The sequence below is a fragment of the Ochotona princeps genome, chromosome 1 (genome assembly GCF_030435755.1).
Source record: "Ochotona princeps isolate mOchPri1 chromosome 1, mOchPri1.hap1, whole genome shotgun sequence".
In the NCBI taxonomy this organism is placed as follows: Eukaryota; Metazoa; Chordata; class Mammalia; order Lagomorpha; family Ochotonidae; genus Ochotona; species Ochotona princeps.
In genome coordinates, this window is record NC_080832.1 from 40,702,243 (window position 1) to 40,846,421 (window position 144,179).

Sequence of the window (144,179 nt, forward strand, 5' to 3'; positions counted from 1 at the left end):
TGGGACCCTGCACCCGTGTTGGATACCTGAAACAAGCTCCTGGCTCCTGGCTCCTGGCTTTGGACTGGCTCAGCTCCAGCCATTTGCCTACTTGAGGAGTGAATCAGTGGATGGAAGATCTTCCTCTCTGTGTCTTCTCCTCTCTGTATATTTCGCTTTGCAATGAAAGTGAACAAATCTTTTTTTAAAAAGTTTGGTTCTATATTGAAGCTTCTTATACTACAACATGTCAGTCACCTTATTTAATCCTGCATCTTCAACTATAATTGTGGTATACATTATCTAATGGTTTGCATCTCACTTACCCCTGATTAGCAAGCTTGCATGTACAGGTTGCTTGTACTTGTATGCTTTGGGACAAAATTTCAGAGACTTCAATGCAGCATGTTTTACTCGATTTTGTTATCTAATCGCATTCTTTCGTTTTTGCTCAGTTCATCATCACAGGTTTACTAGAATCCCACGTGCTGGCCCATATTCATCAATTCCTGCAATTTTGGTAGATTTGGCCAACTGTTTCAAGTGTGGCTTGTACTCGTATTCCAAACTTTTCTCCGGAGCCAATCATCATTAAATAATAATAATGATAATAATAATAGGTGCTAGGACTTTTATCTAAATACAGTCCTTGCAAATGCTCACTGTAGTCTAAAAGAGAAGGTTCTTCCACATGACAGTCAATGAAATCATTAACGTTTGAGCTTCATGACCGGCAGGTCTTATGTGACGAGTTTAACATTTTCAATGTTCAAAAAACCTTTTCGTTACACCTTAGAAGAAATTAAAACGGTCAATAACAAAACAGCAACGAATGTAACGAGATGAAAGTAAAATGTCCACAAACTTGTCCAAACCAGTGTGCTGCAGGAACAGATGCCACTGTTGGTGGAATACAGATACAAATGCAGAACAACGGGAAATCGGTGGAAGCGCCGGAGTAAAGCGCCAAGAACCGGGAAGAAGCAATTCTCCGAAGGGTGGTTACCAGACATTTCTCGGACTCAGGGGGAACAAAACGTCCACCATCACCTCAGCTTTACTAATGCGCTCCTTCAAGTAAACAGTAAGTGCAGGCGGGTTTTTTCTCACAACGCTTTCTTAATTTGACAACTGGCATAGACTCGGCGATATTGAAAAGTTTCAGGCCAGCAAGGAATTCTTTAGAACTCAGCCGCCCAACTGAGCGCACGCGCAATTCCTGCGCCGTGCTGTCCGCGCACGCGCAGTTTCAGCGCAGTGTTTTGGTCTCACGGATCCAGAGCCTCGGAGGAAGTGACGCAGAGCTGAAGGGCGGGGTGAGCCCTGCACCGGAAGTGTGTTGCGAATCGTAAATAGGTCTTGCAAGGCGAAGGGGTTGTCTCCATCTTGCTCGGCTGCGGTTCTGTTGCGACGTCGTAGAGATGGGGGCCGTCCTGGGGCTCTGCTCCGTGGCGAGCTGGGTAAGGTTTTTGCTTTGATTGTTTTGCAGACTTTTGCGAATGGGGAGAGAAAGCGGATCGGGTGGACTTGGGTAAGGCCGGATGGAACGCGGTACCCCACCCCGCCCGGAGAGCTCGGGTCCTGGTCCTGCTTCTTCCCTCGGGAGCCTGTGACTCAGCGGGGAGCGGGGTGCGGTGCGCGGGGTGCGGGGGTTCTGCCCGGTGCCCGCCTGGTGCGGCTGCCAGGCTGGTGCGGACGCAGCCTCCTGCAGGTCCGGTCGGGGTTTGCTTGGGGGGCGCTGCGTCCCGTGTGGCAGCCCTTCCCCCGTCGTCGTGGGACTCCCCACTGCGGCACCGCCGACCTCCTGTCTTTGCTTGCAGACTGATTTAGAAACGCCCCCGGCTGTCATGTTGATGTTGAAAAATTGTTTTTCAAACCAATAATCTGGGCGTTCACCTTTAATGATATCAGCGTTACTAGGCTTTCCCAGTAGTCATTTGTGCACTTGCTTTTTTAGCAGGTTATTTCTGTGATACGAAGTGTTTTTGTGTTGTGACCATAAGTAAGCAATGTGTTCATAATCTGAAATTCGGTGCTTAATTAGGTTAATGCTGTCTTTTAGTAACTCAAGATGATGGAGTGAAACCATTTCATAAGCGTGGCGAGATATTTTGATTCAGGTTATGCAAATTTAAGATGATCTGTTCCTCCAAGAAAAAAACAGACAAAGCTTTGCCAGCATAGTAATTTGGGGCTATTGATTTGGATTCAAATACTTTTTAAAAGTCTTTTAAAAAACGTATTTATTTGAAAGGCAGGTTTATCGATGAAGACAGAGATAAGTGTGTTTGATCTGCTGGTTCATTCCCAAGTGGCTGCAACAGCCAGGTGTGGGTCCTGCTGAAGCCAGGAGCCAGGAATTGTTGCCAGTCTTCCCGGAGCCTGGCCGGGGCCTGGATGCTTGAGTCATCTTTGGCGTCTAGGGGATTTGGCAAGAAGCTGTATTGGACAGTAGAGTATCCTGAATTCCAAGCAGCCTCCTCAGATGGCATCGCGAGTGGTAGATTATCCTGCTCTGCAACAATACCGACCCCAACCCTGTTTCCTTATTCTGTGAATTGTAGATTGTGCTTTTAACAGTTACTTGTCTAGCTCCCCAAAAAATACCGCTTTACACATATGTATTAGCCAGCATGTTTTTTATTTATTTATTTATTTATTTTTAATTAATTACATTGTATTATGTGACATAGTTTCATAGGTACTGGGATTCTCCCCTCCCCTCCCCAAACCCTCCCCCCGTGGTGGACTCCTCCACCTTGTTGCATAACCACAGTTTAAGTTCAGTTGAGATTCTCTCATTGCAAGCATATACCAAACATAGAGTCCAGCATCTTATTGTCCAGTCAAGTTCAACTAGCCAGCATGTTTGAATCACCAATTTGTGGAGGTTATTACTCCAGCCAGGCCGTGCTTATGCTTTTGTTTTTCTTACTGTAATTTGTCCTGGAAATTTGGTATATTTTATCTCAAAAAGATTTAGAGGATTTCCAGAAATGTGTTGACTGTTCACGCAAAAGAGGCAAATTTACAGTAAGAAATTTAAAAAGCACTAAAAAATTCATGAATGATTAAAAAATGATATTCATTTTCTGCTTTGGGACATGTTATATAATTTATTAAGAATTTGTCCAGTTACCAAGTGCACATGCTGTATGTATTTCTCACATATTGTGGAGATTTGAAAGAAGGGATATATGTTTTCCATTTGTTCTTTTTTATTTTTTAAAGATTTATTTTTATTGGTAAGTCAGATATACAAAGAAGAGAAGAGACAGGAAGATATTCCATCCAATGATTCACTCCCCAAGTGGCTGCAACGGCTGGAACTGAGCAGATCCGAAGCTAGGAGCTTCTTCCGGGTCTCCCATGTTGGTGCAGGGTCTCAAGGCTTTGGGTTGTCCTTGACTGCCTTCCCAAGGCACAAGCAGGGAGTTGGAGGGGAAGCAGGGCCACTGGGATTAGAACTGGTGGCCATATGGGATCCTGACGTGTGCAAGGCGAGGCCTTCAGCCACTGGACCACTGCTCAGGGCCTTTCCATTTGTTTCTGTTACCCAGTTATGAACAGCCTTTGTTAATGTCAGTGACAATGGTGGTTTAAAACAATTTTTTAGGTAGTTTTATTTTTTGGTTTTATATATATTTATTTTTTTCAGGGTTCATAGGAACATTATGGGAAAAAATACATGCTTATGTTTTGTAGTTTAGGACACAATTTTTTTAAATTTTATTTTTGATGATGTTTACATAGTTGATTAAGGTGGGAAGGGTTGAACATTAATGAAAGTGGGTGAGATCATATTTCCACACTTGCCTTATCTTGTTCCTATATCTGGGAGGAGTGGGGAGCCACGGGGAGAAGCAACACCCAGCCACCCAACAGGTTTAGTAACTGGGGATGGGGAACAGCCACCCATTGTCATACCAAGGTCCCCCATGTGGTACATGTTCTGAGGGTTCTATTGAAGTGGTTTAGATAGTTCTAACATGCTGTGGTTCTTGTATTTCCAAGGATAAGGAAATCCTTCCAAAGTCCATTGGTTGACTTAGTCTACCTTAGAGTCTCCATTTGCCTAGAAAGTTCCTGTCAAGCTTTGTTGGAGTAGTTGACCAATTTGTTTAACCCTCCTTCCTCTGTTATTGTACTAGATGTCCTCCACAGGCTCCAGTGGACTATCAAATCCTTCATGTGCATCTGGGTATGCTGTCCACTGCACCACTTTCAGTAAATGAGGAGGCCCCATTGAGATGCATGCAACCTGCTGTCAGATAAAGGTCCAGGAACAATTATTATTAACTAGAAGAATGTTCATGATTGACACTTCTAATCACCCTTAATACTGAGATACTTTGGAAAGGTAACAACAGGGTGGTTTTCCTGTCTTCTGGTGTTGCATCTTTGGCAGATAGAGCAGTGACGTGACCAGGGTTGCTTAACATGCTTTAAGGTCATTGGGCTGATCTAAAAAATTTGTTTTATATAGTGTGAGCTTTCAGTCATCCTTTTTTCCTTTTCTTCCTGTGCCTGTCTTAGTCAGTTTCAGTACAGTAATGAAATACTTTGTGATGTACAAATTCATCTCTTCCACCATCTTACTAACGTCTCTGGAGGTTTGGGCAAATTAAAATTCATTTAAATTTTCAGAAGTAATATTCAGATCAGTAAATTAGATCAAGTGAACCAGAATTTAATATAAATAGGGGTGAGGTGTTTGTTACAATGGCTAAGATGCAGTTTAGGACATCTGCATTCTTTATTGGAGGCTTGGGTTGGCCCTGGAAGGTGAAAGTCATGGCTTAACAGCTTGGGCCCCTGCCATCCATGTGGGAATCCTGCAGCAGTTCTGGGCTTCTGGTTTCCATCTGTCCCAGCCTATACTGCTGGGGGCATTTAGGGTAGATGGAAAGATGTTCTGTCTCTTTTTATGTAAGTAAAATGAAGAAGTGAAAAAAAAGATAGGTTATTCAAATTTCATGGAAGTTTTCTCTTCACTATAAGATAATTGTAGTAAATTCCCAATGAGATAACCAAGAAAAAGCTTCTAATAATACCATTATGCAGAGATTGAAGTGGCGTCTATTTATTCTTATTCACTATTCAGATGGCTAGAATTAGGATGATCACAATCCATGAATGATGACAGTATCACTTTTGATTGATACATGTCTGTTCTAGTTTGGGATAATTACTTCAAATAATTTGAACACGTCTCTGGATCTCCTACCAGCCATGTGTAAATGCTTGTGTTTCTCTCGCTGTCCCAGTCTCAGTGTTGGTGTTGGTGAATAGATTTTTTTTTTTTTAATTGGAAAGGCAGATATACATAGAGGAAGAGAGACAGAGAGGAAGATCTTTTGTCCACTGATTCACTCCCCAAGTGGTCCCAATGGCTGTAGCTGAGCCGATCTGAAGTCAGGAACCAGGAGCTTCCTCCCTGTCTCCCCGGTGCGTTCAGGGTCCCCAGGCTTTGGGTCATGCTTTACTATTTTCCCAGGCCACAAGCAAGGGGCTGGAGAGGAAGCAGGGTCATTGGGGTTAGAACCCGTGCCCATATGGCATCCTGTTGCATGTAAGGCAAGACCTTTAGCCACTAGGCTACTGTGCCAGGCCCTAACTGGCATCTTTTTTACAGGATATTTGAGTAGTTAAGGAATAGTTTGTGATTGCTGAGTGTCTTTCCTGTGTTTTTGTGGAAATGATTCATAGTTGCTGTAAGTAGTGAAACAATGCATAAACACAGAAAATAAAAATGTTACCAAAAGCGTCTCAGCACCCATAGCATTTCTGCTCTGTCAGCACATTTGTATAAATCGATGGATGCACAGACAGAAATGCTGCTATGAATAGTAGCATGCTAAGTATAATCATGAGTAGTTTAGACAAATCATTAAGACTGATTTCAACAAAGGAAAATTAGATTTCTAAATGTAATAAACATTTCTTCATTGGGAAAGTTTCCTAAAATGATACCACTAAGATGTGTTTGTGAGAGATGGTTTTTAGCTGGGCATGGTTTTGCTCTGCAGTAGACATTTGGCAGTGTCTGCATGCATTTCTCATGAAAGTTTGGATGAGTTATCACCACTAGCATCTGTAGGTAGCTGCCAGAGATGCTGTTACCTAACAGCAGAGAAGTATCAGACCACAAATGTTATAGTGCCATGGCTGAGAAATCCTGTTTTAAGTTTGAAGATTAACATTGACATTAGAGTAAAGTGTAAGAACATTTTAATTTTGGACTGATTGCTACCTGAGGTAGAAAGTTGATATTCAATCATAGTCCTGCATTGCTGGGGTCCATGCAGTAGGTTGGGATGACATGAAGGTGTGAAGAGAACAGCTCCCCTGTTTGGCAGGGCCCAGGGGAGCTTCCAGCTGTTTGGCAGGGCCTGGTGGATTTCTCTCTGACCACTTTGACGTAGTCTCATCCCCTTTTTGCATGAATACTCAACCACCCCACTAAGAATTTTCTGTAATCTATTGAGGCATTGTTGTTTGCCCCTGTGAAATGACTTTTGCAACCAACATGAGCTTGAGAGTTAATGCTATTGATAATGTCTTGGTGAGTGGGCCTTTAACTGCACACAGGAATACAATTAAGCCCATGCCGTTTCTGGACACCTTATTGTGTGCCTACCCATTGCCCTGAAATCTGGCCCAGACATGTAGCATGCCTTCTGGGAAATGGCTTAATAAGAATTTTACAAACTAATGGAAGTGATGGGAGTATGAATGGAAACTGCTATGGCAAAAAAAGAGTTACAGCGACCTTAAAGGTTAGCCTGTCTTTGCAACTCTTTAGAGCATAGAAAATGTAGTTGTTTCAGCTGCTTTCATAATTTTTTTTTTATGTTTAAGACATTTATTTTCATTTTCTTTCTTTCTTTTTTTATTAATTATTTTGCATTATGTGACAGTTTCATAGGCTCTGGGAATCCCCCCACCATCCCCCACGCCCCTCCCCCCTGGTGGGTTCCTCCACCGTGATGCAGTATTACAGTTCAAATTCAATCAAGATTCTTTCCTTGCAAACGTATACCAAGCATAGAGTCCAGCTACTTATTGTCCAGATGGGTTGAACAGTTTCTTGGGGGGACCATTTTTGGTCCGAAGTTAGAGCTGGTAGAATATCATCCCAGTCAATTAAGAGTCCCAATATAATTTCAGCAGCAATTTGCAACATTATGGAATTGACATGGTTTTGAGTAACCAGTATGTTAAAAAAAAAAAAAAACAAGTTCTTAACCACAGCCAATTCTTTAATAGAAGAAATACAGGGTGATTTTATTAACATCATAGAGATATACTTTGGATTATTGTTTGATTGTTTATGTGGTTGTAGAGCCTGCAGTTGTAGGGGTATTTAATGTTTGAAACTTTTTGTCTTAGATCTTTGTGTTTTTTTCTCTTTTGATGTATTTCTCCCACTAAGTGATAGATAAGTTGTGAAAATAAAATGCAGTAGGAATGTTTTCCTGATTAGTAGGCAACCATCTATGCTTTGGCCTTGGAGTTGTGGCTGTCACTTAATGGCTACTTCTGAAGAATGAATAACGGCTTGCTTTAAAGAAACTGATTATAGTAACTTACAGAATTATCTTTAATAGCACCTGGTTGACCATGAAATAAAAAATAAAATAATCAAACATCTTTGCATACCCACTTAGTCATGAAGTAAAAATAGAACAGTCAAACGATTGTGCAGAAGCTTGTAATGTGTCTGAGTAAATAAAAAGGACAGCTTCTTCTGGAGCTGTTACAAGAGGGCAGCAAGTGACAGTGTCTGTGTCTTTCTTTATGGCCGACTCCATGTACCCTTTCCGATCTCTGAAATCGGCTGTTGCTGGCTCTCGACACTGCATCTCAGCTCTTATTAATTTTGTTAGCTTTTTAAAAAGATATATTTGTTTAATTGAAAAGTAGAGCTAGAGAGAAGGAGGGAGAAACAAAGATCTTCCATTTGCTGGTCAGTCTCATAAGGCCTCAGTGGCCAAGGCTGGCCTGGACCAAAGCCAGGAGCCAAGAGGTCCATCTGGGCCTCTAGTGAGGTGCAGGGGCCCAAGTACTTGGACCATCCTGCACTGCTTTCTCACATGCGTCAGCAGGAGCTGGAAAGAAAGTGGGGCGCTCAGGACTTTTATCCATATGGGATGCCAGCATTGCAAGTGGTGGCTTCTTTTTTTTTTTTTTTTTTTTTTTTAAGATTTTATTGTTATTGGAAAGCCGGATATACAGAGAGGAGGAGAGACAGAGAGGAAGATCTTCCATCCGTTGTTTCACTCCCCAAGTGAGCCGCAACGGGCTGGTGCGTGCCGATCTGATGCCGGGAACCAGGAACCTCTTCCGGGCCTCCCACACAGGTGCAGGGTCCCAATGCATTGGGCCGTCCTCGACTGCTTTCCCAGGCCACAAGCAGGGAGCTGGATGGGAAGTGGAGCTGCTGGGATTAGAACCGGCGCCCATATGGGATCCCGGGGATTTCAAGGCAAGGACTTTAGCCGCCGGGCCCAAGTGGTGGCTTCTTAACCTGCCATGACACTGACCTGCAGTTATTAGAGTTTGTAAAGTCAGAATAAACATGGTTCTTTGTGATTTAAGGAAAGCTATGCATTTAAGGAAACCAATGCTTACCATTCCTATATCTACTCTTTGGGGCAATGTGCCTTTTAAGATGTTTTTGATTTTTAATTATATAAAGAGAATTTTTTCTTTGTATTCAAACTGTATTGAACTAAGGAGGATGAAATTTTAATATCTTTTGATTTCAATTGTCCTTCATCTCCATACCCATGCAAATTACAAATTTAAGATTACTTATTTTTGTATAGTGCTTACAAATTTGGTTAAACAAACACTATTGTGACTAGTTAGATGAATTAGTAAAATAGTTGTAAGCATATAAGTGCTAGTTTCATTTTCAGTTTGTCAAGAGGAAGAGATACAGTTCCCCTTCTGATGTTCACTTTCTAAAAACCCCACAGTGAATGGTGTGGGTCTGACTGAGGGTGGATATATAGAGTTATGTACAGTGAAAGTAACTCCTAAGTACAGTTCAGTTTTGTGGATTTTAGCAATACATGGAGCCATGTAATCAATATGAAGTAATCATCCTAAAAACTCTCCATTTCTCTTTGGCAGTCTCTGGTTTCTGTTATTGTTTCTACAAAGTCATAAATGAAGTTATGTAGCAGATAGTCCTTTGAGTGTGGCTTCTATTGCTTAGTAAAATTCTTTTTTAGATCTATTCATATTTTAGCTTCCTTCAGTACTTGCCATTGAAGGGCATTTCTAGCAGCTGATGATTACAAATAATTTTTTGTGTGGCTATAAGTTTTTTATTTTATTTGAGTAAATATCTAGCAACAGAAGTTAGATTCTATGTGTCTGTTTGACTTGGAAGAAACTGCCTCTCTGACCTCCTAGGCGCTTAGCATTATTGTCAGTAGTTGGTATTATGTTTATTTGATGTTATAGCCTAACTTGTTTATAGTAGTGTATTGTTACAATTTTAATATGAATTTCTCCAGCTGTAATATTGGGCAATATTTAATATGCTTATGTGTCATTTCTGTAGTAGCATTATAATTTTACTATGTATTTCTTTAACAATAATACTGCCATTCATGTATCATCTTTAGTTTTTTGTTCAAAAACTTGGCCCATTATAAAACTGAGTTGAGTTTTGAAAATTCCTTTTAAATTCTGGAATGACTTACCAGATACACGATTAGTAGATGATCAAGTCTGTGGCGTTCCTTTCATATCAGTGTCTTTGAAAAAACAAAACTTAATTTTAGATGGCACAAATTTATCAGTTTTTTTCCTTTGTGGATTGAGATGACTATAGCGGCTTTTCTTTCTTGTGGTGGTAATGAATTTAATTTTCAAGAATTGACTGAACTTTGCTTTTCAGGTTTAAACTCTACTTTATCCTAGTTTATAGTAGGTTGAGTATACTTTTTTTGAAATAATTGAAACTTAAAGTGTTTGACCTTGGCATTTTTTAGATTTTAGAGTATTTACATAGATTTTACAAGTTAAGTATGCCTAATTGGAAAATTCAAAATTTGAAATGCTCCATAATCTTAGAGCATTTTGGATTTCAGATTTTTGGTTTAGAGATGTTCAACCTCTCCATTTTTGTTTTTTGGTTTTTTTTTTTTTAAGATTTATTTTATTTTTATTGCAAAGTCAGATATATACAGAGGGGAAGATCTTCCGTCCAATGATTCACTCTCCAAGTGAGCGCAACGGCCGGTTTAGTGCCGATCCCAGACCAGGAGCCAGGAACTTCTTCCAGGTCTTCCATGCGGGTGCAGGATTACAAGGCATTAGACTGTCCTCACCTGCTTTCCCAGGCCACAAGCAGGGAGCTTGATGGGAAGTGGGGCTGCTGTGATTATAACTGGCGCCCATATGGAATCCTGGGGTGCGTTCAAGGAGAGGACTTTAGCCACTAGGTCACTGTGCCAAGCCCTCAACCTCTTTATTTTATTTCTGTTTGTTACATGAAATTTTTGTTAGGATTTTTTGTGTTTATACAAAGATACTTTTTAAAATTTGTCTGGGTCTGTGAATGTATGAAGGCAGTTCTCAACCCTGGTACAAGAACCAGTAGCATCTTGTAACTATCAAAATCACTCAAGTAACACCCTGAGAATTTTCTTCCCCATACCAAGGTCTCAAATGCTAGGCCTCATCAGAAGACAGTTCTCCATCCCCCAGTGTTGATGTTTGACAGATTGACAGCAAAGAGCCACCTTTGACCCCAAACACCCTACTTCTCCCTGCCCCAGGGAAAAAAGCTTGAAATTGTGTCCCACCTACCTTCTGTACCTCAACCCTCGCTAACCAAGAGGCTATGTCAACAATAGTAGAACTATGTCAACAATATTAGAAAAGAAACTATGTCAACAATATTAGAAAAGGAATTGAAGGAAAAAAGTGTATGTAAAATGGAAATGAGGTTAACTTTATTTTGGACAAAAAAAAAAAACCCTGAAGTCTTCAGTGTTTTTCCATAATACACACTTCTCCAAAAGCATCTCAGGGACTACTTCTGTGCCTGAATTTCACTTCTTTTGCATCAAACATTTTTTTTTCGCTGAACTTTTTTCTCTGAGTTTTTTTCTCTGAATCATCTGAACTTCATATTCCCAAGATTATTCATCTGCCATTTACCTGTGTATTTGCATTTAGTATCAATAATTTTGGTACACATTTTAAGTAAGAAAAAAATGTATTCACCATTTTCATTGTCTTCATTCTTTTGTGCTGATTATTTGAAGGTTTTTCTTTGATGTTTCTGGTAGATTGGGTGGTTAATTGTATTCTTTTGTCATTCCCAAGCCTGAAAATATGTATCTTATTTTAATTTCTGAACGATATTTTCATTGAGTGTAGTTTTTCCTTTCATTGTTGATTTCAGACTTAAAGTGAGTTTTCTGATTATCACTGTTTTTAAGTAATTATGAGTGACTTGGTGGAGTTTTTATCATTATTTCACTAAGATTTCATAGAACTTCAATGATCTGTGAATTTATCTTTCATTAAATTTGGGGGGAATTTTGATGGTTACCTCAAAATAACCTCTTCCCTGTTTCTGGGCTACACTAGGGCTGCTTGAAGTTATGTCACACATTGATCATTGATCATTTATTTTTATCTTGTTTTCATTTTGGATAACATCTGTTGCTTTCTTTTCAGATTTATTCATCTTGCTGCTGTCTTATTGATATTCGGCGTAATCAGATACCTTATTTTTCGTACCTGGAAGTTTGTATGGGACTTATAAATCTGATGAATCCCCTTACTCTGCTGTAGTCCACTGTCTCCTTAAACATGTGGAATAGAGTACTAACATTACAACAGTGCCCTGTTTGTTAATAGGAACTGAGTCATCTGTGTTGGTTCCTAATTCTCATTATGGTTTATGTTTTCCCACTTCCTTGAGTGCTTGCCATTTTTAAATGTGCCTAGGTGCTGACTATACTTAAAAAATTTTTAAATAAATACATTTCTTCCTGGACAAGGGGACTTGCTGGGAAAGAGTTTGACTTTTTTGGTATTTCCTTTTATGGATTAAGTGAAACTAATATTGTCCCTATTATAGTGACTCCACCTCCACCCCTAGTACTGAGTAGTAGCCTTCTGATATCTCTACACACAAGTTCTCTTCTACCTCCTTCAGTGATTTATTCAAGTAAGGTACTCAACTATAGATTGCTTGCTGTATTTTTATTGTCTCCAGCATTCCGCCTTATAAACTCTAGTGATATTCATTTCCATCAACTCCCAACTCCTCCTGTTGAGCTTTACCTAAACCCCCCTTCCTGGAATGGGCGCTGTCTCAAGACAGATGGGCCAATGCATAGGGTTCATTTTGTATCTTTTCAGAAAATTTTACTCTGTATTGCTGATTTTTTTTTTCTTAAACCACTGTGGGTTTTGGTTTGTTTTTTCTGTTGCTTATGACAGAAGAGTAAATTTGTGTTGCTGATGCTTAATGTAAAATGCTTATGCTGGTTACCATAGCAAGTAGGGCTTCTGCATTACTTTTCTCCTATAGCTGAAACACTTCTGCCTAAGTTGTAGTTCTTGGGTCAAAAAAGTTCATCCACCTTCCTGTTTGATAGTGTGTTCAGTCTCTTCCCAGATTGTAGTTAACCCTAAGGAGATGACTTGAGACATTTGTTGCTAAATATCCCGTACCCTGCTTATCTTTCCAGACAGGTAGCTATCCTACTTGGTAGGGTGTATTTTACTCAGTATATGGTTCATTTGACAAAGCAATTGTTGAAATTGTTTGGTTATCCTTTTTAGCCAGACTTGAATTGCAGTTTTTGTTACTACCACCAAAAAAAAAAAAAAAAAAAAGGATATGCACTCTTCATATGCTCTCACTTTTCCTTTTTCCCTCCATGACGTGTTCAGAGTATTGTGGGTTTCCCTTTATTGTGTCTGGGAGCAAAATGACAGCACTTGGAGGTGAGGATAGCAGCTGTGCTACTTATAAAGTCTCCATTTTTAATTGAACTCTGTCTTTTTTTTAATTCATTTTACTTGCTATATAGGGCAGTAGATCTTATTGTTTACCTTTGCCTCAACTTTGCAGGGAAATTACTGTTTTATAGTTTGTAAAATCATGTATGAGCCAAACATTTTTGGCACTTTATAATTATTTTAATTTCTGTTTATTTTTTTCTTTTTCTGAACATATTGAATGTAGATTTTTTTGTTGTATCATTTTGTATGGCTCTAATTTTTTCTAATACTTTTTTCCCCAGATACCCTGTTTATGTGGCAGTGCACCATGTCTGCTGTGCCGATGCTGTCCTAGTGGAAACAACTCCACTGTAACTAGATTAATCTATGCACTTTTCTTGCTTGTTGGAGTGTGTGTAGCCTGTGTAATGTTGATACCAGGAATGGAAGAACAACTGAATAAGGTTAGTCAAACAGTTAAATACGAAGGCTGTTGCTGTGATATACTCAAAGAAAATACAGAGAACTGGAAACGGGTTTTTTTGATGTAGAATTGATTCCGTCTAGCATTTAAATATTGGCAATAATGAATCAGAACTGATAGGTTCTGATCCTTGAGAACTGGAAGTATATGTTGAAACAAAACAAAAAACTGAAAGAGTATGTTATTTTTTGTTGTTGTTGCTTTTTTTCCCCAGGGAGTTAGGTCATATCATAAAAGAAGATGGGGAACATAAATTTCTAGTATGCTGATTTGGAAGTACAGCATGATGTACTTATATATATTTCATAGTTCATGCCGCTGTAACAGGAATATCATAGACTGGGTGATTTGAACAACAGAAATTTACTTCTTAGAGTTCTGGAACCTAGAATTCGGATACTAGCTTGGTCCAGTTCTGGTCAGCATTCTCTTCCTGGTTTGCAGATGGCCATTTATCTTTGTAGCCTCACCTGACAGACCAAGTGGGGGAAGTGAAGGAAGTTTCCTTCTGTCACCTCTAGCAAGGACTGTGTCCTATTGATCTAACTACCTCCTGTGGGTTTGGTTTCAACACATAAATTTTGAGCTGACACAAACATGAGGTTCTAAAAGTAGGAAACTTTTGTGAGTGTGTAACTCACAAAAAAGTCAGTTAGTGATGGCCTTGAGAATAAATGAAAGATGCAAGTAATAGCACCTTATGCTGAAGACTGTCCAGAGTACTAAGTGTAGGAACTTTGTGCAAGCCTCTCCTTTAATGGAGTTGATGGACAAAGGAAAACCTCTCAAGGAGTACGGAGAAATGAAGAACCAAGAGAAAGTACAGTATTAGGAGCACTTTTTAAAAATATCTAGTTACTTTTATTGAAAGGCAGACCAAATGGTTGCAGTGGTCAGAGCTCAGCCTCTCCAAAGTCAGAGCATCTTCCTCATCTCCCACACAGGTGCAGGGTCCCAAGGTTTTGGCCCATCCTCCGCTGGTATCTCAGGCCATAAGCAGAGAGCTGGATGGGAAGTAGAGCAGCCAGGACATGAACCCGCAACCATGGGATCCTGGCACTTGAAAAGGGGAGGAATGAGCCAGTTGAGCCATCGCCTGGGCCAAGGAAAACAGTTTTAAGAATACTGAGATAGTTTCTGTGTAAAAATGAAATAAAGGAAATTGTGAGGGTTAATCTTTGAATTTGAAAACTTCTTTGTGACTAGTGTCCTATAAAAACTGTTTTTTAAAGTGCTGTGGCTAGAAGGAAATCAAAATAATTAAATCTCACTAATAGAAGGTATAGTTCTGAATAGTACTCCCACTTATTTCAACAAATTTTTTTTTCCCTCACTCTGATTACTTTGTGATTTTCTGAGGTGGTCTAGTCTTTTTCAGGATTCTAACCACCACCACCTCATATGCTATTAAGCCAAATCCATTCATAATTGAAACTGCAGAATAGGGATCAAAACCTAAAATGGATGTAAGTAGCATTGACTTTTTAAAAAAAAGATTTATTTTATTGGAAAGACAGATTACAGATAGAAGGACATACAGAGAGAAAGTTCACTCTCCCCGTGTGGCCAGTTCACTCTCCCTGTGTGGCCACAACAGCCATAGCTGAGCCGACCCAAAGCCAGGAACCAAGGGCTTCTTCAGGGTCTCCCACAAGGTTCTGGGCCATCCTGCACTACTTTCCCAGGCCACAGGCAGAGAGCTGGAGGGAAGTGGAGCAGCTGGGACATGATCCGGCACCCACATAGGATCCTGGCACAAGCAAGGTGAGGACTGAACTGATATGTTATCTAGGTGGCCCCACATTGACTTTTGAGTCATTATTGTTCTCAGTGTTGCTTAGAAACAGACTTATTCTGAGATTCTTTAAACTTTCACTCTTTTTTAGACATGCAATTTGGATTAGCATAAGAGGGTACAAGTTTTAAAATTTAGAATAAATTTACAATATACACATCTAATTTGACATTTCTATTATTTGCTTATTTGAAAATTTAACTCTTTTTATTTCATTGTTTAAATGTACCAGACTTGCCTTCAGTACATAATTTTCATGCAGCATAAGTGAGCTTCAGGTTTTTAAATCTTAGACTTGTAAAATTTTTTATTTAAATGAAAAAACATAATCATAGCTCTTTCTTTATTTTCCTAGATCCCTGGATTTTGTGAGAATGAGAAGGGTGTGGTCCCTTGCAATATTCTGGTTGGCTATAAAGCTGTGTACCGTTTGTGCTTTGGCTTGGCTATGTTCTACCTTCTCCTCTCTTTACTGATGATCAAAGTGAAGAGCAGCAGTGACCCGAGAGCTGCAGTACACAATGGGTAAGTTTTGAGTAAAAGTCAGTTCAGAAGGTCTGCGTATCTTCTGTTTAAGTCTATACAAAAGATCAGGTCTAATAAACATTTTGTAGAGTTATTTTGTTTATGAATAACAGGGTAAGAAAATTCTCTGCCAGAGTGTCAGACTTTGGATATTAAGTAGTAGCCTTAGATCATTTGTTACTATAACCTCTGATTTGTAGAGCTTTATATTTTCATACTAAATAGATCTGCACAACTGTATTAAAGGAACAGCTATTCCTGTATCTCCTTTAGCTTTTAATGGATCAGACTCTGTTTCTCGTACTTCTGTAGTGCAGCCAAAGTGGAACACTATTTTTAAGCAAGGTGTTGATTTCTTGTTCTTCTTCTTTTTTTAAATCATTACTGCTTTGTAGAACCCAGAATGAGACTTCTGAACTAACTCTGTTAATCTTCTTTAACATAGACTGACACCCTACTCGCATGTAAGAAGTTTTATCCCCCACATGTTCAATTTTTAAAAAATGTCTGCTATTGCTTATGTAATAACATGTGCCACCAGAAACATGTTCTTCCCCCACATGTTCAATTTTTTAAAAATATCTGCTATTGCTTATGTAATAACATGTGCCACCAGAAACAGGAAGAATAAGAAAGCAAAAATCTGATGTGACAAGCAGATTTTATTTGTCCCATTAGGCATTGATTACATTATTACTAAACTTTTGAGTGTGGAGGCATTTTCATGTGTTTATTAAAAATCTTCTTTTGTAAATGATACCTCATTTTTTGACATGCTATCTATCCTACTTACTATAATATCATTTTATCACAATGGACAGACACATCTTTTCTTAAAGTTGTCTTTAAATTGGTTTAATACTCTTGGGATTTAGGATATCCTCAATAAGAAAGAACCGGTTACGTGAAATGATTATATTCTCTTAAGATGCTCTTAAAATATTTCGTATGAAATTTTTGGTTGATGTTATATTTTATTTAATTTAAAAATTATGTTTGTTTTAGATTCTGGTTCTTTAAATTTGCTGCAGCGATTGCAATTATTATTGGGGCATTCTTTATTCCAGAAGGAACTTTCACAACTGGTAAGATGTTTTGTTTTTGATTATATGATGTTGATGATTTATAAAGAACATTGTAGTAAGTGTTGCTAAGAGCCATAAGCCTGCTTGTTTGTTTCCCAGTGTTTTTTTTAATTTTTGAATTTTTTGATACAATTTCATATATGCTGGGATTGCCCACAAACTCCCACTCCCCGACTGATTTTCCCGATAGTATAGTCCTCTCCCCTGGTGATTCCCGTCCCCTTCTTTCCGTCCCCTCGGTTATTTCAGCCTGCCGCAGTCGGCCATCTTGAATCTTCCTCTCTCCTTTCCCAGTTTTCTTTCTCTTCCCGCCTTTTATATATTTATTGATTATTTATTAATTTTGCATTTTATTTTAGAGTAATTTAAAATTTTTCAAAGCAGAAATTCTGAGGTATTTATATGTAGTTCCCAAATACTCCTCAATTTGTTTCCCGTTTTGACATATTATCTTTGTCTCAGTGAACCACATCCAGCTTCCTATCTATCTATCTATCTATCCATCCATCTACCTATGTTATTAGAAAGTCATATACACAGAGAGGAGGAGAGATAGAGAGGAAGATCTTCTGTGGAGATCTGAAGCCAGGAGCTTCTTCCAGGTCTCCCATGTGGATGCATGGTCCCAAGGCTTTAGGCCATCTTCAGCTGCTTTCCCAGGCCACAAGCACGGAACTGGATGGGAAGTGGAGCTGCCGGGATTAGAACCTGTGCCCTTATAGGATCCTGGTGCTGCATGCAAGGCGAGGACTTCAGCCACTGGGCTACCACACCAGGCCCTCCCCTTGTATTTTTTAATCCAAAACTCCTTTGGTAGTCAACTTTCTATGTTCAGGTGGTTGAGATGTTTATATAAAGATGTGGTTTTTGTATTGTATACTGATGTTATAAAAAGGAAGTTTGAATAATGAAAAATGAACCAACCTTTCATTTATATGGTTTTTTTTTCCCTTTCAGTGTGGTTTTATGTGGGCATGGCAGGTGCATTTTGCTTCATACTTATACAGCTGGTTTTACTTATTGATTTTGCCCATTCATGGAATGAATCATGGGTTGAAAAAATGGAAGAAGGGAACTCAAGATGTTGGTATGCAGGTAAGCTTTTATCTCACAAAGCAGCTGCATTTGGGATAGATATGTTCTATCTGGAGAGAGTACTTAAAATGTTTATGGTCTGAACTGTAATGAGAAGATTCTAGTTGAGTAGGTAGCATCATACCATTTGATTGGCACTTAATACTTTGGGAGTTCTGTTCACAAACTAACCTGGAATGTACCAAGAACCAAGAAAGATTTCAAAAGAACCTTAACAGTGTAAATAAATTTGTCTAAGCCTGTTGTTGAAGACATGTATTTTTAAAGCTGAATTTCGTAGAATCAAGCAAGTTAAAAATAAAATTTTAAAGGAAAGATAATTGGTAAAAAATAGCTGAACCTATAGTGGTCTGATTCGGAATTAAATAGCAAACAAAAAAGTGAAAACCACTGTGTAGCATGTATGTAAAGAATGTCCTTATGTGCATTATTGACACCTAAGGAATTTCATAAAATAGTCTATTGATTTTTATATAATAATGAGCTTTAGTCTATGACTATACTCTTAAAATATACCAAGACTCAGATGTTTACAGGGACCAAACAGTTACAAATGTGAGGAAAATTAACCAAGTTTAAATGCAATTCTTATGCAATATAGGGGTTATGATGCATTGGAGAACACTGATGTTGCTGCTAGTTTTCATATATGAATGTAAATGCTTAATTGCTAATATTTGTAACACCTAATTTTCAGTTATATTTCTTTCGCAGCCTTATTATCAGCAACAGCTCTGAATTATCTGCTATCTTTAGTTGCTATCGTCTTGTTCTTTGTTTACTACACTCACCCAGCTAGTTGTTCAGAAAATAAGGCCTTCATCAGCGTCAACATGCTCCTCTGCATCGGTGCTTCTGTAATGTCTATACTGCCCAAGATTCAAGTATGCTCTTCATAGTATTGATTTCCTTGAAATGTATACCTTTCTAAATTGTTATAAATCTTGAAAGGTGTCATAATATTTATCTGTGTTTTTTAATATTCTTCTGTAGGAGTCGCAACCAAGATCTGGTTTATTACAGTCTTCAGTCATTACTGTCTATACAATGTATTTGACATGGTCTGCTATGACCAATGAACCAGGTTTGTTTCATTTTTATTTGTTTTTAGGGAGTCCTGCAGTATTTCTTTTTATTCAGATACGTTCATTTTGTGAGATTAAGTTACTTAAAATTAGTCTTCTTTATGAAACTGTAATGATAATATTTCATCATTTATAAAAACCACATGATTTCTTTCTTCACAAACACCTGTTAGAAGACATTAGGAAATTTTTGAAAATTATAATATATCTAATTTTCCCAATGTTTAAGATAGTTTAAATATAGTTATTAAATCTGAAATGCTTCATTGGATATTAGGATTTTTTTTTCTTCTATGACTGAATGGTAATTGAATGTAATTTGGCTTTTCTTTTTAGCACTTTTATTTGAAAGGTAGATCACAACATTTTGTTTTAAAAAAAAGAAAAGATCATACGCTATCTTACCAAGCTTCATTTCATTGAGCCTATTAACACCGAAGATAATTTAATCACTGGTTAGAGAAAGAGAGGGGTTTTTGTTTTAGCATATTAATGAACCCTTGGGTTTTTTTTTTAAGGTAACAGGTTAGAAAATAATTACTAATAATTTGCTTTACAGATAAAAATGGCTAAAAGTAATCTATTAATAACATAAAGGTTGACAAATATGGTCCTGTGAATGGAAAAAATACATATTTCAGACACTTAGTAAATATTTAACCAGGGTTGTTTCTACTCTCAGGAGGGAAGAACTGAATAAGCACTTGTTGTCAGGAGCACGCATTTGGAACAGCAGTTGCCTACTACTTGTTCATCTCATATTGGGGTGTTTTGAATTTGATTCCCAGCTTTATACCCAACTCCAGCTTTCTGCTAATTTGCACCCTGGGAGGCAGTAGGGGATTGCTTAAGTACCTGTGGCTCTGATACCCTGCACTGAGTTCCAGGCTTCCTGCCTTCTGCCTAGTCCAGTCCTGGCTGTGACAGGCACCTAGGGAGTGAAGCAGCAGATAGAAGATTATTCTCTAAATACCTGTTTTTAAGTAAGATTTTAAAATAAATTTGAGATATAGGCATTAGGTCACTATGTTTGTTAATTTCCACAGATGATTTTATGTGTAAGGTTTTTTTTTTCATTTTTTGTAACATTTTACTTTGACAAATTTACAAGCCCCATAAATTCAGTATTAAATTCTCATGGTATAGAAAAACTGCACTAGAACTTGTGAATTTTATTTCTAACTTCATTCAAATTTTACTAATTTTAGAGAAGCAATCTAAATGTTACCTTTTTTGAATGAAAATGTGTCAGCTCTAATGAGGGTGAGGATTGAATGATTTTATTGTCTCAAGTGCTTCTATAAAAATAGTAGTATAAAATTTAAATGGAACAACAAACAAGAAAAAGCCTTCAGGGTATCATTAATAAATACAAGTTGTCCTCAAGTGTTTTACTTTTATACTTGTGCTTTTTCAGCAAAACTTTGAATTTTTAAAGGTACCACAGATTAAAGAGAGCTATAATCATTCTGTATTCAGTAAAAAATTGTTTAATTCTGACATTTTAATTTCACCTTAATTCTTGTTACAGAAACAGACTGCAACCCCAGTCTGTTAAGCATAATTGGCTTCAATACAACAAGCAGTGTCCCAAAGGATGGGCAGTCTGTCCAGTGGTGGCATGCTCAAGGAATTATAGGACTCATCCTCTTTTTACTGTGTGTATTGTATTCAAGGTAAGCAAAACTTTTTTTTTTTTTAATAATTCCAGCTATTTACAAGACATTTCTTTAAAACATACTCCTCTTTTTCTTCTATACTTTTATGCAGTATCCGTACTTCGAATAACAGTCAGGTTAATAAGCTCACGCTGACAAGCGATGAATCAACGTTAATAGAAGATGGAGCCAGGAGTGATGGATCTCTCGAGGATGGCGATGATGTTCATCGAGCAGTAGATAATGAAAGGGATGGTGTTACCTACAGTTATTCCTTCTTTCACTTCATGCTTTTCCTGGCTTCACTTTATATCATGATGACCCTTACCAACTGGTACAGGTACATATATTTGAGAAATATTTTTGATATGGGAATTCTGACATCTTTTTCCTGGTTCTTTTGTTTAACATGATGTGAAGTGTTTTTTATCCTTTGATACATTTCTTAATTTATAGCTAAGTATTTACACAGTGAATCCAGTATGGGAAGTGCTTACTTTCTTGTTTTAGTTATAACAAACATTGCGATGTTAGAGACTAAAATAGAAAGTCTTGTGTAGCATTTTTATGAATTCATGTATGTAATCGGTATAAACCAACATATTTAAGATTTATTTGAAAGAAGAGTTAGAGAAAAGGAGAGCAATAATTATTGCATCACAGCAATAATTGATTTTATTTTTTAAATTTCAGAACTAATCTATAAATTTTTTTGGCAGGAAAACATAATATTTAATTTTCTTAAGTTTTGTTTCATCTTAGTACTTACTGCAAGGTTTGTTATAAAATTTAAGTTGAACTGTATGGTTTGGGCAGTTCTTTTAAAAATGTTCTACTCCTATTACCCTTAAAACAATTTGTTAGGTGACTTTTAATGTCATAAAAAGCCAGAGAAAGAGTTCTTGCTGCAGTTTTATGAGTAGCCTTTAAAATCCTTACATTGCAGCATGTTAGGCTGTAAGAATCCAAACAGTTCTGAATAATTAAAAAATGTGGTTGTCAAGTAATGGTAAATGTTAAAATTTTAGATCAAAGTTTTTTTTCAATAATGCAAACAGCTTAACCTCCTCTTAAATCTGAGGAGGTAGGGATAGTGGAGGTAAGGTTTGTCTGCATGTGTATTCTTTCATTTAATAGTAACATTTATTCAGAGGTCAGTTTCTACCTAGTAACATACCATGCTGATTTATAGTAAGATGCAAGATAATTACTGAAAAGTATTTTACTTTATTAAAGGAAATTTTTTTGGTTTTTTCTTCACACTTACTGTTGAATTAATGTGGAAAGCAAGACAGGCAGCAATTATATTTTGATATAAAAAATAATCTACAATTCTTCTTAAGTTTAGTAAGGTGAAGGCTCAATTTTAACCAGTGTCCCCTAAACTTTTTTTATTTCTACCTGCACATTTTAGGTATGAACCCTCTCGTGAGATGAAGAGTCAGTGGACAGCTGTATGGGTGAAAATCTCTTCTAGCTGGATTGGCATCGTGCTGTATGTTTGGACACTGGTGGCACCACTTGTTCTTACAAATCGCGATTTTGACTAACTGGGACTCTGGCATGCAAGTCCCACTTTGATCTTTGCTTATTCAAAATCAACAGTATTTCCAACTTTTGTAAACTGTGTGTGTTTATGTGCGTGTGCGTGCTTCCCGTGTAACTTCCCTAGGATTGTTCTGGCATGAACTAGGTATTACTGCTTGGCATTTTATTTATTGTTTTGTTGACAACTGCCTTTGATATGTGAATTAAAATGAATTGCAAAGGAAGAATCTTACAAGTCTGATAGATAGTAAGTTACAAAAGTGGACATTGGTAGGTTTTATTTAGCCTCTGCTTTGTACCTGTGAAATTGAGTAAAAACAATGAAGTTTGACAGTTTGCTTTTAAAGTTGTGTTAGACCTTAAACTTTTAGAAAATATAAATGTATGACTGACTGCCATTTAACATATGTAAGATCTTCAAAGCATTTATGGAAAACGTGTTAGGAAAACATGCATGAATTTCAAAAATCTTAGGTCTCAAAAAGACCTTTAATTCCCTTTTCCATGAACTTTTTGAGGTATCCTTGCATATTGTGTGTGTTACCTTGTAGGAGTGGCAAAATATAGTTATTTTAAAATTGTTTAAGTAAGGCATTTAAATGCCAGTTGTCTAAAAAGCCTTGTCAACTTTTCTGTTTGATATGAATTTGGAAGAACTTAAGAGATGGAATGTTTGATGGAAAAGAGTGGTTATGGGCAGAGGCTGAGGCAAAGAGCCTTCATAGAAAGATCAATGGTGGTTGGGTAGTGAATTACTCAGTGAGATTGCAATTTGAGATGGCATTCACCAAAAAAAAAAAAAAAAACAAAAAACTGTTTTGGTCATTATAAAGCTGAATATAACGTGCTTGCTCAAAAGATTTAGATGAAGTTTTTGTACAGAAAATCATGGCTTAGATGAAAGCTGTTGAAAATAATTTTGAGTTGGATTTGAAACTCAGAGATGGTAAATTTATTCACGGCAGAAGTTGCAAAACGCTAGGCTTTAGTAGGCACTTATATGTAATCTAGTCCAGCTCTCATTTAAAGAAGCTGAAGTACAGGCTAAAAGCTAATCAGTGGCAAAGTTGGAAAATTTCAAGTCTTGCAAAACTAGCTAGCATTCCCTGACATTCAAAGATAGTTTCCTTTAAATACATTTGTAATTGATTTTAAGCCTTAGTGTTGCATAATGAACTGATGTTTTCATGAACCCCTCTACTCACAAAGTGAGGTCAGAAGAATGATAGAAAGTTACAGGGAAAAAAAAGAAACAAAACAAAAAAACCTCCAGTTACTGGAAGATTACAGTTCGAAAGACTTTTAAAATGCTTTTGTATTCCTTGCCACGTTATTAAAATGTATAGGTTGTTATAATCCTTCAATATTAAAAAACAGGTAGTATGATATCTTAGTTGTTTTGTGTTATTGTCTGATATGAAGCTTTGAAAATCTACATTTACTTCTTTAAAAATATTTATTAATGTACACTAAATGTTAACAGTTCAACCTAATTCTCCCAACCTTATTCTGTATTTATATTGTATTCTGCAATTTTGAATGGCTGTGTTCTATCTCTAAATAAATGAATTCAGAGAATGTGTGTATTGTGTTAACTAATTAATTGAGTCACAGGGAGGGAGATCTCCCATCCACTGTTTGAATCTGCCAATGGCCATGATAGTTATGGATGGGTCAGGCAGTGATAAGGAGGCCAGGAGCTTCTTTGGGGTATCCCACATGCCTCCACTGGTTTTTCCAGACCATGTACAGGGAGTCAGTACAAGTCTTGCAGAATTGAGACACTGTGGCATGTTGGGCTAGTCTTTGATGTAGAACTGCTTTTATCTGCCTTAGGCCAATATATATGATCCTCATTGTTCACAAATTATATTCTTTTGGGGAAGTTATTTGAAGTCTTTACTTAGTTCACTGGAGTAGGCAGGCTTACCTTTCACGTCTACCTAGTTATGTTCCTATCCTATGTATAGGAATCTGCAGGAGTGATGGCTCCACATGTAACTGTGCACGGAGGTCAGAGCATACACCATGGATCCTAGTCCCGGAGATGAGATTCCAAATCTCAAGCCAAACAGAGCTAGCACAGGCCTCCCACTGATACCAGAAGCCATCAGAACAAATGTGGTAAGAGCAAGGGTGCCTGGGAGGCTCAGGAGACTGGTCTCCTGGACGTGGAGGGGATCCAGGCAGCAACACCCAAGAGTCCTGCCCACATGCTCACATGCTGCTCAGGCGCCTAGGCACCTCTAGGCCCCAGGCAATGGGGCCTTGTCTGCAAGGCTGTCATGTCCTACCTTCTCCCAAGAGAAGGAAAGGGGTAGAAGGAAGCTGTATTTATTCTACAGTTGTGATACTCAGACTTTTTTCTGTATTACTACCCATTTTATCTTGACAATTGGTTTCAAGGTGGCTTTTATTTTGTTGCCAGGGACCCATGAAATTGGAATTCAAAGTGGTTTTCTCCCACAAGAGCTTTCACCATGTGAACTGATTGTTTGGAAAGGATCATCATTACACTTAATCTTAGCCAAAAGGCCGAGAAGATAGGAAAGGACTTTCATTAAGTAGAAATTCTACATCTACTATATCTTTAAGTCTCTTATTGTGTAATGTTTCACTGACAATAGTATAAAAACTCTTAAGAAAAAAGTGTAGGAACAGTTTGACCCCCATTCTTGTTAGACCGTTGAATTGCAGTTAGGTTGCTTATTTTATGTATCGATATTCGATATGAATTGCTATAAACTTTCCTCAATACTGCTTTTGGTGTATTTCATAAGTTTTGTTACTATTTTTCAACAGATTTTAAAATTTCCCTTTTGGCTTTGTGATTTATTAATTAGGACCAAGCTGTTCAGTCTCCATTTGCTGAATTTTTAGGCCCTTTAATGATCTCTGATTTTTCTTCCATTATGGTCAGAAAAATGATTTTTCCAGTTTGCTGAGACTTGTCTCTACTTAATAAATTGTCTATTCTATAGAATGTTCCATGTGCTATTTCAAAGCATGTGTATTTTGCAGTGATTGAATGGGATAGTCTTTAAATGTCTAGTAGGTCCTTTTGTTTTTGTGTACTCACTTCTGATGCTGTTTTCTCAACAACCTATCCCTTGAGAAAAGTATTCCATTATTAATTACTGTAACTTTGTTTTTAGATCTAATGCTTTATAAAATGAGTGCTCTGACATTAGGTACATTTACAGTTGTTGGACTTGTGTGAGTTATCAACAGCATCATGGTATAAAATTGTCTTTTTTCTTTTATTTTTTACTGTTTTTGTCCTAGTTAAGTATCATATCTATTTCCATCTTTTCATATTCAATCTGTGTATTCCAGTGAAGTTTCCTAATATGTAGCAAATTATTGGATTTTGTTTTTATATTCACATAGCCAATCTCTATGTTTTACTTGGGAATTTAGACCATTTATAACCAGTTACTGGTAATGACTCAGTCCTATCGTATTTTTTAGAAAATTCGTTGTTTCTTTGCTTTTGCTTATCTTCCTTATGCTTTGTCTACAAAAACATTGCTAGGTTCCCATTTTTTTCCTTTCCTTTGACTTGACATTGTTTTCAATTCATGCTAGACATTGCAAAAATCAGCCATCCTTTGCATCCTGATGGTAAAGTGTTGTTTCTGTTTTGGAAAGTCTTACTGGTTAGACTGATAATCACTTTAGTTCCGTCATATCTGTTTAAAAATTGTTTATTTTTGTATAACCTTTGTTCTTTTTTCCGGTGGGTTCTGTATTTCTATATGTTTTTGTGGTGGTGATTAAATCTTCATTATTTCTGTGCATTATTCTGCTGCATTTATGACCTAATTCCCTGCTAATGGCCTAGGAAAGCAGTGGGAGAGGGCCCAAGTCTTTGAGCCTGTGTACTCATATGAGAGACCCAGAAGCAGCTCTTGGCTACCAGCATCAGACCAGCCTAGCTCTGGCTATGGCATATAGAAAATGTCTCTCTCCCTCTCTAATTCTGACTTTTAAGTAAAATAAATAAATCTTTAAAACAAAAACTACCAGAGTCTCAAATAATTCAGCAAGATCTCACTGTCAGAGCCAAATACTGATATAAATATCCTCTTTGTGCTGGGCCTTACTTTGAATCAATACTTCAGAGGAAAATTCTAAGACTTCAAAATACAGAGGCCTTCCTTGAAAATCTTCATCCTACATAATATTCAGATACAAACTGAACTGCTTCCAGCTTTTTGTGTGAAAAAAATCTTCACTTGAAGCCTACAATTAAAAAAAAAAATTCTACCTATTTTTATTGGAAAGTCAGATACAGAGAGGAGAGACTGAGAGGAAGATCATCTGTCCTTTGATTCACTCCCCAAATGGCTGCAATGGCTGGAACTGAGCAGATCTGAAGCCAGGAGCCTCTTCGGGGTCTCCCATGCAGCTGCAGGGCCCAAGGCTTTGGGCTATCCTTGATGCTTTCCCAGGGCACAAGTAGGGATATGGATGGGAAGCAGGGCAGCAGGGATTAGACCTGGCACCCATATAAGATTCCTGCACATGCAAGGCAAAGACTTCAGCTGCCAGGCTACCGTGCCAGGCCTAAGTCTACAATTTTTGTGAACAACTTTCAAAAGGGAGAAGGTGCTCTATCATCTGTCATAGGAGAAACTAATATTTCTCCTCAGTTGGGACAAGACATATCTCAGTTATTTTTAGAAAGGTAAAGCACATCCGTATAATTTCTTAAAATAATTAAAATTCAGATTACACCCTTGCCTTACTGCAACATTTGGTCTATTTTTTTAGATGATATTAAGAATAGTGGCAGATTGAGTGAGGTATGTCTCTGGCTTCCTGACTTTGGCCTGGCCCAACCCTGGCTATTGTGGGCTTTAATGGAGTGAACCAGAAGATGGAAGGTCTGTATCTTCTACTTTGTCCCTAGCCTCTTGAAGTAATTTTCCTGGAACATTGATTTATTCTAAGAGTTATAGAGAGACTGACCTGCTATTTGCTGGTTTACTCCCCAGATATCATTTAACAGACAGGCCTGAGTAATCTGAAGTTAGGAGCTTCATCTGGTCTCTTTTGGGTAGCAGGATGTGGCTTTTCCTAGGCCATTATCGGAAAGCTGGGTTGGAAGTGGATCATCAAGAAACAAAATGGTGTCAATACAGAATACCAGTGTTGCAGAAACCGTCATAATCCTCTATGCTACAATGCTCCATTTTTTTTTCTTTTTAATGAGAAATCAGGGGCCAGTACTGTGCCAAAGTGAATTAAGCTGCTGCCTGCAGCTTTAGCAACCCATATGAGCTCCTGTCCAAGTCCTCACTGCTCCATTTCCAATCCAGCTTCCTGCTAATGCACCTGGGAAAGCAGGAGAAGGCCAAGTCCTTACTTCCCTGCACCAAAGCTCTTGGCTTTGGTCTGGCCTAGCCCCAGCAGTTGAAGCCTTTTGGAGAATGAACCAGCAGATCGAAGATCTGTCTCCCCCTCTATCTAAAGCTCTGCCATTCAAATAAATCAGTCTGAAAAAGGGAGGACGAGCAGTCATCTGAGCCCTATCCACAGGAAAAAGTATTTCACACAGGTGTCACCTCCAAAGAAGACACACAAAAGACACTATTATGCAACATTCAGTATATTTTACTAAAGAATATGGTTCAAAAAAACACACAGTGGAACTTAAAACTAGTCCAATTAACTGGATAGGGTTGACTCCATCCCAGCCCCATTTTCTTTCAATGTATATGGAGCTGAAGCTGTGTGACAGCACTGTATACACTTTGCCTTCCATTATGAATGTCAGTGAAATTCTCTGAACATAAATGAACTTCTCTGAGCTGAGACACAAACAAAGTTTTACAAGATACAGGCACTTTATGTTCCCAGTTTTAAAAATAAACCAAGTGAAAAATATTAATAAAGGTAACTGGAATAGAGAAAGCTTTAGGAGTTCTACCATTCAGTTCTAGTGGCTTCCACTGAATGCAAACAAACAAGTAAAACAAAGTTTAACTGAGGTTAATGGTCATTTTGTGAAAAGAAATCCAATTTACTACAATTGGAAGAAGCGAATATTTGAATCCAAATTAAAGATATGCAGCAATGTGCATTAAATTGTACACATTTACTCAGCTGAATAACCTCTGAAAGCTTTGCAAGTGTGGCTAGTGAGAAAAGCAAAAGGTGCTGTTATTCCACAGTATCTGATTAAACAAAACAAAGCAATTTACAAAAAAAAGTACCAAATGATACTTTAAAATAAATAGTTCATCATTTTGATGAATATATACATGTAGAGTCCACTTCTTGGGGATTTAGCTATCTAAGAGTGGCATGTCACTATCCAGAGGTGCAGGAGCAAGTTCACATAAATAAAACAGTGTAGCTTCACTAGCTTCAGCCTCAGTCAATGGCTCCAGGCGAACAAGCTTACTTTGGGTTGGTTCTGGGTCCAGGCTGCTATCCAGAAGCTCATCAACTTCAATGGGTTTATCTACAGAGGACAGAACTTCTGATGATGCCGCTGTACTTCCCTGTTCAACAGCAGAAGCAGGGTTCCCATCAAGGAATGCAAGAAGTGGAAACGCAGTGTACTGGATAAGCTGCTTATCTAAAAACCAGAAAACATTCTTTTATTAACAGCTTGTACTAAATTCAGGCTGAAGGGAGAAAAGTGAAAACAGGATACATGTATGTAATTACTACAGTTTACATAGCCAAATAAGAAACAATATTTGTGTCAATAAATTTTAAAATGTTTATGACAGATAGTCCTTTACTCAACACTTAAGAAGAAGAGTTTTAACAATTAAGATGCTAGCTAGGGTCTCGCAGTCTCCTAGTAAGACTGTCTGGCTTGAATCCTAGTCAGAGCTGAGACAGTTCAACTGACTGGCTTTCTGCCACCCACATGGGAGATCTGGCTGAGGATCTGAATCCACCTTCTGCCTAACCTGGCTACACACTGTGGACATTTCGGGAGTACACCAGCAAATGACGGAACTCTGTCTCCTTCTCACTCTTTCTGCCTCACAAATACAGACTTCTTTTTAAAAAAAGGAAATGAGAGCTCGTTCATGTCTCCGAAAGTTAAAACAAAAATTTAAAAGATAAAACTGTGACCTCAACTTTAAGAACTGCTACACCACCAATTCAATTTTCTTCATATGCTAGAGCCTTGAGACATTGAGTACAAAAATGAAGCCATTATATTGGGTTCACCTGTTAAATATGATAAAGACATTTTTTGGCTTGCATTAGCTTCAATATGGAATTAAAAAAAAAATAAAAACTTGCAGAAACTATTACTATAGCTACATACACTTACCTGGCTTTGATTTAGATTTTCTTCCCTCTTCTGAAACTTGCTGAACCACATTGTTCTTGGTAGTTTCTAATCCTTTATTTTCAGACTAAAAGGAAAAGAATATATATTAAAAATACTTGTTTCACGTATGTTCCTAAAAATACAAAAAAATTACAATATGTAAATACTGCTGTGTTATCTGAAATACAGAAACGGAAAACAAGGAAAGATGAATCATAGATACTTAAATAGAAGACTGGTAAGAACACTGTTGTCATCAAGGCCTCTCAACTACCATGACACTGAAAAAGGAGTGGTATTTCGATACAAACACAGAATCTGTCAAGAGTAGAAGACTGAAATGAATTAAAGAAAACTTTAAAAAATATTAATAGAGATAATTAACACTTTAAGCAATCAAATTCATTTAAAATGCAGTGCACATTTTTCTTCAATAAACAGGCCAAACATATTTAAAGTAGTTCACAGGAAGATATTGTCTTAACATTATTTATCCCTAGGTCTTTAAAGCCTCAAGGATGATATGATTTCTGCTCTTGTACTTCTTGTAGCTTCTGCAACTGTTGTTGTCATTTCAAACACTTCTTTCAGCCGCTGTCTTCTTTCCTTATATCTGACAGGGGAATTAAATCTTTACCATTGTTAAATTCTTCAGTGCTATTGCTTCTTGGCCTTTTGGCTAAGATCAAGTGTACATTCTTCAGTGCTCACTTCAGTGATGTTCAAACATTGAGGTGAAGAGGTGCCTAATTCCTCCTAAAAGCTATAAGTCCCCGGTATCTGAACCTTGGTTAAGTATTTATGGTGTAACAAAATCTGTACACTAGTACCTGTGACTGCCCCTAAGAGCAACCATAACATGAAGCAACACAAGTTTCCACGATTCATACAAGATGATGGCATCAAACTACACATTTCCAAAGTTGACATTAAAATCTCATTTAGTATTAATAATAAACACATAAACATTGATGCAATATCATCTACATTTTTATACTACCTAAAAAGGTATTTTCAAGGACTTCACTGTTGTTATAAACATGTTATAACATGTTATAACACTGTTGTTATAAAAATAGGATGGCATGGATTTCATTTCCCACATAGTCAGTTTCTAGTCTGAATTACATATTGAGGGGAATAAAGGCATCTTCACTTAGGAGCAAAATGTTGTAATCCAGGTCATGAGCAAGGGAAGGAATTACTGATGAAATGCTAATTATTTAGAACCTTTAATCTGGATTCAGAATGACAAAAGTCTAATATTTCTGCAATATTACAATGCAATATTACAACACAATGAGTAATCTAATGTTTAACTGCTATTTCTGAAAACTATAATCAAATTACAGGTTTCTTATATAAGATGACTAAAGAACAAACATAATTCAATGTCTGGCAATATATAAACAATAAAACACAGTCACTAATTGAATATACAAGTCTTACTATATGAATTTACAATCTTCTAACAATACTATGATTATATTAACAAAGTTTAACGATCCACACAATCTTATATTATCCCAACTATAGTCCACAAGCCTAATTTGGCATAGTGCCTATGTGTAAACAAAGCTTCACTGGAACACAGCTGTAACAGGGAATATTTGGACTGCAAAACCAGTATTTCTATAGAAAACTGCTGCTATAAAACCCAAATATTGAACGTAAGATCATCTTACTGATTCACACATTCTTAAGTTCTTTAAACATTAAGCTACCACAACTCTGGAAAAAAGCAGAAAATCTATTCAGGATATCCTCATGCAAGACAACAGTCAGGAAATTCAACAATCTCACCCTAATTACTCATAATTATCTGATATATGCCCATTTTCAACTTTATAAAACAAGAATCTGATTTCAATAATTTGGTTCTTGATTTGCCACTGCAGTCAATGGAAAACAAGGGTTACTAATAATCTGTTATAGATACGCAATAGGGAAGTATATACCTACTTAGGCAAAAAGCTGTATAAAGTAAATGAATTATTTATAAACACTGGCTCTGAATTGCCTTCACTACTCATTAAAAAATCAGTTCTAAAGAATCTTGTCAAAACCTGCTAAGCCAAACCGGTGCTCTATGTGTTACAACTGAAAACAAAACAAAACAACAACAAATTTATTACTTAAAAAAGAAAATAAAGGTCCAAAGTCCTGTGCATAACTGTTTTAACTCAGCTTTCCTGCAATTAGCACAAATTCTTGAGTTTTTTAAATATGCTAGTAAAATTAAAGAATTTAAAGATTATGGGTACCACTAAATTTTCAATAAGAATGTTGAGATGTTATTATAGAAGGAATAAAAATATAAACCTCAGCATTTACAAAACACAAATAATCTTACTATAGTAATTCATTTTAATGGCATACTTTAAATGTGAAGTTTAGTTCATTTATTTTCCAGCACCAAAAATGCCACTTATACATTGGTAGTTAATATCATAAATGTCAGTAGGATTGGGAAATTATACACCCCTAGCCAAAGGCTAAGTCTTCATTTAGACTTTTACTATTTTATTTTTATCACACATACTACCTTAGAATATAAAATGCTTTTTTAAAATTGGGAGTGATATTGCTCTCTCTATATAGGGATTTTTAATATTTTTTACAGCTATGGGTCCTGAGCAACATGAATTAAAACTTACTTTTGTATTATTGATGTAATCTGTGGGATTCATCTGCACAGAACTAGTGAAAAGCTGAAAGACCAAACAAGAAAGATGATAAGTTTAAAAAATAGTAAAAAAAAATTGTGTGTTCAAAATCTGTATACAACCACACCGGGAGAAGAGATGTAGTTCCTACACTTAGAAGTTTTCACACAATAAAATCAGTCTGGAAGAAGAAAGCAAAAAGAACAAATAAACAAAAGCAGAGCAAGCTAGCCCAACGCATCAGATGAAAGTTCACGTTGCAAGATTTTCTCTATAAAGCAGTAAGGTAAAACACTTGAGACAAATGATGCTTTCTCTCTATCTCCCTTTATCATTACTCTAGTCGATTAGTTTTCATTTGTTTTCCTTCATGCCTTTGTCAGCAAGTCACATCCAAGACTGAGTCCACACTTTAATACAAAGCTTATACTTAAATATCTACTTATCACAACATTTCTACAGAATCTATGACAGAGGTTCCTAAACCATACCAGGAACATCCCAACACAACAGCACATCTACTTCTTAGTTTGTTTTACCTCATCTAAACAAGTTAAGTTTAAAGTGCTAAGACTTCTCCCTACTGTACTCCTCAGTCCAGTGGGTTTATAGATACAGCTTTAATTTAAGTCATAAGATTCAAAGTCATCCCTGCCACAGGGATTTACCAAACTCCTAAAAAATAATCATGCAGAACACAAGGTGAAGATGCTATTCCTGCTCTCTAGGAGCTTACATTCTAAAAGACCATTAAGAACAGCATCAAATAGCAAAATAGGTTCACCAAAATACAGTAAAAGAATGGTAGGATTCCAAAGTACTAGGATATTAAGAGAATGAGAAGTCAAGAAAGCACTCACAGAGATACACAATAAAACAAAAAGACCTTGGAAAAGTTGCATGGCATATTCTAAACCCTGGAGAATGGTTAGATCTTGGAAAATGAGAAGATGGAGGCAGAGTTCTTTGGTACAGTATCAGCAACAACAAAAGTTTAGGGTATCCTCTAGGAATGTGGTAGGTTGTCCCAAATACTATAGAAGTTCTGAGTTGACCAGCAAATTAGGTACAATAAGAGAGCAAAGCCAGTCAGTTGACACGAGTACATCTTAATGACAATGAAAGCCTTGAGTGCATCCTAAGCAAATCCATAGTGCTTTAAGATAGTATTCTATGAAAACAAGCACAGCAAAAGGTCTGGATAATGAAAAAATAAAATGCAACCAGGACATAAGCAGATTCCTCTACACTAGAGATAATGATTTCTTTCCTTAACATTCCATATTTCATAGTTCTAAAAATATTCCTAGATATTCCTTTGCTTTCTCTTTCCTCCTCATTCCCTTCTCATATTATCCATTGATTACTTAAGAGGAATGAGAAATTAGATCTTTAACATGAGACAGTAATACATGATTATCAGTATCCGGTGGTTTAGCCTGCTACTATCTATCTCAGAGGTTTAACCAGATTCTGTCCCTATTGAGGATGCCTTTGAAGGCAAGCAGTTTAAGCTCCGGTTTCTCTATGCTCCCTCCAACTCACTACTCATTCATTGCCACAGGAATAGTTTGTTTAGTATTCCCAGCAGATATACAGTAAATTATAAAACCTGTATCATACAAAAGGAACTGACTATGTTGGTAGAATTCTAAGACCAATTACTCCCAAGCAAATTCTCCACACCATTAAGGACTGAACTCTCCACAGAAAAGCTATGAACTCTTTAATTCACATCTTTACCATAAAGGGTGATTACTAAAGAAACCACAAAAGGAAACAATCTGAGGCAATGTTTAAATGATGACTCCAAAGACACAGAATCAGAATTAAAGTACCTTTAAAATATTAAAAGCTAAAAGTACACATTTCAGACCAAGTCTGAATTAAAAAGAATGAAAAAGAGATAGAAAAAATAAGGAGATAAAAGGACAGAATGCCTTGGTGGATGTCTACAAGTAAAACACAGCAAGAAAAAAGAAAAGCTCCTAAAGAAACAGAATGGTTAGAAACACAGAATAGGGCCAGACACAATAGCCTAGAAGCTAAAGTCCTCACCTTGCATGCGCTGGAATCCCATATGGGTGCCAGTTCGGGTCCTGGCTGCTTCACTTTCCCATGCAGCTCCCTGCTAGTGGCCTGGGAAAGCAGTCAAGGAAGGCCTAAAGCCTTGGGACCCTGCACCCATGTGCGAGACCAGAAGGAGGTTCCTGGCTCCGGATCAGTTTAGCTCTGGCTGTTGCAGGCACTTGGGGAATGAGTCAACGGAAGGAAAATCTTTCTCTGTCTCTCCTCTCTCTATAAATCTTTCTAATAAAAATAAATAAATATTTTTTCAAAGAAGTCTCACCGAGTAACAATAGTTCTAGTAATTTAGAGTTCCTGCAACAGCCCTTAGAAAATTGGGTGAGAGAGGTTCATGTTTCCAACATTAATAACATATCGAGGAAGCGGCATGAGTCAAAAATGGAACTCAGAAGATATGATTCAAAATCCACATTCCACTTGCTCAATGGATTAAGAAAGAAAAAGTTATACTTAATACGGAAAAACTAAAATAAGCAGGCACCTCAGGCTCAGAGTAAATAAGCGAGAAAATAGTGTTTCAAAAGAAAATGAGTAAAAAAGAGGTAGATGCTTATCTCCACAGGCTTGCAGTGAGGGAGTTAGAACAGTAAATAAGAGAACAGTAAATAACAGCAAAACGTCAAAAGCAGACTTTGTAAGACGAGAAAGATCAAGATAGAAAAGAAACAGAGAGGCAAAAGACAGAACTAGGAATGTGCCTCCTAGAAGAAGTAAGCACTTTCTCCAAGAAAGGATAGGGACTGGAAACAGAAACACTGCAGAAAAGAAATCAGAGCATAATCTACTGTTCTCTGAATAGGGAGCACTTGGCTAGGTAGTCTTGAGGATAGATTTAAGTGCATTCAACATATATTCCAAAGTTAAAAAGAAGCAATGGTTTATATGTGGCTAGAATTATGAGATTTTTAATTCATTTTAGAGAACATATAGCTTGAAATATTCCAGGATCCACAGTAGGGAAAGGGTTATTAGAATCAAGGAGGATTGCCAGCTTACTGTTAACAAACTGAAATATATTATCAACATGGGTGTTTAATTTACTTAAGATGATTAACAAAGGTCAGTACAGAAAGAAAATTTTCAAAAAAAGTGATATCCATCCCCTATGATGACTGTATTCTGAAAAGGGGTGACAAACTAATATGATATTGACAAAAATTGGTAAGTACAGAATTAAGATAAACTAATGAAAATAAGCTTGAGGAGTATAAAGGCATTAATTAATGCTTTTCTGCCTCGTTAAGACGCCCTTAGAAGGTTTAAGATTATACTCTTTCATGTGAGAGAAGCTGCATTACAAGACAAGGAACAAACAAAAGCAATAAAACCTTTCAGAAGCAAAGACAGAAACCTGTTCACAGAAAAAAACAGAAATAAGAACAACATTCATCTGAGGGGGGATAGGCCATAAAGCTTTACATAAAGAAGAAGCTTTACATAAAGAAGAATGGAACAGCAGGAACAAGTGGGAAGACAGAAAGAAGGTTGGATAGTACCAGAAAAGTGGAAAGGAGATTTAAATCCATATATTAGAGTTAAGTTCATATAGACAGTGGCAGGAATTGGTACAGGAGAAACTTGGAGATATAAAACTATTACAGGTAGCACACATAACATAAATACATTTGAATGAAAAATTTCGCAAGTATTAAAAACTATCTATGCTGTCTCCTGGCTACAACCAATTTCTACAGATCTCTATTCAGTGACAATTTATTCTGCAGAAAAACATAACAGAACAAGTCCAGACAAGACCTAGATTTAACAGAGCTGTTCAACAGAATGGTTATGTTGTTCACAGGAGAGTCACTGAACTGCTACTCAGAGGCAATCAGTCATCATCCTCCTTCAATGTTCCAAATCAATCCATTCCAGTCCTTCAGATAAAAACATTTACTTAAAAAAAAAAGGAAATTCAAAACCAAGTATACGCACAAAAAAAAAGCTGTGCTGGTGTTTGAATATTATAAATACATAAATTACCAGTATAATAAAGATTAGACAAAGTACCTACATCAACCAGTAGATCTGGGTCTATGCTAAACTGTCTTCCTGAGAGCATAGCTTGGAAGTCCTCCAAACTGCAATCAATACTGTCAAGATAATCCAACAGTTCAACCCTAAGGAAAAAAAATTAAATATTAGGTCTTCCTCTTTTCATGTTTAAATTCACTGCTGAAACTTGGTCAAGAAAATACTGCTAGCTACTTATTAACCACTTCTTTAGATCTTATGCAAGATTTCAAATTCCTGAAAATCTGAACTCAGGTTAACAAAATATCACTACTTACAGAAAAAAGGCTCCAAAACAACACAGCCTAACTTGCTTTTGTTCTACATTATAAAGTATTTAAACACAGATTCTTCTTATTATACACCAACTTTCTTTATGCCATTAAGTCCCTTAAGAAATGTCATATTATTTCACAGTCCTGATTCAAACAAAAAATCACAAGCACCTTATGGACACTCAAAATAGGTATTTGGGATGATTAAATTTTTTCATTACATAGCTCCATCTAGACCAAGGTGGGCTACATGGGTTCAGCTAAATATTAATAAATATATATATATATAAAAAAAGAAAGGCAGTATCTAAGAGAAATAGAACGTCAAGTGAATAAAGCAAAATTAATATCAGACAACACTGATATATGAGTACTCACTTTCCCAAAAGATTGATGTTATCATTCAAAATGGAATCCATCATGGTTACGGGATCCTCTGTGGTCAGACTGGATGAGCCATTTAGCTGGACAGCACTAGACATGAGAGGACTAGTGCCATCACTTCCTGAACTCACGGATTCTCTGGCTTGTTCACTCTGCTCTCCACTCTGTATGACAGGTGCATACTCATCTTCATTGTCATCCTCAACAATGACAATATCAGGGTACTGGCTACAGCAGGATCAGTGACACAAGAAAGAACCAATCACATTTCAGACAAATTGAATAAACTCACTGAATTCACTCATTCTCAATGGAAATTCTCTCAAACCACATTTCCAATTTCTTAGGTATGTAGTTTAATCATAAATATCAACACTTCATAATATACAGGCCCAAAAAGAATCACTGGAAAGTATGTAACACTAAAATAAAAACATCAAATAATTCTCAATCCTACTTTGCTCAAGAGGAAAGGGGGGAGGGCTTTAGTTGGTTGAATAATTTGGTTCATTTTAACTATTCAATTGAGGAACCCAAATATGAAATACATAAGTTTCTTTAGTTATAAAGCACTTTTTAATTTAACTCTTTATAAAGAAAGATGACCAATATTTTCAGAATTGTTTATTTTACAAACCTCTTACCTGGAAGAATCAGATATAACGTCCTCATTAGTTTCTGGAATAACTGGGATACTTTCTTCATCTGCGTTATCATCAGTAACATCATAAATAATGATGTCATCGGATATCCGCTCTCTTGGCTTTAAACCTTCAGTCCTACTGTGTGGAACCTAATTGGTGAGGGAGAAAAAGGTATCTAAAACCAAAACCACAGTAACTACAACACCAGATACTGCTTCACAGGACAGCAACTATTAAATGGTGGATAACAATGCTAAACAAAAAGGTATATCTTTGGCCCTGATGGGACTTATCACTGGTGTTAGAAGACCCAGGAGGATTATTCTCTGCATTCTACTTAACACATTTATAATAAGATACACTGAATATGGCATGCCTAACAATGTTTCTACAAGAACTTCGAAACTGAAAGTATTTTTTATATCTAGAATTACAAGTCTTAGGATTTCACCAGAAATCTCAAGTAAGCAGATCACTATTAGGCTGATGGTGATTTATGTCACCTAAGCTACTACTGTGAAATGCGTTACATATTCTTAATCAAGGCAAGAAAAAAAAAAGGCACTTTAACAATTTCAAGGTCAAATGTCAGTCTTATAGCAATTAAAAAAAATTTGAGGGCCCAGCTGCGTGGCCTAGCAGCTAACGGCCTCACCTTGAACATGCCCCAGGATCCCATATGGGTGCCGGTTCTAATCCCGGCAGCTCCACTTTCCATCCAGCTCCCTGCTTGTGGCCTGGGAAAGCAGTCGAGGATGGCCCAAAGCTTTGGGACCCTGTACCTGTGTGGGAGACCCGGAAGAGGTTCCTGGTTCCCAGCTTTAGATTGGCTCATCACCGGCCGTTGTGCTCATTTGGGGAGTGAATCATGGGACGGAAGATCTTCCTCTCTGTCTCTCCTCTCTATATATCTGACTTTGTAATAAACATAAATAAATCTTCAAAAATTTGAAATCGAGCTGTACTCAGATAAGAGCCACAAAATTAAAAACAAAAATTCAACTTTTTAAAGCAAATTAATATTATAATGCAAAAACATATACTAGTAAAAGAGAATATAATAATATATAATACATTATATAAACCAAGTTAAATTAAAAAAAAATCTTCACCCATTTATGTGAGCCTTCAATCTAAAAGCTAGGTATGCTTAACTATTTATAAACAGAAGAGATCAGGTGTAAAGTTTCATCTGTGAGAAAAAAAATCCTAATATTTCTATTATAAATCTCAGCAATATTTAAAACTCAAATATTTGAAAATAATAACAGTAATAAAGATGATAATAAAAGCAGGAATTCTAAACCAATTTGTAACTGCCTATACATTTGAAAAATTAATCTGTGACAAAGACTGAACATAAATATTTTACTACTGCTAGAGTAAAAGAAATTCTAGTATATGTATAATAAAAACTAAAATAATGGAAGACACATAATCATTACACTACCATAATTTCATTGTTAAATTAAAACATAAGATTGAAATACGTGAAATCTCTACATTTGATAAATAGCAACAAAAATGCACATTTGCCAAGTGATACATCCAAAATAGCATCATTTATAAAGTTTAGATACACGCAAAATAATGCTTAGTATTATTACTAGAGGCACATACAGAAAACAGCCATGAGAATCATAAACACTAATTCAATATAATAATTGTCTCAAAAAGAACAAGAAGACACAGAAGAAAAAACTTGGCAACAGGCAACTGGTACTATATTGTAATGTTTATAAAGCTGGGGGATGAACACTTGGATTATTATTCACTGAAATTCTTCGCATTAAATACTGCAATAAAACAAGTATAAGACAATAAATAGACTATTTTTTTAAAAAATTACTTTGTGATGGTGATTATCAGTTGATTCTTTGACTATGTGCTGAAACAGATTCTTCTTTGGGGCTCCATTAGTATTTAGTAGTAGAGGCCTGAAAATCAGAAAAATATTCACGCAGTTCAGTGAAGCAAACGTAAGAAATTTAAACTGTTTCCAACAATTTACTTACATACAAAGTCACCTCAGCAATAAAAAATTTCAGTAATATCCTCCAATGAAGTTTTTTTCTATTGTCTAAGGTTTACTTATTTTTAATGAAAAGTGAGATTTACACAGGGGAGAGACAGAAAGATCTCCATCCACTGGTTCACTTTCCAAATGGCCTCAATGGCTACAGCTGAACTGATTTAAAGCTGGGAGCCAGGAGCTTCCTCCTGGTCTCCCACATAGTGCAGAGCCAAAGGCTTTGAGCTAGTGCTTTTCCAGGCCACAATGAGGGAGCTGGAAGGTATGGGAGGTCGCCTCTGGATCTCCACCTGCCTACCCATGTGGAGGCCATAGGCACATGGCACTGTGCCCTTAGCTAACAGACTCCAACATGGCCTGTTCACTGGGCATGCAATAGGAGCAATGGGCTGCACCCCAGTCTCTCTTTCCTGCTCTGCTAGGACTTCCTTTGTAAACAACTCTAGGAAGTCAAATGTTATATTCATCCTGCTTTAACGAGCCTGCCCTGATACACACAATTGCCTGTGCTTTCTATGCTTCCTGACCCTTAACTTCACTGGAGGGTCCACAAGAGATAGACATATCTGTTAGCCAGTCACAATGTTGTTGCACTGTGAGGACCTCCCTTCTCCCTTTCCCCTTCTCCTATATAAGCTTGTGATTTCTTTTAAATAAACTGGGTATGTTCACCACCAGTTTGTCTCTGCTGTTTCTGCTGCATAATAACACTGTTGCCTCACCCCTTGGTGGTCTTTGGGCAAGAACCCCGAGAAATGGCACCCAAACAGGAACCTGAAGAGTTCGAGACTTTTAACAGTTCAAGACTTCAAAAGTTTCAGACTTCAGGACTTCAAGACATCAGGTAAAATTGGGTGAGGCCCCAGCTTTGGTTTGTGGGCGGAGATGTTTTGCCCTAACCAGTGCAGAGATTTTGCACCTTAACCAGTGGGCGCTGAAACTCTTGTCCTAATTTGTGGATTCAGATTTTTGCACCCCCCAGTTTGTGCTCTGAGATTTTCATCCTCTGATTTCTGTGTTACAGGATATCTGCTTTTTCGTGGAGCTCTTGGCGCAGGTGCTTGATTCTTTGATTGTGTCTCACAGTGATCATGCATCAAATAAGTTCAAGCGATTCAGAATGTAAAACGTGGAGTAGGACCACTCCAGAGACAGATTCCTCTGACTTCAGGAGAGTGATGCTGAATCCCATTTGGGTATGAAAGAAAGTACAGATAAATTGTGTTTGGAAGGAAAGGGAAGTGAGGCATACTCATCTAGCAGTTCGGCCCAGCAGGGGGATGCAGCTGCCCTTGGTCACTCTTGTTAACTTTGCTCCAGATTCAGTTATGGGCGGCTTTAGGGGAAGAGCCCATGGCCAACAGTGGGCCACAACCACCTCCATTGGTTTAGAGCCCCCCTTTGCCACCCCAGTCAGAGTAACCCCCCACTTAAGACTTTGCCTTCTCCCCCTGGGACTCTATTCCAGCCAAGCAGGTTCCGCTGCAAGCACCTCTGGCCATGACACAGCCAGCCCTTCCCCAAAAACCCAAGGGGGTGTGAGTCTACTCTAGAAGCATTCCCAGTTAATAGAATTATCACTAGACAGACTCCCCTGGAGGTGGTATTGCCATGACCCCTTAAGCTAACCTACTATTAAACTGTTTCAAAGTGCTAATTAAAGAACATGCTACTTATTAATGTACAAAGTGTTTTATATACAAGTAATTTTTATGCTTTCAGCTATTCATCAAGTTTCTGACTGCTTTCAATTGATAAAGGTTATATACTTGTTTTAAAAATATTTGAGTGATGACTTTATGTTAATAACTGAATAATCATATTGTGTTATGTTTAGAAAAGAGAAAAAAACCTGTTTCTATTAGATGTTTTGGCCCTTTTGGCATTCTTAAAAAGGCATCCAAAATATTCAAAAGTTTCAAATTCTGGGACTTTGGTATCTCCAACTGAGGCCTCCTGGAGTTATCAACGAACTTTATCTCCAATTTCGTGGAGACAGATGATCAGATTAGGCTGATTGAATTATGTCAAGGTTGTTGTCACAAATGCCAAATGGGGAAAAAGTTTTGTCGCATTGCAGTACTATTGTGTACGTCCATGGAGCTGTGAAGGTTTTAGTTTGCACACTTTTAACAATTTAGTTCGACATTTGTATCTGGTTGTTCACTACATACTCTTAGAATTAACACTGTTGGAAAGATGAAAATTTGGATTTTCAACCTGATGGAGGGATTTCATAGTGGTAACCACTTTTTTCTCTCGGGGTATTGGTTTAAGACTGTTGACTTGATGGCTTTTCACTTACTGGTTTCTGGTGAACACTACTAACTGCTGAACTTGGTTGATGATGGCTTCTTGAGATTTCGGAGTGTGTACATGTGGTCAAACACACTTGTCTTCTTATCTTCGCTTTTATGGAATTGTTGGGTTCTCTGAGTGTGATGTTGGGATAATGATTCTGTGTATGCTGCTCGTAAGCTATTTTAGATTTTGTGGGTTGACTTTTACAGTTTTTGTAGCAGGAGTTGTTTCAGAGGGGGGCAAATACTATCCCCCATGAACATGTTAATTTGGCTTTATTCATATTTTTAAAGTTTTCATTAAAATTCTAAATTTTACAAAAAATCTAAACCACCTAAGATTCCACCCTCTGGTGAGCCACCATCTGTGTGTCAGTGGAGGCCATTTGCTGGTCCAATGCAAATGCCTTTGGTTTGATGAAGGGAACCAGCCAGCCAAAAGTCGAGAGGCCTTGACCCCTTGCTAACCATTGGAAGAAGGTTTGCTTGTGTTTTTCCAGAAACTGAGCCATAGTCTGTATGGGTGTATGCCTGTAATGTCAAGCTGTGGACCCCCTCCACTGGAGGACGCCCCTCCAACAAGACAACTGCAGAAGCTTGTCCTGAAAGATCTATCGCCATCAAGGACCCAACAGAAGAGGAGGAAGCCAACCCTCTCCCAACATTGGGTGATATAGGGGAATCTTCAGGAATTGGCGGATTAGGCATAATGATTGTCCCTGACGTCTCATGCTTTATTTAAATCCCTAATAGATTTAATAGAGCCACAGAGAAATCTTCGTTAAAATGTTTAAGAAACATCTTAAAATTTCTCAGGTAGATCTGAACTCAGTGAGAAATAGGCGATTTTTAAAAGACAGATTCTTGACTACTCTGCACATTTAGAAAATGTATAGACACTTGTAGTGGGACCTGAGAGCACCTGACAACCTCTAAAAGGTGGTCACATGGTCTTTTACTGTAGACCAGCAGGGGATTCCTTAGCAGAGCCTGAGGATAAGAAGAGGTTTGTAATCCTGGTACCAGTGAGACACTTGGTGGCCTCCCAAAAGCTTTTGCTGCAGAAGCAGCAGACTTCTTCATCAAGGGCTGTCAAGAAGAACACGAAGGACCATGTCCCATCTACCAAAGAGAATCACTGGAGGTTTAACTGCCCTCGAAGGCCAAGAAATTCAGGGTCAGCCACTTCCAGTTGGGTCTCTCACACAGGACTGAAGCAGCTCAGGATCCTACAAAGACTCCAGTGCCACATAATATCAGCATCCAGAAGCCCTGGGTGGTTCTCATGGTGAAGGGAAACTTAAGAGTTTCCTTCTGGACTTGGGAGAGCAGCCTTCTCTGTCCTTAGCTCTAGTTTTGGTACCCTCTCCTCTTAGAGTAACCTAAAGGATCTCTCAGGAGCCCCAGATTAGCTCATTTAAAACCAACGGTTCTTATTTAAAACAGAAACTAATATAGAAGTTTAAATCCTCCAGGAGGGTTGCCTGGCCTAAGACTACTCAGCCAGTCCCCTACGAGGCTATTTGCCAATGTCCCTCTTAAGCTTTTGCTAGACTCCACTGAAGTAGGACACCCTCACTGCTCTGATGCAGAGTTCATGTCTTCCTCATTTGTTAACCCATAGAGAAGGTCTCTGTTCACCTACTATGACTCTTCTGTTCTACAGTTGTCAATATATGGTTTCATAAAATTGTACCTTTGTTACTGTGCTTTATGTTCTAGAATAAATGTTTTTCTGACATTTTACGATTCACTGCAATTGGTGAAGTCTAATTATTTTTAGAAAATCTAACACTTGATTATTTCCTGCCTAGATGCGAGGTGGCTTTAGCCTTGTCAGAGCCCAAACTTCAGCAAAGAGAAGTCTCCAAGCTATAATCATTACTCCAGACACCTGATGACTTCTATCTTCTATCAGGGACCTCTAGATTGACCCCTCCTGAAGAGTGCCTTGCTGCTTCCCCCAGCCTTTCAACGCCCCTTTTCAGCACGAAGTAGCCAGAGTGGTCGTCGTCCTGTTTCCCTGGCAGCAGCTGGGTCCATTCTCCTAGGGAGGGATATGAGGAGTCAGATGGGATAATAGGCAGTTAGGGTATCTGGTCCCTGGTGAAGATACCTTTTAAATTCCACAGTGTGTGACCTCCTCAGCCTCACATGTGGTTTGCAATGACCACTTTTGCATTTGAAATCACATAGCCTTCACTAATGTTGGTGATGTTTTCATTTTACACCTCACAACCTGTGTTGTCTGATCATTTGTGGCTTAATGTCTTATAAAATCTTTGAAACGAGAATGGTGCTGGTGCCAGTGCCAGTGCCAGGGACTCCAGCCCAGCCTAAGATGAGAGACAGGGACCCTGAAAGCAAGCACATGACAAGATCCTCTCTACACTGGACCCAACATGCTCCTGGCCTCATCATCACCGCTACCATCTCCCTTGTGATCACGATGGCTGCTACTGCACTATGTGCACTATCACTTAACTTAGACCACTCGGACTGTAGAAACTGTAAGCAATGTGGCTATGCTAACCATCTATGCCCTTGGGATTTGGCCTGCCGTCCTGACTCAACATAAATTGGACTTACATCAAGAACAAGTAACATTGTTGTGACAGGTGTTTTGCCTGCAATATGATGATAACAGATAGTGTTCTTATGTCAAATTATGTCCTCCAATGTCAATTCCAACATCTTAGGGTCTCGGGACAAAGGTCATCTTGGGTGTGGAGCTTGTTTTAAGAGCAGAGGGGAGAGATGTGGAAGATGTCCCCTGGATCTCCACCTGCCTACCCATGTGGAGGCCATAGGCACATGGCACTGTGCCCTTAGCTAACAGACTCCAACATGGCCTGTTCACTGGGCATGCAATAGGAGCAATGGGCTGCACCCCAGTCTCTCTTTCCTGCTCTGCTAGGACTTCCTTTGTAAACAACTCTAGGAAGTCAAGTGTTATATTCATCCTGCTTTAACGAGCCTGCCCTGATACACACAATTGCCTGTGCTTTCTATGCTTCCTGACCCTTAACTTCATTGGAGGGTCCACAAGAGATAGACATCTGTTAGCCAGTCACAATGTTGTTGCACTGTGAGGACCTCCCTTCTCCCTGTCCCCTTCTCCTATATAAGCTTGTGATTTCTCTTAAATAAACTGGGTATGTTCACCACCAGTTTGTCTCTGCTGTTTCTGCTGCATAATAACACTGTTGCCTCACCCCTTGGTGGTCCTTGGGCCTGCTGGACAGACGACCCACCCAAGAGGAAGGGAAGTGGAGCAGCCAGGACACAAATTGGCGTCCAATGGATCCTGGTACATGCAAGGCAAGGACTTTAGCCATTAGGTTATTGTGTTAGGCCCAATCCAAAGAACTCTTCACAACAACATAAATTAAAACTAGAAATTAGGAATCCTTAAATCCTATTTAAGACTTCTGCCTTTTTTTTCTTTTAAAATTCAGTCAAAGGCAGAATGATAGGGAGAGATCTTCCATCTGCTAGTTCATTCTGCAAACAACACCAATAACCAAGGCTACGCTAAGCTAAGACAACACAAGCCAGGAACCATGAACCACAACCAAGTCCCCCATGTGGGTGGCAGGAATTCAATTACTTCAACCATCATTTGATGATTTCCCGACCACTTACAAGGGAACTGGACTGGAGGCAAAGTAGCTGTGATTTAAAATCAGTACTCCAATACAGGATTTAAGTGGCAGCAAAACCTGCTGTGCCCCAATATCCATTCCTAGTTCTCAGTTCTTATAACATTAATAAAGCACTAACTCTAAATATATTTCACTGCCTAGTCTACTATAAAACTATCTGTGAATTGTATTAAATAGTAACAATATAAAAAAAGGATAGTAATACCATTAAGAAACAGTCAGAAAAAAACAGAATCAAGGCCCAAAGCTTTCATTGAACTTCACCACATTTTAGCTTTACAGATAATCTGTCTCTCCTTTCAACTATTCCTTTGTCCATTATTATTTTGCTTTAGCTGTTACACAGCTCTTTACATATTTACATATCACACTTATGTTTAAAATCTAGGCTAAAGAAGACTGAGCTAAGTACACTTGAACAGGATTAATACTGAGTTCTTTACACATGTGGACTCATTATTAGAATTTCAATTAGTTCTGTCAATTGCATTATTCCTATCATAAATTTCTGATGTGAATTAAAACATTGATCCTTTATTAACTCTGTATCATTAAACAATGGCCATTTTAGCTATCTCTATCTCTCAAAATCATCAGCAGGATGACAGCAGTAGAGAATACAGGTTGACCATTTGTAATACAAGAATTCAAATGCACAAATCCTCCAAAATTTTGTCAATGTGATGCTGTAAGTAGATAAATCCATCTAACCTTGTCTCTGACAGGTCACAATGAAAATACATGTACACACGTTGTTTATTCATGGTCTCCAAGGGAATAAAAGATTATTCTAGCCTTTCAGTTGTAATATATTAATTTTTTCCATACACAAAATTAAAAACATTGCATAAATGTATCATCCATCTGTTTGTATAGGCTGCATATGAAATATAAATGGATTCCAAATTTAGAAAATTGAGTTCCATTTCCAAGATATTTCATTATGTACAAGCAAATATTCTAAAATCCGAAACACTTCTGGTCCCAAGCATTTTGGGCAAGGGATCCTCAATTTTTAATCTGGAGATGTTATGAATATAATTTTAAAAGGTTCTTTTGGCCATTAGATGAATGTTGGCCACTTGTAATTAAACATTCTTTACAATGTTTTATTGTTTTTATGTATTATATAGGTAAAAAGGTTTTATCATAGAAACTTACCTTTTACGTTTTAAACTCACAAGCTGGTTATTCTGAACCAGTGTAACAATAAACTGAACAATCTAAAAGCAAAATATAAGTAAAAATTATTCTGCGACACTTTCTCTTTACTCAATATTACAAAGTATCTTTTCAAACTAACTCATATATGTATCAACATCTTAAAAAAGTCATAAAATTTCTCACATATTAATATATTTGCATACTTCTTAGAACCAATGTCTAAAGTAACATACTAACTTCTAGGCAGTTATTTATGTTGATGATAAGCAGCAAATTTGCCTAGAAGTATAAATCTTGCAGTAGTACTTAAATTTTTTCAAGAAATTTGCATTTTACTATGCAGAAGAAAAAAGTGTTTCATAAGCAACAGTTTTCTTACATCAATAGTACACTTACATGCAAAGCAATTGTAAATTTTCTCAGGGAAAACAATAAAATTTCGCATCAGAAAAAGGTTTTGGTTGATTGTATAAAGACTATTGTTGAGAAACATTTGTCAAAATTTCCTGCTAGCAATCAAAGGAAACTGATTTAAGATTCAACATCTGCCTAAATCTAGGCGGAAACATTAACCAGATTATTGCAAGCAAATTCTAAATATTTTAGAATAACATTTATTAAAATATGGTCTATGCTCCAGCAGTGTTGACTTAGAACCTTGTTAATATCTAATCATCCCAAAGATAAAATCGTTAAATTTGAAATTCTTAAATTGGGCTCAATAACTTTGTATTTAGCCAGCCTATAAGGTAATGCTGATTTAAGGGTATGCTTTTGGATTATACTGGGAACATCCTACCTCAAAGTGTTTTAAAAAAAAATGTAAAGACCAGCAGGTAAAACTGCTCATATAAACAATGTCCTTGCTAAAAATGGTGAACAAAACACCATAAAGTAAACTGTAACAAGCAGTAAATCACTGACAGACTGTATTAAGGCCAAAAGTGGGTAAGGGCTATTTACAGACTCTGCAAACGTCTTGCTTACAAGCTTTATAAAATATAATTACATGATTAAAGTGGGATACCATCTATGAAACATACCTACTGTACGATTTTAACACTTCGTATTCCCTCCAAGGGATGCTAACTGATGCTCTGCTTTACAAACCATATAAATTTTCAATGGACAAAAATAGAAACATCTTAACTGAATACCTATACACCCAACAAGTCCTAAAACTAGCACTTCACATTCATAACTCTCAATCCAAGAAGAAACAGTAAAATGTCAAAGTTAAGAGAGTAAAAATTATTGTTCGTTATCATGATATAAGCATCACGTTTGAAAACATGTAGATTCAAATTCAGATGAGTTTTTTTAAAGAATATTTTTTTAAATTAAAATATATTATAATCGTTTATTACTAATTCCTAGAAGTATTTTAATATTTAACCAAAACAATGTCTTTTTAAAATTTAACATATTTTTCCATAAAATACACATGAAAGTACATTTATCACTTAAAATCAAAGTTTTTTACAGGGTTGTGCATTAGAGTAATTTACGTAAGTTTTAAAAATACATAATTTGGACTAAACAGAATTGGATCCTACTACATTTCAACCTTCACACACAGCACTGAAAAAGAAAAGGGGGGGCTATCTATTTTTGACTTCAGGCCAATAGCTGTAACTGCTATTCATCTCTGCTCTAAGCTTGCTCCATTAGACCCAGATCCTATCAGTCATAACCCTATTTTTAGCTCAAGGGCCTTCTGAGCAGGAACAAACTGAAGCTCCCCTACTCCCAAAAAAAACTTATTGCTTAAACCTAGTGCCTAGGTTACTCATGAGCAAAAAATAACTGCGTTTATTAATGTTTCACTAGTTATTAATAAAGAAAACTAATAAGAAAAGATTAAATGACAATACAATGCAAAAGAGAGCTTTTGTCAAATTCCTCCATTTTAGCTCAGATGATAAAATCCAGGGTCTATTTTACAACACTACACAACCTCTTTTTTACAAAGGCTAATAATGCCACATATTAATAAACAATTTTTTTCAAGCCAAAATCTATTCAACTAGTTTGGAAAATCTCCATTTATCATGGAGACTTTTTTTTTTTTTTAGCACACAGTAAGGCGGTGTGTTTCAGAGGTATTTTTCAAAGTTTGTAGAAAATGGAATTAAAAAGTTCATTTCAATTCAAAATACTTGAAATCAACACGGTTTTTTCATAACATGCATTTTCCATGAACTTTCTGAAGACCCATCTTGTAATATTTGGTGTTATCTAACTTCATCGTTTATGTCACATAAACACATAAAAAGCTAAGATTAATTATTTGCTAAGCAAAAAAGAGCCATTTTGGTCACAAACAGTATTAACTGAACAAATGCAGTTTGTGGTCACAAGAGAGGAGATTTAAGAGATTTTTACCTTTCGAATAACTTGCTGCTGTTGTGCATGCTTTGCTCTTAATTCTGATACCTCCTTCCAAAGGGACTCATTCTCACTGTATTTAAATGTATTGAAAATATGCACAAATATTCAGAAACCAGGCCTATATTCATATAGTAGGCAATACACAACATTTAAAAATGTACTTCATTATCTTTAAAAACTAAGCCAATGTTTCAACTGTTGCTAGCAAGTGACTTTAGTCATTATGAATCACTTTAGGAAGTGAAGGGAAGTGACATTTACCTAAGATTTGCTATACTTCCAGGCACTGTATTAGCATTTTAGGTATTTACTATTTACATTCTCTAAAAAATGCCCATTTTATATTTCACAGATTTTATAAATGACAACACTAAGATGCAGAGAACTGAGGGGACCTACCCAAGATACATAATGTTTATCAGACTATCTTAGCTATAGCTGGAAGCTAATTTTTTCAGCAGGAATTAAATTAATGAACCAGATGGCTTGAACAAGGAAACTGCTTACTTCTACGTGGATGTAGATGAGTCTCAAGTTTTTGTGAATTTATTGTCATTAGTAGATTTTTCTCAAGCACAGGTGCAAACTTAAAATGCTTGGATAACATGCCTGGCAGTAATAGCTTCTTTTCCGTCATTTCCTATTTTTAACGGAAACTGAATTGTTATCCTGAGAAGGCATGCACGACAACCCATCTATTCAATGCGTTAGCTTTCTACTTTTTTGTTAAGTTTCTACAAAAGCCATCTTCCTAGACCTGAGCTATTAAAAAAGCAACTGTGAATTTATATATATAGAAGCAATAAAAAGGACATTTTCTTTCATTTTTCTTGATTTACTATAATTTTTCTAACTCTAAAGTTGCTGTTACTTTCCACAAAAGTAGGTAGGAGATGGTTCTCTCTCAAATTTAAACAATGATCTGGAACTCCCTTTTGTTAAGGGTTACACCTGAGATTTAAAGAGCTGGGTCAAGGAACAAGTAATAAGCAAAAGGTAAATACAATAAACAGTATAACTGGTTAAATTCACAAAACAGGAAAGTGCAAAGCTTATTAAAAGTGGAATAACAGTCCAAGGTTATACGTTCAATGAAAACATGTGAGTAAAGAAAAATTAATGTCTTAGATTTGAAATAGGTAAAAGAATAAATCAAATAATTATTCACGAGTATTTATTTGGGTTAGGGAAAACCCAGCCACTTACTAAAAAAAGTAATATAATATACATCTATTCTATATTTAAGTTATTAGCATAATGCTACAAAGAAATGTAATACAAAAGAAAGGTGCTTTATTATACCTGAAAAGGTTTGTATATTTCCCAAATCTATGTGAAATAAGTATCAATTAGATCTACTTGCAAATCTTCTTTTCATATCCTACCTACTGCTAAAAGGCCACATGGAGAAAAATATCTTGCACAATCCTAAGTGGAGGATGGTAGGTTTGAAAAAAGGAACACTATTATTTGAAGACAGAAAGGACAGAGTATTGCCATCCACTGACTCATTTCTTAATTACCCTCAACAGCCAGGGTTGGGACAGGCAGAAGACAGGTGCTGGGAAACTCAATCTGGGTCACCCATAAGAGAATCTGAAATCCAAGTACTTAAGTCCTCACCACAGTCTCAGTCAGCACCAGCAAGAAGCTGACAGCAAAGTTGGGAGCTGGGCATCAAACCCAGACATTTTTTTAAAATATATTTTTATTTTGAATTATGTAATACAATTTTATATAAATTGAGATTCCTCCCCAAAACTCCCACCCCCCGTCAGATTTTTCCCATTTTGTTACAATAATGTAGTCCTTCACAAGGAATCATAATTCTACCAGTCTCTTATTTAAGTGTACCCCAACATTATTGGTACAGACAATGTCAGACAGTCCAGCATCCCACTGTCTACACATGTCCAACAGTTTCATTGGGAATCCATCTTTCATCTGGATGCAGGGATGCATGTTCCATTACACTCCCACATCTATACATGATAGACCCCAGAACTCCATCACTATACATTACCATAAGTGAGAAGCCATGAAACAAGGTTAACAACTGGTATGAGTTAGAACAGATACAACACACCCAGACATTCTAATAGGGGATGCAGAAATTCCAACTCCTAGGCCAAATGCCTGCCCTCATGGTGTGTGAACACCATTATGAAAGCTATATGAACTTAAAAACTTATCATTTTGGAACGGTTTTTGGCATAGCAGTTAAGACACTAATTGGGCCACTCACACCTCAGCTCTATCAAGAATTCCAATTTCCTGCTAATGACACACCCTGTCCAAGCACCTGGTAAGCATCATCCATGTGGGAGCCCAGACTGAGATCCTAGCTGCTTGGTCTGGCCCAGTCCCAGCTGTTGCATTTGCAGAGTAACAAATATACATATATACATATACAATACACAGTTTCAAATCCCAGAACACAGAACTAATTGCCATGTTAGAATATTTGGAAATAATACTTTACCTTTTTAATTCAGAAAGCCTGGACTCAATAGTTTCTTGCTTTATTTGAACCTTCTGAGCACTACTTATAATTTTTGTTAAATCCTCCTGACGAATTTTATTTTCTTCTGGTTTTGAAGATGAAACCTTTCAAAGGCAAATTTAGAAATCAGATACCAAACACCATTAATGTAACACATACCTTCCCTATTGCAGGCTTTTGTATCCTATTCAATAAATGAGATCTGGTTCCAAAAACTTCAGTTTGGAATTACAGGGAATAATGAACTTCAACAGGAGATGAAGCAAGGATTAATCAATTTACTTTTTCTCCCAATGTGGAGCTCTCAAAAGCAAGAACATCTTAGGGTCTATCTTTTTTCCTTTCTTTCCGTAATAACTGAATCCTAACCCATTTTCTTTCAGGTTCCACCTTCCTTTTATACATTTAATAAGTACTTGATTTAAGCAAAAGGTATAATCCACTGAAAAAAGTATTACTGAATACCTACTATATGCAAGTAGTAGTAGTTGTGTATTTCTTTAGTTCTTAATTTCAACAGTGAAAACAGAACTCCTTGAGTATACTCAATGTCAATATCCTAATTAACTCATGTTAACAGTAGTTTACCTTCCTTTTAATGTTCTCCAACAAATCATCCTGGCCTTGCTTGAAGTAAGGATGCTGAAATTCAACAGGACCGTCCCTTTCTTGCTTTACTATTCCAGAATCAATATGAACTACTTTGCGGAAACCATCTAAAAAGATAGAAAATTCAGATGAGAAAATAAATAGGCAAAAATTACTGGTGATTGTATAGAATACATTTTATCATCCTAATGAGAAAAATGAACTGGTGGTTGATAACAGCACTCTAATTAAACTGAGGCTCATACTCACACATATTCAGTTGTCTCACAAAGCTTGCCATGTTGTTGTGCTTGAAGTATTTGGGAAGAATTTCTTTTGCAAATCTTTGCTCATCTAAAACCAGAAAACTTTGGCCATTCTGAAATAAATAAATAAATAGCCAATTAGTAAAGTCTTCTAACATATGAAGATTTATATGAACCCTAAACCTGTCTTGGGCTGTCACTTTATGATATCCTTAGACTAGTGTTCGATTCCTCATGAAAAAAAAGGAACAAGTTATTGCCAAACTGTAATTAAGAATTTGATGTCTACCTCAACTTTTAAAAGTATGTCTCAAACTAAAAGCTGCATGAAATTATTTGGCGAAATATTAGAGGATTCTTCATTAAATCAGAAACAAGAAATAACATTGTAAAGCCAACATGATTAGTTAATTCTGTTTTAAAACTCATACAATTATGGCCTGGCATGACAGCATAGCGGCTGAATTCTCGCCTTGCATCTGCCAGGACCCCACAGGCATTGGTTTGTGTCTTGGCTGCTCCATTTCCCTCCCAGCTCTCTGCATGTGGCCCGGGAGAAGAGTAGAGGTGGCCCAAAGCCTGGGGACCCTGTGCCTGCTTGAGAGACCTGGAGAAAGGTCCTGGCTCCTAGCCTTTGATCAGCACAAACAAAACAAAAACTTCCACAATTAAATAAAAATAAATCTTTAGTGGAAGCAGTTTCTTACTATTTGAAACATAATGTATCCTTGTACAACCAGACAAAAACAAGAATTCATTAGGCTATCTGGCTACTAAATTAATATTAAAAGTCATCAGTGTTTTTCCATAAAAAAAGAACATTACCACAAAAAAAATACACTATTCAGAACAAGTTACTGGCATTAACAACAGATACACAGATAAATAGAATAAAACAACTCAAATAACTTCTGTCAAGGGTTTCTAACAAAAGCATCAAGACCATTCAATAAGGAAAAGACATTTTTTTCAATGCATTGATTTTGGGAAAAGTGAATATCAATATCCAAAAGAATGAAGTCATACTTTTACCTAATATCATTTTTTCTGCATTTTTATTTTGAATTTTGAATACAAAACTAGCTCAAAATGTGTGAAAGAAGCAAATGTAAAAGCTAAGCTTTAAAACCTTGTAAGGGACCGGCACTGTATGGTAGCAATGTCATCCCACATGGGTGGGAGTGCCTGTCCTGGTCGCTCTACTCACCCATCTGCTCCCTGATAATCTCCTGGGAAAAGCACAGAGACTGCTACCCATAGAAACCTGAAAGAATCTCCTGGCTCAGGACTGACTAGCCCTGGCTGTTAGGCCATCTAGCCAGTGAACCAGCAGATGGAATGTCTGTCTTTACGTATTTTCCTCTCTTTGTAACTCTGAGTTTCAAACAAATAAATATGTAAGTCTTACAAAATCAAATCAAATCAAAAGAAAAGCTTCATGACATTGGCTTTGGCAGTGCTTTCTTAGATATCACACCAAAATATAGGCATCCAAAGCAAAAATTGTAAAATCTAACTAAATCAAATTTTAAAACGTTTATTCAAAGAACATTATCAATACAATGGAAAGGAAATCCACTGGATGGTACAAAAGGCTTGCAGATCATGCACTTAATATTCAGAGTAGGTATGTTCACAGAAGTTCCACAATTTCAGAGAAACAATGTGACTAAAAAAAATGAGCAACAGACAAAGGCACATTTCTCCAACAAAAATATACAAAATGCAATAAGCACATGAAAAGACGCTCAAAATTAGTAATCATTAGGAAATGAAAAACTAAAACCACAATGAACTATTACTTTACACACATTAGGATGGCTAGTATCAAAAGCAAGGAAACTAATAGAGAAACTTAACTGTCGTGCACTGTTTGCAGATGTAAAATAGTTAGGACTGCTGTGAAAAATAGTATGGTGGCTCTTCCTGTGATTCAGAAATTTCAGTTTCAGACAATTTGCATAATCAAAAAAATGGACACAGGGATTTGGACAAATATTTATAGACCATGTTTATAGCACCAGAATTCACAGTAGCCAAGAGATAAAAGTCTGAGTGATAAACAAAATAAATATTTTAAATGTTACTCAGCCTTACAAACTATAATACAGATGAACCTTGAAAACATTATGGCAGGTGAAATAAGAACTGTCTCAGATGGAAAAGTACTGAATGATTCCACATATTAGCCAGTTCACGGAGACACAGAGGAGAACAGTTGTTCTCCTGGAGGAAGGGGTAAGTTGTAAGTTATAGCTTGGGCCTGGTGTGATAGCCTACTACTAATCTACACCTTGCATGTATCAAGATCCCATATGGATGCTGGTTCCTGTCCCAGCTGCTCCACTTCCTTCCTGCTCCCTGTTTATGGCCTGGGAAGGCAGTCGAGAACAGCCCAAAGCTTTGCGTCCCTGCACTCGCGTGGGAGACCGAAAGAGGCTCCTGGCTTCCAGCTTCAGAGATCAGCTCAGCCTCGGCCGTTGCTGCCACTTGGGGAGCGAATCAGCGGACAGAAAGTCTTCCTCTCTCTCTCCTCTTCTCTCTGTATATCTGACTTTCCAATAAAGACAAAAAAAAAAAAAAAACTTTAAAAAAAAGAATGTACTTAATGCCAATAAACTGGACACCTATAAATGGGTACAACAGTTAATTTTACATTAACTATATTTTGCCACAACTGTTAAAAAGTTTGAAATTAAAATGGAATGAGAGTCTAATAACATAAAAATGCCAAGTATGCAAAAATAACATTTAAAAAACAAGGAGATACTTAAAAATCTTGGAGAAATTACATATTATAAAAATATGCGTTGGTTTCTAATTTTCTTCACTAAAATAAACATTTAAGTCCATTTCCAATAATTTTCTGAAGTACTAACTGAGGACATTTAAGAAAATATTAAGAATACAGAATATAAAGAATATAAACAGTGTTGTACAGCTTTCGGCTCTTAAAAAAAGACTTCAAAGTAAAATGAAGAGATGCTAAGAAAACTAAATATTAGATACTTAAGCTTATGAACATATGTGAAAGGTATTAACAGAATAAGCAAGAAAATGCTAAAACCAATGGGAAGGAATGTTAACTTACTCTAGGCTGACCAATTAGTGTTTAAAAAAAGTTTGCATTAGGGCCAACCCTGTTGACACAACATTCCCTTAGATATCAGTTTTACTCCTGGCTGCTTACTGATCCAGCTCACAAAGCACCTTGGAAAGCAGTAGAAAACTAGAGAACTTGTGCCCCTGCCACCCGTGTAGGAGATCCACATGGAGTTCTGTGCTTCTGACCTTGGTCTGGCCTACCATTCAACATTGCAACAATTATGGCAGTGATTCAGAGGATGGAAGCGCTCTCTCTCTCTCTTTTTCTCTGTCTCCCATTCTCTGTAACTCTGCAGTTCAAGTAAATGAAAATAATTTTTTTAAGTATGATATTAAGCAAGAGGTAATTAAATAAATAAATGGACAGAATAGAGGACAAAAGCAGCAGCAAATCTTCTATCTGAAGATTTAATAGGTAACATAAGGAAATAAGGCTGGCATGCAAAAGAGGGCATGAAATCAGGAGGGAAAAGGATTATTTAATAAACTTTGCATTGGAAAGGCAAAAATAGAAGTTCAATGTTACCTAACCTTTAGAACCAAGCTACTGGGAAAAAATCACATATTAAATTTCTAACATATACAGATAAAACAACAAATTTACTCATGTAGACCTGCAGTTTCCTGCCCTAACTCTATTGCTCTCTGTTTCTGTAATAACAATAACATAATTATGTTTGGTAAAAGATCCAATGTGAAGTGTAGAAGCAGATGGTCTCATCCATAACTGAAGAAGTATTCAGTAAAACAAATAATTTTCCTTACCAGAATGATAAACTTTGAAATGTCCAAAAGTATCTGTGTCAGCAATTAGATAATTATCAAAACTAAAAATACAAACATTTTCTTTTTCCCTCTACCTTATTTCCCTCCCAGTCTTCCTATTCCTACTGGTGAAATTTACCAAGCAGCTCTTTTAAATTCCTCTTCTGCAATTTAGGACAATCCATTCACCCACAAGAAAAACTTGTTTTAGTTTTTATGAGCTACTGACACTACTAAAACAGTCATCTGACAAATTCATTTCTCCTGTCAGTTCTGGTCTTTCGCTTGCTATCTGTACAAACTCAGTTGGTACTATCTCCTCCTTTCTTGAACAACTTTCTCTGAGGCTTTAGGAACTACTTTCCTCTCATAATTCCTTCAAGGTTTCTCTACTTCTTAAATAAAAGGGCAGGCTTTATTCCTTTCTTTATTTTTTTGACTGTTATCCTTGATGATGACTGTATATTATTTTGTTGAAGCTCTAAGGATTGAAAACAGCAGCCTCTGGACTATAGAAGACCGGAAATTCAAAAAAAATTTATTTGTTTTTATTTAAAGGGTGTATTTACAAGGGAGAGGCAGAGAGAGATCTTTCATCTGCTGATTCATTTTCCAAATGGCTGCAACAACCAGAGTAGGGAAGGTGCAAAACAGGGAGCCTGGGGTTTCTTCCCAGTCTTTCACAGTCACAGGACCCCAAGGATTTGGGATATCTTTTGCAGCTCTCCCAGCCATTTTATCAGGGAGCTAGAACCAAAGTGGAATAGCTGGGACTCAACTGGTGCTTAAGGGGATGCCAGCATCACTGTGAATGCTTAACCTACTACATCACGGCACTGGTCCCAAATAGCAAGCTAATTTTTAAACTGAAAGTTTGTGTGGCCTGTGAATGATGTTATAAATATTCAAATGGTTCTTAAGAGAAAAAAACATTTCACACTCGCTTGGACAATCTCACCGACTCCAGAGTTATTGGTTTTATTTATATCCGCACATCTATACTTGTCTCTTTCTCAAATTTCAAGTTGAATCTACAATTCTTTACAGTTTTACACATTTTTAAATTCAGTATTTCTCAGTGATTCATCTACTTCAAAGCTATTTTCTATTCTTTTTCCTTCCAACTCGCTGTTTGATATCAAATTAAAATTAGACAAAATCTCTTAATTCTAACAAAACAGAACTTAACAAGAAAATATTCCAAATATTTCCCTTTTAAATTAAGAACAGGGCCAAAATCAAATGACCAATGCGTCTATTCAACACTCTGAAGCTGTGGTCTCCGCAAAAGAAAGCAAACTGAAGGCCTCACGTTCTGAAAGCAAAAAAAGTTACCCACAGATGTCAGGGATATAACTAATTAATATTAGCTAATATTAGGGATAATAATATTAGGGATAATAATTAGTTAATATTAGGGATATTAGTATATTAATTAGTAAAACGATTAGCACATTGATTTGTTATCAATATGAACATATTGTAGTTCTAATTATCTACAGTAGCTAGAAATGTGCTTCAGAACAAAACATGCAACTTATAACTTCTGTAGGGTATTTTAAAAAACCCAGATATGCAAAACCTAATTTCAAAATATTACAAAAGCATACAAAATGAATCCGATAGACTTGTTAAAAATGGAACATGATTTTAAGACATACATATGGAAACATAAAAGCTAACAAAAGTCAAGGTATTCCTCAAGAACAAGATACCCTACCAAAGGATTGTATAAAGCTAGAGCAACTGAGACAGTACAATACCGGCATAATGATAGATTGTTCAATGGAACAAAAGAAAAGAATCTAGGAGATAAAAAATCACAGGATCTCTAATGAACTAGGTATATGTCCCCGAAGTTTTATGAGGAACTCCTAACCTGCCATGTGATGGTTTTTAGAGGGTGAGTCTTTAGGAGATGATTAGGTTTACATAAAACCATGAAGTGGTTAAAGCTCCAATAGGATTAGCATCCTCACAGGAAGAGACAAAGAATACTCACTTGCTTGCCCATCTTTCCTTCCTTCCCCTTTCTCTCTTTCCTTCTATATGCAGACATGGACAAAGTACTTGTCCACAAACAAGGAAAACAACCTTCACCAAGGAACTGGACTGACCAGTACTATGGTCTTAGACTTCACTCTCCAGCACTGTACAAAAAAAGTCCTGTTGTTTGAGGCACTCCTTTTATAGAATTCTCTTACGGTAGCTCAAACAATTAAGACAGTGTCCAGGGATTGGTACTAAAGTGCAGGGGGTTGGACCACTATCTGCAATGTCACCATCATGTATGCGTGCTGTTTTGAGTCTTGGCTGTTCCACTTCCAAACTAGTTTCCTGCTGCATAATCTTGAGGCCTCAGCAAAGGCCTGGCTCCACTCTTCCTTCCCCAGCTCCTAAGTTTCCTGTTGTGTGCCGAGGAAGGGCAGTAGAGGATGGCCTAAGTGCCTAGATTCCTGCACACACAGGAGACAGATGGAATTCCAGGCTCCTGGCTATGGCTTGGTCCTTATTGTGGCCATTGCAACCATTTTGGGATTGAACTAGTGAGTGGAGCATTTCTCAATATATGGTATGGAACTGTGACTTAATAGAGAAGTGCCAATATAGACTACTGAAAAAAGGAGAAACGTGTTCCATAAATATTCCATAAAGATTCTTGTCACCTAAATATACAGAAAATAGTGAAACCAGATCTCTCAAACCAAACATAAAAAATAATTTCAGATAGATTCAACACTTAGACATGAAATGCAAGCCTTGAACCAGCTCTATAATGGCCTGGAAAAAAGCAGTGGATGATGGCCCAAACTGCTTGGGCCCCAGTCACCCACATTGGAGACCGGGGTGGAAGAAGCACCTTGCTCCTGGTTTTGTCCTGGTCCTGGCAAGGTTGTTGCTGCCATTTGTGGAGTGAATCAGTAATTAAGAGCTTTGTTTCTCTCTCTTTATTTCTCTCCCCCTCCCTCTGTAACTCTTTCAAATAAAAACCTCAGAAAATTCACTGAGATAACACTTTACCTCCACTGGGTTGGTAAAAATTACTAGCAATAATATCCAACTAACAGATAAACAATGAAATAAGAATAAGCTAGTTTGATTGCTTTGGTTTGCACTCCCTTGAGGCTAAACACTTTATACTCTAATTTCCAGCAATTCATAATAGAAGTTACCCCATACAAAAATATTCATAATATATGACACAGTTATTTCATTACAAGAAAAGTTTATTGGAAAAGTAGAGTTACAGAGATCTTCAACCTGCTAGTTCATTCTTAAGCGGCTGCATGTCCCTCCACAATTTCAAACACTCCACAACTTTATCATTTACAAGCTCTGAATGCAACCCTCAAAATCAAAGTCCTAGACCCAACAATCTACTTAGCACTTCCACTTGGAAATCTTAAGGTATGGAAGTCACTCCAGTTGTTTAGAAATATTCAGATACATTATTTTAAAAGATTCATTTATCTTTATTGGAAAGGCAGATTTAGAGAGACAAGCAGAAACGGAGAGATCTTTCACTCACTGGTTCACTCCCCAAATGGTCACAACGGCCAGAGCTGTGCTTATCTGAGGCCAGGAGCTTCTTCCAAGTCTCCCACACAGGTGCAGGTTCCCAAGGTTTTGGGCCGCCCTCCACTGCTTTCCCAGCCCATAGGAAAAGAGCTGTATGGGAAGGGAGCAGCTGGGACATGAACTGGCACCCAAAGGGGATGCAGGCACTTGCAGTTAAAGGATTAGCCAACTGAGCTACTGTGCTAGTCCCAATATTCAGAAACGTTCTAAACACTGCATTCCTTACCCCTTTTGAAATTAGATGTGGCTATATGACTAACCATGGTCAACCCAATGTAAGCAAAATGGATCATTTTCAAATATAAGTTGAGTACACCTTATCTGAATACTTAACCAGATGAGATATTCAGAAATAATTTCAGATTTTGGAATATTTGTATTGATTTTACTAGCTGAGTATCACTAATCCCAAAACCTGAATCCAAAATGCTCTAACATCCACAACTTTTTAGTGCCTTCTCTGTTAAAGAAAATTTAAGTTTTGAGTATTTCAGACTTTTGGATTAGTGATGCTCAACTAGTAGCAATAATGATCCCTTTTGGATTACGAAATTAATTTAAAGTTTAATTTTAATGTATCTGGTTAAAAGAATCCCAAAGCTGCACTTCTCCTAATTTTCCACATCCAAGCAAAAGAATTCATCCTATTGATCTTGCCAAATGTATGAGTCATTCTCTGTCCTTCCTACAATTACAGCCAATTGTGAACAAATTCTAAAACTTCACCTTAAAAATTAGTAGCGAGTCTAACGACTGCTCATACATAATTTCTACTGCTACTACCCTATCACAGTCACCATTTTTTTTAGTATCAACTTGGAAATCTTCATTAATCTTCTAATAGGTTCTTTCATTTCCAGTTTTTTTTACCATAGCTCTTGGGCTGACTATCATCCTTGACCTCACTCTTTCATTCGCTAAAGATACTCCAGCCATATGGGAATTCTTATATCCTTCAATATTAACTTATTTGAAAGGTAGTCAGACAGTGAGGAGGAGTGAAGAAGACGGGGTAGAGGGATAAGGGAAAAACTAAACTGTTTTGCATCTATAGGTTCATCTGACAAATCCTCCAATATCCAGGGCCAGACCGGAGCCAAGAATTCCGCTCAATTTTCCTGCAATGGGTGTCAGGAATCAAGCACTTGGGCCAGAATCTTCTTTGCCACAGGCACATTACTAGAAAGCTAGATTAGAAGCAGAGGGGCTGGAACTCAAAACCTGCACTTAGATACAAGATATGGGCATTCCAAGAAGCAGTTTAACCCATAATGCCACAACTGCTATTGGCCCATCCTTTCAAATTACTCAGTCTGCTCAAATGTCCCCTTCTCAGGGAGAAGTTCCTCCTCATCCTACCTAAATTCCATCTGCAAGAAGTTGAAGTAACTGCTCCAAATTCATTGTTCTGCAAACATGCAGCAGGACCCCTTAAACATCTTGCTTTCTGTCAAGTTAATCTTCAGCAACAGGAATACTAGAGAGAGAAATCACAAGAGAAAGTTGTTCTTGATTCCAATGTGCACTTGGCAGGCTTCTACAGGTTCTGCAGCGACTAGCTCTTATAATGCATGGCAGTGAGGAGCACTCAATGACTATTAGCTTTCCTTGGTTCAAACCTCCCTTGGAGGTTTGCAAGACATTTCTCCATGAATGATCTTTCAGGGTACTCAAAAGCAGAAATGGACAAACATTTTCCTAAAGACCAGAGAAGAAATATTTTAGGCTTGTAGATCATAAATCTCATAACTCCAATTTTTGGAAAAAGCAAAAAAGTGCATGCAATATCTAGACAGACTGAGCATGGCAGTGCTCCAATTAAACTTTATTTATAAACAACTGGTCCATGGGCTGCAGTTTTTCAACTCCTGCCCTAGGAGGAATATATCCCAGCATTTTTTTTTAAGATTTCATTGGAAAGGCAGATGTACAGAGGAGCAGAAACAGAGAAAAGATCTTCCATACGCTGGTTAATTCCCCAAGTGGCTGTAACGTCCAGAGCTGATTTGATCTCAAGCCAGGAGCCAGGAGCCAGGAACTTCTTCGGGAGGTGGGGGGGGTCTCACGGATATGCCAGTAAATTTCAAAGAAACAATTTCCAATAGGTTTCAACAGTGAAGTACCACTGACAGCCCTACCCATTCATTGAGATGTGACAATACTCTGTCCAACAAAGGTCAAGAGCTTAGTACTGACTTTAAGAGTTCTCACCTGAATCAGCCCTGGTAGTGGCTGATTCTGAAAACTAAACCTACATTCCTCACTTTCTTTATTTCAATTTCCCTGAAACAGAAGGCTTATTAAAATTTTCCTGTTGGAAATATGTGGTTGGAGTTGGCCCTGAGGCTCAGTATGTTAGGTCTTACACGCTAGCATCCCAGTGAGTGTCAGTTTTGAGTACTGGTTGCTATGATCCAGCTCCTTGCTAATGTGTCTCACAAAGCCGAAGATGGTCCAAGTGACTGGGTTCCTGCCATCCACACAGGAACCCCGGAAGGAGTCCCAGGCTTCTGGCTTACACCTGGCTGAGCTCCAGCTGTCGTGGACATTAGGGGAGTAAACTATCACATGGAAAGTTGATCCTCAAGTCTCTCTCACTTAACTCTGCCTTTCAAATAAATAAATCCTTATTATTTTTAATTTCTATAAAAGGGGTTTCACCTTTTTCACAATACATAAAGCATAAGCACTCCACATTCTCCTTTCCTCATCCCTATCTCCCACCTTAGTATTTTTTTCCCAAATTATTACAACAGCATATTCATTTACCTCACAGTAACAAGCTTAACTTCCCAGTAACAAGTAAATAAATCTTCTGTCTTCTGTTTGGTCCCTAACCTATATAATTTGTTTATCGTGTCTTATTCTCTTTATGGTATTTGTCACTAACTTCATATTTTCTTACTTTTCAGTTTATATTCTAGTATCCGCTACTAGAGTTTAAGTTCAATGAAAGCAGGTACTTTGGGTCACTACAGTATGAACTCCTAGCATGCAGATTTCACAAGAATTACACAGGAACTGCAAGAATCTGTGAGTTGTCTACTACATTAATTTTTGACTAAAGGACAAAATTACACTTCGAGAATTTCAACTCTTGGATTATATCAAATGGAGAAATGAATACCTCCTGACTTCTTATCCTCTCACACACTCTTCACCCATTTATCATTTTGTCTCTGCTTATATTTATTTCAGTACTTCTTTCTATATACAAAATTATTAAAAACAAAACAAAAAGACCTCTGAGTGAAAAAAGTCCACCTACCACCTAAAACTCCAAGGCATAAGCAACACAATACAAAACTTCCTTTCTTCTGAGCATTTAACAAAAGTCAGAAAGCCACTACTAAGTGGGGCAGGAGACAGGTATCTACCTTCTCTTTAAACCCCATCCACAAATATTGGCAAGTTCGCAGAGCAGTAACAGCTGTTACTGCCCAAATTCATCTGGTGACACTCTTGATTGAGAATACTCAAAAAATTTTAATAATAACCTAATTCTTCAGTCCCATATTTAAAATTCTCTCAGAACAAAAATTTGTGAATTTAAAAATCAATCTGTAAGTTCACCAACCATTCCTTCCTAGGCTCCAAGTCATTCTCTGTCTTATGTACACATAAACACAGTAATTAAACTTTTCAACCTTTTGGCATATCCATCTACACTGAAATTTAACCCTATTTGAACATATCTATGGCCTTTCTTGTTTTCATTTTGGGATATGGCGATCTCCATATCCCAGTGGTTTCTGTGATATTCAAAACAACACTACTACACTAGTAAATCTAGGAGACTACCCCTCACATTTATCCGAAAGAGCCAGAAAAAAACAAAAACTTCTGCTTTTGCTACTGTTTCTTTTTCTGGATTCATTTCTGCTGACCTGGGAGTGAAAACAAGGCAGAAAAAGCCTTACAACACAAAAAAGTAGAGTTTGAGGTGTTTAATGGAAATCACTTGGTCTTAAATAATGCAGAACAGACAAGGCCAAGAACACTAACAAAGCCATGAGATTTCTGTTCTTTCCCTCTTTTATAGTAAGTCTTTTTCAAATACACTAAATACCAAATTTCATTAGCAACAAATGCTGCTCTTTACCATCTATGGCAATAACTTGCATTTAATGTCCACAACCTCTTGTCTTTGAGTATCAAGTTTCCCCAGTTGTTTCTAAGCTACACATATGTCATTTCTTTAGATCCATGTCACATTTAAAACTGCATTAAGTTATTGGATTGTCAATACCATTTCTGTCCTTGACTCTGGCAATGTACTACTGCCTACTACAGCTAAGAATAACTATATAAATTGTTGAAGTTACAGTTAAGTTTTTAAAATGGAGGGAAAGGGAGCAGATTTTTATTTTGTTCTGGGGAATATGGGGAAATTTAAAATGTACATGCACCACGCTTTTTTTTTGTTAAACATCTTTAGAATAATTTTGATCACTCAGCATATCTGTTTAATTATAAGAACTAAGATATTATTTCAGTTTTCAATTTTGCATATGACAAGGTTTAAGGAAAACTAAAGTTATATAATGTTTTAGGGACATTAAACCAAGCCCTCCAAAATGCATCTGGTAAGAGTCTTCTTCTCCTTGTACTGAGGTTAGAGAACTAAATTATTTTCCACCAGTTTAAGAAAAAAAAAAGCATAAAAAATGGTTCACAAAACATCTGCTTCTTTTAAAAGGCCTCAATATGATTTTCACTCAAATAATACAATGCTAAATTACCTCAAAAGAAGTTCACCACAATAAGTTTGAAGAAAACCAGAAACTACCATAAATAGCAACTAGAACATTAAGTAACATTTTTTCCCCATCTAATAACATCATGTCTTAAATGAAGTTTTACCTTTTAGTGTTAACATTGCCTTCAGAAAAATCTGTGGAAGAACAGAATTAAGACAGTAGACTTAGTCTTGGCCCCAGTCAACATTTATCCAGGATTGTCCCATGCCTTGAGGGGGGCATATCCTGTTATGAAACTAGCTATGGTATCAAGCTGTGTTAACTTCAGTGATCATATGTGAAGCTGACTTGGGAGCTGGATGATCTATGCCAGAGTCCCATCTCCAGTCTTGGTGAGCCGTGGAATTAAGGACAAATAGCCTACCCTGTTTAAATCCCAAAACCTCATTTATACGAGGATGAGATTAAAACAAGATGACTTCTAATATTCTTTTTCAAACACAATCTTTATCATTCCTATTACTCGCATTGCATTTCCATTTCACTGACTGGTCACACATTTATTACATTTCTGCTTCTCTGTTACTGGCAGCAACACTGATCTCATTGAGTTTTATTGTCCCATTGGTGTCCTACAAAACAGGTAGTTAAAACAAACTTTGACTTAATAGAACAAAAATATGAATAACTTGCTTAGTTTAGAATTCATAAAATGATGCAGATTGATATGAAATGCTCATAACTGATACTTCCCAGAAAACAGCAATATTAGTAAAATATTTTGGCTATTGAGAATTAACGCTTTCATTGCCACTAAAACCAATCATCAATATAATTAAAGAGTACTACAAGGAAATAAAAAGAATAAAGTCAGCAGGAGTGGGAAAGAGAATCTCAATCTCTAACATGAATACCTGAGTTTGTGCTGATCCATCCTTGTCAACTTTTAATCCTTCTGAAAGATGAAAAGCATGAGACATCTGTTTATTTTAAGGACAGGCCAGTGGCTGGCTTCCTATTTTTCACCTTTCTCTGAACAACTGTACATTACACATCAAGTCCTTAATATGCACATACATAGGCGGTGAGGTTATTCATGTTTGAGTAAAAATACGGCTGACAATGCTGATGAAAAGAAACTAAACCTTGAAATTTAAAAAACAAAAATGAACAAGTGACACGATTCAGAATTAAGTCATTAAAACTTCCTGTACTCAATATGGTGCTCCTGTTAAGATAAATAAAATTGTAAGTTTCTTGTAACAGGAAAAGCACAGAAATCAAAGGGAGGTGTAGAGGGGAGATAACATTCACTCAACACTTAACAGGTGCCAGACATTACAGAAGAAGTCTTTTTCTTCAAGAAATCTATAGATGAAATTATCCCCACCTCCCTGCCAAACAGGGGTTCCTCCTCAAAGAGAAACCCAATCCTCTCCAAGAAAATTATTCTGACAGTTTAGAAGTATAATGCAGTATTATTATAATCACTCTCTTCTCCTGTATTTAGAAGAGGGGTCCTGGGTCACCTCGGCGACCCATCGACCTCATGAGGGTGAAACTTCGGCAGGACCGGGGGCTCCACTAAGGTCACCCTTGTTCAGAAGCCGCGCCGAGATCAAACCAACAACCAGTTACGGGCATCCATGTACCCATCTGCTGGCGACGAGTGAAATTCAGTGATTCCTTTTAGCCCCCACACTCCCGAACACCTGTCTATCAGCACTTATCATACCACAGCCATAAAAACCTTTTTTTTTTCCAAGTGGCTCATAATCGCCAATAACTATTCTGTCATTTTCTATGTAATATTTTTAAAACCGACGGATAAGCTGCGATACAGTTCCCTGCCTGGCCTCCTCCGAAGGGACCCCAGCTAGAAAGCTGTGTGTGTGTGTGTGTGTGCAGATCGGGCGCGCGCGTTTCGTGTGTGTGTGTGTGTGTGTGTGTGCGAGCCCGTGTGCAGAATCGCGTCTCCAGGGTAAAGATCTCCTCAGATCAACCTCGGCGTGGAGGATCCCGGCGCGGGGCCCCCGCTGCCCCCCTGGCCAGCACGAGTGTGCGGTGACGCGGCCCCCGCGCCCCCCGCTCGCCGGCTGCCCGAGCCCCGCCGGTTCCGAACGCCGACCGGGCCGGACCGTTACGGGGCGGCCGGCCCCGCGGCGCCCCTCCCCCACCGCGGCCTGAGGCCAGCGGCGCCGGCCGCTCCCCGCGCGCCAACAATACAGCGGGAGGGGGTCCCCGCGCGCGGCCGAGCGCCAGGCCCCGCGCCCCGCGCCCCGCCGCCCCCGCGCGCCCCGCCGCAGGCCGCGAGCGACCGAGAGGAGGCGGCTCGTCCGCCGGCTGTCCGGAGGCCGACCCGTACCTGGCTCCAGGTGATGAACTCGTTCGTGTGGGTTTCCTCCACGAGCGTCCACAGCTTGCTGAGGAAAGCCGGCACGTTCGAACTCTGCTTCATTGTTAACCAGGCGCAGGGACTCCAAATTCTACACCCGAACGCAGCAGCGGCGGCAGCGGAGGCAGCGGCGGCGACGGTGGCGGAGGCGGCGGAGGCGGCGGCGGCGGCAGCTGCTTCTCCGAGAACGCCCACAACGCAGGCGCAGCAGCTTCCGGGCCCCGCCCCCCTGGCCTCGCCAGGCGCGCGGCGAAGCCGGGAAGCCCAGCGGCCGCCAGTGACGGACAGGGCTCCGGGCGCTCCTCCAGCCGCACCGGCAGCGCCCGGCCAATCCTAGGCGCCGAGCGCACCACGCTGAACACTGATTGGATGCTGGCTCTTGGAAGGGTGGGCGCAAAAGGGGGCGCTGCCTTCTCATTTGCTTTTTATAAAGGGAGCCTTGACGGTCGCCGAGTTTCAGTTCAGGAGGCGGTGTTTGGTTGCTTCACGTGGAAACAGCTTTGGTTTGGGAGGATACCGCCGGCAGCCTGCGAATATCTTCCGAGGCGTTTGAGTCATAAGTTTGGCAGCCGAAGTATGATTTACGCCCGTGTAGAGGAAGGTATAATTCATCAAGCCGGGAAGGGTGAGAGCAGTCCGCAGGCACGATATGGTAGGCCTTCAAGCGAAACTTCAAAATAATGAACGTTGCCCTTAAGCGTTCAGTAGAAAAAACACGGTGTTTTTTAAGTGCGTTCATCAAAAAGAATTAATGAGCCTATATTATTTTAAGGCAGGAGCTGTTAGAAGTAGATTGTTGTTATTAATTCACCCACTAAGTGCCTTCTCAGTTGATACCATTTTTGTCAATTGAATAGTTGTCCTTTTTAAAATAATTTACTTGAGAGACAAAAAGAGAACCCCCAACCACTTGATAACCAAGGCCCGTGTAGGGCAGCGGGAGCTGGGAACTCAGTCAGGTTTGGGTTGTTGACAGGCACCCCTCAGGGAAGCAGCTGACTTCGCTGCCTCCCGGGGGCAGCATCAGCAAGAGGCTGAAGTACTGAGCCTTTGAAGTCCAGAGCCTTAGCTGGGTTGAGAACGTAGGAACTCAAATAGTGCCTTTTAACTTCTAGGCTTGAATGCATTTGTGCAAATGGATCCTGTTTGCCTAAAATAGGTTGAAATGGTGGGAGTATATAATAAGGAGTGAGTAGAACTTGGGGAAAATTTAGAAAAGGAAGGGCTGTCCTCAATTTGAACACCTATAGAATGACATAAAGGATCTTCAGCTGGCTAAAGCCACACACCAGTTCTCATAGTCTGCTGTTCTCAAACAGCTCAACCTTTATGCCTCTTGATGGCTTTACTCCACTTACTGGTCATGTTCCTTCACATTGAACATTTCCACATGCTGTTGTGGCTTTGAGGACCGCCCTCCCTTTTCTAAACTTTCCCCAAATTTTTAAACCCCGAGATCAAGAACAATCCGTACAGAAGTTATGCATCTTTTGTGAAACCTTCATTAGGAACCTTTAGAATGGCACTTATGTCTTATTTAAATTATTTATCACTTTTTAAAAAATATTGTGAAACTTCCTTGACACAATTACTATATCATATTTACATTCAGTTATCTGTAAGAGTTATCATAGTGCTTGGTATACATTCAGCTATCAATATTTGTTGAATTAGTGCATTATTTTGTGAATGGGTAAGCAATAACGATGCCTTTAATCTACTGTGATTCCTAATCTGAAAGAGTTCTTCCATTCTCCTAGTTTATGGAAGTACAGTTTTATAATATCATCACACGCGTTTTGTTCATTACTTCTCAGCAGCCCGCCCTTAGCCAGCTGATTATGTTTGCATCCCTCCACACCATCTTTAGGACTAAATACAGGGCTAACAGTAAATTTCTGTTAAATGAGTAATTTCCATTTTTAAAGCCTTGAATAAAAAACACACCCTACTTAATAATATGGAAACATTACAACTTATTTCTCAATAATCTATCTGTTTACAAGAAAAGGAAATCACCAGAAGGAAAGCTTGAGAATAAATGATTTCAGGCTTTTGATTAAGGAGCTTTTAATATTGAGAAAATGCCAGAAACTCAGAAATGTCAGATGCTAACGGAATGTTATAGAAGTTCAGCTTTGAAGTCATCCATGTCTTTCAAATAAGTAACAGTAGTAAAATTCTAGTAGACCTCTTGGTAGACTTTTAAATGAAGTGGAGAGTAAGAAGACTGTGAAAGTTAATTTTTGAAATGTTTTCAAGACAATCCAAGAAGAACCTTCCTTTTCCTGGGATTTAAATTTACATGCCAAAGACACTGGCCAGAGGTGCTTCATGTATGGAAATATGTTAGCATCACATGTAGTATATTTAACATGAAATACCATTACATTTAACTTGGACCCTGTGCCAGACTTGCTAGAATCCAACAAAGTCACTTAACTAGGGTGCTGCCATTTCTTAGTACTGCAAGTCATGTGCCTCAGATACTCCATCAGCGCCAGACCTAATAGCATGGTTGGTCAGCTCCAGCCTCTTTTGCGTTGATATAGGACACAAAGTGAAGCCATATAAAATAGCAGAGTTTTCCACAGTACCTAATGGAATGGAGTAATGTAAAAATTTTAACGGTATTTTTAGCCTTTCTGGAGGAGGAGTATAGACATTACAACAGCTGGCTGATGAATAAGAGTGTGCTTTCCACAACTCAAAGTCCCGATGAATGTCATGATACATGTAGAGGGATATAGATTAAAAAAGAAAACTCAAGGCTAGAAAAGAGCTAGAAGCTTTGGAAAAATGTGGTGGATCAGGAAAATGGCCTAGAGTACCTTCCTTTATTTTCATGAGACTAAAATTATGTAAGGCTTCCTGCTTCCATCTCCCCAAGAATGGTTTCGCTACCACATGGAGATACTCATCAAGATACAAGGTGTTTCAAGTTCATCTTTTGAGCTAACCGTGTTTAAATGATAATTTTATTCAAATAATTTGATGATAATATTCTTGAGCCCCTCTTAACGATTAAATGGGCAAACTTACATGGCTCGAATACAGAATTCTAATCATACCTTGGATATTAGTCTAGAGAAGGTGACTTTGCTGAGATAGAGACTGCCAATGATGTATGTCAAGTGCATAGGGATTGGTAGCAAGAGCTGCACCATCTTCAGCTTCTTTCTGTATTCTGGGAACTGTGAGGTGCATCCAGGTGCTGTGTATACACGGAAATGAAGGCTTCGCTACTTTGTATGTTCACAGTGTGGTGTGTAGTACAGTAAAGGTCAAGTAGAAAATCTAGCTGCCACTTCCTTGAAACATACCTATTTCTAGGATAGAACATAATAACCTTTCAGCTTTCAGATTAAAGTTGACATTAAATGAATCTAGGAATTACTAAGGCACATTGAAGAATTCCTTATTAGTAGAACTGTTGATTTGTAAAAGCATTTAGTGATTGTTATAGTAGCTGTAGTTTATTCATTTTTAGTCTTTATTTTTCATGTTACAGATCCATAGACTCAGGGATTTCCTTCTCACCCTCCCCATCTTCCATCAGCCCCCCATGTTTTTACCTATATTATAACAATATTGAAGTCCTTAGACAAAAGACACAAGTCCATCATTCCGTTTAAATGTATCCTGACATTGTAGGTATAGAAAATGGTAGAAAATCTAGTATCCTGTTGCAAACACATATGTAGCAGTTTAATTGGGTGCCCTTCTTTTTTTTTTAAACACCTTTATTTGCTTTAAAAACATAAGATTTCTTGTACAATAAAGCATAAGCATGTTTCATCTACAAAGTCAGAATATCTTCCTCATGGAACACGTAGGAAGAAAGGAAAAACACACACGGCAAAGTAGTCACAGATTACCTCTAAAATAATTAAGACTTTCGGCCAGAAAAATTAATCTTTTGAAAACAAAAGTATAACAATAACAAAAAGCCATGTTTCACACCTGGTACTAACAGTAAACATTCACAGTACAAAATTATCTGTTAAAATCAAATTCCTATATATTGAAAGTATTAATATCATCAAACTACCCATCATACTTAAAGCAATTTACAAGCTTATTGCAATCTCAAAATACCAAAGACATTTTTTTTTCTGATATCTAGAACATTTTTTTAACTATGTTTCGGATTGACATAATTTCCTAACAGCCACATCAATCACAGCAGGAATAACAACAGCAACAACGTCAACAACAAATTGTAGCACCTTGATTAAGTAATGTGCCACTGAGTAGGCAGCACATGCTTAACTAAAAGGAAACATAGAAGTCTCTTAGGAACTATGTTGCCATTGCATACTCCATGGGCACTTGATGAACTCCACTAGAGAAAAGAAATTATTTGGAAGCAAATAAACCGACATAAAAAACATCAAAACATCTGAGACACAGAAAAAAAGCCAACAGCCGCTCAAAGGACTATTGGAGTTACCCTTTCCATGTTGGCTTCCTTATATGAGAGAGAATATATGGTATTTATTCTTTTGTGATTGACTCATTTCGCTGAGCATAATGGTTTCTAGTTGGGACCACCTGGTTTTAAATAGAATAATATCGTTCTTCTTGACAGCTGAATAATATTCCATTGAATAGATGTACCACAGTTTTTTTAACCATTCTTCCTTAGACGCACATCTGGTTTGTTTCCATGTCATTGCTACTGTAGATTGTGCTGCTGTAAATATAGGATTACAGATCCCCTTCTCGTATGCAGATTTTACTTCTGTTGGATATATTCCTAATAGCGGGATTGCTGGGTCATATGGCAGGTTTATTTACAATTTTCCAAGCACTCTCCATATGGATTTCCACAATGATTGTACTAGCCTACACTCCCACCAGCAGTGAAGGAGGGTGCCTTTTCCTCACATCCACACCAGCATGTGTTGTTTTTCGAATTCTGAATGTAGGCCAGTCTCACAGGAGTTAGGTGGTACCTCAAGGTGGTTTTCATTTGTATCTCTCTGATGGCTAGAGAGCCTGAGCATCTTTTCATCTGTTTGTTAGCCATTTGAATCTGTTCTTTTGAGAAATGTTTGTTCATTTCCTTTGCCCATTTTGCTACAGGGTTTGTTTTTTTCACTATCCCTGGGTTTCTGAAGCTCTTTGTAGGTCCTAGATATTAGTCCCCTGTCACTTGTGTAGAATGCAAAAATTTTCTTCCATTCTGTTGGTTGTTTCTTCACTTTTTTAATTGTTTCCTTTGCTGTTCAGAAACTTTTTAGTTTGATATAGTCCCATTTGTTCATTTTGGATTTGATCGCCGTTGCTTTAGGCGTCTTTTCTAAAAAGTCTTTCCCTGTTCCTATATCTTGGAGTGTGCTTCCTATGTTTTCCTTTAGTAGTTTAATGGTTTCTGGGTGTAGGTTTAGGTCCTTGAGCCAATTAGAGCTGATTTTTGTATAGAGCGACAGATGCGGGTCCTGCTTCTTTATTCTGCAAGCTGCTATCCAGTTGTCCCAACAGCTTTTATTGAATAGACCAGGTTTTTTACCTGGATTGTTTTCTGTTTTGTTGTCAAAGATTAGTTGACTATACATGTGTGAATTCCCTTCTGGTGTTTCTATTCTGTTCCACTGATCATCTTCTCTGTTTCTGTACCAGTACCAGACTGTTTTGATAACCACTGCTCTATAGTATGTCTTGAGGTCTGGAATTGTGATTCCTCCAGCTTGATTTCTATTTTTCAAGACAGCTTTAGCTATTCGTGGTCTTTTGTGATTCCAGATGAACTTCTGTATCATCTTTTCTATTTCTGAGAAGAATATTGCTGGGAGTTTGATTGGGATTGCATTGAATCTGTATATTGCTTTCAGTAATATGGCCATTTTGATAATGTTGGTCCTGCCAATTCAATAACATGGTAAGGTTCTCCAGTTTTTAAGGTCTTCTTCTATTTCTTTTTTAAATGATTTATAGTTTTCATCATAGAGGTCTTTCACATCTTTAGTTAACTTAATTCCTAGGTATTTAAGATTCCTTTCCTCTATTTTAAAGGGAACTGTACTTACAATTTCTTTCTCAGCAGTGGAATTATTTGTATACACTAGTGCCATTGATTTGTGTTCATTAATTTTGTATCCTGCTACTTTGCCAAAGTCTCTTATGAGTTCCAATAGTCTTTTGACTGAGTCTTTTGGTTCTCCTATGTAGAGAATCAGATCATCTGCGAATAGCGATAATTTCAATTCCTCATTTCCAATTTGTATTCCTTTAATTGCTTTTTCTTGTCTAATAGCTCTGGCAAGGACTTCCAAAACTATATTGAAGAGTAGCGATGAGAGTGGACATCCCTGTCTAGTTCCAGATTTTAGCGGGAAGGCTTCCAGTCTTTCCCCATTTAGTATGATACTGGCATTGGGTTTATCATAAATTGCTTTGATTATGTTGTAGAATGTTCCTTCTATGCCTATCTTGTTTAGGGTTTTTAACATGAAGTGGTGTTGGATTTTATCAAATGCCTTCTCTGCATCTATTGAGAGGATCATACGGTTTTTATGAGTCAACTTGTTGATGTGATGTATCACGTTTATTGTTTTGCGAATGTTGAACCATCCCTGCATGCCTGGGATGAATTCCACCTGGTCCGGGTGAATAATCTGCCTAATGTGTTGTTGGATCCTGTTGGCTAGTATTTTATTGAAGATCTTTGCATCTGTGTTCATCAAGGATTTCGGTCTGTAGTTCTGTTTTTCTGTTGTTTCTCTCTCTGGCTTTGGTATTAAAGTGATATTAACTTCATAGAACGAGTTTGGAAGAATTGCCTCTTTTTCTATTGTTTGAAAAAGCTTGTGTAAGATTGGGGTTAGTTCCTCCTTGAACGTTTGGTAGAATTCAGCAGTGAAGCCATCTGGTCCCGGGCTTTTCTTGGTTGGGAGGGCTTTAATTGTTGATTCAATCTCAGTGCATGTTATTGGGCTATTTAGATTGTTAATTGCTTCTTGATTCAATTTTGGTGGATTGTATATGTTCAAAAATCTGTCCATTTCCTCTAGGTTTTCTGATTTGTTCGCATATAGTTGCTTATAATAGTTCCTGATGATTCTTTGTATTTCTAAGGTATCTGTTGTTATATCTCCATTCTCATTTCCAATACTATTGATGTGTATTTTCTCCCTCCTTTTTTTAATTAGTCGAGCTAGTGGGGAGTCTATTTTGTTGATTTTCTCAAAGAACCAACTCTTTGATTGATTAATCTTGTGTATAGTCCTCTTGGTCTCTATTTGGTTTATTTCCTCCCTTATTTTGATGATTTCTTTTTTCCTACTAGTCTTAGGATTGCTTTGTTGTTGTGTTTCTAGTTCCTTCAGCTGTAAGATTAGCTGATTTACTTGGTGCTTTTCTTGTTTCTTGAGATAAGCATTAATTGAAATAAACTTTCCTCTCAGCACCCCCTTGATTGTGTCCCACAAGTTCTGATAAGTTGTGTTGATGCCTTCATTTGTTTCAAGCAATTTTTAAATTTCCCCTTTGATTTCCTCTCTAACCCATTGCTCATTTAGTAATATATTGTTCAGCCTCCATATGTTTGTAAGTCTTCCTTGGTGTTTTGAATTCTTGGTCTCAAGCTTCATTCCTTGGTGGTCTGAGAACGTGCATGGTATGATTTCCACTTTTTTAAATTTGCTAAGGCTTGTGTTATGGCCTATAATATGATCAATTCTGGAGAAAGTTTCATGTACTGATGAAAAAAACGTGTATTCTCTGTCAGTAGGATGAAAGGTTCGATAGATGTCAACTAAATCCATTTGCTCTAGAGTTTGAGTGAGTTCTGTTGTTTCTTTGCTGAGTTTCTGGTTTTTTGATCTGTCCATTTGTGTTAATGGGGTATTAAGGTCCCCCACTATGATCGTATTGGAGTCTATTTCTCCCTTTAATCCCGTTAATATTTGTTTCACGTAATAGATGCTTTGGCATTTGGAGCATAAACATTTATTATGCTGATCTCTTCTTGCTGGATGCATCCTTTGATCATTATGTGGTATCCTTCTTTATCTCTTTTGATGCTCTTCACATCAAAGTCTATGTTATCTGATGTAAGAATGGCTACTCCTGCTTGTCTTACCTTACCATTTGCTTGAAATATCTTTTTCCATCCTTTCACTTTCAATATTTTCTGATCTTTGTTGGTAAGATGCATCTCCTGTAAGCAGCAGATAGTTGGGTTTTGTTTTTTGATCCAATCCTCCAATTTATGGCGTTTGATTGATGAGTTTAAGCCATTTACATTCAGCATTATTATAGATAAGGGACAGTTTGGTCCTGTCATTTTGGCGATGTGTGGTTCTAAATTAGGTCTTGTGTTAGCGTTTTAGTTGGATGTTCTCCACATTTGCCTTTGTTTCTGACGGTTGCTATTTCTTTTTTCTTTCATAGGAACTTCCTTGAATATCATTTGTAGGGCAGGTTTAGATGAGACAAAATCTTGAAGTTTTTCTTTATTGTGGAAGAATTTTATTTCATTTTCAAAGACAAAGGAGAGCTTTGCAGGGTAAATTATTCTGGGCTGAAAATTTTTCTCTTTTAGAATCTGGAATATGTCACTCCAGTCTCTTCTGGCCTGTAACGTTTCCTCTGAAAAGTCAGCTGTGAGTTTAATTGGGGTTCCCCTATATGACACTTGATTTTTTCTCGAGAACGTTTAAGGATTTTTTCTTTTTGTTCAACTGAAGAGAGCTTGATTATCATGTGTCGTGATGAAGTCCTTTTTTGGTCAACTCTGTTGGGAATTCTGTAGTCCTCCTGTATATTATTTTCTAATTCTTTGCTCAGCTTAGGAAAGTTTTCCTGTATTATTTCATTGAATGCACCTGTAATCCCAGCTTCTCTTTCTGCACCTTCTGGAACACCCATAACTCTTATGTTAGACCTTTTAATCATATCTTTTAATTTTTGGATAATTTTTTTAGCTTGACCTAGCTCTGCTTCCAGCTTTTTGTTTGTTTCTTCGTGATGGCAGGAAATATCTTCTAATTCTGAAATTCTTTCTTCTGCCTCATTCATTCTGTTTTTGAGACTCTCCACTGTATTTTTAATTTGCCCTACTGTGTTCTTCATTTCTGATATATCAGCCTTAATTTGATGTATTACTACTATTTCTTCTTTGAACTCTTGTTTGTACTTCTCATTGTTGACCAGCAGCTTTACAATGAGTTTTCTGAGTTCTTTGTCCCCCATTTTCTCAATGTCTTCCTCAGTTAACTCTGAGAATGGGCGAAGCTTTTGCTCCTTTGTTGGAGAGACTTAAGTAACATTCGTAGTGTTTTTTTCTTGTCTTTTACCTTTTGTAATTGCCAATCTGTTTGACGACATCTCTATGGTCTGTTACCTCAGGTGTATAAATTGACTTTAATGTTCAATCAGTACCCTGGCGGTCACAACGTCCGTGTGGAGGCCACCTCCGGATGTCTGGCTGGCGCTGGAAATGGATCGCTGGAGCCCGGATCACCAGAGCCTGCGGTTCCGAAGGCTGGTGAGTCCCTGGTCGGCCACAAGGTCAGTCACAGGAGCTCTTCGTGCCAGGAAAGCGTCACTTCCCAGCTCTGCTGGAGATGATTAGCCCAAATGGCTGGGTGTCCTGGGGAATCCAAGGGTGGATCTTGCCAAAGGCAGCTGGGCTTCTCTCGTTTGAAGTTGTGCAGCCAGGCTGGGAGACCCCGCTGGGGAGGCCCTGAGAGCACAGGACGCGATTGGGGCAGAGTGTGAGTGAGAACCTCCATTACCAGCCCGGAACGGGTGCCCTTCTTTTATTCTGGAGTAATGATGTATAATGTAATGTATCTTTACTTCTCAATATACTAGTTTCCATTATAGCGTTCATATAGGTGGATGGATATATGTAAATACCTGTTTACCCGTTTATCTGTTGATCTGGTATTTTGCATGAAGGTTGCATTAGATTATAGAAAACATATGTTATTTACCCTTTTGGGGATTGGCTTGTTTCACTGAGCATAATGGTGTCTACTTGGGACCATTTTGTTGCAAGAGGTAGAATTTCATTTTTTAAATGCTGAGATGTATTCCATGAAGTAAATGTACCACATTTTCTGTATCCATTCCTCTTTTGACGAGCATCTGGCTTGTTTCCATGTCTGCACTATTTTAGATTGTGTTTCTATTAATATAGAATTGCAGGTCATTTTCTCATATACAGATTTCATTTCCTTTGAATATATTCGCAGAAGTGGGATAACTGGTTCGTATGGTAGAGTCTTAGCACTCTTTTTTTTTTTAAGATTTATTCATTTTATTATACCCAGATATACACAGAGGAGGAGAGACAGAGAGGAAGATCTTCCTTCCCATGATTCACTCCCCAAGTGAGCCACCATGGGCCGGTGCTATTCCGATCCGAAGCCAGGAACCTGGAACCTCTTCCAGGTCTCCCACGCGGGTGCAGTGTCCCAATGCATTGGGCCGTCCTCAACTGCCTTCCCAGGCCATAAGCAGGGAGCTGGATGGGAAGTGGAGCTGCTGGGATTAGAATCGGCACCCATATGGGATCCCGGGGCTTTCAAGGCGAGGACTTTAGCCGCTAGGCCATGCCGCCGGGCCCTAGCACTCTTAATACTGACTTCCATAGTGGTTGTAGTAGCATACACTCTACACTCAACAGTGAATTAGGGGTACCTTTCTCTCCACATCCACACCAGCAAGTGTTGTTAGAGTAGAGTTCTGCATGTAGGCCAAACTCACTGGAATTAGGTGGAACCTCAATTTGGTTTTTATTTGAATTTCCCTATATCTAAGGATCCTGAGCATTTTTTTTCATATGTTAGTCATTGAATTTGTTCTTCTGAAAAATGCTTGTTCATTTCCTTTGCCCATTTCTTCACAGGGTTGTTTGTTTTGCTGATGTTTAGTTTCTGAAGTTCTGTGTAAAGCCTGTATATTAACCCCCTATCAGTTGCGTATTGTGCAAAGATTTTCTCCCATTCTGTTGGTTGTTTCTGCACTTGTTAATCATTTGTTTTACTGTACAGAAGCTTCTTAGTTTGATGTAGTTCTATTTGTTTATTTTGGTGTTGACTGCCTGTGTTTCTTACGACTTTTCTAAGAAATCTTTACCAATGCCTGTATCTTTTAGAGTACTTTCTATGTTTTACTCAAATAGTTTGATGGTTTCTGGGTGCAGATTTAGGTCCTTGATCCATTTAGAGCTGATTTTTATACAGGGTGGTAGGTGGAGGTCTTGTTTTTACTTCCACAGGCTGTTACTCAATTGTTCCAACAGCATTTGCTAAAGAAACCATACATTCCCCTTGGCTTATTTTCAGTTCTATTTTTTTATGTGAACAGAGTTTATGTTTATACTATCCAGAATGTTTTAGTTCATTTTCTCTAATTGTATACAAGTAAACTATTCTGTATCATGATAAAACCTATCATATTACAGGATTGTAATAACAGTGGTAAAGAAATGTTAAATAAGATGCTATTATATTATGATTTGTAATTTATATATATATATTATTTTGATAATCTTTACATACTTGATAAGGGCAAAAAGGGCCAAGGGCTACAAAAAAGTGGGTAAGACCATTGTTTCCACATTAACATATATATATATTGGTTCTGTATCTGGGGTAAGGGAAGAGATAAAGGGAGAAGCCCCATCCAGCCTCCCATTCATCCCAGGTCTCTGATATGGGGAATGCTCCGAGGGCCCTGCTCAAGCAGTTTGGATAGTTCAACAGTTCTGAATTGCTGCCAACCTCGCCACTCCACGCACAATGAAATCTCTTCAGAATTCACTGGCTGACATAGTCTCTTCATGGTTGGGGTTCTGAGATCAGCAGTTCAGTTGGAGGGATCCCCAAAGAAACTTCATCTGAGGTGAACCCAGACCTGATTCTTGTGTGTGCTTGCCAGTACAGGGCCCAGCATAGTCCATTGCCCCAATCATCTTATGCATATTCTGGTGGTTCAATTGTTGGTCAGTCATGTTTCCAGCCCTGCCTTCCACACCAACCAGTGGGTGTTGCAGTCAAGCCTGATTCTGCCCAGCACATACTTGGCTCTCACATAAGCCAATGGGAGCTACAGGCTTGTTGGGGCAACTCCCAATAACCCCCACCTGGCCTGTCCCCTGCCCTGGTTCCTGTGCTTGCCAGAATGTACAGCAGAGTTGTTCACTCTGTCCCACATCCCATTCAGTTCTTATACATGTCAATAGACATTGAGGACTAGTTCAGTCCAACCAGCCCTACTATCCAGCCACACACAAGCTGGCGAGTGTGTTCTGTCTTGCCACCCCTGCCCCTGTCCTGTTTTTCATGCTCTCCAGTGGGAGTGGTAACCCAAGAGTGAAGCACCCACTGTTTCCCTACTGGGCCACTCCCACTCCCAGATCATGCACTCCACAGGTGGTTCTGCAGTTTAACTTGACAGAATTAGCCCCCAATGCCATCTCTGCCAACTGAAGTTGTGGCAAAACCCAGTCAACCCTCACCCACTCTCTGGTTTATGCTTGCACCACTTGCAACAGTCAGCCCAGCCTGGCTTTTCCCTAATCTAGCTTACGTGAGTCCCACAGGTATGGTAGCCCTGCCTGGTCTGGTCTGCCCCCATCCCAACTCATACTCTCCAGCGGGAGTGGCATTCCAGCATGGGAGTCCTCCACATTCCCCATACTGGCTTTGGCCCCTCCCTCCCTGATTGTCACTTGTGTTGATTGGGTCCTGCGACCAAGTGTGGTACAGCCCACATCACCTTGGCATTTGCCAGTGGGTGTTGTAACCTGGCCCGGCCCACACCCAATTCCAGCTGACATTGATTAGGGTTACAGTCTCGCCCAGCGCAGCAGGCATCCAATCCCAGCCATAATGTGTACTGGAATGTGTTGCGACCATACCTGGCCTGAACCACACTCTGTTCTGGTACTCGGAGTCGCCGTCGGTGACGTGAACTGATTCAGCCTGGTCTGACCCCGGCCTATGCCAAATGTATGTCAGTGGGTATCTTTCTCTGGCCTGGTCTGTGTTGCTCCCTATCATGGTTCTTGAGCTCACCTGCAGGGACTGTGTTCCAACAGATGAGTTTCCCAAGCTCTTCCATCAAAACCTCTCCCATTGCCAGATCTTGGTGCACACCAGTGGGTCCATAGGCACTTAGTCCACCTCCTGTCATGGCAGTAACAGTGGCCTTTCCTGACTGTCCTTCAGCCCATTCCAGTGCTTGCTGTTGGATGTTTCAGCACAGCCAAGGTTTGTCCATACCTACACAGCTCACACATGGCTCAGTAGGGGCAGAGACCAAGCCTTGTCCATCCTACCTCTACCCTAGTTCTCATGAACACGAGATGGTGCTGGAGTTTAGCTCAGTCCGGTGCACCCAGCCCCAGATCACACATGTGCCAAGGGAGACTGCAGCAATATCCAGACCAGAACACAGCCCCCATTCCAGCTCCCATGCTCACCAGTAGGAACTCCAAGCTAGCAAGGGTGTACTCTCACAGCTCCCCAACTGGGCCTATTCCCAGCCATGGATTACGCACGTGCCAGTGGTTGCTCTAACCAAGCAGGTTTAATCTCTCTACTGTCTCAGCCTTTGCCTTCGATACTGTGGCCTAGTATCCCTGGCTCATGCAGGCCAGTAGGTATAAGAGTATAGCTCAGCATGACCTGTTCTCCAACTTGATTTCTGTCTTCCTTGTGATCTAAGATTTTCTCGGCCCTGCCCAGTTTGTCCCCTTCCATTTGCAGCCCACCCCAACCCACATCCTGTTTTAGGATGCACCCTCAGGTGCTGCTGCCTTGACCTGCCCAGACTGTTGTCAGTTCCTTCACATGTGAGTGATGGCAGATTCCATGATCACACGTAGCTCAGCCCATCACCACCCCAACTCTTGAACTAACCAGTGGGACTTGTACTTCCATAGGGTGGGCCCAAAACATCCCCCACAGAATCTACCCCTGGACTTGGTTCTCTCGTGTGCTGGTTAGTGTCTTGATCCTGCCAAATGTGACCCATCCCCTGTTCTACCACTCTGTCAGGTACTGGTACCTAGCCCTGCCAGACAGGATCCCATCCATAGCTTTCGTGTGGACTGGTGTGTGGCAGCCAATGATGCTCTATGCTAACAGCCCATCTCAGAACTCCCATGTGGGCTGATGAATTAGACTGTCCCAAATAGATCTTATGGACTCTCCCATCCAAGCCACCAGATCTCAGTCCCCATGCATGCAAACAAGTTCCGTGACCCCGTCACTGGGAGTTACACAAGATTCATCCCCCACCTACACTCACACTGGCTTTATCCATGGATGTCCCTAGTCAGCAATTACCCCCAAAACCCTAGAGCTTGCCGCTGGGCAGCCAGCAGCCAGAACCTGGTGTCCTATGGGTGCACTGGCTGCCCAAGAGCCTAGGATTTGATCACCATGTGGCAATGGTGTCCTTGGGCTGAGTCCTAAGCATTGGGTCCAACCTGGCTAGGGCACCCTTCACAACTACCATGCTGCAGACGGCTTCTTTTGCCCCAGCCCCCTAGCCAAATACTGCCCAAATTCTTCCTGCTGCAATATGGTGGTGGCAGGGCGGAATTGGGATTAATCTAGATCCTAAGATTCCCTCACAGTGTATTCACCCTGAAGAAAGAAATCTCTCAGGTCTGGGAATGCTTAGGACTCGCTCACTGTGTGGCAGCAGTAACCATGGCCTGAGTCTCAAGCACTGGGGTTCGGCCAGGCTCCGACACCCTTTGCAGCCGCCACACTGTAGAGGGCTCATTTTTCCTCAGCCCTCCAGATAAACACTGCCAAGACTCCTCAGTTCTGTTGTTAAAAATTAGTTGGCTGTACATTTTTTGACTCATTTTTGGGGCTTCTGTTCTATTGTACTGATCTTCTGTTTCTGTACCTGTACCAGACTGTTTTGATGACCATTGCCCTGTAGTATGTCTTGAGGTCTGGAATTGTGAATATTCCAGTTTTATTTTTATTCTTCTGAACAGCTTTGACTACACGTGGTCTCTTGTGTTTCCAGCTGGACTTTTTTTTATCATCTTTTCTATTTCTGAGAAGAATGTTGGGATTTTGATTAGGATTGCATTGAATCTATATTATTTTTGATAATATGGACATTTAATGATGTTGATACTGCCGATCCAGGAAAGTGGTAGCTTTCTCCATCTTTTAATGTTTGTTCTATTTCTTTTTTCAATGTTTTGCAATTTTCATCATACATGTCTTTACATCTGTGTTGTAAAGAGAACTTTACTTATTGGCGTTTTCTCAAGCACTGAGTTATTAGTGTAGACTTACACCATTTATATACATATTAATTAATTTTTGTGTGGGGAGCGGGGTGCTAAAACCGCTCCTGGGACTGGGAGGGGCCATTGCAAGATGGCGGCTGGCCCAGGGTCAGGAGGCGGAGCTGGTCTCGCCAGCAGGTAAACAGGAAGTCACAGTGATAGGCTATTGCACCGCTGTGATTGCTGGCCTATCAGATAGCACCAAGTGGACCCACAGGGAGAAGTGATTGGTGGAGAACTATATAAAAGTAGCTGGTAAAAGCTGGACGACGATGGATGGAGGGATGCAACAGACGACAACGTCAAAAAAAGACTGGGGGGGCAACGCGAAGAAAGAGTAGGAGGCGATGAGGAGAATGACTAGGGAATGAAGCAGAGAGTACGGGAAGAAATGTGGCAAGATGGGTGGCGGAAAATGGGAGGAAGGGTGGCGGAAGAAGTGGGTAGGAAAGCTTAGACCAATGGGTACAGGAGCATCAGAGAGAAGGTTTTAAATGCCGCCACTTTTGGCAGTGAAGGGTCCGGTTGCCAGCTTTTCCCGGACCCCCAAGAGTATACCTCGGCAGTTTTAGTGTCACCGCTGCTGGGTGGCGGTGACATTTGTGTCCTGCCTCACTACCAATCTCATGATCTCCAATTATCTCTTGATTGAGTCTTTTGGTTTCCTATGTGGAGAATCATGTCATCTGTGAACAAGGATAATATTAATTCCTTGTTTCTGATTTAAATTCCTTTAATTTATTTTTCTTGCCTAATAGCTCTAGCAAGGACATCCAATACAATGTTGAATAGCAGTGGTGAAAGTGAGCATTCTTGCCTAGTTCCTGATCTTAGTGGAGAAGGTTCAATTCTTTCCCTGTTTAGTATGATGCTGCCCTTGGGTTTTGGGTATATTGCTTTGATTGTGTTTTAGAATGTTCCTTTTAGGCTTATCTTGCTTAAGGTTTTTTAGCATGAAGTGGTGTTGGATTTTATCAAATGCCTTCTCCGAATCTATAGAGATGATCATATGGTTTTTATTTTTCTATTTATTGATGTCCTATATTATATTTATAGATTTGTGAATGATAAATCATTCCTGCATGCCTTTGATAAATCCCACCTAATCCGAATAAATGACCTCTCTGGTCTATAGTTGGATTCTGTTGGATAGTATGTTGCTGAGGATTTTTGCATCTGCATTCATCAGGGATATCGGTCTGTAGTTCTGTTTTTCTGTTGTGTGTCTGTCTGGCTTTGGTATTCAGGTATTGTTGGCTTCATAGAGTTTGGAAGGATTACATTCTTTTTTGTTGTTTAGAATAGCTTGTGCAGGATTGGAGTAAATTCTTCTTGAAACATTTGGTAGAATTCAGCAGCGAAGCCATCTGGTCCAGGGCTTTTCTCTTTTGGGACGTATTTACTGATTCAATCTCAGTACTGGTAGTATGCCCACTTAGATTATTAATTGCCTCATGATTCAATTTTGTCAGATTGCATGTGTTAAAAAAATCTATCCATCTCTTCCATGTTCTCTAATTTCTTGGCATATAGTTGCTTGTAATAGTTCCTGATTAATCTGTATATGTCTGAGATATCTGTTGTTACATCTCCTTTTTTTGTCTCTGATTCTATTATTTTGTTTCTTTTCCCTCCTTTTTTTTTTTTTGATTAGTGGGCTAGTGGGGAATCCATTTTGCCGTTTTCTCAAAGAACCGGCTCTTTGATTCATGATCTTATGTATTATTCTATTGGTTTGTATTTGAGTTATTTCTGCCTTTGTTTTTATTATTTCTTATTTCTGCTGATCTTAGGATTGTCCTGCTGCTGCTTTCCTATTTCCTTCAGGTGTGTGGTTATCCTGTTAGTGTATTTTTAATTTCTTGACATAAGCATTGATTGAAATTAACTTTGCTCTTAACACTGCACTGTTGTTTTCTGTAAGTTTAACTGTTGTATCAATGCCTTTATTCATTTCAAATAGATTTTAGATTTCCTCTTTCATTTCTTCTATAATTCAGTGTTCATTTGGCAGCAAATTTTTCAGTCTACAAGTATTTGCATATGATCTGGGGTGCTTTTTGTTGTTGGTGGTGTATAATTTCACTCCATGATGCTCTGAGAAGATGCATGTTATGATTTTGATTTTTTAAAAATTTGCTGGGAGTTGATGTGGGGCCTATCGTGTGATCAATCCTTGAGAAGGTTTCATGTACTAGTGAGAAAAAAAGCAAATTCTGCATCTGTGGAATAAAAGATTCTTTAGATCTCAATTAACTCCATCTGTTCTATTGTCTGGGTGACTTCTGTTGTTTCCTGGCTGACCCTCTGTCTTGTTGATATGTCCATTGAAGTTGGTGTGGTGTTAAAGTTCCCCACTATTATTGTGTTGAAGTTTATTTCTACCTTTAAATCTATTAATATTTGTTTCACATAGCTAGGTGTCCTGACTTTTAGTGCATATACATTGTTTATGGTGATTTCTTCTTACTGGATGGATGTTTTGATCATTTTGTGGTGTCGTCTTTTTTAATGTTTTTATGTCAAAGTCTTCATTATCTGATGTAAGAATGGATACACTAACTTGTTTTTCCTTTCTGTTATCCTGGAATATTCTTTTCCATCTTTTCACTTTTAGTTTGCGTATATCTTTGTTTTTGAGATGTATTTTATGTAGGCAACAGATAGATGGGTTGGGCTTTTTGATCCAGTCTGCTAATCTATGACATTTAATTGATGAGTTTAAGCTGTTCGCATTCAGGGTATTGATTTAGTCATGTCATTTTAGCAATGTATTGTTTGTTGTTTCATTAAGTTCTTTTTTAAAGATCTATTTATTTTTATTGCAAACTCAGACTTACAGAGAGAAAGAGAGACAAGGAAAAAGATCTCCCATCTACTGATTCACTCCCCAAGTGGCCACAATGGCCAGAGCTAAGCCAATCCAAATCCAAGAGCCAGGAGCCTCTTCAGGATCTCTCAGAGGGGTGCAGGGTCCCAAGGCTTTTGGACATCCTCTACTGCTTTCACAGGCCACAAACAAGGAGCTGGATGGGAAGTGGAGCAGCTGGGATACAAATTGGCACCCATATGGGATCCTGGTGCATGTGAGGTGAGGACTTTAACCACTAGGCTACTGTGCCAGTCCCTCTTTTGTTATTTTATTGGGAGATTCTCCACAATTCCCTTCAGATTTGGGGGGTGCTATTCCTTTTCTCTGTCAGAGGACATCGTTAAGTAATGTTTGTCAGGCAGATCTAGTAGAGATGAAGTCTTCGAACTTTTGTTTGCCGTGGAAGAAGTTTCTTGCACTTTCAAAGACAAAGAAAAGCTTTACTGGGTAACTTACTCTGGGCTTACATTTTTGTTTTCCTTTTAGAATATGGAATACATTACTCCCTTCTCTTCTTGCCTATAGAGTTTCTTCTGCGAGGTCAGCTGTTAGTCTGTTGGGGTTCCTCTACAAGCTGATTTTATTCACATGCATATTTTAGTATCTTTATGTTCAACCAAAGGAAGCTTGATTTTGATATGTCATGGCAAGGATCATTTTTTGCTGACTATCGGGAGTTCTGTGCCCCTCCTGTATTTTGTTTCCCAATTCTTTCTCCAAATTAGGAAAGTCGTCATTTATTATTTCATTGAATATGTCTTTGAACCTGGCTTCTCTTTTTACACCTTCAGGTTCCTAATGTAACTCTTTTTATTTGGTCCTTTAATGGTGTCCCGTAACTCTTGGATGCTTAGCTTAACTCAGTTGTTCTTCCAGCTTGTTGATTGTTTTAGGGTTATGGCAGAGGGTGCATTACAATTTTGAGATTCTTTTCTTATGCATTATTCATTCTATTATTGAGCCTTTCCACTGAGTTTTTAATTGGCTATATTGTGTACTGCATTTCTAATAATTCAGCTTGATTTTGTTTCAGTGTTGCTATTTTTTATGTAACATATTCCTTGAACTCCTCTATGTGCTTCTTGTTTTTAAGAAGCTTCATGGCAATTTTTTTTTTAAAAAAATCCTTATCCAGCAATTCTTCCATGTTTTTCTCAATTAACTCTGAGGTTGACTAAGGCTTTTGCTCCTTTGCAGGGGAGGTATCAGTAACTCCATTCATTATGCCTCTGTCTCTTTTTTTTGCCCTTAGTCATTGCTACTGTGATTAATAAATTCTTCTCCTTGGAGCTTGTTTTTAACCTGTGCTGTCCACAGGTTTACAGTTCGACTTTACTGATCCTATTCAGTGCCCTGTTCTTTGTTTACTGTTGCTCATGCCACTCCCTCAGTGAGGTTCAATCCTGGGCTCTCATGCTGTATTCCCAGCTCACCACTATCCATCCCCTATAATTTTGTGCTATGACTGCACTCTTGCCTGCTAGGCCTTTTTTGTGCTCCTGTTCTAGCAGTACCCAGGATTAGGGAGACACCAGCTATTCTAGATCACAGGGTTGTCAGTCATTTTCATTGCACAGATTATTTTTTTCTTTCTGCTTCTTGTCCAGAATCTGCTGAAAATTAGGTCTCTGTGCAACCTGGACTATTTTTGAGTGGAACCCGAGTGATGCTGAGTTGGTATTGTTTTCCTGGTGGGATCAATACAATGCATAGCACCGCAAGTGCCTGCTCTCCTGGTTTCTCCTGGCTTGCTGTTGTCCCTATTCCAGAGCTTTTTTTTTTGAGGTCACAAAATGGTACCATATTTGGCACTGGTGGGGATCTGGGCTGTAAAATCCATCCTGTTGCCACATCTGACTGCCTGGGCCCTGCCACTGCTTCTGCCCATCGTAGGATCAAACAAACCAACAGGACTTGTAGTTGTACGGTGTGGCTCCCCTCCCAAGTTCACTTCCTCTCCTTCCCACCTGGCTGCTGGTGGAGCTCTTCTTGCCACCAGTACCCAGTTGCTATAGTTTATAACTTCAAAAGTTAACTATATTTAGGGTGTCAATTACAGTTGATTTTTCTATATAAAACTGTTTAAATAATCCTGTGTTAATGTAAATTATAGCAGATGTGATATTATAGCAAATGTGAAACTCTGTACTCATTAAACAAAAACAGTTACTTTCTCTCTTCCCCAAGATCCTGGCAACCACCATTTTAGTTTCTGTCTGTATGAATTTGATTACTTTAGCTACTTCATATGTGTCACATCACATAGTACTGTATTTTCATGACTGACTTATCTCAATTGGTATTGTGTCCTTAAGGTTCATCCATGTTCTTGCATGTGTCATAATTGCCTTTCTTTTAAGGCTCAGTAATAATATGTTTGTGTATATATGTTTATATTTATTTATAAATATACAACATTTTCTTTATCCATTCTTCTGTCAATGGACATTTGCAGCAACCTCTAGTTACTATGAAGAAACTATGAATACTGGTGAAAATATAGAACTTATATATTTTGCTTTCCGCACTTACAACATATGGTAAAAATTTTACAACTCAACTGGCATAGATATAATTGATTCTTTTTAGGAAACCTATGGCATTTCATATGTGTGTGTGTGTGTGTGTATATATATATATATATATACCTATATATATAGGTATATATAAATACATTTTTATACAGTATGATATATTCAGTTATTCTGCTATTAGTGATCATCCACTTTGTTTCAAGGCTTTTATTTTTCTTTACTCTGAAAGCTGCTACCAAAAAAATTATTTAATGCACATTCTCAAGTAGTCGTGATTTTATTTCTCTGCCCTACTAAATTCAGATTTTTATTTATAAAAAGGAGAGTGCTATTGATTAAAAAGCCCATGTTTGAACTAACAGAATTCTATTGTGTATGTATCCAACACTATGATTCTCCTAGCAACCAGAAATGTCAACATCATGCTTCTATGAGAATAGCAAATGTTTAAGCTTGACAGAAAAGTATCTAATATTTTGGCGCTCAGGGGAGAATTCACCACTGGATAGGAATGAAAGGAAATAGATTTATTCTTTTGTATATTTATGACAATAATTGCAAATTCAGGAGTCTGTAGCTTTTATTATGTGTGATTTTTTGAATGTTATAGCTAAGAATTCACTGTGTGTTGCTTTTCAGCCAGTTTAGTTCTTATTTTTGCACTGATTTAATTTATAATTATCAGTGTAACTGAAAGGGCCTTCCAATTACAAAGATAAGAGTAGAAATTGAGACCCAAAGATGTTTGATTGCTTGTCATAGATTCAGTTTTTATTACTAAGTTTTCTGCACTTAAAGCCTTGTCTTTCTACCCGCTGTGTGTTACCCTAGGAGGGTCAAATCTGGCATCCCATGTTTCTTTCATCTGATGCTCCTGGGAAGAGTGTCTGTGTCCCAGTTTTAAATGGCAGCCTCCTTTGATGCTTCTCTTTAGGCCTCTCAAAGCTAAAACTTGCCTGCAGGCAGACTTTTCTTATTTGTACTCAAGTTTGCATATTATATGCAAAGCCCGGATACCTGCCTCTGGCACCTGCCAGTAGGATTTGCTGCTCCCACAGATTTACCCAGGATTTACCACAGGCTAGCCAGAGGTCAGCTAACAATGAAAACTCTGTGGTTATTGGCATGAGAAAGCGCAACAACAAAGATTAATATGCTTTTTCTATAATTATTATTTTAATATTACTTTTGAATATCAAAATCTGTAATACACACACATTTTGGCTTTCTTGCTTTGCCTAGTGCTGAGTTAGGTATTTGCATACTTTGGTACTGAGTCATGTGTCACCAGATTATTTAGATTCTGGTGCTAGGTGTTATCAGCTGATGCGTGTTCATTCAGAATCTGTATGCTGCCATCCCAGTCCCTCCTTAGTACCTTTGGATTTGACTGTATTTGGAGGTAAGCACTTTTAAGATGTAACTGAATTGAAATGAGGTCATGCGGGTGGACTATCCATATGACTGGCATCCTTGAAATAAGAGATTGGTGAGTGCACAGAAACACAAGAGGGCATACAGTGTGAGGACACCGTGAGAAGGTAGCTGCTTGATAATTGTTGACAGATTGTTGGCTCCTTGGTCTTGAACTTCTGGTCTCCAGAACTGTCAGAAAATATACTGTTTAGACCAACCAGTTTCTGTATTCTCTTATGAGAAGGTGCTTATTCTGTTAAATATACATGTTCTCTTCTGTGTATTCTCTTATTCTCTCTGCCTTTGCAAAGTAATAGATGAGGTAAAACAAATGTTTCCTAGCTTCTGTTTTTGGAAGTATCAATACTAGCCTGGATAGATCTACTTGGAGTTGGTCAGCTGGCCACTCCCATCTAGCCTTGAGTCAGACTGCTTGTTCTAGCTCTGGTTCAACCTAATCTTACTTTCCCTTGCACATTGGTATTACTGGAAACCCAGAAGCTGATACTGCTGATGGACTGCCTACAGGAACTTCATGACCTCCTTTACACCAAAATGACCAATCACCAAAACACTCCAACTGCTCTGCAGATTAAAACAGATATAATCAAATTATTCACAAAACTGGTTGATTTATAATTATTGACTAATAACACCAATTATTTTAATAACCATTATTTCTATATATCAGAATTATCTGTATGATACTTGTTATACCTAAAAATTTAATATTCAATATGTACTTGATACCTAAACAAAAAACAAAACACTTGAGCATTACTGTTTTGAATGTTAAACCACTTTTTCAAAGCTGATTTATTTTAAGTTACAACTTAACAAATAATTGCATGTTCTTAAGATGTTTACTTATTTATTTATTTTAAAGATTTATCTTTATTGGAAATGGAGATCTACAGAGAGGAGAGAAAGATTTTCTGTCTGCTGGTTCACTCCTCAAGTGGCTGCAGCAACTGGAACTGAGCTAGTCTGACGTCAGGAGCTTCTGGGTCTCCCACATGGGTGCAGGTCCCAAGGTGTCCCAAAGCTTTGGGCTGTTCTCGACTGCTTTCCCAGCCACAAGCAGGGAGCTGGATGGGAAGTGGTGCATCCAGGAAGTGAACAGGAGACCATATGGGATCCTGACAGTTGCAAGGTGAGAATTTAGCCTCTAGGCTACTATACCAGGCTCAATGCTGTTTATTTTTAACTGCAGATATACATCAGAGCATTTTGTCCTTATTTTCCAAACCCAGCAAAGTTTTCCCAACTCTAGCTAAGCAAAACCCAGAGTCCCTAGATCTGTCTCTCCACACCCTGTGCCCTCCACTAACTCTAACTCATCTCGTTACCGTCATTTCTTTCTAGATGTATTGGGCTCCTTGCCATATGTCAAGAACAATTTACCTTAGACCCTTTACGCTGATGCCTGTTCTATCTGGGATGTTCCTTCCCTAGTCTTCCGAGAGGCAACTTCTACCTCTTGGCTCAGATATCTTCTATGAGACCAAACCTAACTAGCCTATTTTTTTTTTTAAAGAAATATATTTATTTTGTTTATATGAAAGGCATAGTAACAGACAGGGAGAGAAAACAGGAAGTAGATCTTTCATCCCCTGGCTCATTCCCAAATGGCCACAATCCTCGGGGTTGGACCAGGCCAAAGCCAGGAGCCAGGATTTCCATCCAGCTCCTCCAACCAGACTATTTAAAATTTGACAGTAACCCTTTTCTGTTTTAGAGAAAAAGCAGGGATGTTTATCTTTTCACTGATATAGCCCGAAATTCTAGATTTTTGAATGTTGTAAGTACCCAATAAATTTTTTTTGAAAAATGAATAACTGAGAAAAGCAGATTTTAATGTGTGACACTCCATTGTAACACTCCATTAACTAAGTTAATAATCGTAGCTGGACAGGATTTGGGTTAAAGGCAAGCTCTGTATAATTATGCACTAGTCCTAGTCCTAACTTATCAGAGAAATAATCCATTTATGGGGGTCAAGAAAGAATGGAGGACAATCTTAAGGACATGAAATAGAAATCAAAGTACTTTGTTATTGTTATGAACTTTGATTCTCTCAATAACAAGCATTTGGCTGATATTTTCCATGGCCACCTATAAGAAATAATTTGTTTCATTATTCAAAGAGAACAGTGTTAATGTTTTAGAACTTTCAAATAAATGTACAGAATTCCAAGCTTTTAAATCAGTTTACTTGTGCTTATGAGGTTCAACAGATTATACTAGATTGCCTTGACTAATTCAAAAGTGTTTTTTTTTTTAATTCTTGCTCTATTTATATATTGGTAATTTTTGTTTATATGATATACCTATTTAATAGAAAATGAAAATTATTTTTCTACTTATATTCATGGAAAATATTATAGAAGAGCACACACTTAGAGTTTGATAGAGAAGGATTTGAACAGTAACTCTATCATGAAGAACAGTGGGTTGTGGGGGAGGGTACTGTGGCATAAAGAGTGAAGTCATTGCTTGTGATGCCTGCATCCCGTGTTGGAGGATTATTGTTTTGTGTCGCAGCTGTTCTGCTTCCAATGGAACTACTGTGGAAGGCTTACATTTCACACTGTGCACTTCTTCACTCCCAAGGGATAGAACACATTGTTGGTTTATTGGATCTTTCACTGAGTGCCTACTTGGTGTCCTGGATCATGTTAATTCAAACAAGAAACCTGAAATGAAAACATCATAAAATAATTAAGAAATAAGTAAATATTAGTGGGATAGCTGTGACCAATAACACAGCAAAATAAAAGATCAGAATGGGCTGAAGTGATGAGAAAACTCTCTCTGAGGGGCTGGTGCCATGTTGTAGTCCTGTAGTCTATGTTCTGGCTTACCATGTAGATGCCAGTTCATGTCCTGGCTGCCCACTTTCAATCCAGCTCCCTGCTCATTGCCTGGGAAGGCAATGGAGGAGGACCCAAGGCCTTGGGCCCCTGCACTCATGTGGTAGACCCACGGACTAGTTCTGGCTATTGTGGCCATTTGGGGAGTGAACCAAACCAGTAGATGAAAGATCACTTTTTCTCTCGCTGTCTCTCCATCTCTCTGCAACTCTGGCTTTCAAGTAAAAAAAAATTTAAATCTTAAAAAAAAAAGAAGTTAGACATTTGAATTGTCCCTTAACCCTAATAATAACAACCACCACCACCCCCCCACACACACCATCACAGACCTGAATATGACCTTAAAACAGTTATTGATAAATATATTCATTCATTCAGTTCTTGCCACGTTTCTATGAGTTAGGCAAAAATACTTCATTGTGTTTTATGAAGGAGGAAAAAGTACAAAGAATGGATGAGATCAGTAATTGTGATTTTTCAGTATTTCTAACCAAGTCTACAGAAGGGTTAAAGAGATTTACTAAAAGCAGAATTTATTATGAATATTGACAAGGAATCATTCTTATTCCCTGATAGATTATGTAACAACTCTGAACAATTTTCCCATATGTGCCCCTTGCTCCAACAGAATTACACTAGTGTTTATGCCTCAGTATTATTAATTTTGTTCTCTCCATTGCATTATTGACTTATCCATCTGTCAAGGTCCTTTGCAAAGACTGCCTCCTTTATAATAAAGGGCTTTCACAAAAGGGTGAGAGGTAGCTTTATAAAAAATGTGAAGAAGTGTGTTGTAAAGATTTATTTTTTATCTGAAAAGCAGATTTTACAGAGACAGAAGGCAGAGATACAGATCTTCCAATCACTGATTCACTCTCCAAATGGCTGCAAGGGTCAGAGGTGATCCTGTCTGAAGCCACGTGCTTTTTTTTGGTCTCCCATGTGGGTTTAGGGGCCCAAGGACTTGAGGCATCCTCCACTGCTTTCTCAGTCCATAAACAGGAAGCTGAATTCAAAGTGGAACAGGTGGGAAATAAACTGGTTCCTGTATGGGATGCCAGCATTATAGGCAGAGGATTAGCTTGCTGTGCCACTGCACCAGCCCAAGACAAAAAAGTGTTCAAATATAGCTGTTAAGATTATAGAAAGAACACCCAGATGGAATAAAAAATTGAGTGGCAGACAAAAAATTAAATAAAAAATAAAAAATTTTAAAAATAGGAATTAAGGTAAAATATAATTATAATAAATGATAAGAATATCAGTAAAGGGGTATTTGATGCAGCATTTAAGGTACTGTTGGACATACCTGCTTCTTAGGTTGAGTACCACTTTGACTTCGATTCCAATTCCCTGTTAAGGAAAACCTTGGAGGCAGCAATACTGGCTCAACTTGGAATGAATTGCTTGCTAGCTTTAGACTTGGGTCTAATGTAGGAGTAAATCAACAGTTGAAAGATCTCCATTTCCTGTACTTCTGTATTAAACTTTTCAAAACAAACGTTTTTAAAATATTGGAAAAAAAGGAAAATTTTGGAGAAAAGGAGATGTGCAAATAAAAGAAGGCAACAAGTAAATAAAATATAAAAGAAGGGTAATGACCAAAGAAAAGAATTGGGAAGAAATGAAGTTGTAAAGAGAAGAGTGTGGCAGGAGTATCTCATGTAAGCAAAAAGGTGTGCACTTGGGCTGTGCCTAGAGAGAAATGTTCACTGTAAGATGATTTGCTTTGGGTTGACAGATTAATGGCTGTTACAAAAAAAAAAAAACAAAAAAACAGTGAAATCTTTGAAAATGGCATTGCTAAAATATTTTTGAGATAAATGGACATATTATTTTCAGTAGTCATATTTGCACACAAAATTATGTCAAGAGTGGCTGTTTTAAATATAGATTGACAATTTCTTAGCAAAGTTTTGGAATGATGTAAGATCCCAGTTTTAATTAATATGCATTAAATTCCCTCACCATGGGCTCGGTGCAGCAACCTGGGGCTAAAGTCTTTGCTTTGCACAGGGCAGGATCCCTTATGGGCATTGGTTCGTGTCCTGGCTGTTCCACTTCCCATCTAGCTTCCTGCTTGTGGCCTGAAAAAGACCCTACACCTGGGTGGAAGGTCTGGAAGAAGCTCCTGGCTTAGGATCAGCTAAGCTCAGGCCCTTGAGGCCATGGGGGAGAGAACCAGTGGATGGGAAGATCTTCCTCCCTGTCTCTCTTTCTGTAAATCTGACTTTCCAATAAACAAAAATAAATAAATCTTAAAAAAAAAATCCCTCATCCTAAGGAATTCTATGCATTTGCATAAAACCAAACTTTTTTAGAGGAATCTGAAAGTTTTGCCTGTTCTTGCAGCACCCTCTGCTGTTCATCTCAGTTATTGCTGTGACATGTAAATGCATGAAAAGACCTCATGAAATGTGAAGAACTTAGGACCCAAAATAGAATTGAATGTGATTAATTTCCTTAGTTCCTCTTTGCTGCTAGTATAATGTCTAGTTTTCAGCAAAATTTTACTTCAGAGAGTTGAAGTCTCTAGGATTCAATTCCGTCTCTTTGTTAATATCAGTTTGCTTTCAGAATACAGCATCAGTGGGTCTGGTGCCATAGCCTAGTGGCTAAAGTCCTTGCCTTACACACGCCGGGATACCATATGAGCACCGGTTCATGTCCCAGCTGCTCCACTTCCTTTTCAACTCCCTGTTTGTGACCTGGGGAGCCAGTGGATGGAAACTCCTTCCTAGGTGTTGCAGCCCAACTACACATGGTCCATACCCAGATGCAACTCTTGCATGATTGAATGGGAACTGAGAGCTAGCCCAGGCTGTCATACACCCAACCTGACTCAGGAACACCATGGGTGCTAGAGTCTAACCCAGACTAGCGCTCCCCAGACCCAGTCCACACCCATTCCGAACACTGCTGTCATGTCCAGCCCAAGCTCAGCCCCATTCTGGCTCTTGTGCTCACCAGTGGGAACCACAACCCAACTGGGACATCCCCTAAGCAGGTTTGGTCCCAGTAACAGATTTTGAGCATGCCAGTGATTGCTGACTCAGCTTGACTAGCCCATCCCCTGTCTTGGCCTTTGTCATTGGGTGTTATAGCCTGGCCTGTCTGACCCTCCCAACACTTGCTGGCAGGTGCTACAGCTTAGCCCTGCCAATCTGCTCCCATCTCTGGCTCATGCGCACCTGTAGATATGATAGTCCAGCTTGACATGATACACACTACAGCCTGGTTCTTCCACATGCTAGGATGCTAAGGTCCCATTTGTCCTATTTGTGCCCCTCCAGAACCAACCTACATACTTACTGACAAGTGGAACTACCTTGCCTGACCTGACCAACACCCAGGCCTGAATCACATGCTCATCAGCAGGAGCTATGGCTCACCAGTCCCATTCCCAGACCCAGATCTCTCACATACCAGCAGATGCTAGGTCATCACGCGGCAGAGTCTCTCCCATCCTGGCCTGTGTATAAGCTGGTGGATGTTTTGGCCTGGTCTGCCCCTCACCCTTCTTGGGTGCACCTGCAGGCACTGCAGCCTCCACCAGCCTTTGCTGTACTCCACTCCAGTACCCATGAGGGTTGGATGGTTCCAAGGTCATGCCTTGCTTGGCCTGTCACCACCCCCACCTCTTAAGCAAACCAGCGGAAATTTGCAGTTCCACAGATATGGACTCACATATCCTGCCCCCTCCCCGGAATCCGTCCCCAGACTTGGTTCTCTCACATGCTGGCTAGTGTCATAATCCAGCCTAACATTACCTGTCCCTTGTTCTGATTCACTGGCAGGTATTGTGATCTAGCCCTATCAGGCCACCAGCCCTAGCTTTAGTGTGTGCCCATGAATGGTATTCAGCAGTGTTTGATGCTAACTGGTTTAGCTCAAGTGCCCCATGTGAACCAGTGCATCTGTGTGACCGTTAAAGGTCCTCCTATTTCCCCCTCCAACAACTGAGTTGGTCTCAGCTCCCCTCACGTACCTGCAAGTACTATGGCTTTGTTGATGGAAGTCTGTCAGTAGTAATTTCTCACCTGTAACATGCTCATTCAACAGTCCTCTCTCCCACATATCTCACCTCCTTCCTTCGGCAGTCTGCCCTCACTCCTCTGATACGGTATCAGATGTCCTCTGCAGGCTCCAATGGACTTCCATATCTTCTATGTGCATCTGGGTATGCTTTGTCTAAATTGCGGAGGAGGCTCAGATCTGCAGGTATAGCCTTGTCAACGCATGTCCCTCGGAGTTCTTTCCTCGCCTGGATGTGCACCCCCCCATGCCATCCTGCAGTCCTCCTGCAAGCCCACATTCCCAAGCACCACAAGCACTCTGACCCGGGCCATGCTGAGCCCTCTCCAAGCTCTCTGGCCTGGCTCTCTCAGTGCACACAGGCCAAAATCTGTTGTTTTTTGATTCTTTGTAACTTGGATGTAAGATAGGATGTGAGACCTCCTTTATAATGTGAGCACTTCTAGTGCTGCATCCAGCACATTTTAGTGTGCTTTGTTTTTGTTTTAGTGATATCAATCAGCCTTTCATTACAATAACTAAAATACCGGAATGGAGCTAATTTATTAAGGAAAAATCTTATTTTGATTCACAATTTTGGAGGTTTACAATCTGAGATTAACTGACCCAGTGATCTGGCAGGTGCTGACAGTGGCTGATGGTGGAAGGCATATGCGGGAGGACAACGTGGAAGCCTGGAATCAGAGGGGAAGACATGGAACACATTTGTTGTCCACTCTCTATACAGCCTCATTTTAGCGCAATCATAGGGGATCCAGTCTTACAAGTTTGTCTGTTGTAATTACTTCCAAGACCTGAAAGTGAGACAACATGACTGGATTATGTTGTATCTACTAATGGAGCATTGTGGAAATAACCCTCAGCACTGGGCCTTTGTGGTCATTAGCTTGCCATGAAAAGTGTAACACTGATATCAAAGTGTTTTTTTTAAATACAAATATGATTTATTTTTTGATCTTTTGTTTTTTTTGGGGGGGAGTACATTATTTCATTTCCATGTGTTTGGGAATTGCCTTTATTTCTTTCTATTATTTCCACTTGAAGAAATTTCTTTAGCATTTCTTGCAAGATAGTTCTGCTAACAACAATTATTTATTTGAGAGACACACAGGGAGAGTGTAAAAGGAAGAGAAAGTTCCCGAAGTTCCAATTATGCACAGGTGGGGCTGAGGAGGAATGAAGCTGGGAGTTGACAACTCCGTATTGGTCTCGCATTTGGATGGCAGAAATCCAACTATATGAGTAATCCCTGTTGCTCCCAGAGTTTGCATTAGTAGGAAACTGAAGTGAGGAACTGGGGCTGGGCTTTAACCTCCAGGTGCTCTGATGTGCATTGCAGATATCTTAAGCACCAAGCCAATCATCTACTCTCTTCCAGTTTTTGTTGACCTTCTTTATTTTCATTTCATTTAAAAACACTGCCCCAGTATGTATGTTGCTGTCCAGGACAGTGTCCTGCAGTACCCAGAGATCCTACCCCTTTTTCCTCATCTTTTTCCCCTTCAAGTTGGTTTCTGCAAATCCATGAATTCTTTCAGAAGTTTAAATAACCTTTGAGCTTCCCAAGTGAATGTACTCTTTGAATTTAGAAGTTCCATTTACTTATTTTTACAAGGTTTTGAATCTTTATTGATGTCACTTATCTGATGAGCCATTGCTCTCACACCACCTTTTATTTCTTTAATACCAATTTTATGTAGTTCTTTAGCATATTTATGGTGGCTGCTTAGGAGCCTTTTGCTGTTAAATTTGACATCTCCTCACTCTATGTTACCTGATTTTCACCTGTGTATGAATATACTATTTATGTTTTCTTATATATTTTATAATTTTTATTGGGAATTGGGACATTCTAGATAATATTATTTTAAATACTAGACTTGGATTCTGAGTCCCCAATCCCTTTTGGGTATTGTTGTTGTTATTTAACTTTTGTTTAATCATGGTATAGTCTTTGTTTTACAAATGTTTCCTTCTTGCAGAGTTTCTAATTTATTTCTTTTACTTGTTTGCATCATTGACCTTCATTGAATCTTTAATATTTTTCAAATGTCTGTCATTATACCTTGTGATTTTGTGGATATTTCTATACATAGTTCTTCTGCCCTGTCTCTTTCCTGTATACTTAAAAAATTTGTTTATTTGAAAGTTGGAGAAAGAGGATGAGTGGGGAGAGGAGGGAGGGAGGGAAAGATGCACACACAGACTGAAAGAAACAGAAAGAGATCTTCCATCCTTTGGTCCATTACTCACATTACTACAGTAGCTAGGGAGGTGAATCAGGCTTACACCGGGAGGCTCTAACTGTATCTTGGGGAGGTACAAGTAATTGAGCCATATTCCGCTGCTTTCCTAGGCACATTAGCGAGCAGCTATATTGAAAGCGGAGCAACAGTGACTTGAACAATGACAGTGCCCATATGGGATGCTGGCATTGCTTAATCCACTGTTACATTTCCTGCCCCGATTTTTTTTTTCAAAAATAGTTTCAATTAATAATAATATGCAGATGGCTCCAAGTTAACATAGATGTCATTTCTGTCAGAAGAAAGCATAGAACCTCTAATTTATTACATATATCACAGATATTTCACTTCATTAATTTCTAAGCCAGTGTGTTCTTTCCCACAAGACCTGCTTTTCCTGTAACTCCTCTTGTTCCATATATGGGATCATGAAATTGAGAGTTATCCTGTCTTCTCATATATAATCAAGCATCCAGACAGCTAGCTTAATGGTTGAATAATTCTGAAATCTATCTCCATGTCAAAACTGCCATTACTCCTGACCTGCACAGTTGTCATAGCTTTCAGAATCCCTGCTCTTTAGTGTAAAGGCATGAATCTAGCTTATGAGACAGCATCCACACTGTCTTCCACATTGCTGTCACCACCAAGAATTCTGCAGTGACTTCCTATTGCTCCTAGGGGCCAAAATCCCAGTCCTGAATGTGGGGAAAAAGACATCCATTATCTGGCTGGTACAAGCTTCACATGTCACATTCCTCTTTTTGCCTTCCATGATATAGACATCAGATTTCTTTCAGTGCTTCTGTTTACTGTTCGGTTTCCAAGAGTAGGACTTGGTAAATGCTGCTACTTTTTGGTTATCCATTTTTTAAAAAAGATTTATTTATTTATTTTTACTTATTTGAAAGGCAGACAGAGAGAGAAAGAGAGAGAGAGAGAGAGAGAGAGAGAGAAAGAAAGAAAGAGAAAGAAAGAGAAAGAAAGAAAGAACGAAAGAAAGAAAGAAATAGTGTTTCATGTACTGATTTAGTTCCCAAATGACTGTAATGCCCGGGGCTGGTGCTGGCTGAAGTTGGGAGCCAGGAGCCAGGATCTTTTTCCAGGTCCCCTGCATGGCTCCAGGGGCCCAAGCAATTAGACCACCATCTGCTTCTTTCCTGGGCACATTAACAGTAAGCAGTCTTTGAAGTGGAGCAGCTGGGACTTAAACTACTACCCATTTGGGATGCTGGTGCCACAGGTGGAGGCTTAACTTGCTATGCCACAATGCAGGCCTCTTGGTTTCCTTTAGATATCAAATCAAATTAATTTTATCAAGTAACCCATTCCCTAAGTCTGGTTGCCTACATCTCTTATCTGCTGTGTGGGAAACTCATTAACAAAGAAACACTCTCTTATTTTTATAAAAGTTCATTCTCTGTGCCTGGCATGGAGTTAAGGACTTAAGCATCTCTGGAATGAGAACAAATAAGTATGCGCAAGAATGAAAAAGGACTTTTCATCTTCATTCCAAGAAAAAAATTCTGTGAAGATGGACTACCGGTGTCTTCTCTTGTGCAGTTATCAAGGAAAATGACAGTGGGAATATACATAAAAGTATATGCCAACAATAAAAACTGAACAGAGAGCTCTTGACAGAGGAAGATTTAAGAAATGATTTCAGCAAGTTTTGGAAAAAGTGTATGCATGCTGAATTAGTGACTGATAAAGTAATGCAAAGGAAGATGCTATAAAATGCAGACAGAAAAAGGGCAGAAATTGGGCCCGGCGGTGTGGCCTAGCGGCTTAAGTCCTTGCCTTGAACGCGCCGGGATCCCATATGGGCGCCGGTTCTAATCCCAGCAGCTCCACTTCCCATCCAGCTCCCTGCTTGTGGCCTGGGAAAGCAGTCGAGGACGGCCCAATGCATTGGGATCCTGCACCCGCGTGGGAGACCTGGAAGAGGTTCCTGGTTCCCGGCTTCGGATCGGCGCGCACTGGCTGTTGGGCTCACTTGGGGAGTGAAACACCGGATGGAAGATCTTCCTCTCTGTCTCTCCTCCTCTCTGTATATCCGGCTTTCCAATAATAATAAAAATCTTTAAAAAAAAAAGGGCAGAAATTGAAAGTCAGTCTGCATGGCATAATCCCAAGGGTGGAGAATTTTGAAGTACCAAATTACATGGAAAAGTGGCAATGTGTTACAGACCAAAATTGGGGGGGGGATTAATTTAAAAATTTTAGACAACATCTATTGCTTCCTTCTACATTCACTGCCTTCAACCAACCTCTTTCCCAGAAGGTCCAATTATTAATAACAAACCCAGGGAAAGAGGTGGGAAGGCAGTGAAGCAGGAGGGGGCAAAAGGAAAGAGCCATTCTTCTTTATAAAGTTGAGTGTGTTATTGGGAAGAAGTAGGGCAGCTTGTGTGGGAGCTGCAACCCTGTAATTTAGGGTCTAGCATTTAGTACACCTCCTACACACTTTGAAACAAAGTTTACCAATGCAATAATTTCACCTGAGAGAAAGTCACTAAAAATAATTAATTTAATAACAAAGTAGTATTTTTTAAAGTAGATCTTATCATATCCTCAGAGATATTTGCGATGATGATATGCTTTGAATATATAATATAAATAAGAAAGAAAACAGGGAACAAGATACTATAAAAATAAGATGAAAACAATGTGTTCTTGTAAAAGTATGAATACTCAAAACTGTCAGAATAATAATTGGAGACAAGTAATGGAAAATACAGTAGAAAATGAGACACAGATGATTACTTGAAGATATCCAGCACCAAATGAATAGACATAATAAAAGAGAGGTGATAGCCATAAGTAATAATAGAAGAAATCTTCTACAGCAGAAGTACTTCTTTAGTAAATTATTGGAATTTGAAAGAGTCAATTTGTGCCTGACAATGAATATAATAAAAACATGTACTAGGTGTGTCTGTATAAAATCTCAAAAAACAAATGCAGAGAATAGACCTAAAATTTCCAGTGTGCAGATAAAACAAATTCCATCTTCAAAAGAGAAAGACCAACCTGGGAATGTGCTGTATGGTGAGCAGGCATTATGTTGTTGGCTACCTTGGGATGCAGGGGCTTCTGGTAGTGCAGGCATGTGGGGGGTCTGGGAGATGGTGCTAATGGGGGTGTGGGGAGACCTGGGGCTTGGTGTACAGGTAGGCAGAGTGAGCCTCTGGATCTCCCCACATAATATGGTATGTGGATTGATCAGGGAGGGGTTAAGGGGGTGTGTGGGAGGGAAGACCACTGAAGGAATGTGTTGCAGACAAGGGATGACTTCTGAAGGACTCCCATATACCACGCCACTATATTGGAAGGTAAGCAAGGGGGCTGACACAAACTCTTCTGAAGGGTGGAAGCTGCAGGACTTCTCAAGGTCAGACAGATACACCAGCTCACACAGGAGATCACAGCTGGGATAGGTATCAAGAGGGTAGCAAACTACCAGTCATGGTTGCACACTAAAACTAGGGCTGGGGGCCTAACTGGCAGTACCTGAATGTGAGCAAGACAAGGAACAGCCCAGACCAGGCCAGGTCACGGTAATGCAGACATATGTGCGGGTCAGGTCTGGGAGCAGGCCAGGCTGGGCCAGTTCATAACACCCACTGGCAGAGCTAAGAACCAGGATGGGATGCAGGAAAGATTGAGTCAGGCTACAACATCAGCCAGTCCACATTAGGGCTGGACTGGGTGCTGGCTGGGCTGGGCTAGGCTGTAGCACCTACCAGCATGAGTTGGAATTTAGTGCAGAACCAGGCTGGACCAGGTTACAACATACTTCAGCAAACGCTTAGGTGAGGCAGGTCTTGTAAGACTGGGCCACAGCAACTACCAGCACATGTGAGATCTGCTGGGGCATGGTGGGTGCGGCAGTACAAGCTTGGTAATATTCCTGCAAGGGTTGCTTTTCTGCTGGGCACCCTGCTCACACTGATGAGCATGAGTACTGGAACTTGGGGCAAACCAAGCTGTGCAGAGCTACAACCCCTAATGGCCTGCATGTGTGCTTGGTTAGGAGGAGAATCAGGCTGGGCTAATAGACTCTGTTCACTGGTGTTTTCATGAGGCAGAATTTATACAGGCTAGTTGGGCTTTGCCACAGCATCAGCTGGGAATTCTGGGATGCGGTACAAGTCCTGTCTATCTAGGCTGCAGAACCACCTGATGAGTGCAAGATCTGTGGCTGAACATTGGCCTGTCAGTGAAACTGAGCACCTCCCTGATGGGCTGCAACATCTACTTGTGGGAATGAGATTCAGAACTGGGAAAGATCTGGCTTGATAGGTGGTGGCATCAGCCAGCATGAGTGTAGGCTTGATAGTGGGGTCAGTTGTGTTGAACTAGGTTCCAACTTTCACTGATATGTACAAGAGTTGAGTAGGATGTGGGACAGAGTGGACCAGTCTCCTATATGTATTAGCAAGCATAGGAAGCAGGGCTGGGTGTGGGCCTGATGAGGATTATTGGGGGTCACCTTGACTAGGCTGCAGGTCTCACTAGTGAACATGAGGGCCAAGTGTTTGGTGGAGAGTGTTGGGCTTGGCTACAGTATCTATTGGTTTGTGTAAGAGACCAGGTTGGAGATAGAACTGTCACAATCATTACAACTACCAATATTGTGTATGCTGACATGGGTGACAGATTCAGTGGGAACCCATACTGACAATCACACAAGAGCCAGGTCTGTGACCACCTCAGACAAGTTTTCTGTGGGGATCATCCAAATGGAAGTGTTAGAACGCTAACCATGCAGAGAATGGCAGGACCTCTGGACTGACTGTGGAGTGCATGTGTCTGTACTGGGCCCCCTCAGTGAAAAAGAGAGCAGCGCATGGCATGGAGGATATGGCAGTCTATTGAGGACTGCAGAGGACATGTGTTCCCATAGCAGAGAAAGGAAGGCATAACAAATTGTTAAAATGCCCCAGCCATGCATTGACAGCAAGTATTTGGCTGAATGAAGACTGGGTTAGACTGTATCAGCAGATTGAACTTGGAAGGATTTCCTCATCCTTGGATCAGCAAGATTGACAGCATTTCAGAACTATCACCACTTGAGTGGGATCTTCAAAACAGGCCCCACATCGGACCCTGGGATGGCATTGGGTTGCCATTCCCCATCCCCGGGTACTGTTTTGGTGGGGATATTGGGTATGACTTCTCCCCTAATTTCCCTTCTTCCCCCAGAGATAGGAGGAAGAGAGGGGAAGATTTGGAAACCATGGTTTCACTCTTGTCAAAAATGTAGACATCATCAGAAATAAAAGAAAAATCATAGACTATCATAAAAATAATCTGATACTAGATGATGGGAAACAGTGGAAGAATGTTGTGAAACATCTGGCAGAAATAAATTTTCCATCTAAAAATGTATATACAATAAAACCACCCATCAAACGGGAAAAAAGAAAACTTAATGGTTTCGAGTATGTAAATTATTAGAAAGTGTTGCTACTACAGTGCTTTCAAATGACATTCCTTTCATACATACTCCAACAAGAGGAAAAAACAAACCAAGAAACAGGAAGATGTCAGGGAATAATGAGATTTCCTCAGAGGAGCAGCAAAGAGCATCTCAGAATGACATCAGATCACCAGAACAGCAAGAAATAGAGTTTATATAAAAGAGCTGGCACTGTAGTGCAGTGAGTTTAAGCCACTGCCTACAGTACCTACATCCCATATAGGTGACTTAAATTTGAGTCTTGATTGCTCAACTTCCAATCCAGCTCCCTGATGATGTACTTGGACCCTGCCACCCATGTGTCTGGCCCAACCCTAGGCATTATATTCATATGGTGAGCAAACCAGTAGGTGGAAAAATTTCTCTCTCTCTCTCTCTCTCTCTCTCTCTCTCTCTCTCTCTCTCTCATTCTCTTTCCCTTTATCCCCCTCTTTCTTCCTCTCTGTTTATTCATACTGTGTTCACTAAAGGCAATAGGTTGGGATCTTGTCAGCACACATGAAACACATTATTAAGTTCCAGGATCCTAGTTCTTTCCTGGCCCAGTTTCAACTATTGTAGGAATTTGGGAGGTGAACCTGAAAATGAGAGTTCTGTCTTGGACAGGGAAACAAGTACTTGGGCCATGTTCCTCTGCCTTCTCAGGCGTATTACATAGAAAACAGTGGAGTAAAATGTATTTTAGTTGTTGGGAACACAAAGGCTATAAAAATTTGAAATAATGGTTTAGTTTAATGATAGAAGAAATCTAATTGCAGACTTCTCAAGTTACAAATGGAAAATAGTGTTATATTCAAGTAAACATTTTAAGTGATTGAAGCGATTAGGTATTCATCATGCAGTTTCTGGAATATGTGACTTTAGCTACACGTAATTGGTAGTCATATAACAGCTGGATTACAGGAAAATCATCTTAGGCAGATGAAATATTTTATTTTTTATGCATCTCATGATGAGATTGTGAAATTTGTTTCAATAGCTAATAGAAATATTTTAGTTCAGTAAAATGCAGTGTTTACATATTTCCTCTAGGTGGTGCACAAGGCACAATTATATTGGAAAAACAGTTGGCAACCCTTAAAACCTTTTTATATTCTCCATCAGAATGAAACCAAACCCTCTTCAATCCATCCACAATAATTTAATACTTGAGACATAATGTCATATCTAAGTGATGCTGGAGTATATACAATAGTTGCTTGAAGAGAATAAAATGCAAATCTAAGTTTTCATAGTATTATAAAATTAATTCATAGCTCTCAAATGAATAAACTTTTTGACAAGTCAGTCATTTCTGTGTTATTTAAAGACCATTATGAACTTTGTAACTATCAATGTAGAATGGAGAATAGATGCTTGTTTAATTCCTTCAGATTATCATTAGAAGATGTACTGCAACCCTCTCATCATATAGATAAAGCAACTCCCAATATTTTCTCATATTTCAGGAAAAAATGCAGGGAGTCTAATTGTAGTGACAGAAACTTTTTGGAACGTCCTTGTTCTGTTAAGGGTGTTTCCTGCCTAGGTCAAGAACTACCACAGGAGTGGAGGGCAGCTTTCCTGCAGGAAATGATGCTGCATGGGTGAGTTCTGGATTAATGCTAATGTGACTGGACAGAGTCATCTTTTAGATATCAAACTTTACAACTGAGTCTTCTTTTCTGAAAGAAGTAACTATGTCCAAGTGACCCAGAAGTCTTCATCATTCAATCTGAATGTTTTTGTAAAAATTTAATTTTTTTTTTTTGGAAAGCACAGAGAGAGAGAGACACAGAGAGAGACACACACAGAGAGAGACACACACAGAGAGAGAGACATAGAGAGAGAGAGACCTTCTATTTGCTGTTCCACATCCCAGATGGCTTCAATGGCTGGTGCAGGCTGAGGTATTTCATCTAGATCTCCCATTTGGGTGCGGGGCCCAAGTATTTGTGTCCTCTGCTGCTTGCCCAGGCACACTCGCAGAGGGTTAGAATGAAAGAGGAGCAACTTGGACTCGAACTGGCACCGACATAGGTTGCTGGCATTGCACTCTGTAGTTTAACATGATACACCATAGCACTTGCTTCTGAATTTTTTTTAATGCCACTTTCTGTTTCTCTTCTGACTGATTTAAGAGTTAAGACTGTCCATTAAGTAAGATCTATGTTTCTCAAAATAGCATTTTCTTTAGGTTTCTGTTGGTAATGATGGGTAATGTGATGCTGATGCTTTTTCAATAGTCCATCTTTTATTAAATATACATTAAAATTACACATCTGGAGAGCCTATAATTCCATAGTCTCATATATGAAAGACATTTTTTCCTAAGTGCCAAATACATGATGTTAAATAGTGGCTAAATTACATATGGAATTCAGTGTACTGTTCAAATGTCCCACTGGAAAGAAAGCCTGTAACTATTGAAGAAACAGAATTAATGTAGTCTCAGAGGCAGAAACTCTTTGTTTCTTCTGCCTTTTGCTTTCTTTCTTCTCAGCATCCTCCTGTTCAGTTTTAAATTATTAAAACAAATGCACACTAACACAGGAACTATCTCTCCCTGTCACATTTTCTAGAGATAAGTATTACTGTCAATTAAATTTGGAAATTCCTTAATATTTTTATTCATAAATATTTTCATATAGTATATAAATTGTACATCCAATCTCTAACTTGTTATTTTTATTATTGATGATTTACAGTTATACTTAAGAGATAATAAGCTTATACCACTTGTTGGAGCAATTCTAAGACCTTATACATAGGTTCTATACCCCTTTTAAAGAAGTAGAGTTACTCAGGGCAAGTGCAGTGGCAAAGCAAGTTAATCTTCCACCAGTGGCACTAGTATCACATATAGATGCTAGTTTGTGTGCTGGCTGCTCCACTTGCCATCCAGCTGCATGCTTGTGGTTTGGAAAAGCAGTTGAAAATGGCTTAAGGCCTTGGACTCTGCACCCATATGGAGACCTGAAAGATCTTGGCTCCTAGCTTTAGATCAGTTCAACTATGGCTGTTGCAGCCCTTTAGAGAATAAACCAGTGCGTGGAAGATCTCTCTCTGTCTATCCACCCCAACCCCATTTTGTAACTCTTTCAAGTAAAAATAAATGAATCCTAAAAACAAAAAAAATATTAAAAAAGAATGAAAAGTGTTCCACTTCTCTTCTAGTAAGAACTTCATAGTCTTTACACTCACTGTTACATTTTCTGTGAATATGAAATGCTCTAAATTTTTAAAAAGATTTGTTCATTTATTTTTATTAGAAAGTCAGATATATAGCGAGGAGGAGAGACAGAGAGGAAGATCTTCTGTCTGATGATTCATTCCCCAAGTGACTGCAATGGCTGGAACTGAGCCGGTTTGAAGGAAGAAGCCAGGAGCTTCTTCTGGTTCTCCCACATAAGTGTGGTGTCTCAAGGCTTTGGGCCATCAACTGCTTTCCCAGGCCACAGGCAGGGAGCTGGATAGGAAGTGGGACTACCAGGATTAGAACCAGGCCCATATGGGATCCCGGCACGTTCAAGGCAAGGACTTTAGCTGCATGCTGGGTCTTGTCCTACGTAGTTTTAAAAATGTTTGTCTATTTTTATTGGAAAGGCAGTTCAGATTTACAGAGAGAAAGATCTTCCATCTAGTAGATTGCTCCCCAAATGACCTCAATAGCCAGAGCTGAGCAAATTTGTTGCCAGGAGCTTCATTCTGGTCTCTCACACAGGGCCGTAGGGCTTTGGGCAATCCTCTACAACTTTTCCAGGTTATAAGCAGGGAGCTGGAAGGGAGGTGGAGCAATTGAGACATGAACAAGCAGCCATATGAGATCCCAACACTTGTGAGGGTTTAGCCATTGAACCATTGCACTTTTTTTTACAGAGAGAGAGAGAGAGAGAGAGAGAGAGAGAGAGAGAGAGAGAGAGAGAGAGAACTCTACTGTCTGTTAGTTCACTCCTCAAATACTTGTAAAAGTCAGGTCAAAGCCAGGATGCTAAACTCCATTGACATTTCTGACATGGGCATTAAGGTTTCAAGTACTTGAATCAACACCTGTTGCCTTCCTACATGCATCAAAAGGAAACTGTGGGTCCAGTGCGATGGTCTGTTGGCTAAATCTTTCTCTCTATATATAAAGGAAACTGTATCAGACACAGAGCATCTAAGACATGGGACAGCACTCCAGTTTAACAAGTGATTATCCAAGTGATGACTCAACCTGCCACAGCACAATGCCTTCTTCCCTATATATTTTAAAGTCATTTTTATTTTAAAATAATTGTATGAGCATATTCATAGGAAGGGACAAGCTGTGCAAAGGGTCCCACACATCCTTCATTTTTCCTCTGCTGATTTTAAAGTCTATAGTAAAACCAGCAGATCAACATTGGCAGAATCCTTAGATCATTTAAAAATTTGCAATCATTTTTGTGTATATAGTTTAGATGCATGTTTTTTATGTGTAGCTTACATAATTACCACTATAATAAAGATATAAAGGCTCTCTGTTTACATCCACTAGTCCTAATTCCTGGCAACTACCTATGAATTCTTCATATTCATAATTTTGTTATTTTTGAATGCCTATATATGGAATTATACAACATGCAACCTTTCTAAATTGACTTTTAAAAAACTCAATATAATTTTCTTAAAATGTATTGAGATTGTTGCAGCAAGCTATTCATTACACATAACTATGTATCATAAACACTTCTCAGTTTAATATACTTATTGTTAGGTTTGGAGGTGATTGAGAGTGACAGAGAGAGGCTTTTAGTTCAGTCAACAAGTTTTATTAGAAAGAGTGATGGACTGCTCCCTGGTGTCCCTGAGAGACAGCCTGGGACCACTATCACATGGTGGAGTAACCACCTGAGGGAAATGGCCACCCAGGTAAAAAAACACTGGACTTCTATACCTCTTTGGCTTGGGGGAATGAAAGAAGGCAACGGCTGTTCAGTTTGTGCATACATGTGATGTGTAGCATTGAGTACTCATGATGATGGGTGTTGATCTTTTGCACAGAGACAAGGTTAGAGTAATTTGACCTTCCAAACATTACTGTATGAAAGTGTTGGCTTAACTTTGGCAGAATGGTGTAGTCACTTCTGCTCTATCCAACCTAGCATTAATCATGTCTGTATATTTGTGTGTTTTTATAGACATGTTCCATCATAGCTTATTTAACCAATTAGTTCTTGCCATTTGAATTATTTCCATAGTAGATTTTTATTTTCTTTTAAAAGAGAGAAAGCACACATCTGCTAGTTTGCTCCTGAAATACCGTGAACATGGATAGATGGATCAATGGGTTTAGATGGGCTTGGATTGGCATGGATGGGTGTGAATGAGCCAAAGCTAATGTTGGGAGCCCAGTTTAGAACTCGCAAGTTGATGGCAGAAGCTCAATCACGTGGGACATCACTGCTGCCTCTCAAGATCTGTTTTATTAGGAAGCTGGAATCAGAAGCAGCAAGTGGAAATTGAGCTTACGCACTCTGATGTGGAACATATACATACTTCTGATATCATGACTGCTAGGTTAACTACCTCCCCTGCAATTCTATGTTTTGATAGAAATATTTCTAAAAATAGTGAAGTAATTATTGTTGATGGAGGACCATGCCTATTTTTTTTGACCCTGCCTATTTTTAACTGTATTAACACACTATTATTCATCATTTAGTTCCATTTTAAAATAAAATTGATATAATTGTTTTATTAATATATCATTAATTATAGATGCATTATAAATATGAATCAGGGTGAGCACATTTTATATTTTAAAAGTTGTTCATATTTCACTTCAGAGTCAAAATATAAATACATATCCAGGGATGAATAAGTACAGAGTTTGGAGCTGAGTGTGCTTACAGAGAGTTAATGGAATATTGTATTAGAGATTTAGGGGCTAGATAGTTACCAAAGAATGTGGATTTTAGTATAAAGGCAGTAAGGATCCACTGAAAGTTTTACATAGTTTATATGGCACTACTGTAGACATAAGTCAGATGGACTGGTGGTGACAACGTTTGGTATGGATGGGCATGGAAGAGGCAAAGCTGATGTTGGGAACTTTATATACCATAATGCCTTATATGCTTTATATACCATAATGGTCTAAGCATGTAAAGATGCCTGAACTTTTACAGATATAAAAATGACGAAAAACATTAGGATGTATTCTAGAGAATGATAGAAAGAAATGGGAAAGTATGGTTGTTATGGACTAATAAAGCTGTTACACAGTTAATGGTCCCTGATCAGGCAGATTCAGGTACTAGTTCTGTCTTGTCCCCATAAGTATGCTCTGCAGGGGCTGGTGTTATGGAAACACAGGTAAAGCCACTGCCCGCCATGCCAGTATCCCTATGGGCACCCGTTCATGCCCTGGCTGTTTCATTTCTGCTCTACCTCCCTAGCCTGGGAAAAGCAACAGAAGATGGACTAACCACCCAGGGCCCTGACAGCCATGTGGGAGACCTAGAAGGAACTTTTGTGGCTCCTACTTTCAGCTTGGCCTACCCCTGGCTATCACAGATGGAAGATCTTTTCCTCTGTCTCTCCCTTTATATGTAACTCTGACCTTCAAATCAGTCAACCAAACAATTTTTTTAAAAAGAGTGTTATGTATAGGTCACAGCATGTAGCATTTGGGTCATCCTCCACTGTTTTCCTAGCTATAAGCAGGGAGCTGTATCAGAAACAGATAGTTGAGACTCAAACCAGCACCCAGTTGGGATGCCGCAACTGCAGTTACTCTGCTATAACTGCTGGCCCCATGAGTCAATTTCAATAGCATGCATATGCTTGTGTAGAAACGAGTGCATATATATGCATTTATACTTAAATTAAGTAAACTGTATGTTTTAAAATAAATGGAGTTCCAGATAACTGGGCAGGAGTTTGATTCCTTTACAACATAAATAACTGCCTGTTATTCATTAGTTACTTCTTTTTTTTTTAATTACTTCTTTTAAGTTACCCAAGTGGGTAACTCACATGTATCTGTTGAAAATTAATGATTAGCCTTCTTTACAAGTTCTTTGAGGCTGTCATTTTTTTTCTAAATGCGTAAGAAACACCTTTCTGTTTCCCTACATCATTGCATACACAGCATTTTTTACTTCATTTGTCACATCTGTGACTTTAAAAATGTTCCTCATGTCAATAGCTAATTTATTTGGAAGAGTGAACAGAAACCAGATGCAAACTACAAAGTTTTTTTAAAGTTATAATTTGTATATGTGGTTTGTATCCCATCAACCTTACATCTGTTGTGAAACTGAAAACTTAGAAAAAAATTCACCCTATAGTAGGTTTTTCTTGATTAGTCTAAATTAGTTCCACTTCATGATGGCAATATGAAAACCAAGCAAAATTCTTTCCAGTTGATTTATTTAGTACTTCTGAATCACTTTGTCTTTGACCTAGAGTCTTATGAGAGTCACCTGAGGTGTGGACTATGATAACCACTCAGAAAAGTGCTACTTATCAGGGTCAGCGGTAACGTGGTTTTGAGGGAGATGAGCTTAATGCCAAAAACTCGTTTCTGAAGTAAAGCAAAGTTCAGAGTCTTAAAGTGATATATGTTTCATTTTAAAAAGCTTCTGATTGTTGCTTATCGTGAGTTACTGCTGTCTCAGTATGATAAAAAGGCAAACATTTCCATTATCTTACTGCAAGTCAGAAAGTGATTCTGTATTGAAAATAGATTTAAAATATTTTTTAAAATCAGTTTTATGTTGGTTGACCAGAGTTGTTTGAAAACTAAATATATGACTGCATTTGGAACTAATACATATAGCTAATTCTTAGGTTTTCTGGAAAGGCCATCGAGAGTTCATAGATTTTTTTTTTCAGCCAGATAGTTCCCTTGATGATAGATTCATTTCAATTAGACCAACATAACTTAACCCTAGAGTGACACAGAAGCACATAATTTTCTTTGGCCACAGGCTGTACTCAAATCCCTGATTGACTGTTCTTTATATACTTACTCAAAAATCGAAGATTGGAGCAGACATCTATTAATAGAAATCTACTTGATGTTTCACCATGTGACAATTATATGGGATTTCATCTCTGAAAACATATTAGTGTTAATTATTTCTTCTAGTAGGGAAATAGGAGGATGAGAAAACAAATACATATTCCGAAATATGGTATATTGAGTAGTTTGTTGCTTTTCTTCCGAATTACTTGGAAGAGTTAATTAGTTGATAAGTGCACCAGTGACATTTTAATAAAAAATAATAATGGTGCTTTCATAATATAGCCTGTTAAATATTTATAATTTTTTTCTCCATACATATGAGTAAGTGAAATTAAGTGAACTCTTATCTTTTGTAAGTAAGTGCAATAAATCATTGTCTAATTGATATGTTTGATTGATCACCAGAGGTTACTAGAAGCAATATGTTGCTGCAGAGAAAGATTAGATTTTAGAGTTAATGATATTTAGATTTAAATGATTATTCTCCCATTTTCCTGTTGCCTGAGGTATAGATTTTCTTCAGTAATAAAAAGTTTACAATATTTACTTTCTAAAGTAACTGTAAATATTGCAACATAACAAAATAACGTGCTTAATGTTTACTGAATGGAACTATTTTTCCTTCTGAGGTTTTCAGTAGTGGTATAGGGGAATTCAGTTATGCCTAGGCTTTTTTTTTGGTAATTGTTACAAATATTGAAGATAATATAACTGCAAGCTCAACCTCATCTATGCCATTATAACTCATGGAGAAATCACACAACAGAGACATACAAATTTCTAATGTTGGATGTAATGTGCAGTATTTTCTTATACTTTCATTACCTCAAAAGTTTGGATCCATTTCTCTCAACAACAATACCAAAGCCAAAACTGGAATTAATAGCCTTTCTGATTGAAGTTCACTTTAAAAAGTTTCTAGGGCCCTGCATGGTAGTCCAGCAGCTAAAGTCTTCACCTTGCATGTGGTAGGATCCCATATGGGCACGTTCTAATCCCAAAGGCCCTGCTTCCCATCCAGCTCTCTGCTTGTGGCTTGGGAGAGCAGTTGAGGATGGCCCAGAGCCTTTGGACCCTGCACCCCCGTGGAAGACCTCTAACTTCTGGATTTGGATCAGCATAGCTCTGGCCATTGCAGTCACTTGGGGAGTGAATCAGCAGATGGAAGATCTTCCTTGCTGTCTCACTTCCTCTCTGTATATCTGACTTTCTATTAATAATTAAATAATTATAAAAAAAGTTTCTGGACCTGGTGAGGTAGCCTAGTGGCTGGTGTCCTTGCCTTGCATGTGCTGGGATCCCAAATAGGTGCTAGTTCTAACCCCAGCATGGCGCTTACCATCCAGCTCCCTATTTGTGGCCTGGGAGGGCAGTTGAGGATGGCCCAAAGCCTTGGTCTCTGTGCCCATGTGGGAGACCCGGAAGAGGCTGCTGGACCTGGCTTCAGAGTGGCGAAGCTCTGGCCATTGAGCCTACTTGTGGAGTGGATCATCGGATGAGGATCTTCTTCTTTGTCTCTCCTCTCAGTGTATCTACCTTTGCAGTAGAAATTTAAAAAAAATCTTTAAAATAGTTTCTAAAAGTTTTTTATGGGAAGCATTGACATTTATATACCTTTTTATTTTACTTAAAGATGAACAACAGAAGATTCTAAGCAAAAAGGCACTTACTTTGTGTACTTGAGAAATCAAACAAGCCTCCATCTTTATCTGTCTTTAATAATGCTTTTTCTGTTTTGGACCTGAGAGATCAGATGTCCAAATTATTGTTTTTCTCCTTTTGTTAGTGATACTTACTCTCTGTTATGAAAAATAGATACTTTCTGTTATGAAAAACAGAAAATAGAGTTAGGAATACATTGAACTGACTCTAAATGTTTGTTTTTTTTTCTGTGAAACATTTTTTCCAGGTTGTTTGCATTTATTTTTATATGAAATAACCAAAAAGTACTTTATACAAAAATCATGTTAGCTTTAAAGTGCTTTAATTAATACTTAGGTTTTCTGTGAAGAATGGTAAAAGTAATATAGATCCTTACTGTAACAACATGTACATTTGTGATTGAAATTCTGCTGTGACTGTTTTTCTATCTTTCCCTTACTTATTGAAGCAACTGTCATGCTTGGGATATGGTGTTTATGTTGCTATTTTTTTTTAAAGAATTGAAGTTGGTAGACAAAATGAATTTTCAGCTTGTTAAGGCTTCTAAGTTTGCAATTAAGATGTGGAATTGTTCTTTGAAATAGCACAGAATGTGTACTACACAAACTAGTGAGTTCTGTGCTACTGGGGAATCTTAAAGGTCTATCTTTTTGTAAAACTTCATGAAACTTCTCCCTGAGGGTAATAATTCTCCAGAAATATTTCTAAGGTGACAACATATCTGCACAATATTTACTTTTTAAAAATTTTGATAGCTGTTTGGCATCATTTAGGACCACAGGTCCTTTCTAACTGGTAATGTGTTACTTCTCTGTTGCTTGAATTTGCTTTTAGTGAATTGCTTCATCACCCTTTGTTTTCCACTCTTTGAGTGTCACAATTTTACAGGTGAAAATGAATTACCTGTGCCTCATAAATGAAGCTTAGAACAAGGACAAGATGCTAAGAGAACAAGAATGATATAGGATGCTGGATATACTAACTGAAATACAATTACTGATAAGTTTTATCTTAACACTGGGATCACAGATAAGGGACCTAATAAAATTTTGCATTAGAAGAAATAACATTTGATTTCTAATCATAAATTTGCCACAAATTTTTTGTACAGTTCTGATCGGTGAATCTATCCAGGCTCAGTTTTCTCATTTATGAAAGTATTGTATGTTATACAAATATATTTTTTCTACTGAGTTTGGATGGATCCAAGATCATCAAAGTATTTTTTTAAAGATTTTTTTATTTTTATTGGAAAGAAAGATCAGATTTATGGAAAGAAGAACAGAAAGATCCATCTGCTGCTTTACTGTCTAAGTGGTTGGGAAGTCCAGAGCTGAGCATATCTGAAGCTAGGAAGCAGGAGCTTCTTTCAGGTTTCTCATGTGGGCACAGGGTCCTAAAGCTTTGGGCCATCATCTGCTTTTCCAGACAATAGGCAAGAAGCTGGATGGGACACTTGTCGATACCCATATTATCCTGGTGCTTACAGGGTGAGGACTTACCCTTTGAGCCATCACATGGGGTCCATCAAAACATTTTAATGAATAAAGTGGCCTGGTGAGATAGCCTAGTAGCAAAAGTCCTCGCATTGCCTAGGCTGAGATCCCATATGGGTGTCAGTTCTAATTGCAGCTCCCCCACTTCCCATTCAGCTCCTTTCTTGTCGCCTGAGTGGGCGGTCGAAGATGGCTCAAGGCCCCCGGACCCTGTGCCCACGTGGGAGACCAGGAAAAGGCTCCTGGCTTCGGAGTGGTGTAGCTCCTCCAGCTGTTGCGACCACTTGGGGGAATGAATCAGCAAACAAAAGATCTTCTTCTCTGTCTCTCCTCCTCTGTATTTCTGCCTTTCCAATAAAAATACTTTAACAACAACAACAAAAAAAGCCCAGAAGTATAACCCTTAGTATAAATATCACAATTTTTTTCTTTTTTTTATTCATTAATTACATTGTATTATGTAACACAGTTTCATAGGTATTGGGATTCTCCCCACTCCTCCCCAAACCCTCCCACCATGGTGGATTCCTCCACCTTGTTGCATAACCACAGTTCAAGTTCAGTTGAGATTCCCCCATTGCAAGCGTATACCAAACATAGAGTCCAGCATCTTATTGTCCAGTCAAGTTCAATGGCTTCTTAGGTATACCCTCTCTGGTCTGAAGACAGAGCCAGCAGAGTATCATCCCGATCAATTAAAAGCTCCAACATACCATCAGCAAAAATTTGCATCATTATGGAATTAATTGACATAGTAATGAATAGCCAATATGTTAAAAATAAATGCTAGTTCTTAACCATCTTCTGTGACCACCTCATTGACATTTCAATTTTAGTTTATACACAACATATAACAAACATAACATAACATGTTATACATAACATCATATCATCTTAAATTAAGGCAAACATGTGGTATTTAACCTTTTGGGATTGGCTCATTTCCCTTAGCATTATGGTTTCCAGTTTGGCCCATTTGGCCACAAAAAACTGCATTTTGTTTTTTTTAATAGCTGAGTAGTATTCCATGGAGTAGATGAACCATAGCTTTCTTATCCAATCCTCTGCTGATGGGCATTATGGCTGCTTCCATGTTTTTGCAATTACTGATTGTGCTGCTATGAACATAGGAGTGCATGTTGGTTTCTCATAAAACAAGTGTTCTGGATGTATTCCTAGGAGTGCTATTGCTGGATTATACGGTATGTTGGATTTGAGTTGTTTGAATGTTCTCCATACTGATTTCCATAGAGGCTGTACCAGCCTGCAGCCCCACCAGCAGTGGAGTAGGGTTCCCTTTTCCCCGCAACCTCACCAGCAAGTGTTGTTGGTGCTTTTATTCATGTGGGCCAGTCTTACTGGCGTTAGGTGGTACCTCATTGATGTTTTAATTTGGATTTCCCTTATTGCCAGGGAGCTTGAGCATTTTTTCATATGTTTGTTTGCCATTTGGGTTTGTTCCTTTGTGAAGTGTCTGCGCATTTCCCGTGCCCATTTCTTGAGTGGCTTGTTTGTTTTGACATTTTGGTTGTTTTGTAGCTCTTTGTATATTCTGGAGATTAGCCCTCTATCACCTATGTTGTGCACGAAGATCTTCAATATTAAAGAAGTGTGTGTGTGTGTGTGTGTGTGTGTGTGTGTGTGTGTGTGATTTGTATTTTTTTGTTTGAAAACTGCTCAGATTTTATTCTCATATGTTGAATAGTAGTGGAGAAAGTGGACATCCCTGTCTTGTTCCAGATCTCAGTGGGAAGGGATCCAGTTTTTTTCCATTCAGTATGATGCTGGCGTTGGGCTTTTCATATATTGCTTTAATTATGTTGTGGATTTTTCCATCTATGCCTACCTTGGTTAGGGTTTTTAGCAGGAAGTGGTGTTGGATTTTGTCGAAAGCTTTTTCTGCGTCTATTGATACTATCATGTGATTCTTGTTTTTCAGTTTTTGGATGTGGTATATCACATTGATGGATTTCCGAATGTTGAACCATCCCTGCATTCCCAGGATGAATCCTACTTGATCCGGATGAATGATCTGTCTGATGTGTTTTTGAATTCTGTTGGCTAGGATTTTGTTGAGAATCTTAGCATCAATGTTCATCAAAGAGATAGGTCTGTAGTTTTCCTTCTCTGTTGGTTCTCCGATTGGTTTTGGGATTAAGGTAATGTTGGCTTCATAGAATGAGTTTGGAAGGGTTGCTTCCTTTTCTATCATTTTGAAGAGTTTGTAGAGGATTGGGGTTAGCTCTGTTTGGAATGTTTTGTAGAATTCTGTAGTGAAGCCATCTTGGCCTGGGCTTTTCTTTGTTGGGAGGTCTTTAATCACTGATTCAATCTCTGCTTCAGTTATGGGTTTGTCCAGTTCATTTGTTGCCTCTGGGCTAAGTTTTGGCAGGTGGTAGAAGTCTAAGAACTTTTTCATTGCTTGGGGGTCTTCTGAATTGTTGGAGTATAGTTCTTTGTAGTAATTTCTAATTATTTTCTTAATGGTTGTAGTGTCTGTTGTTATGTTGCCTTTTTCATCTTTGATGCTGTTAATTCTCGCTTTCCCTTGTTTTTTCTTTGTCAGTCTGGCCAGTGGGGTGTCTATTTTGTTTCTCTTCTCAAAAAACCAGCTTTTTGATTCATTGATTTTGTGTATACTTTTTTTTATTTCTATCTGATTAATTTCCTCCCTTGTTTTGATGATTTCTTGTTTCCTATTGTGTGTGGGGCTCCTCTGCTGTTGTTTTTCCAATTCCTGTAGGTGTGTGGTTAGTTCCTGTATTTGATGCCTCTCTTGGGTCTTGACATGAGCTCCAATTGCGATGAGTTTACCCCGTAGCTCTGCTTTGGCAGTGTCCCACAAATTTTGGAATGTTGTGTCAGAGTTTTCATTGGTTTCCATAATTTTTTTTTATCTCATCTTTAATTTCTGCTCTGATCCATTGTTTGTTTAATAGCATATTGTTTAGCCTCCAAGAGTTTCTGTATTTCCTGGGGCATTTTGAATTGCTGATTTCCAGCTTCATTCCGTGGTGGTCTGAGAGGGTACATGGTATGATTCCTATCTTTTTGAAGTTATTTAGATTTGCTTTGTGTCCTATCATGTGGTCGATCCTGGAGAAGGTGCCATGCACTGCTGAAAAAAATGTATAATCTGTGGCCTTAGGCTAAAAAGTTCTAGAAATGTCTACCAAGTCCAGTTGTTCTATTGTTTGTATGAGCTCTGTTGTTTCTTGAGTTTTTGTTTTGTTGATCTGTGTATAGTTGTTAGCGGAGTGTTAAGATCACCCACAATTATTGTGTGCATATCTATGTCTCCCCTTATGTCTGTAAGTAACTGCTTCACGTAGCTAGGTGCGTTTGAATTTGGTGCATATATGTTCACAATGGTAATTACTTCCTGATGGATCAGTCCCTTCACCAATATATAATGACCTTCCCTGTCCTTTTTCATGCTTGTAAGATTGAAGTCTATATCATCTGAAATTAAGACAGCTACCCCAACCTTTTTTTCTCGTCCACTGGCATGATCTATCTTTTTGCACCCTTTCACTTTCAGTTTCTTGGAGTCTTTTCTGGTTAGATGTGTCTCTTGTAGGCAACAGATACTTGGGTCCTGTTTGATGATCCATTCCGTTAATCTATGCCTTTTGATTGGTGAATTTAGGCCATTTGTGTTGAAAGTTAAAATTGAGAGGTTGTGATTTTGCCCTGCCATATGTATGTGTTTTTGTGGGTGTTGATATCTGTGTAATTGCCCCTCCTTGTGTGGACTTTAGTGGGGAGACCTTCCTGTTTGCCATCTTTGCTTATGATTCACCTCCTTTTTTTCTGGATTTAGTGCATTTCTAAGGAGATTTTGTAGAGCTGGTTTTGTGCAGGAATATTCTTCTAATTTCTCTTTGCTATGAAAGTATCTGATTTCGTTCTCAAATACGAATGAGATCTTTGCTGGGTACATTATTTTTGGTTGACAGTTGTTCTGATTCAGGATTTGGGAGATCTTTGTCCATTCTCTTCTTGCTTGTAAGGTCTCTTCAGAGAAATCAGCAGTGATTCTGATTGGTTTTCCCCAGTATGTGATCTTTTCTCTGCTTCGTACTTGTCTCAGGATTCTTTCTTTGTCTTCGTTGGAGTGGAACTTGAGCACCATATGTCTGGGTGAAGATCGCTTTGGGTCATATCTGCTGGGAGTCCTCTGAGCGTCCTGGATTTGGGCAGGGTTCATGTTCCAAGAGTTTTGGAAGTTTTCCTGTATAATTTCATTAAGTACCATTTGCATTCCTGACTCTCTTTCTGCTCCTTCAGGAAGGCCAATAATCCTAATATTCGATTTCCTGAGGTTGTCTTTCATTTCTTGTATGGTTTTATTGGCTTTGTTCAGACTTGTCTCCAGCTGTTTAATGAGCTGGGTATGTTTATTTTGCGTGTCTTCCATTTTAGAGATCCTCTCTTCTGCTGTATTTATTCTGTTGGTTAGGCTCTCAATTTTGTGTTCTAAGTCAAGGATTTTTCTTTTTCATTTGTTGTATTTCTGCGACTATGTGGTTCTTGAATTCCTTGAAGTCCTCCCAATTCTTCTCATTGTCTCTGACAGATTTTAGCATTATTTTTTTGAATTCCTTGTCTGGTAGATCTTCCATGTCTTCATCTCGCATCTCCGAAATAGACATTGGCTTTTGATCCTTTATTGGTGGGGTGCTGGCTCTCTCATCTGGATCATTACCTTTTCTGGTATTTCTTCCCATTGTGTTAGTGTTTCTTTTTGAGAGACCCAGGCACCAGCGTGCCAAGGGGTCTCCAAGCGCTATCGTGCAGAGATCAGAGCCTGCAGGTGTGGAGTAGCAGGGTGTGGGAATTTTCAAGGCACTTTTGGTGTGTCTCCAGTACACTGGACTTCAGGGCGCCACTTCCAAGGCCCAGCGGATTCAAAGCGCACTCTCAGCTCGTCCCCTACACATATGCGACCACAGGGCATGGGGGAATGAAGGCACCCTCTGTGTGCGCCCCCCTGTGCGCAGGATCACAGGGCACAGAGGATTCTAGGTGCTTTCTTGGTGTGTCCCCAGTGCCATGGACTGCAGGGCGTGGAGGTTCCAGGCGCTCTCTGGGAACACCTCCTGCATGCGGGTCCACTGTGCCCTCCTGGTATGTCTCCCAAGCATGGGACTGTAGGGCATGGTGTGTTCCAGGTGCTCTCTGGAAGCGCCTCCTGTGCAGGTCCGCCCACCCCAGCAGCGCGGGACTGCCCACCCCAGCGCTTGCAAGGGACCGCCTAGCCCAGAGGCGCACCCGGGTCCGCACAGCCCAGTGGCGTGCGCGGGTTCCTCTGGGTCAGCACCACCCAGCTGTGTGCCAGTCCACGAGGCACGGGGGAGCATTCAGTGCACCTTCTGCCCTTCTCAGCGCACAGGACCGCTGTGCGTCACCTCCAAGACACAGTTTTGGCAGTTTCAAGGCACTTGTCCTGCATCCCCAGATGCTGGAATCTCCGAGGGGGGGGAGAGGTGGGGAGATGAGCACCAAGGATGTTCAGGCTCTGTGTGAGCCCCTGGAGGGTTAGCTCCGGGAGCCTCGACCCACTGCCACTCCTACCCAGCTCACTCAAACCTCAGGTTCTTGCAGTCTGCCTCTGCCTGGCGAGGGCCTACGCCGTGGGTGCAGCTCCTGGCGGGTGCAGTGGGTGCGGCGAGTGCCGGTGGTTTCTGTGGCTCCTTCGGGTCGACTGTGGTTGCGGCTGCAGCTGCGGCTCCTGGCGGCTTCACTTAAACGTGACTTAGCAGGTCTGGAGCAGAACGCCGTCTTCCCTGCCTTTTGTTTTATATTGTTTTGTTTTTTTCCTGGTTGCTCTTCCGAGTTGTGTGGATTTTTTTGGCTCCACACTGTCCAGGGAACTTCACGCTCCTCTCCCTGCTGCTCTATGCTGCTCCACTTACGCTTTTGTCGCATTCTATCCCTCTCTGGGAGCTCCCTCACAACCATCTTCCTATGTCGGCCATCTTGTGAGTCTCCACAAATATCACAAATTTAAATTAGGTTAGAAAGTAGGTGAGAAAACGAGAACACTTGAATATAGAAATTAATCACCCTGAAATACCTAAGGAGAACAGTATGTTCAATGACTAGGTAAACCAGCAGTTTCTGAATCTGAACATTTTGGACTTAGAAAATTGAGGAAAGCTGCAAGTATTGAGCAAGTGAACAGAAGCATAGGTTTACTGCACAAGATCCAAGAAAACTTCAGTAACTGGGGTAACAGTGCCTCACAAACCTCCACCAAATAGTGACTGCAGTAGTAACAACCTTTATCAGTAAGGCAGGACTGCATAGGTGACATCAAAAAAGTTCAAATTAGGGCTCGGCAGCGTGGCCTAGAGGCTAAGGTCCTCGCCTTGATCCCATATGGCCGCTGGTTCTAGTCCCGGCAGCTCCACTTCCTCTCTATCTCTCCTCCTCTGAGTATATCTGACTTTGTAATAAAAAATGAAATAAATCTTTTTTAAAAAAGTTCAAATAAAAGCAAATTCTTATACACATAAATAAAAAAATCTTGCACTTACAGTTTTTAATAAAACTTGCCAACTTTCATATAATTGATTTTGAGAGTTGATTCCTAAGAACACACAGTATGAAACATAAATTAATCATTGTCTTGGGAATGATCAGCTTATTCTTTAAAAAACAGCATCAAGTTCTGAGAGAACTTTTTTTGAACTTACATAAATCTGAAGCTGAGAATAATATGGTAGAAATATGACATCTCTACAAAAGTGAGAAAACTAATTCCCATTGAATTTTTTCCATCTGGATATAGAAGTATGTGAGAGGTAACAGACAATATGAGCATGATTTTTTAAAATATAAATGACAGGAGAAAGACAAGGAGCAAGTTTCTCTGCAGATGATTCATTAAGGTTCCTATTAGACATATTTACCTGCTAAGCATGCCATCAGTTCATCTGCTGTATTCCTCCCTCTGCTACTTTGCAATTTATCTTACATTCTTATTTCCTTCAGGCATTCAAACTTAAAACTCAAAACTCAACCTATGTTTTTCCCTTTCTCTAGCCTTTTGCAGTTTGAATGATCTAAATTCTATTGATACTCCACTGAATATGTGTCTAGCATTTAACTTCTTCATATCTCTTGTCATACTAACTAGCTTTTTATCCAATACTACTCAGATTACCACTGTCTTCTTATCACATCCTCAGTATACTTCAGTGGTCACACTTTCTATTAAAGCTCTTTCTGCATTATTCTATCTATAAGTTCAAAAACAATCATTGATAATTTGTCTCTTGCAGGTTGCCTTTTATTCATAATAGATTCTTTGTTTTATGATGCCTGGGTTTAAATATCTGATTGCTGTCAAATGGATTTCCCCAAATGTATTGTTCCTGTCTTATACTCTCTTTTGGTACTTTAAGGTCCTCTTTACTTTTTATTCCTTCATTATTTAAACACTAGTTAATCCATGAGAAGCTCTGAAGATGAAGTCATATGAAAGAGGATTCTAGGGGTCAGAGACTAGATGAAAGAATCTTCTGAGATGAGAAAAACATAGACTGAAGAAATGGATAAAGCTGCACCCATGATATTCTGAGTATTAATGGAAGTGGGGGTGGTGTGTCATGGCTTTGGAACAAAAGATAAGTGAACTGGGAACATATCTTGCAAGACGTTGGGAGAAATGGCAATAGAATTTTGTCTGCTGTCTACATTGTCTAGTTCTGGAAACCTGTTATTCAAAAATCTTGCAGGCTAACAGCACTGACATCAACTGGGAACTTACTGGAATCGCAGATCCTCAGGCCTCATAGTTTGTATTAATAAGGTCCCTAGATACTTAGATTGGGAAACACTGGCCTAGAAGATCTACTCATCTTTACAAACAGATCTTGTGGTATAGCTGGAGCTTGGCATATGTAGGTCTCTGAGTTGAATACACAGGAGTGACTTTCAGGATGTAACAATAATAAATATGAGCAGATTATACATTGAGTTAGGAGTCTACCTTTATTTCTTTAGTCCTTTATTTCTTCATTGGGTTCATAGGTGTTTCAAATGACAGTGTATGTCTTGCATAAACTTTCAAAGCTAGGAACGGAGCAGATTTGAACTCCTTGTGGGTTGGAATAATATTTTTCAGATAGCAAACTGTGGCTTAATAAGAGTTGGGTGGAGAATAGCTGAAATAATATAATTATGAATAAGCCAGAGTTTTCAAATATCTGTTCATGTCATTAGGATCTATAACTTTCTTGACCTTACGTCTGTTCTTCAGCACTTCAGGATGGAGAAACAGTCAGCCATCTGGTTTTACTAAACACTTTCTCACGTACAAGGACAAGATGTATTACTTGGAACAGTTAGGAAATGCACTGCTGGAAGAATTTAAGACAGTTCTCTTTATTTTTCTCAAAGATGAAGAGCTTATTCTGTACCAAAATTCGAAGAAACTTCTGTTGGAGTTTATCTATTGGTAAATGGTGTATAAATAAGCACAAAATTAAAAGCAGAAGGTGTTTCACAGTTTGAATTACCCTTGACTACTCGACCATCTTTTGCTTAGTAGACTTCAAAATGTTACTCTTCAGTATTTAATTCAATCACATATTTCCTACTTTTTATATTTTATTATTATGTTAGAGCTGACTTTTGCTAGACAAAATTCTGTTACTTAGCCAGAAAAACAATTACACATTGAAAAAGACTATAATGGTAAATTACAGATAAAACATCAATGCTGTTGATTTATAGAGGAAAAGGCAATATAAAATGTTAGAAAGTACCACATTTTGGTGTATTGTGCTAATTATTTTGTTTTCACCATAGAAGCAAGAAACATAAACAACTTTCAACATTAATGATGCTTAAAAAGTCTCCATTCCTTTCAACATGATTAGTTTACCAAATGTCAATAAGACATTCCTTTCTTCATACAATACTTTCTTCATACAGTTTTTCACAGTGTTTTGATCACAGTTAAAAGCAGGACAAAATATCGAACTGCCAATTTTTATCCAGAAGGAAATATTGAAACATATGTCCATTGGCATATATACTTGTCCGGTATTCAGGCAAGTTATTTTTTTCTTTTTTTATTAATTATTTTGCATTATGTGACAGTTTCATAGGCTCTGGGAATCCCCCCACCCCTCCCCTTACCCCTACCCCTCCCCTCCCCCCTGGTGGATTCCTCCACCTTGATGCAGTATTACAGTTCAAATTCAATCAAGATTCTTTCCTTGCAAACATATACCAAGCATAGAATCCAGCTACTTATTGTCCAGATGGGTTGAACAGTTTCTTGGGGAGACCATTTCTGGTCTGAGGTTAGAGCTGGTAGAATATCATCACAGTCAATTAAGAGTCCCATTATAACATCAACAGCAATTTGCAATATTATGGAATTGACATGGTTTTGAGTAACCAGTATGTTAAAAAAAAAAAAAAAAAAGCAAGTCCTAACCACAACCTATGATTAGCTCATTGACATTTCAATTTTAGTTTATATACAGGACCGGCTGCTATATACCTTAAAATGGCTATAAGGTACCATTCAGCTGTCTCGTGTCTATTTCATTTTAGTATTTAGCCATTTGTTGTGTTGAAGTATAATTTTGCTGATCTTGGCAGATTTTAGGATAATCTAGACTGGCTTGTAACTCTAACAAGACATTTGTCGACAATTAAGGTGCAGAACATTTTTTTTTTTGGTGGGGGTGTGCAGGAAAATCTTCAACACCATGGTGAGGAGTAACTAATGTTTGTGTCCCACCCAGCGAGGCATGAGCCAATCCACGACAGCTCTTTCCTGTCAGATTTCAAGCTCTACTTTCTGTTGTTTGTCTATTTATTTTAGGTTTTTTTAGTTTGTATGATTGTTTGTTTGCTGTGAGGGGTTTTCGAAGCAATCCCGATGGTCATTGCAAGGGAGGGCGGGGGTCCAGAGTTGGAGCCAGGCTCTCGGACCAGAGACAGCTCTCCTCCCGGGTCCCGAAGGACATTTATTGTTCTTCTGTTTCTGCAGACCGCTCAGGGCTTCTGGTTGTCTTTCCGATGTCAGGCAAGTTATTTTTCAACATTTTGTATTTGATCCTATTGGTTTTTAATAAATAATTTTCTCATAAGAAACACTGTATAGACATTTGTCAAAATATTGACTCTTGTAAGACATTAACAAATTACTAATTTTAAATGCAATTGACAATAACAGGATATTCAAACTGGAGATCAGAAAAAAATGATGCAAACAGTAACAAAGTGCCTTCAACTCACTAAGGTTGGAGTATGTAAAGACACATGTGGGATTTCAGGCATTCCTTGTGCTTATAGTTCTATTTGTAAAATTTAAGTCAGGGATAATGAAATACAGAGGTAGAAATAAATGAAACATTTATAAAGGCAAACATCTTAGCTGATGTGTTCAGTACATTTTAAAATTGTGGCAGGCATTAAGGACACTAAGGTGGTGTCAGGTGACTGTCCTCCATCTCAGGGTGCAGAGGCATTTGCGAAGCTGGGTGTGGCTTCTCTGCTAGTCTCCCCCATTCCCTCAGATATAGGAAGGGAAAAAAACAGAATGTGGAAATGGTAATCTCACTCACTTTCTTGTAGCCCTTGACCCTTGTCACCCTAATCAACTATCATCTCATCGAAAATAAATATAATATATAAAAACAGATCATTGCAGGGTTGCAACTGCAATAATGCTTCCTGTGTGCCTCCCTGTCTCCACTGCTGGCAACCAGGGTAGCTATACCAATCCCTCAATTTTCAATTGCTGTAATACGAAATCCTTAGGGATTTTGAAACACATGCTATACGAAGCCAGGACATCTTTAAGATTCGTTGGTGGGTCAGTTTAAGCTGTGTATTGGGGGAAGGGGGCCAGGGATGTACATTGCTTTTGTAAAGAAGACCATTCTTCTTGCTTCACCCATGGGTCTTTCTATCTTCCTTGATTAAAGAGTATATAGAATATAGAAGTAACTAAGTAGACAGCATAAGAATACAATTATGATTAGATTTTATATTGTTAAATGGAAAGGGTTAATGTATCTTGATGGAGTGCTTAAAATAGATAAGTTAATAAGTAATGTATTTTAAATTTCTTATGGAAAGCTTGCTATTTACTACAAATTAAATTTTTTGTCTTAAGCACTTAAAATATGAGTAGGATAAGTACTATCTTTAGTAAACCCTACACTAATGATATATATTATTTCATCTTTTAAGTAGAATTATCTCTGGAGTTAACAGCTTGTTCTAATTTCTGAAGATATAAACTAATTTTGCTGAAGTGCAGAAAGTGACACTGACAGGTGATCAGAACATAAGTAGGAGACCTTTTATTTTCTGTGACTCTAAAGACATGTTTGAATTAAACCAAAACCAAATTGCACATTCCTTTGCCTTGAATTTGGGTTTTGTCATATCTTTTCTGAGGGTCTGTAGACTGACTGACTTCTGAAATTCCAATCTTGGTCAGAGGCAGAGCTGGTTTTCTAAATTAGAGGTTTGAAGTGCTTGCTAGCTGTGAAATGCAGGACACTTCAAAAATTTATTTATTTGAAAGGCAGAGTTATAGAAAGGGAGGGAGTGAAGGAAACAAATAGAGGAAGAGGGAGAGAGCCAGGAGCCAGGAGCTTCACAAGAGTCCCGTGTGGCTGCAGGGGCCTACACATGTGGGCCATCTTTAACTTTTCCTAGGTCATTGGCAGTGAGCTGGATTAGATGTGGAGCATCCAGAACATGAACTGGAATTTGTACAAAATACTGGCATTGAAGCTGCTGTTCTAGCCCACTGCACCACAATGGTGACACCTCCAGGATGTCTTCATCTATAATGTGAGTGCATGACCTTTTTTCTACTTATCAAGGATATTTTGGCTGCAGGGGCCTACACATGTGGGCCATCTTTAACTTTTCCTAGGTCATTGGCAGTGAGCTGGATTAGATGTGGAGCATCCAGAACATGAACTGGAATTTGTACAAAATACTGGCATTGAAGCTGCTGTTCTAGCCCACTGCACCACAATGGTGACACCTCCAGGATGTCTTCATCTATAATGTGAGTGCATGACCTTTTTTCTACTTATCAAGGATATTCCCTTCTACATTTGAAAAAGGAACTACTGATTCTAAGGGGCAGGCACTAAAAAATCCACTTGTACAATGGGTGATGGCAACAAAAAATGAGCTTCTAGAGGCAGCTGTGCCACTCAGTGTCCACTGCTGGAAACAATGGTTGACTAATCCATGTCATTTGAATAATGGGGATGAACATTGTAATCATGTTTCTGCATGGGTTTTGTATCTTGGCTATGGTTGTTTCCTCTCATATCTACCTGTTCTCTAGCTCAGAGAGTTTTATGAGCAGCTCTGTAACTTTTTAGTTACCTAAAATCAGTGTTTATTTCTGTAAATAAACTCACACCATGATTGACAATATGCTTGGTTCTCCTCTATCAACTCTGTTTTCTAGAAGGTTTATTTATGTTACTGTCAGAGTTGGCAGGGGGAGAATGGAAGGCGATAGGGAGAGGGAGGGAGAGAGAGACACACAGAGAGAATCTTCCATCTATTGATTCACTTCCCAGAGGGCTATACAGCCAATTCCCAGTCAGGCAAGAGCCAGCAGCTTTATCAGTGTCTCCATGGGGGTATAAGGGACCCAACTACTTAGGCCATCTTCTGCTTTTCCCAGGATATTAAGAGGGAGCTGGATCAGAAGCAGAACAGCCAGGTCTTGAGCTGGCCCATATAGGATGCTAGTGTTTAGGCTGCAGTTTTACTTGTTACTCCACACTGCTATACATTATCAACTGCATATTATTGTAATACTGGGGCTCCTTCTTTTATAGCTTCCTTTAATGCACTTCTCATCCTGATCCTCCCTTTCCACTGATTTGCATTCCTAATGGAAGATGAGGACAGTAGTTATGGCTTGCCACATGTTTAATGGTGACAAATAGACCTGTTGCCACTTGGAAATAACTTTCTCACATGCAGGTCACTGAGTTGCATAAAGCAGAAGCCAATAAACCTTATTATTTCATTAAATATATTTGCAAACTCAGCTTCTCTTTCTGCACCTTGTGGGACTCTCACAACTCTTATATTAGCCCTCTTTTAAAAAAATTATTTATTATTTTTAATTCATTAATTACATTGTATTATGTAACACAGTTTCATAGGTACTTGGGTTCTCCCCACCCTTCCCCAAACCCTCCCACCATGGTGGATTCCTCCACCTTGTTGCATAACCACAGCTCAACTTCAGTTGAGATTCCCCCATTGCAAGAGTATACCAAACATAGAGTCCAGCATCTTATTGTCCAGTCAAGTTCAATGGCTTCTTAGGTATACCCTCTCTGGTTTGAAGATAGAGCCAGCAGAGTATCATCCCGATCAATTTAAAAGCTTCAACATACCATCAGCAAAAATTTACATCATTATTGGGAAACAACATCCAGGAGGGCTACAGAACTCCCAACAGCCTTGATCAAAAGCGATCTTCACCAAGACACATGATCATCAAGCTATCTTCAATCGAACATAAGTAAAAGATCCTTTAATGTGCATGTGAAAAAACATTAACTGACATATAAAGGAATGCCAATTAAACTCACAGGAGATCTCTCACAGGAAACTCTCCAGGCAAGAAGAGAATGGAGCAACATATTCCAGATCCTAAAAGCAAAAATTGTTGGCCTAGGATAACATATCCAGCAAAGTTTTCTTTTGTCTTTGAAAATGAAATAAAATTCTTCCACAGGGAAGAAAAGTTAAAAGAATATGTCTCTTCCAAACCTGTCCTACAAATGATACTTCAAGATATTCTCTTGACAGAGAAGAGGAATAGCACCCAACAAAACCAAAGGCAAATGGGCAGAACATCCCAGTAAAATGACAACTGAAGACTAAACCAATGAACAACCCATTCCTAAAACTGACAGGACCAAAGTACCATCCATACATATTAACCCTGAATGTAAATGGCTTAAGCTCAATCAAACGTCATAAATTAGTAGACTGGATTAAAAAACAATACCCATCTATTTGTTGTCTAGAAGAGACATATTTCACCAGCAAATATCAGCAGAAACTATATTGCATGGGTTTTGATGTTTTCTGTTAGTTTCATCTCTTCAAAACACTGTCTTCTGATTAAATTCTTCAACGATTCATAGATCATACAATAGCATTATTTTCTTCAAGAAGGTTTTTGATTTTCATTGCTTCAGCGACACGTTAGTCATTTAGTAGCATGTTATTTAACTTCATGGTGTTGTTAATTTCTTTTTTCTCCCTGATGTTGATTTTGTTTTGGGGCTTTTCATTTAAGGGGATGTACCGTAGTTGTATAATGGAGACTGTCATATCTAGTAACATGTGACTGTGTATGAATAACTTTATGTTAGTAATGATACAGAGGAAGTAGGTGGGGGGGGGGAGAAAATTGGGGCTAGGATAAGGGAAATCCCAGGGCCTATGCAACTGTATCACAAAGTAATAATAATGATGATGATGATAATAAAATGTAAAAAAAATGTAAAAAAAAGCAGAAGCCAATAAACCTAAATAGATAAAGATATCCCTGTTTTTTTTTTTTTGATGTTACATTGTATTGATACTCTTTAGCAGTTTCGTTACTTAGTATGCAGAGATGGTGTGCCTCCATTTGTATGTAATTTATTGAACTGTTGCAGAATGTCTCCTCAGTCATTCAAAAATACTAAATTCCAGAATTCTAAAGTTTTACTGACGTCCAGTTCACTCCCTCCTCATCTCTGGTAGGTTAAAATTTGTTAGTGTAAGAAATCCTGCCCTCCATTTCAGTACTTACACTGGTTCCTTCCAACCAAAATTCCAACTAATTTAAAATTTATAGAGAACTTATTATTCTGACATTTAAACTTACTCAGTGGTAAATGTGGTAAATCTCTGTTTCAATACCACAAGGGGAAAATTCTAACAAAAATCATTTTATGGGTTTTCAATTATTTTTTAAAGCAGGAATGGTGACATATTTTTGGACAACAAAAAACAACAAAATATCATGCTTAACGTCAAACTCTGAGCAAATATTTTAAGCACTAAATTGTGTTCTAAGACCCACAAAACAATTTTGAGCTTTTTAAATTCAAGACTAGTGCAACAAAAAACACTACACTGTTATATGCATGAATCTCTGACTTCTGCATAAAATCAGGTCCCTTGTAGTGTGTGCACAACTCATCACTTGCAGATCAAGTAGCAACACAGAGATCCGAAGTTTCTGTTTATAAGGAAAAATACCAATTTAACATCATTAGAGTTGACTCTTCAAATATTCAATGAAAAACATGATAAGGACTATACATTAGTTTTCTTTTGCAGCTGTGACAAATTATCACAAATTATTGGCTTAAAATAGTGCACATTTTTATCTTACTGTTGTGTAGTTGAGTTGGATTTGAGATTCCTTTTGTTAGAATTAGCATCTTACTGGGGATGCATTCCTTTTTCAAGGGTCTACTGTATGAAGAGCATGGATTCTGTTTCTTGCCTTTTTCCATCTTTGGAATCTGTTTATATTCCTTAGATCCTGGATCATCCATCTTCAAAGCTATTAATACTCTATCTCTGTGACCATGTTCCAAGAGTCACATCTATCTGTGATATAGTTCTTCTTTCATTTTCAAGTATATTTATAATTACATTGTATAATGTTACTTTGTCATGATTAGCAACCTTGTTTTCATTAAGCAAGCTTAATTCTCTTTTGCCATGTAGCTTAGCATAGTTATAGATTCCAAATATTAAAAATGTGATGGGCATGTTTATGCCTTTTAAGCAGGGTTATAATGAAATACAGGTTTGATAAAACAGTTAAAAATGTTAGAGGTGGATGAAATAAAAAATATGGTGCTTCACACCTCCACTCCAAGTATAGTCTCATTCAGGATACCATATTTTAAGAGGTACACTGACAATATGCCATACAGGAAAAAAATTGGAAACTTAATTAGGAACAATTGGGAGTTTGTCCTGTGAGGACTGGTTTGATGACATCGATAGGGACATGGACACCTAACCAGGTAGAAAGGGACCAAAGGACCCATACCCTGGAGATTAGTGTCAGAGGATGCAATGTAAGTCTAACAGCCAGTTTCTCGGAAGGATGTTGTCATGTAACCATGTAGTAAAAACTTTATTGTACAGTTCTCACTGATCTAGGAATAATTTGGTGTGTTTTGGGAGACGTTTCTGTGTGTTTTCTGTTGTCTTTATTATGTCTTGATTGGAACTTGGACCCAACAAACCAAACAAAACCATCTTTCTCCTGGACTGATCATGAGAATTTCCCCTTTTGCAGACTATGAAAAAAACCCTACACAATTAGCCTTCACTAGCTTCTTCTTCAGGTATCACTGTTGGCCAAATAGGAGCTCTTTGTTCATTTTTCCTGCCTCCCTCCCTGCCTCTCTTGGGGGATTCCTTAGATACCACTATGATCACTATGGGAGGACAGGGGCCAAACCCTGAGAGAATGACAGTGAAAGGTCCGCTCCTGTGTCCATAAGGAAATTTATAGGTTTCCCTTCCACTATGAAAATGTTCAGGGCTTCTGGATGCTGATCTGATGCATCAGCAAGCCTATAAGGAGTCCTGGGTTTCTTTATTCCTGAGGAGATGAAGCTTGTTAGAGGAATAAAAATTCTCCCCAAAAATCTTCCTCTGAGTTGTGGAATACACAGGAAGGACCTTGCAGAGGGAACAGAAAAAAGGTGGGGAGAGAGAGCAAAGAAGAATGGAAACAGAATTGGCAGCGGTTGGCTTGCTCACCCATGCGGTGAGAGTCTAATGCTGGATGCAGTTGAATTCAAACTATGTCCTACTCATGTTGGAGTTGAATCTGAGTCATGGCACCAAAGCAGTTATGGATAAATCAGCACAAAGAACTGAGGCAAACTTGATTCTTGTCTTACATGCAAGGAGAATTTTCATATAGATGACATGGCAAACAAAGCATGTTTTATTAAGTCAGGAGAGGGGCTGCAAGAGAGGAAGACCCAAATATTATCTCTTGAATAGAAAAATTTCCTAGAGAGGACATGTGGATTCAGAATAACCTTGAGTATATGGTAGTTCAGGTGATAGCATATTCAATGAGGGAGGACCAGATACTTCAGCTTAGAAAAAATAATTCTGGATAGGAGTTGGAAAAAACAGGCTTAGTGTGTTTTTCTTGTACATTACAGCTTCTATTGATCTTCATATTGAAACAAAAGTAAAGATCTTGTATCATAATCAAGGAACATGAAGTTTTGAAAAGTTCCTTGTAACGAAATTGCTACAAAAATGTCAAGAGAAATTAAACAAAAACACTTGAATGTTCTTCCTCCTAATACCACCCACACTACACACTTGTCCTTGGTAAATCTGAGGATGGAGCCAGTGTTCTGGTTAAAGATTGTTCTGAAGTTGAAATAAAAGCTTTTCTGACTAATTCTTCCCATATGTTGAATAAACTAAGTTTATTGTTCAGAGTTCTTTGATGAAGAAAAAAGTGAAGTAAAAGCAAATAATGAATCCAGAAAATTCATTATGAAAGACCTTTAAAATGTTCATGGAAAATGTGTATTATGAAAGATTTCAAACTCTTTTGCACTAAAACCTATCTTTTAGTTTCATTTTCTGTAATTTTGTTGACGTGCTCTCATAGAACCTTGAATTGATGTCTGCCACATTATTGTTAGTTGTTAATTGCATTTCCTCTTATAGTTTATTTTAAAAAATATTTATTTCATTTTTTGAAAAGCAAATTCACAGAGATAGAAGGAGATACAGAGAGATAGAGAGATCTTTCATCTATTGGTTCACTCTCTGAATAGCTGCAGTGGCTGGAGCTGAGCCACTGTGAAGCCAGAAGCCAGTAGCTTCCTTCAGAGCTCTCACATGGTGCAGGGTCCCAAGGACTTAATCCATGCTCTGCTGCTTTTCAAGAATATCATTAGGGATGTTTAATCAGTAGTGGAGAAGCCAGGATTAAAATGGGTGCCCACACGGGATGCTGACACTGTAAATCAGTGGCCTAGCCTACCATACCGCAAGACTGGCCCCTGTCATTTCTTTTTGTAAGTAGGAATTCTAAGTCATACTCTTACAGAGGTGCCCATTTTTCTTCTAATGTGTATTTATTTTCAAACTGTCATTTTTTGAGCAATCGTTCTTCATCATCATTTGAAAATATTTTACTTGGAGCAAGCAAGAATATGTATGATATGTATAAGTTCTAAACTATGATTATGCAATGCACATTAAAGAATCCATCATTATAGTTATGCAAAAACCCTTCAAGAGATGTTTGTTGCAGTTGACTGTTTCTCTCAGTAATCCTTATCTTTTCCAAAATTTGATACTGTTATTTTTTAAATAATTTGTCGAGTTATAGATATTTTATGATACATATGGATATTTATATACTTATTTTCAACAAAGGGAAATGTTAATCAAGTGGTAATACAGAGAAAATGATATTCCCCTGCATCAATATTTATTGAATGTCTACTAAGTGCTTATTGTTAAGAAAAATGTCAGTATATAAAGAAAGTACTACAATAAGTGTTCTTGCTCTAAGGACATTGCAATATATATAAAACAGAAGCATTCAAATACTGCAAGACAGCAGTATTAACATTTTTCAGCTTTCCATTTTCTTTCTCTTCATAGTTTTTGTTTTTACATCTAAGGATTTTCCATGGAATGGATAAAACTGAAAAAAATCAGTTACATAAAGCAGGTTAAACACAGACAGATACTATAACTTCTCTCTCATGTGGAAGCAAAAAGTAGATCTGAATGCAGAAAAGTGGCTAACAGAGGTTGGGGATAGGAGAAGCTGAGGAATTGTGTGATAATGAGTACCATTCTGCATCTTAAAAATAAACACAAAAGAGGAGTTTGAAACCTCCAGGCTCCAAATAGCAGCAAGGAAATGGATGTGACAATTACTGTGATTTCTTAAGTATGTGTGCTATACATTTATTGAAGTATCAGATTATATACCACAAATATATATAATTGTTAACAGTTAATAAAATTTTAAAAATATGTTGATGTAGATGTATGAGTAGATTTAACTAATATATATTGAATATGTGTATTAAATGATCTGGTTGTACACCATAAATATGTACAAATTAAGAAATAATAAATAAAAACATAGGGCACTGTGGTAAACCAGTGGTTAAGCCACTGCTTGGGATGCTGCATCCCATGGAGTGGAAGGGAGAATTCTGCCTCTCCTTCCAATTATGCTTCCTGCTAATGAACATCTTGGAAGGCAGTGGATTATGACTTAAATACTTGGACCCATGCGGACTGCATGGGAGACCTGCTAGTTTGCTCCTGGATCAGCCCACGGCATTTGAGGAGTAAACCAACTGATGATGAGATAGGGGAGAATCCATGAGCGATATCACCCATCCACTGGTACTCTCCTCAAGTGGCTGCAGCAGCTGGGATGGGCTGGGCTAAAGCCAGGAGGCAGGAACTCCATTTAGGTCTCTCACCTGTGTGTGACAGAGGCCCAAACATTTGGACCATCTTCCTTTGCTCTGTCAGGCACATTAACAGCAATATTGGAAGAGGAGCAATAGGGATTTGAACCCAAGCTCAAGAGAGATGCCAGCATTGTAGGCTACAGCTTAATTTACTGGGCTACAACTCTAGCCTCAGAAGTCATTACATTTAGAAGGAATTTCCTGAAGCTGAAAGTACAAGGTATAAAAAGACATATGTATGTCATCAGAATTTTCATTCATTTATTTTTAGTAGAGAAAGTAGGAGTAAAATAACATGTGGTACGAAAAATGAGGATCTAAGACAATGTCTAAACTAGTATTTTCAATAAAAACAACAGATTAACCAGACCACAATATCCTGGAAAAAATACCACTAACATTCTTTATTTCTTACCTGGAATAACTTATTCTGGATAAATTTGATGCCCATTCTAAAGCTGTGTCCTGTTTCCAAGTAGTTTATTTTTAAACTTCTTCATTATTTTAATGTCAAACATGATTAGATGCTTTCCTATTTTGTACATAACACAAACTCCTACCAAACCCTGCTCCTTGGTATTCACTGATTTAGACTTTCAGTTTATATAGTTGAAATGTTTTTGGAAGAACCGTAAAGATCAGCACAGAGACTGGGGTCCAAAATGAAATGGGGAATGAATGAGAGTCATGCAATGGAGAAGAGTGGCATTAAGAACACACTGTTTCTATTGGAAATCCTTAGTAGGACTGCTTTTTAGTGAGAATTTTTTCCAATGAATTGTGAGAAAAAATGGTATTAGTAAAGATAAAAGAGAATTGAGATGCATATGCAATTGATTTTTGATTTGGTAAAATACGAACTATTCAAGGGTGTTTTAGGGATCGCACATTCATCCTATCATCTCATGTGCAAATTAAAATTCATACCTGTAGGTCCCTCCTATCTCCATATAGGTAATAATGCTAACATGTTTGATGTCCATCTTTTGTATTATATCTTTGCTAAAATATTACACTATTAAAACAGATTTTCAAAACCAAACTAGAGAAAAATTTTTAATCTTTTTCCAATGTTACTATTCTTGAACATGTTTAAGGAAAAAAAAAGCAAAAATTTTCTCTGTATTTCATGTGTGACTGGGTGTTCTATTTTTTGTTTTTATTTTTTAAATAGAAAAAATATGAAAATACTAATTAGGATAAAGAATCAGGAAAAAAGGACCTATAATTGTAGGGTCTAAAGATGATCAGTTTACATATTGACTTACATTCTTTCAATTTAAAAAAAAAGATTTTTTAAAAATAAAGCTGATATCCTTTTAATGGAATTTTGTGATTCTTCTCCGTGTATTATAATTTAAGCATTTAATTAAACTCTCTTAGACCTAATTTGGTTGGCTATGTAACACATATAAGCATTATAATTTAATCAATCTTCTAATGTTAGACTGTTTTGTTATTATAATATGAAATATTCTTGGTACATAAGTATTGGTCTTGTATTTAATTGATTTCTTATAAGAAACTGTAGGTTCAAGAAATATTGTCTTTTGACATGTGCTACTGTTTACCTTGTGTGATAAAAAGATTTAACATCACATTTTATTTATTTTGCATTTTTTAATGGAGCTGAACTTTTATTTTTTCAATGTTTTCTTTCCCTGCCTTGAAAATATTGTCCATTTACGTTATTTATCAACACAGGATGGCAGTTTGTCTCAATTATAAATACAATGTTTTGTTTTGTTTTGAAAGCATTTAAAAAATTTCACTCAAATTTTGTTAAATTTTGGCATTTTTGTTAATGCTACAAAGTTTAAAATTTTGAACTAGTAAAGGTCCTCAAGCTTTCCTTTTTGCTTATTTACATTTGTTTTCTTTTAGAAAAAACTGTTTCTAGAGATTAGATAAATGTGTATTTATCTATGTAACACTCATCTACATACATAAACAAATGTTTTGTAAGTATTAATATCTAAATTATGTATTTATTTTATTTCATTTATTTGAAACACAGAGAGAGAGAGAAAGGGGTAGAGAGAGAGAGAGAGAGAGAGAGAGAGAGAGAGAAATCACCCATATACTGTATTCCCAAATCCCACAAGGATGACTGGGTCAGGCCGAAACTAGGAGCTGGAAACTCATGGGGGTGGCTAGAACTCAACTGCTTGAGCCATCACATGCTGTGTTCCAGAATGCACATTTGCAGGAACAGAGGATTGCGACTGGAGCCGAGGCAACTCTGATAAAGGATGCAAGCATCCCTAGTAGCAGCTTCACTGCTGTGCCAAATGCCCACACTCAAAACTCAATTATGTTAGCCCCAACTTCCATTATTTTATGATTTATGATACCTGTTCTATTGAACACAATTTTTTTGTTTTATGTTCTGTATATTCATGTAAGTGTTAGCATCAGACTGATTTATTTAAGTATTAAATTAATAAACATTGAAGTTAAAAAACTTTGCCTACTGGTTTTCTCACAGTTTTTGAAACTATCTGGCTCCAGAATATTTTACTGTGTCTTATCTCAACACCTGGCTTGGTCAAAAATTGTAGGAGCTGGGACATGGTTGCTTATTAAAAAGTAAAACAAGAAAAGGAATCAGCAAAGTAGCTGCCATTGGGATATCATGGGTAGGTTCAGATGAATAGGCAAGACTTTCATGAGGTCTTGGAACTCTCCACAGGAGAAGTACTGGGGAAAAGAACCCCAAGGCAACAAAGGAAAGGGAACAATAAGAACTAGCCACAAAAACCGTAACAGAGTTCTGTTAGTGTGAACTGTTACAAAAGTTTAGGAATATAAACACAATTGCCTTCAGGATTAAGAGGCCTTCAGATCAGTTGGAGGTAATCCAAACCTTTAACACAGTGTAATTATCAGAGGTAAGGTGTGTTGTTACTGTAGTTAGTTTGAAATGAGATAAAAGTTAAATGTTTTCAATTCTAAATAAAATCCCATTTTGTGTAACAGTTGGAATGAAGCACACATACATGCACAATGCACATACACAAATGCATACGGAACTCATAGTACACTCTCTTGTACATTATATTCATGAAAATTGGGTAAGGAGAAAGAATGCTCAATGTGTTGCTTTCCCCCAAGAACAAGCAAAAGTGGAAGCTTAAATGCAGGAAAATGTTTAAAAGGAGAAATTTCTTTAAAAGGAGTAATACTGATTACTATTGGCCACCTAAAGCTGGCACTTTCTGGGAGCAGAACTACAATTTTTCCAAAGGAGAGGCTGAAGGAATGTCATTCAGTCCTTAGCACCTGCTTCCTACCAGTGGCCATCAAAATTTGCTTTACCTGTCTTTACTGTTTGCTGTCTGTTGTAGGACAAAAAAATAAGAGGAGTTTATGTGTACATGTACACACGTATACACACATACACATTATATATTTCAATTTCTCATCCCTCACAAAATCTTATATGCATGATACTCAGTGAATAAATAGAGCTGCATCTTTTTTAAGTTTCATTTAATTTTTCTACTTCTACTTCAAATAGTCTAGCAGGGATTTTGCCATTACCTTGCAAATAGGCTTAGTGCTTCCTATTTCCATTATGCAGAATGTTAAATAGAAACAGCTTCACTGCTTCTTTCTGCCAAAGAGTAAACATCCTCACATCCTTCCTACAATGAGAAGGAAATATTTTTTTTAAATGCACTTTAAGCCAAAGATTGTAGTTGGTTAACTATGGTTTTATTTATGCACATGATTAATTATGCCTTTCTAGCAGATGGCTATTTTGGACAAGGCTTCATAGTAAGCCTTTTAAGCAATCATTATAAAAGTACAGAAGGAGTGGCCAATACTACCCCAGGGTTCTGGAAGTAAATGTTAAAAACCATTTTGATTAACTAAAACAGAACATCTTGGGCAAGAGACTTTTAAAACTCTCCATCAGTTTTAATCATGGGCAGTCTGAATCTATCCTACTCTCAGTCCCCTGACAAATCTCCCAGTAAGAAAGGGCGCTTAAGGTATAGCCTTGCTATGGTATGTACCAAATGAGAATGGCTCTCTCTACATTGACATAATGCCAGCATTAGGAGTACCCAGCTTTTTTTTCTTAGCTTTATTAATTTTTAGGCAAAGTTACATAGGGAGAGGGTATGAGAGGGAGGAAGAGAGCAAGAGCAAGAGAGAGAGAGAGAGAGAGAGATGTTAGTCTGCTAATTCACACCCCAAATGACCACAGCAGCTAGGATTTGGACAGGCTGAAGCCAGGAAGGTGGAGCACTCACTATGAACCAGTTACCTCCAAATGTATCACACTCCCATGAGAATGGAAGGGGTGAAATACATGGACCCTTTTCCACTGCTTTACTACTTTCCCCAGTGTGTCAGCAGGCAGCTGGATTGGAGGTAGAGCAACAGGGATACACACTGGAGCCCATATAGGATGCTGGTGTTCCAAGTAGTGGCTTAACTCACTGTGGTACAGTGCCAGCTCCAGGAGTACCCAATTTTAATGTAAAACTATTAATATCTTCTAGTGTTTTATAGAACATTTTTTTTTTCCTAAAAAGCCGAAGGTGTGATCTGTGTTGTAGAATAGAGGGAAAACCATGCCTATGATTCAGGCAACCCATAAGAGTGCTGGTTTGTGTCCTGGCTCCTTGAATTTCTTTTTAGTTCCCTGCTAATGGCCAGGGCAAAGCAGAAGGCCACTCATGCCTTTGTGACCATTCCACCAATGTGGGAGATCAGAAGCTTCTGGTTTCTGGCTTCAGCATGACCCAACACTAGTCATTGACGCCATCTGGAGAGGGAAACATTAGTTGGAAGATCTTGCCTTCCTTTTTTCTTTCTGTAATTCCTTCAACATAATAGCTAAAGGCCAAAGGCACTGTATCAACAGCAACCGATTTTCATTATGATAGGTTTAATTGATTCAAGCTTATCAAACAGCTATTATCTATTATCCACATTCTGTACTTTGTGATAGAAACAAAGAACAATTCAGAAAATGTGGATTTTGATCTTCAGTGATTTTCAAACTTTAGTGTGACTTAAAATCATTTGAAAGTGTTGTGAAAAATGTACTTTTAGCCCTTTAATCATAGTACTAATACAGATGATTTCAAAAGTGGCACAACCGTCTACATTTTTGTCAATACTCTAAGCAATTCTAGAGCAAACTCTTTTCAGACATGATTTCATGTATGTTTAAGAGGAAAAATAAACTTTGGATTCAGATTGATCAAATTCTGGCCAACCAGCTACTGTTTTTATCATGTGTAGTTCCCAGTTCCCAAAGTCATTGATTTTTAGTTTCTTTATTAGTAAAATTTGTACTGCATAGAATTATTGGGGTATGTCTAAAAATATTTAACAAAGGCACTGAGTTTCTACACAAAAGAGGTTTTGCTAGGAATAACAAGCAAATCTAGACTAGCTCTACTACTTTTGTGCAATTCAGTTGGAAAAGGTTCAAAGTAGGAGACTGGGGATAATTGTGGAGTCTAGAAGAAACTGACTTATGATGAAAGGCAAGGATAATTCAGCCTTTACGACTGCATGGATATAAAAGGCTTAAAGTGGTTATGGCTAGAGACATAGCTTAGGGACATAAAGGAGGCAGTGCTGACCAACTTGTCATGAGACGATGATGGTTTTTGGTGCAACTAGACAAAGGAAAAGGAAATTGCAACATTTTCCCAATGAACTGCAAGGAAGATTACTTGTCATTCCAATGTGTTGAAAGGAACAATAAATTTACTAAAACATCACTTCAAAAAGAAAAAAAATGTTCTCTTGTTCTTTGAAAACATATGGAAAGAAGAAAAAAATAACCATCTTTAGGAAACCTTGTTTTTAAAATGTAAACAAACTAAAAAAGTTTAAGAACTTGGTAAAGAATAGACTGTCAGTGGTCCAGATCTTAGGGTTGCTGTTCAAATTTTCTATTTGTACTGAAAAAAATGAGCTATATTCTTTGGAGTTTTGGAATTAAAAATTAGCTAAGCCAATATTTAGTAGTGCAAAGATTTAGTTATTTGTTTGAAAGACTTAGAGAGAGCAAGAGATACCTTCCTTCTGTTAGTTCTCTCCCCAGATGGCTGCACTGGCCAGGGTGGAGTCAGGCAGGAGCCAAGCTGAAGATAGAAGCCAGGAACTTCCAGAATGGATGAGGAGCAGTCAGAACAGACCTTCCATTCATATAGGATGCAACCATGACAGATGGTGGCTTAAGTTGCTACACCAGAAGACTGGCCCCCATTGCATGATATTCAATGTCAATTTATAGTCATGATTTCTAGGAAGTGCTTAAATAATGAGTTTCCAAACAATACAAAGAATCATTGCTTTTGCAGAAATATCTGTAACACCAGGTGTGTAGAGAAATGAAAGTAAAGGAAATTTAAATAAATTTAAATAAATGTTTTGTCTTAAGCCAGGACCCCAAAGTCAAGAGCCATATACATAGACATTTTTGGAGCAGAGAATATATATATATAGATATGCATATGGATAGTTTTAAGTTATGTGCCAGTAGCAAACTGAAAACTTTTGAAGGCCTATCCACAGCTTCGATAATGCTTCTTTGTCAAATTTCACCTAATAGGAAATTGGTTGTTTATCAATCTAGGATTTTGCTGGACTGTTTTTTTTGTTTGTTTGTTTTGCTTTTTTACTTTGTAAAACTCACTGACTTTTTGAACTCCTTTCAGTCTGCTAGAACTAAGGTTACAGTAGCTGGTTTTCTTACTACAATAAGCTCTGAATAAATAATATTTAGTTAATTCTTTACTTGGTTTTCACACTTTTGACAATTTGAATAAAGGTTGATTTTTATCTTAGCTTGATCATAGTCATAATATGACAATGCTTTGTTGAAAATCCTAGAATTTATGTTATAGCATCATCCTCATACACATAGAGGTACATCATAAAATATGCACAGGAGTTCTTTCTGAAAATCATGTTTCCTATTAAAAGAAAAACGTACAGTCCTTCAATGTTTTAGTAACCAGAACTCCAAAGAAAATATTTTGCGTTGATAGGCTTAGTTTATTATGGTTATGACATAGCTTCTTTGTAGATTACTCTTTAGTTCAATGCAATAGATTAGTCTTTGATAGCCTTTCCCCCAGGAAATGGATCTTTTCAAGTCGTGTGTGTGTGTGTGTGTGTTTCTTGAGCAAGTGTGAAAAGACTAAAAGAAGGAAAAGGAGCAAGTTTGGTTGTAACAATGAGAAAGATGTAGTTAAATATTTCCAGGAAGTAAAGCAGAAGTTAAATAATGGTTTCTTATTTTCCTGATACATTGTAATACTGTATATTTTTAAATAAAATAAATACATTAGTTACCAATGTGTGTGTGTGTTTAAATTTATTTTTCCCAGTGATTAGTAACATGAAACAGGTAGGAGGTGGTGGGATAGAGGATATTTGGAGAGTCCTCATTACCTATGTAGATAAAGGAACCAGATGTTCAAGGGAATTTGACATATTCCTAGAAGTGTTCTCAGAATTTTCCCATATTGAATGGCAAGGGTGAGTAAAAATACTGAGGAACATAATTTCAGGGAATCTTGGTGAATCAAGAATGTCTATTTTGTGGAACCATTCAAAATGCCAGCATACTTTTTATAAAGTTTGACATATTATTATGTTAGCATCTAGTAATCCTTACTATTGATTGACAGCTTCAAAGACACAATTCTGAGATAATGCAAGTAGTTATTCAAAGATGAATGGGTGGCTACAAAGAGTAAAAGATACAGAATTTACTCATGTATCAGTTTTGGATAGGATTGCCAAAAGCATTTCTCTATATTCTTAATTATATGGAGTTGTTCATTCTTTGTAAATTAAGGTCCCCTTTTTCTGTTCTCCCTTGTCTCCCTTACTTTCTTTCATTTGTTTGATTTATATAGGGTAGAACCCTTCGATTAGAAATCCTGTTAAAGAATAAAGTTGAATTGCCTATTGGCCTGACAACATTTGGAGATTTCATAGTTCATAATAGCCTTTAGAACTTTGGCAGACCTCACTGAGGAGAAAGTAAGTATGGATAGTTGCCCAGCTCACCTCTGGAGAAAAGGTTCAGCATAAACATGACCTGAGAGAGTGAGCAAGCCTCACCCAGATGAGAGAAATGCTGGCTGTGGTTCTAATCCATGGTAAGACAGCCTGGGATCTAAGGAACAGTTCTTTAAGAAGTCAACAGTCACTGAGAGAAAAAACATGCAAAAGGAAATTAGCTTGAGCACGGAGCATAGTGTGCTAGAATTACTAGGGATCACAACAAAGGAAAAGGCATCATAAAACTTGATTTATTAGTAACTGCTAGCACATTCTACACTTGTACTGTTTCAAGTACTGTTCTAAGAATGTGCATGTCTTCATTCATTTGTTGTACAGCAACCCTGTGAGTTATCAATCTTATTTTCATTTTATAGTTGAGATACTCATTGATAATAGCAATAATGTAATCTTTTTTAAAATTTTATTTATAAATATTTATTTTACTTTTACTTGAAAGGCAGAGTTACAAAGAGGAGAGACATAGCTTTCATTTGCTTGATCATTCCCCAAATGGCTGCAATGCCTAGATCTGAGCTGATCCAAAGACAGGAGCCAGATGCTTATTCCGGGTGTCTCATGTGGTTGCAGGGATGTCAGGAGTTGAGCCATTCTCTACTGCTTCCCCAGTCCATAAGCAGGGACCTGGCGTGGAAGTGGAACAGCTGGGGCTTGCAGTGCAACAGGTACAAGATTAGCTTACTATGCTGTGGCCCCAAGTGTCCTTTCTTGTACACACGTCATGGTGATCTGAGACTTTCTATAGGATGTGCACTTAGGAGTGAAATTTCTGAGTCACAGGAAGTGCAGCATTACTGAGTAATATCAGCTATTCTCCAGGGCACGTGCACTGTTTTACCCTCCCCAAAACACATGAAGTCTCTTATTACTCCCTAGCATCAGGACTTTGGCCAATTTGAGGAGTGTGAGGTTGTCTGTTATTTTACATTTTAATATTCTAACATATTTTATATGTTAGTGAGAATTTTGTTTTACCTTTTCAGGAATGAGCTTTTTATTTTTGCTCATTTTACTGAATTGATTTATTTTGATTGATTATGTATGATTCTATATTTCAGCTAGAATTTTATGCTCACTGTATATAGAGAAAATACCCTTCTTCAATCCTTTTTTTCATTCCCTTGTTCATTTGTTTCTCCTTTCCTTCTTTTATTGCTTACTGTTTTTCCTCCTTCCTTCCTTGCTTCTTTCTTCCCTCCATTCCTCCTCCCTCCTTTCTTTCCTCCATGCCTTTCTCTCTCTTTCCTCCCTCCTTCCCTCATTACTTCCTTCCTCCCTCTCCCTTCCTTCCTTCCTTCTTGTTTAAATTGTCTTTCTGTGTACTTTAGTTTTAACTGTATTTTGCTCTTAAATTATATTATAGTCAGTGTACTGATCTTTTCCTTTGATGATTTATTCTTCCTGTTTTGATTTCCTAAAGACATTTTCTTTCATATAGTATTCTTATCCTCCTAATGTCCTAAATTCTCATATGTGCATATCACTGTTACTGAACTTTCTGGTCTATTTTTCTTCTCTTTCTCTTTGTCCTTCTTCTGCTCGTTTTCCTTCCTTAAATTGTGCCAACACTATATTATTTCAATTGCTTTTTCTTTGCAGTGAGCCAAGATATTGGTAGGGTGTT

At 38.4% G+C, this 144,179-nt stretch overlaps 2 protein-coding genes across 5 annotated transcripts; one reads left to right on the forward strand and one right to left on the reverse strand.

Annotated features, from left to right (window-relative positions):
* The first annotated feature begins 1,265 nt into the window (after positions 1-1,265).
* SERINC1 (serine incorporator 1) lies at positions 1,266-23,020 on the forward strand. 2 transcript variants are annotated; one of them, XM_004587212.3, is made up of 10 exons: positions 1,266-1,439; positions 13,269-13,430; positions 15,601-15,770; positions 16,776-16,855; positions 17,813-17,950; positions 18,665-18,834; positions 18,944-19,034; positions 20,567-20,711; positions 20,806-21,033; positions 22,108-23,020. In XM_004587212.3, exons 1-10 carry the CDS (start codon positions 1,401-1,403, stop codon positions 22,241-22,243), a joined length of 1,359 nt encoding a protein of 452 aa, XP_004587269.2. In that variant the 5' UTR covers positions 1,266-1,400; the 3' UTR covers positions 22,244-23,020. The 2 variants fall into 2 exon arrangements, with proteins under 2 accessions (XP_004587269.2, XP_058535927.1); XM_058679944.1 differs by lacking the exons at positions 18,665-18,834; positions 18,944-19,034 and having other exon boundaries at positions 1,281-1,439.
* Positions 23,021-27,839: 4,819 nt separating this feature from the next.
* HSF2 (heat shock transcription factor 2) lies at positions 27,840-67,700 on the reverse strand. 3 transcript variants are annotated; one of them, XM_058679701.1, is made up of 13 exons: positions 67,041-67,697; positions 52,531-52,639; positions 52,261-52,388; positions 51,652-51,776; positions 49,164-49,239; positions 46,776-46,837; positions 39,467-39,554; positions 37,618-37,766; positions 36,968-37,201; positions 36,316-36,421; positions 32,205-32,258; positions 29,548-29,632; positions 27,840-28,830 (listed from the first exon to the last, which is right to left on the reverse strand). In XM_058679701.1, the coding sequence occupies exons 1-13, from the start codon at positions 67,131-67,133 to the stop codon at positions 28,535-28,537; spliced, it is 1,605 nt and encodes a 534-aa protein (XP_058535684.1). In that variant the 5' UTR covers positions 67,134-67,697; the 3' UTR covers positions 27,840-28,534. The 3 variants fall into 3 exon arrangements, with proteins under 3 accessions (XP_058535684.1, XP_058535798.1, XP_058535737.1); XM_058679815.1 differs by lacking the exon at positions 67,041-67,697 and adding an exon at positions 64,839-65,434; XM_058679754.1 differs by lacking the exon at positions 32,205-32,258 and having other exon boundaries at positions 67,041-67,700.
* Positions 67,701-144,179: the final 76,479 nt, after the last annotated feature.

Coding starts and splice junctions, on each gene's coding strand:
- HSF2 (XM_058679701.1), bottom strand. CDS start 67,133: ATGAAGCAGAGTTCGAACGTGCCGGCTTTCCTCAGCAAGCTGTGGACG. Junction 52,640..67,040: donor AGTTCATCACCTGGAGCCAG/GTACGGGTCGGC, acceptor TATTTATTTCAG/AATGGCCAAAGTTTTCTGGT. Junction 49,240..51,651: donor AGGCTTTCTGAATTAAAAAG/GTAAAGTATTAT, acceptor ATTTAAATACAG/TGAGAATGAGTCCCTTTGGA.
- SERINC1 (XM_004587212.3), top strand. CDS start 1,401: ATGGGGGCCGTCCTGGGGCTCTGCTCCGTGGCGAGCTGG. Junction 13,431..15,600: donor TGGAAGAACAACTGAATAAG/GTTAGTCAAACA, acceptor TTATTTTCCTAG/ATCCCTGGATTTTGTGAGAA. Junction 19,035..20,566: donor TGCTATGACCAATGAACCAG/GTTTGTTTCATT, acceptor TTCTTGTTACAG/AAACAGACTGCAACCCCAGT.